Raw genomic sequence first — 123,315 nt, forward strand, 5'->3', positions numbered from 1 at the left:
CTGTGGTACTCCACTCATTATAACACACACCAGTACGCTATGGTACTCCACTCATTATAACACACTCCAGTACTCTATGGTACTCCACTCATCATAACACACACCAGTACGCTGTGGTACTCCACTCATTATAACACACTCCAGTATGCTATGGTACTCCACTCAGTACTCCACACACTCCAGTACTCTATAATACTTGTCCAAGTCACTGCAGTTACTGACGGGGTGATTGCTGCAGGATTTGTTCACTGCAGAATACTGCAGTATGTTTGTTTTTTCATCAGTAGCTGGCACTAAATTCTCCCCCTGGCTCTCTAAGGATGCCAGATGGTTTCTGCCTCTATTAACTCATAACCAGAACCTTACCAGACATGTGTGCTGTGCCCAGAGGGCAATTAGACCTCCAGGCTGGCTTGCCAAGAACCTGAGCAGTGGTAATGACTCGATTTCCATGTATTCTCAATTAGTGGGATATATTCTCTCCATGCTGCCTGCATCCTGCGTCCCCTCACCGTGAACGCACCACCCCTAGCAGGTTATGTAATCTGTAGGAGAGTTACATAACAATGCAGCAGCAGAGCCAGCAAATTGTTGCCAGAGTGTGGGAGGCACACCAACTGCCACCTGCCTGGGATGCTAATACCACAGAAGAGAAGCAGACGGGCGCCCACTTCTGCCACAGTGCGGGTGCGCTGTCAGTCCAGCAGCAATTCCTTCTTTGGAATGGTTCTGTCAGGGAGGTGTTTGGCCTGCAGTATTGCAGGTTTGAAACCCCGCAGGCTGCTCTACGCCCTGGGCCAGGCTGGCTCACGTTGTTAAATGACTGAAATTATTTCTCTTGAGTTGTTGTTTGTTTTTTTGTGATGCACCATGGTCTCGTGGCACAGCAGGGGACTAAAAATCAAGACTCCTGGGTTCTCCTCCAGACCCGGCCACTGGCTTGTTGTGGGACCTTGGCCAAGTCCCTTCCCCTCTTTTTGCCCTCAGTTTTCCCATCTGTAAAATGAGAGTGAGGCTACTGACCCCTTTGTAAGGTGCTTGGTGATCTCTGGATGAAAGTGTTTGCTGTTATTTCTAATTGTCGTTGTGGCTGCCCTTTCCTGGGGCTTGTGAGAGGTAACCCACAATCCTTACAAAATGTAGCTGTCCAATCAGGATACCGTACTTTCCATCTGGATTAGCACTGGAATTTAAACAGGTCTGGTAACATAACTATCCATCAAATTTGCCACTTGAAAGAAAAACAAATGGCATATATGACAAGACTCATGTAGTCCTCACAGAGCAGGTAGGCCAGTTCTGCTCTCCCTTCCACAGAAGCAGCAGTTGTGCTACTGAGAGCAGATATTTGCCCTGTAGTGACTTTAGCACAGGAGGAAATGGGCAGGGAGTTTGGAAGTTTTGTCCCATTTTAGGCCGTGTGAGGACAGGACACACCAGGGCCAACATGTTCCGTTTTGGGTACCTCTGTTTTTGGGGGCCCAATTTGACACACTTCGGGTCTCTTTTTTTCAGAGGTGCCGAATATTTGCAGCTGCAATCAAAGTCATCGCCTCGACGACAGCAGGCCCAAAGTATCTCAATCAAAATCAGAGGCCGCTTTTGAGAATTTGGCTTTAGACTGTGAACGTTAGTTCCTGAGACCTTGTTTTCTTCAAGAAAAACATTTGGAACAAACAACACAATGAACTGTATTTCTCACTGGACAGTTTGGGGTTTTTAATTATGGGCTTGGCCATCCTGGAGATTTCCAGAGATTTAGTCCAGGCCATTAAATAAAGCAGGAAAAGAGAAGACTTCCCTCCAGCCCCTGGGTCCAAGTGAACACTATTCCCAGCGAGTTAGTCTCTGGGGCTGGAAGGCAGGGTGACCAGATGTCCCAATTTTAAAGGGACAGTCCCGATTTGGGGGGCTTTTTCTTATATAGGCACCTATTACCCCCCACCCCCTGTTCCGATTTTTTACACTTGCTATCTGGTCACCCTAGTGGAAGGGGGCAGGCTGCTAATCACTGCAGTCCTTTGAAGCCTAGTTCTGCCCTCAATCAATGGGCCAGATCCCCAGCATAGCACCTCTGACGTCAGTGGAATTATGCTGATTTACACCAGCTGGGGAGCTGGCCCAGTGAGTTTGCACAGGTGTAACCAAGGGCCAAATTTGGCCCAGTTAGTTTCATCACAAGGTCAATTCACACAAAGTGAGCTGAAGGAGGCGCTAAAGCGTGTCGTTACCAGCAGGCCCCGGTTCACTGCTTTGCACCCTGCTGTCTCCAGGGCCCCTTTCTGGGGCTGGATGGCAAAAGAATTCTCATCCGCTTCTGAAGTCTGGTTAGGGACCGTGTAACTAAAGTAAAGCGGAGGCCGATGCACTGCTGGAGGTGCTGTCCTTCCAAAAGGACACAGACCCCCCAGGCACTCGTCATTAAACCCTCAGCCCTTTTGGCAACCACTGGGGTGTTTAACTCTCGCGCCCTAGCCATATGCTGACTTAGGTCATTACATTCTGCATCCCTCACTCTGCTTTGCAGCTCCAAGTAGGTAGAACAGATATTACTCACTCCTTGGCCTGGTGGCCGTTCAGCGGCTGCTGCTTTCCACCGCAGAGGCGTCTGCATATCGCTAGTGTGTGAAATGATTCTTGTGTATGATTTGGAGCTCGTCCGTCTGCAAAGGAAATTTCAGCACACCGGACCAGGCCCATGCATGGGGATGGAGGGCACTGTGTAAATGTAAGACTATGAGTTAGTATTTGATTATTAGCAATAACAACAGGCATCTCTCTCTTCTTCCATCCTAGCTGGACTAATCGCTGGCAGCGACGCTTGCTGCTTTCACTCCCCATTATTCGTTCACCGTGGAGCGCCGCTTGGGGTCAGGCTTCTGAGGACAGAAGAAGGAAGAAATGAGACAGCGCCCTCCGCTAGGAATTGAGATCAGGAGCAGTTTGGATCAATGCCCCGTGAGCACAGAGTGGGAGGAGGAGGAGGCGATACTGCCACACCTTATTATACCAAAACACGGCGAGGTGCATGACAGAAGACATACGACAGGTAGAGTTTGCAGTCCCGAGCTAATGGCTGACAGCAAAGGACGTGGGAGGTTTTAGATTCTGTTTAAAGATAGATGAAGAGGCAGAGGCCCTGGTCCGCAGAATGATTTAGACTCCTAACCACCATTGATTTCAGTGGGAGTCAGGTACCTACATACGTTTGAGGATCTGGGCCAGAGTCATAGAATCATAGAATCATAGAATATCAGGGTTGGAAGGGACCTCAAGAGGTCATCTAGTCCAACCCCCTGCTCAAAGCAGGACCAATTCCCAACTAAATCATCCCAGCCAGGGCTTTGTCAAGCCGGGCCTTAAAAACCTCCAAGGAAGGAGACTCCACCACCTCCCTAGGTAACGCATTCCAGTGCTTCACCACCCTCCTAGTGAAATAGTGTTTCCTAATATCCAACCTGGACCTCCCCCACTGCAACTTGAGACCATTGCTCCTTGTTCTGTCATCTGCCACCACTGAGAACAGCCGAGCTCCATCCTCTTTGGAACCCCCCTTCAGGTAGTTGAAGGCTGCTATCAAATTCCCCCTCATTCTTCTCTTCTGAAGACTAAACAATCCCAGTTCCCTCAGCCTTTCCTCATAAGTCATGTGCTCCAGACCCCTAATCATTTTTGTTGCCCTCCATTGGACTCTTTCCAATTTTTCCACATCCTTCTTGTAGTGTGGGGCCCAAAACTGGACACAGTATTCCAGATGAGGCCTCACCAATGTCGAATAAGGCCTCTCATGTTCAAGATGGTGGCTCAGTGGTCAAATCAGTGGTCACCTAGTGCAGTATATTTAGGTCCAAGTGATAAAAATTGGGCAAATTGGAGAGAGTCCAGCAGAGGGCAACAAAAATGATCAGGAGGCCGGGGCACATGACTTATGAGGAGAGGCTGAGGGAACTGGGGTTATTTAGTCTACAGAAGAGAAGAGTGAGGGGAGATTTGATAGCTGCTCTCAACTACCTGAACTGGGGTTATTTAGTCTACAGAAGAGAAGAGTGAGGGGAGATTTGATAGCTGCTCTCAACTACCTGAAGGGGGATTCCAAAGAGGATGGAGCTCGGCTGTTCTCAGTGGTGGCAGATGAGAGAACAAGGAGTAATGGTCTCAAGTTGCAGTGGGGGAGGTCTAGGTTGGATATTAGGAAAACTATTTCACTAAGAGGGTGGTGAAGCACTGGAATGGGTTACCTAGGGAGGTAGTGGAATCTCCATCCTTAGAGGTTTTTAAGGCCTGGCTTGACAAAGCCCTGGCTGGGATGATTTAGTTGGGGTTGGTCCTGCTTTGAGCAGGGGATTGGACTAGATGACCTCCTGAGCAGGGCCGGCTCCAGGCACCAGCCTAGCAAGCAGGTGCCTGGGGCGGCCAATGAAGAGGGGGTGGCACATCCGGCCCTTCGGCGGCAATTCGGCGGCGGGGATGTCACTCCATCTGGGAGCGAAGGCCCTGCCACCGAATTGCCGCCGTAGAATGAAGCGGAGGTAGAGCTGTCACCGATCGCGATCACGGCTTTTTTTTTTTTTTTCCCTGCTTGGGGCGGCAAAAATGCTAGAGCCGGCGCTGCTCCTGAGGTCTCTTCCAACCCTGATATTCTATGATTCTACGATTCTAAAAGCTGACAAGCGTCAGATGATCTTCAAGTCTAAGGAGCGATCGGATGAGAAGGAGAGTTCCCAATAGAATGACCATTCCTTTGAATGGGGCGTGAGGATAAGCCAAGCACATGTGGTGGAGGAGCACATTTATAGCCACGCTGCGCACTTGGATTAGCATCAGACACCTTAACTGGGATAGCCCTTATCTGAAGGCAAAGTTGGATATGTGTTTATTTTGGAAAACGGGTCAAATGGATTGCTCGCTCCACCACCTGCACTGACTCCAGTCCTGTTCTCCTTTTACAAATATAGTTCCAAAGAAACCAAAGTCTACCCTGGCTGCATCAGAGATTCCAATAACACGGCCATATTTTCACCACCACCTAACTAGAAATATAGGATTTTGAGTCCGCTCGCACCTTAAATTCCAGAGTCCCAGTGCAGGGTCTGCCTGGTCAGCCAGTGTGACACTGTCCATTAGGGCAGTACAGAGTTTTTCATTGCAACCCGTTGGTTGGATGCATTGTACAAATAGAAAATAACAGTACTACCTGGGTCCCATGTCCCATAGTGGACTCTCAATGTGCTCGCTCCCTGGTGCCTGGGTGGAACAGCCCAGACTGGACTCAGAGTGTTCACTCCCTGCTGAATCAGAAATAGAAATATCTGAATGTCTCTGCTCACTCTCTTGCATAACTCCTAACAGGGAGCTTTAGTGCTTAGAGCAGGGCACAGGGTGCATGGAGTGATGGGTTCTCATTCCCACTTTGCCAATGACTCACAGCATCGCCTTGAGCAAGAGACTTTGGTCAAAGTTTTCAAAATTGGCCTCTGATTTCGGGTGTCCAATCTGAGGCATCCCGGGCCTAATTTTTTCCAGAGGTTCCAAAGTCGATGGAAGCAATCCAGTGTGTGAAGTCAGGCACTCAAAATCAGAAGCCACTTTAACCACTCCGTGCCTCAGTTTCCCCTCTGTAACGGGGGGCCGAGGACACCTGCCTTTGCACGGCACCTTGGCTCCCTTGATGAAAGGCGCTCTGGGAGTGCAAAGTATTATTCTTACTAAAGATCAGCATTTTGCTGCGTGACCAGGTGCAGACACAGCCCAAAGATTCCATCTATTTATGCCTCCTTGATGTTTCATTTCTAGCCCTTTATTCAGTTCTTCCTTCCCCCCCGCGGCCCCCCCCCCACACACTGCCTTTCATCCTCATCCCCCAGGCGGCCTGCAGCCAATTTGGCGCTGAACCCGTCGCTGTGGAAACCAGCGAGGATTATGAAGCTGCCATAGATCTAATCACACTCCCTCCAAGACTTTAAGGAACAATTCACTTTCTGGATTTCGTTAACCTGCATTACGGTGACGACGCTTTAAACGGCGCGACAAAAATGGGGAATTAAGTTAACCAACAGAATCACAGAAGGCTAAGCCCTGGCCTCCGTTCTGCCCCCGCAGCCTCATTCGCCTCAGTGGCGCTGAATGGATATAAACGAGGGCAGGCTTTGGCAAACAGGAATGTGAAATGGCAACATCTTGCCAATCCCCGGGGGGCACTGCAGGGTTGCTCCCAATGGTGTATAGTGAGCGGCTTTTCTAGTTCAGTTTTAACTAACCCAAGTGATGAGGCTTTCACCACTTCCCCTGGGAGCCTACTCCACTTCCTAGCAGGTCTCATGGGGAGGAAATTCATCCTGCTCTTCCGTTTCCCTTCTCTCCGTTACATCCCAGCTATTCCCAACTAGCTTCCTCTCTGTATTCTCTCCTGACCTGGTTTAAAGCTCACCTAATGAGCCCTGCCACTTTTGAAGGCGGAAGGTTGGCAGCTTTAATGCAGTTCCCATTTCATACCAGCCACGCTGTGCATTATTCCTGGAGATCTGTCAGTGCTTTGTGAATCCCAGCCCTTCCTCTCTGCACCTCCAGTTCATCCATCGGTCGGTCTCCAGCATGTCTTCTCATTCCCACTTGGTGAAGGAAGGGCCCAGGGGGAAGATCTTCCGCATTGACCTCTGTCTCCAGTTATCTTTCCCAGGTTTGATGTTGTTCTTGATTCCTCCAACTGTACCATCACTCAGATTCTTTGTTCCCATCTGAACAGCTAGGGTGACCAGATGTCCCGATTTTATAGGGACAGTCCCAATTTTTGGGTCTTTTTTTTACATAGGTTCCAGGGAAGGAATTTTCCTCCAGGGTAGATTGGCTGAGGCCCTGGAGGTTTTTCGCCTTCCTCCGCAGCATGGGGCAGGGATCGCTAGCAGGAGGGTTCTCTGACAATTGAAGTCACCAAGACACAGGATTTGGGGACTTCATCAGCAGAGTCAAGGGAAGGGTGGGGACGGTTTTGTGGCCTGTGGCATGCAGGGGGTCAGACCAGATGATCATAATGGTCCCTTCTGACCTTAAAGTCTATGAGTCTATGTCTATTACCCCCCACCCCTGTCCCGATTTTTCACACTTGCTGTCTGGTCACCCTATGAACAGCAATAAACAGAAATTCTTCAGGAGTGAATAATAATAATAAGCAATCCTTTGCAGTCACTTAGGGCTTTTCATTCAGGGATCTCAGAGGTGGGCAATCATTGCTAGCCCCATTTCACAGATGAAGAAACAGACATACAGACAAGGTATGACCAACCCTTTCAAAAGTGGTCACTAATTTTTGGGTGGCTTTGCCTTCCACTCCTTCCACACAAGCCAAAGGCATCTGTGGATGCGCAGCACCTCTATAAAATCAGACACTGGGTGTTCCAGGCGGGGCCCCCAAAAACTGAGATGCACAAAAATTTCCATCTCGGCGATTTTTCAGCGATATAAACCCCCACCGCAATTCCCAGCCCAGCCCACTCCCTGTCTGCGGCTTTTCATTTAACTAGCGCCTTCTTTCCAGCGCTCAACTAAAGCTTCCACAGATGTTAACAAAATAAAGTCATAATCATTAGGAAAAATGTATGAACTCGAAAAAAATAAAAAGGATGTGTTAATCTTTACCAACAGCTGATAACAACTCGGCCAACATTAGCTGAGTCCCATGCCTCAATGCATTATGAGTTCATCTGCTTGCCGATGTCAATGTTTTGGATGGTCCTGATAAGCTCTGGCAATCAGAAAATTCATTCTCCCATCTCCATCCTGTCTATGTGATGAAGAGAGGGTCATTTCTCCTTTAATTAGTAAATGTCCCATAAAACGGTTAGTTCCTAGCCGTTGATTCATCCCACTGCTGCCTGGCCTAGGGATTCCTATTCTAGAACATAAACATTTCCCTTCCATGGAGTTTTGTTGTGAAACATACGAGTCATTTGAAGAGACATGCTGCTGGGTCTTGTCTTGCATCTCTCCATTGAGAGAGAGTGGTGTTCACCGAACAAAGGCAGGGGAAATAAAAGAAAGACCAGAGGAAAGGCAGAGATGCCTTCCCTTGCGCTTGCCCAAAGTGTTATCACCCCCTTAAGAGATGGTGTTATTCACGCTTTTATATTTACACTGAGATAATAGACTGCGAAACATACGAGGTCAGTGCTGCAGCTTCTTCCCCTGCAGGCGTTTGTGGAAATAAAATTATGAAAAGATCATTACAGGCTCATTTCCAGTATTTGCTGGCAACAGAGGAGGGAAGCAAAGGAGCGTTTGTGGATGAAATAACTTCAAATGCATTTAGCGCCCAGCTCTGAACTCAGAAATCAAGAGCACTCGTTGAATCTGATTGTTCTGGGACAGGTTTGCTGGCTTCGGTATCATTTTTTGGAAGAGACGGGGTGGGTTGCAGTAGTGGATTGTCATTGTCAGATCTTCCCTTTGGACTGTTCTCAATACTGCTGGCTGCAGAGACCTCCGCCAGATGAGAACGTTGTGCCTAAGAGAAGGAAGGATGGTTGGGTGGATAGGGAGCTAGCTTGTGCTGTGGGACACCTGGGTTTCATTCTTTGCTTGGCCACAGACATCCTCTGTGACTTTGGTCAAGTCACTGAGACCCAGATCCACAGCGGTATTTAGGCTCTTAATTTCCATTGATTTCGGTTGAAGTTTGGAGTCTAAATAACTTTGTGGAACTGGGCCCGAGACTCTCTGTTTCCCCTCTGTAAAGGGGGAATAACATCTTTGCCTACCACAGCAGGGTGTTGTGAAAGTAGGGTTGCCAACTTTCTAATCACACAAACCAGAACACCCTCGCCCTGCCCCCTGCCCCGAGGCCCTGCCCCTCGTTCACTCCATCCCCCCTCCCTCCGTCGCTCGCTCTCCCCCACTCTCACTCACTTTCACTGGGCTGGGGCAGAGGGTTGGGGTGCAAGAGGGAGTGCGGGCTCCAGCTGGGGGTGTGGGCTCTGGGGTGGGGCTGGGGATGAAGGGCTTGGGGGGCTGGGGCAGGGGGTTGGGGTGCAGGAGGAGGTTTGGGGTGCAGACTGCAGGAGGGAGTTTGGCTGCGGGAGGGGGCTCAGGGCTGGGGCAGGGGGTTGGGGTGCAGGAGGAGGTTTGGGGTGTGGACTCCAGGAGGGAATTTGGGTGCCAGAGGGGGCTCAGGGCTGGGGCAGGGGGGTGAGGGGTGCAGGCTCTGGGAGGTTGTTAGGATGCAGAGGGGGCTCAAGATTGGGGCAGGGGGTTGGGGTGAGGGAGGAGGTGAGAGATGCGGGCTCTGGCCAGGCGGTGCTTACATCGGGAGGCTCCCGGTAGCAACCCACATGTCCCTCCGGCTCCTAAGCTCAGGGGCGGCCAGAATTGCTTTCAGTAGTCCCTGGGAGATGGATGCCGATTCCGATAGACTCCCGGCCAATCCAAGAGGGTTGGCAACTAGGTGAAAGTAAAATGTTAAAGACTGTGAGGGACTCCGATACCAGGTAATAGGGCCACATAAGCACCCAAGGTATCTAGATAAAGGTTTGTCGTGTAGCCCAACTACATGCTGCCATCCTGGTCTGAAATATCAGGGCTGGGGTGCAAATCATCCAAAGAATATGATTACATCATGCCAGCAAGTGTCACTCCGCTCCAATTAGATCTCCAAGACAGCAAAAGCCTTTAGGCCTTATTGGGCCTGGCTCGATGCCGTTCAATAAGGCTTTAGAGGTGTGACAAGCTTTGCCAAAGCGTATGAAAAACGTCCGGCCCCTGAGTCAGGGCCACACAAGAACGATCCATTTGTCATTACTCTCCATGCGTGATCAGGTGCTAAGAAGCTACCTGGTGCAATGCCATCTTGTGGGCACGGGCGCCCGCATGGGGAAGGGGCCAGGAGTCTGTCCCCTAAAGTTCAGTTGCTCTTCTGAGCCCAGCGACTGCTCTTTGCTAGCCGCCCCGAGGTACAAGCTTCCCTACTTTTGGAACGACCTCGCCCCTTTCAGCTCTGCGCCAGCCAGCACAGCGCCAGAGGGGAGCGGACACTGCATCCTCCACAGGGGTTATGTAGTGGGCGCTCTTCCCTGGTGCGGCAGGGGGAAGAGGCTCTGGGGTCTCTGCGCCATCCCCACAGCAGTCTGCCTCCGTCTGTCATCTTTGCCCCCAGCCGGCTCTCTTTGGCCGACTCCTTTGGACCAAACAGACAACTTCATTACAGGGCAATGAGGCTCAGATCATCTTATCCCAGCCCGAAATGTCGCTTTTTGCCGGGGAGCTCCCTCTTCTGAGGAGAAAATGGGGGCTGGCTCCAGGATGTAGTTAGTTTTTTGCGGGGGGAGTGAGACAGAGGGAGGGAGGCAGTCTGTGGTCACACATTTAAAGTGACAGCACACTCGAAGGCGATCGACTAGGAACGTTAAAATGCATTTAATGTGTGTGCAATGTGTTTTTTCAAAAATCATCGCTCCTTGAGCTGGGCTGGGAGCCTGAGGCCATGGGTCTCTGGAAGGGCCCCAGTGGGTGCTGGAACTCCCCTAGCAGGAAGCAGCTGTCAATGCTCTGGCTGCAGATCAGGGCACCTGGGACAAGAGAGGAGGAGGAGGAACAAAGGAGACCATGGGGGTATCCTGGAAGATTCCTCCACCCCCTCACATCCCATAGCACAGTGGGATTTATTTGCTGCAGTGAAATCTAGCTGGCCACTAACTGTGAAATGAGAGCTGAGACCACGGAGCAGATGGCGTGTGGCTGTGGGGATGCATGTGCGCACGTGGGTGGGTGCTAGGGTGACCAGAGAGCAAATGTGAAAAATTGGGATGGGGGTGGGGGTAATAGGCGCCTATAGAAGAAAATGCCCCAAATATTGGGACTGTCCCTATAAAATAGGGACATCTGGTCACCCTAGTGGGTGCAGGTGTGTGGCAGGTGGTTTTTTGTGGTACCTACACAAAGCCTTTAAGGTTTCTGAGCCACAGAATGCCGCACAACCCCATCTCCTTTCGTCTCGAGCTGCCCTCCTGGTGTCATGGCCAGGAGCCCCATGATGACACGAGCATTCGCGGCTTGTTCCATTCAACCACATCCTGCTGCGCACATGGCTGAGGGAAGGGGCAGGGAGCCACCAGACAGATATAATGAGGCTGGGGTGGAGGGTGTCAGGGGATTAACTGAGTAGACCAGGCCGATTAGCGCCAATGTTAATTAGCAGTTTAGGTCAGAGCCTCCCATGGTAATCGTTTATGAGGAAGTGCAGCTTATTAAGCTCATAGATCCATCCAACTGCTTTGAGATCATCTATGGGCTCCCCCAGACAGCAGCTGCTGGAAGCCAAGAATAAATGAGGAAACTCTCTGTCTAAATGATCAAAAGGAGAAAGAGGAAAAAAAATACCATTCAAACCTATCAAAATACAATTTATTTTAAATCAAACATATCCGTGTTACAAACAAATCAGCCCTCCACGACAGCCGTGCACTGAAAGGAAGGTCTGATTATACCCCCTTCCTTCTCCTGCTTATTCTTGTTTTGCAAACGTGAGCAGAATGGCAAGCTGTCTGGTAATTGAAATCTCAGAAATGTTCTGTTCTAGCAAAGGAAGAAAGGTTGGGATTGTATCCAAAACAAACTCTCTTCCTGGCTGGGTGAGTCACTCCAGAAAGGATGCGTCGCTTTCCTCGCTCTGGATTCACAACCTGCTCCGGGGCCCTCTCTACAGCAGGGGTCCTCACCCAAGAGGCCCTTCTACAGCTCAACCCGAGGCCACCTGTACGGCACTAATCCCCACCCAAGAGGCCCCCTCTCAAGTGCACATTGTGCTGGGTTGGATAGGACCAAACCATGTGAGAACCCTGCTGTAAGTATGTCCATCCCCCCAGACTACACCAAATGTGTATTAGACCCTGAAGACCCATGGTGTGGTGCACCCAGACAGCTGGGAAGCTTGCAGAGTGAGAGACCAGAGTATTCACAAGTAGCAACATACTAGGGATCAGGGCTTTGGAGCGGAGCACGGAGCTGGAGCACGGAGCAGCTCCGGAGCAGTGGAGCTGCGGGTTTTTGCCTGGAGCTGGAGTGGATCCAGAGCACAGTTCCAAAGCCCTACTAGGGACCCTCCTCTGACATAGATTCTGAACGAAAGGACCTCAGGAAATATATTACTGTAGATTCCTTTGGGAGGTCATGAAGGATTTCCAATCCCAGCGAGAGCAGACTGGAGCGAACACGGTGTTTGCAAGCCATCATTCTAAACCGTCTGCTAGTGCTCTGTATGGCTATCTCCCTCCCACTCTACACCTCCCTTCTCTATTAGGGCAGGACCATCTCTGTGCTGCACCTAGCACAACAGGGTCCTGATCTCAGTTGAAGCCTTTTGTCACTCCTGTAATACAAATAACTATTAATGAGTCTAGTGGCCTAAACAGAGCAGCTTGGAGCCCCAGGAACTATCAGGTTCTAATCCTGGCTCTGACACTACCTCCTCTGTATGGCCACAGGCAAAACACTTAACCTGGCTGCAACTGGTTTCTATAGCTCAGTGGTTTGAGCATTGATATGCTAAACCCAGGGTTGTGAGTTCAATCCTTGAGGGGGCCACTTAGGGATCTGGGGCAAAAAAAAATAGTTGGGGATTGGTCCTGCTTTGAGCAGGGGGTTGGACTAGATGACCTCCTGAGGTCCCTTCTAACCCTGCTATCCTAAGAGCTGATGCTGTATGTGACAGGGGCCACTATAACAGATCACTTTCCTGAGCAGATGGGATCTGCTTTCTGTGCAGCTCACACCCTCAAGGTCCTGAGTCACTTTGGGAGACTTGGTGTATTTGTTTTCATTGTGATGAGTTTAGCGCAGAAACGGGGGGACAACACAGCTGACACAGTTCACCAGGCTGAGTCAGAGGCAGCAGTAGATTCTAAATCCAGACCTGGATCAGAACTAGTTGTGCATATGGTGCCATGACTAATCTCACGTTGTTTTCAGGTGTTAAATCACGTGGTCCACGTTTGTTTATTTATTTATTTGTATCTGCCCAGATTTCTGTAGGCGGTAGCTATGGCAACAGGAATAAGGTGGAACTCAGAGTGAGCATTCACTGGGAATGCTGCTTAGGGGGTTGGGACTGCCATGTGCATGCTCCTGAAAATAACGACGGAAGACCCTCAAAGGATTTGTGGCTCCGTTCAGACGGTTAGAGTCTCGGCCAGAGCTCCCTGGAAATATCCGTATCTCTTCAGACTTCTAAACTGGGGCTGGAAGCCTTGTGGTAACAAGAAGAACAGGAGTACTTGTGGCACCTTAGAGACTAACAAATTTATTAGAGCATAAGCTTTCGTGGACTACAGCCCGCTTCTGGGCTGTAGTCCACGAAAGCTTATGCTCTAATACATTTGTTAGTCTCTAAGGTGCCACAAGTACTCCTGTTCTTCTTTTTGCGGATACAGACTAACACGGCTGCTACTCTGAAACTTGTGGTAACAAGTTACTCACAAGATTCGAGGCCTTGAGGGCCGGAAATCCCATGCTAAGAGCTTGTCTGGCAGTATTTTGACCTTTCTGCTTCGGGTCCTGGATGGAAGCAGGAGATAGTCACACAAAGGAAAAACAGCTGGGAACGTTAAGGGAACTTTTTCAAACCTCAAAACCTTCTGGGAGTGACATATTGAACCCTCATTGCCCTCCTGAGCTGAAAACTCCTAGCCCAGGTCATCCAGTATACTGCACCTTCCACACTCCCCTACTAAATGGTCTGTCACAGGCTGGCCGGCCCCTTTAAATGAAGCAGATCCAGCGCCCAGGTGCTAGAACAGATGCTCCCAGTTTTGCCATTTAAGGGGTGGGGCAGCAACTTGGCCTATAAAGAACCCAATTGCCCCTAAGGGGAAACAGAAACAGCAAGGAGTGTCTGGGGGAAAAGGCTGCTAAAATCCCCCGGTGAGGTGAGGCGAAGCGAGGCGAGGCGGGAACTAGGGGAGAAGGGCTTTTAGGGAGAAGGTTCTGAGAGCTGGTGCTCCGTTAAAAGAGTAAGGAAGAATCCTGCAATAGGTCCTGAAGCAAGAGGGACAGAGAGTCAAAGGGTGTTCTGAGGGACTCTGTTGGTTTTGGCTGTTTGGAAACTGAGCGAGTCTGGCTGTGACCAGGTGTCTTTCACAGGCTGAGGACAAGCCATTACCTGACCTGGTCCTTTCTCCCAGAACTGTTCAACAAACCTGACAAGTGATCCCAGGGAGAGAGCAGTGAAGAGCCACACAGGCTGCGGCATCATCAGCAGTTGTAGCCCAGTTGTTACTCCATTATTATGCTTCAGGAGGAGAGTGACACACACAGCCACAGGCAGAAGGAGAAGGAAGGGTGGATTGTTGTGAACTGAGCTGCTCTCCGAGGCTCAGATTTAATTAAGATGTGGGGGCGATTTCACTGGAGCAAGGGAAGAAAATGAAAAGTTTGTTATTAAAAAACTTTTCAAGTCACAGGAGAGGACAGAGGCCTTTAGAACAAGCAAGCCTAGCAGGTGGTTGCGTGCACACATGCCGCCAGCTCTGTCTATCGGTATTATTGCAATATGTGAAAGGACAGAAGAGATTCTTATGGAAAAAATAAAGTCTCTCAAGCAGGTATTTTGTGAGCCAAGCGTTAGCCCCGTGAAACGTTCAACTCCATCATTAAAATATTATTGCTATTCATCACCTGTAACATCAATTAGCAGGACACTGAACTTCCCCACATAATTAATTCCCTTGTGTATCCAGTTTATGGGGTTCCAAAAGTAGCCACTTTGGGGGATGGGGATATTGAGCCTCAACAACCTTAACTGTGGCCCAAATGCTACTGCTTCTGACACCCCTTTGCTTTGGATCCCCTACCCATGAGATCACTGTTGGGGAGAAACGACAGATAGTACGAGCCAGTGAGAAGAATCAATCAGGGGCATTAGTAGCATATGCAAAGGAGGAGGGGGTGTAATATTCCCAGATCACTTAACTGCTATAAAAATCTTATTCAGCCTCTCCCCAGCCCTTGCGGTCTCTTGATAGACATATTTTACCACTGTTAATAGCATCATTATTGGCACTGAGGCAACAGCAGGAACTGCTCACAGAATTACCAAGTGGGGTTTGAGGTGTTTTTTCTCTTCGGGATCTGGAGGCAGTTGAATTATTATCCTGGCTCAATGCCCACACAAAAGCCTCAGTGAGTAATTCAGAGCCCCCAGCACAGGGCAGGTTGTGGGCGAGGCTGGGAGAAAGCACTGGTCAGCAAGATGCTCCTTCTCCCTCTCTCTGCTTATTTTATTCCGGCTCCCTTCCTCTTTCCTTCTCTCTGGGCGAGCTCCCATTTCAGCTAAGATTTCATCGGTGCCTTTTCCATCCTCCTCCTCCCCTCTTTTTCTCTCCCTCCCTCCATATCTGCTTTTTCTCCTTTTGTACTCCAGCTTCCTTCTCTCCATCTCTCTGCACTGGGGCCCAGACCGGCGCTGCAAACCTCTTTTAAGAACACTGTCTCACTTGCCCCGATAAGCATCATTTGAAACCAGCTGTACTGCCTGGTAGCTTAGTTCACACCCAGGGTACATCTAAACTGCAATCAGAGGTGTGACTTCAGCACTCATAGGCATATGGGGGCTAGCTTGGATCTAGCTAGTTCCAATAACAATAGCAGTGGCCGCATGGGCTAGCCACTCAAGTATGTATCCAGGATCCTGGGTGCGCTGGTACAGCCCCTGCTGCCATTGTGATTGGAGCTAGCTAGATCAAAGCTAGCTTGGATCTGTCTACACCTGCTGCAGTCACACCTCTGATTGTAGTGTAGACACACCCCCAAGTGTTTGCATCAGAAACAGAAAAATCTCGGTAAGCCAATAGCTTCCCAGCTGTTGTCTGTAGCTCTTTGGTGGTCTGTAGGGGCCTCGATGGAGGTCTGCAGACAGGTCACATGGTACTGGTTCTTCCACCTTATTCCCAGCTTCTAAAGTGTATTCATAGGCAGCAAAAATTCAGTAATGACTTTCCTACAGGGAACAGCATTGCTTGCCACTGGGATGTGATAGGATCATTAATGGAAGCGGGGTGGTCCGCAGGAGGCCTATTTATAGGCCATCGCTCTGAGAAAATGGGAGCTATTGGAAAAGTTTGAGAAACCTTGAGACGCAATTAGAGGCAGGGGACAAGAGGTACTTGCTGTATGTGCTAGATCTCATGCAATTCACGGTGTGTGAATAGTCAGTTCAGCTGCAGCCTCTCATGCATTTTCCGCAGGTTATCTCTGATGGTTACCCTTGTATTTTAGGGAATGGTCTCTAATGTGTAAGGTCTCGGGGCAGGGACTGTCTGTTCTGAGTTTGTACAGCACCAATCACAACAGGGTCCTGGTCTGTGACCGGGTCTCCTAGGGCCTCCATTGGTACCAAGAACAATGTGGTGACCCCATTTCATTGGGCTACATGATCCACTCCAGAGGTTGTTTAGAAACCCTGGGTTAAACTCAAACCACTCTTGGGTTAACCGCAAGCCCCAGTGGTTTGGACAAACGGAGCTTGAGATGGACAAACCAGTTGGGAGCTGATTAGACCAGGCTCAGTCTTGAGTCTAAAACTCAAGGGGTCTGAACCAAAGGCCGCAGGAGCCTTCCCAGCGACTTCAATGGGTTTTGGAGCAAGACCAAAGTGACCACAAAATGAGCCGTTTTCCTGGTTTCAATAGGTTGGGTGAATGTTTCGAAATGCTGTCCTTCTTTTCCTTTGCTGCCTCTGTGCTCCCACCCTCCAGAGTGGATTGGGAGTGACAGCATCCAACCACCATGATCCTCCAGCCTAAATCCGCGCTCTGGGGAGATTTCCAGTCAAGGTGGACAGACCCGAGAGGTCCCGGTAGCTGGGAAGCTGTTTGGGCTGCTAAAAGTCTCTCTCGTTTCAGCACACACAGCGATCGCCAGCCATCAAAAGCCAGAGAACAAAGCTGCATGGATGAAAAGCTGAGAGCATGGGAGAGGAAGCGGGGCTTGTAAAACAAGCGTGCGAGATATTTTGCTTGAGTGGCCCTGGGGTCTGGGCTTCTGAGGCGCGGCCTCTGGAAGCAGCAGCGTGTGCTGCTCCCCGGGAGGCGGTGTCGGATCTGGCCCTGTCACTGAAGTGATGGCAAGGAGATTGCAAAAGCCTTCCCAAAGGGACCAATTAGAAATGAAAAACCTCACTTCAGCCATCTCGGCATTGTTTTTATCACGTCCCCTTTCTCTGTGTTACTAGACCATGCTGTTGTTTTGAATGAAACAGGCACATCTGGGTTCAGCCTCACGCCAGTCATGGGGGGCTGGGCCAGAATCCTTTAGCTGCACCCCTGAATATGGGATCCCAGATCCAAGTGTACCCCAGAGATAGGCTGACCAGATAGCAAGTGTGAAAAATCAGGACAGGGAGTGGGGGGTAATAGGAGCCTATATTTAAAAAAGCCCCAAATATCCGGACTGTCCCTATAAAATCGGGACATCTGGTCACCCTACCCAGAGAGCAAGAGAGAGAGAGAGCGTGTACGCACACGTACGTACGCGCCTTAGCTAAAGGCCAGTTGGCTTTTAACTCATGCGGTAGAGGCTCATGCACTAGGCTCCAGGTTCGATTCCGACCACCACGATCTGTCGGCGTTACACAAGCAGCTTATTTTGCAAAAGCGAAATCCAGTTCAGGAGATTTTGCAAAGCAGAACCTCCCTTGATTTTGTCCTTCTCTAATCTCTCTGCCTCTGAAAGCCCATCTGGTGCATTTGGGGAATATATTTTCAGCTGCTGCTTCTCCTACTACCTTTACCAAAGATTCCAGAAGAACAGAGCTGGGTGATTACTAAGAGAAACCTGGACTGGTGAATACTGTTGAGACTAACTTGCCAAGCTCAGAGCAGCGTGATCTGTGGGGTTGTATTATTAGTTATTCTGCTGCTTTCTAACGACCCCTGGGCATTGCTGAAACATTCACAAATCGCCAAAGTCTCATGAGTGGGAGTGCAAATTATTATTGGTCTGAAAATCCACACTAGACAGTGTCTCAATTGCCATTTGCCATTGGCTAGTCATCACTCTAAGGTAAAAACTTTGTCATCCAATGAGAGGGCAGCCTCAATACCACGTGACTTATGTAACACACCCCAAATAGTGAATAGATGAAGTAAACACTTTGCAAATGTCCAATCGGCTGGAAATTGTTTGTCCAAACTGGCCAGTGACTGAGTTCTTTTGGTCATGGGCTATCTTTTACTCAGTTTGTACAGTGCCTAGCACGAAGGGGGCCATATGCTGACTGGGGCCTATCGGCTCTACTAGAATACAACTACAACAATAACAGTAATAATAAATTCAAAGACAAATTGGCTTGAGTCACAAACAGAAAGGGGGGGCTGACGTCACAAGGAATGTTATTCCCAGTGCATAATTCAACCCAGTACTAATTCCACCCATGCCTTGTCCTCTGCATGAAGATGCTATAGGTCACATGAATGTCTTCAAACCCCCTCCTTTCCTGAAGCTTACCTTCTAAGAGCAGGCTTGTTGCCTCCATCTTTCGCTCTATGCTTAGGAATCACATACCCCTGAAACTTGTCCCTGTAGTTGCCTCTATTTTAATGCCCAGCACCTGTCTGCTGCAGGCACGGAGTTAGTTGCTGGCTTTTGGTTTCTGCGATCAGTCCCTGAATTGTTTCTTGGTCATGGTGTTGTCATGGAAGGCCACTATTTTGCCCTTCCTTTATTTCTTTCCATTATTCCTTGTTCAATCCTCTATGTCCTTTGTCAGCCCCTACTTCCAGGCTTTCCATGGGATCTCTGGTCTATTGAGTTCTCATTGCAAATAGAACCAGACATGCCAGAGGACCGTGAAAGAAGCGGTTCTCATGAGCTCAGTTTTGCAGAATCATTTTTGGTTAGCTCAGATGAGTATGCAAACTTCTTGGTGTTTTTCTGACTGCAACTGAACTTCTCAAGAGTTCACCCATCGCTTGCCCACTCCAAAAATTCAGTCAAGCCCATAGGGGGCTTGGTTCCCATGCTGACTAGTAGCCACCTGCCGGACACTGATGGAACTGGAGATAGGACGGTAATTCATTTCTGAGAGCTCCCTACATCAAAGCACTGAGACAAGATGGTGAAGGACACAATGATGAGCTCTACTGACCATGTTCGCACTGCATGGGTAATCAAACAGCCCTCGCTAATCTCCCAAAGTCCTGGTCCAGCATCCACTAGGCTCAGAGCAAAAGCTGGGGTGGGATCTCTGGTTTTCCATAGTGCTGGCCCGGGAGCTGGAGAGGATGTCCCCAGGATGTTACAGAGGGCAACACGGCATTCTAGAAAGTGCACGATAGAGCCTCCCTTCTCCTTCCACATTAAGTTCAAGTGGCTGATCCTCACGTCTACACCACTGCTCTGTTCTCCTCCCACATCGCTAGCAGGGCCAGCTCCAGCTTTTTTGCCGCCCCAAGCGGCGAAGCGGGATGGGGGAGGTAAAGCCGATCGGCGGCACTTTGGCGGGAGCTCAATCGCACCGCTTCATTCTTCGGCGGCAATTCGGCGGCGAGTCCTTCGCTCAAAGAGGAAGAGAGGGACCGAGGGACTTGCCGCCGAAGACCCAGACGTGCTGCCCCTTTCCATTGGCCGCCCCAAGCACCTGCTTCCTTCGCTGGTGTCTGGAGCTGGCCCTGATTGCTAGCAGCTCCTGACTGTCTCCTGACTGCTGCTTAAGGCACCTTCACCCATTTCAGACTTCGTGCCGTTTCTCGGGCTACCCTGTGAGCTCAGAACAGCTTCCCAATGAACAGCCACCAAAGGCCTGATTGGCTTCTTCAGGGCAGGGACATTTACCTTTCAGCAGACCTGCCTTCTGCACAGCACCCTGACCCACCTTGGACATGCTAAATACTGCTGTTGCTAACAGGTACATTTTCAGCATGATGCTGCATCAGGACTGAGAATGCCGGTGCTTAATCAGGAGCGTATAGTGGCCTCCCCTTATGCCAGGCTGTATTTTCTGTGCAGAGAACTCAGCGCATGTCATTGCTTTCAAGACTTCTCCGCTCTATGTAGGTTTTTATACTCCCCCACCAACCCCCGGCCCTGCATTATCCGCCCACCGTTCTGGCTGGCTTCCTTCAGCACTGCTCCTGGTTGTGCTTTTCATAACTGCAGGTGGTGGGGTTTGATAGCCTGGGAGTCCTTGCTGTTACAGGAGTGCTCGCTAGCTGTAGAGGGTTCGTTAATAGATCCACAGGAGAGGGTGCTCATGCATATGCAGTGTAGCTGCCGGTTTTGTAGGACCGGTTTTGTAGCTCTGATTGTGGCAGACTGCAACTGGCTTCTTTTGTGCAGCTCTTACCATTGGGCACCATTCAGATACTGGGTTCACTAACAGGAGGGAGCTGGAGGTAGAATTCCCAGCTGGAGGAGACACCTGATGGAGCTCGCACACCAAATGTCGACGTGTAGCCATGGCGGTGCAGACAGGGGGAGGGGCTAGCCGCCCCGCATATGGCCTAACGTCTTGGACGGGATCGTACTGGGGGCAGCTAACCATGCACACAGCTGCGGCTATACTGTCTGAGTTTGTGTGTGGCGCATTGTTTTCTATTCGAGTAATCCATTGGTCTTAATAACTATTCATTGTTAGTAACTTCACAACAGTCTTTATTAGATACATAGTTAACATCTAGACAGAGCCTCTTAACTCCGGTCCATCTCTGTCTACCCTAAACCCACCCACCTCCTCCCACGGTCAGCTCCCACACACTGGAGAGACTGATCAGCCTCTTAAAGCCACAGTAAGACCACACCGCTGGGCCTCTTCGAGCTGGAAATGGCCCCTCCTGCTGCAGCGTGTACGTCCCTGGAGTTACACAGGGCTGAATTCGACCCACTGTATTTTGCAGTGCCGTCAGTGGCTGTGAGGAGCCGGAACCGGGTGTAATGCATGGAAAGGGGATTCTTCACTGATGCTCCCGCTGGCTCCTTAGCTCCCAGACTCATGAGTGTTGCCAGAAAGGGTCTCTCGAAGTCATGGACGGGACCGCTTGTGAAATCCCTTTGCGTGGCCCATCCTGGAAGGGAACCTGTGCTGCCCCAGGCTGCCTTTCCCCCGGGGGATGCCTGAGCTGGAGAAAACCAGTCTGTGCTTTTAACACACACAGCAGCACCTGGTGCCACCCTCCAGCCCCTCCCTAGCACAAGCTGGCTGTCCTTTTTGGGCATCCAATTTAGCACCCTGACAGCAAGCGGAGTCCCTTTGATTCAGGCAGACGGTGCGGGTTTAATTATTCTAATTTCCTTTGTCTCTTCCACACTGCCTCGTTCGCAGGGCAGGGATGAAAAGCCTGCAGTGTGGTAATTGCTATTACAGACACATCCCACTAAAACGCAGGGGAGAAACCTTTGCAGAAAATTTCGAGCATTAAATATTCTGCCAAGACTAATGAGACTAGTAACTAGGACAGAGAAAGACCAGCCACGGCTGGCGGGGCCCAGTGTGCTGCTCTTAAAGCACAGAGAATGCAACAATGATATTTTTCTGGCCACCGAGGGTGTTAAAACGCATCTCCTGGCTCTGCATTCCACTCCTTAGGATTCATTCCCTTCCCTGCAGGCCACCCACCCACCCACCCACCAGCTCTGCATGGATTTAACTCCTTCCCTTTCGCCTCCTAACCCTGCATGAGCCAGGGGGAACTCGTCCCAGTCAGCCCCCTTCCTACCTGCATTGAGTTCATTTCCATCTAGCCCGTTCCCACCATAACCCCTGCATGAAACAGAGTGAATGTTTCCCCTTAGCCCAATGAACTGGGGTGGACCCCGCACCCCCAGTCCAGCTGCCTCCGTGTCTTTAAGTGAAGCTGGGAGCAGTCTGAGTCCTTGAGTTACAGATCTGAGCTGTGGGATGAGCAATGACCTTGCCCTGACTCCCTCTCTGGACATAAAGATAACACATGCTTGTTCTCTTCTCAGTTGCACTGATCCACCCCAATTTCGCTGCAGAATCTGGCCCATTCCACTGAAAATAAACTGGACACTTTGTGGAAACCTCACAGCTCTCATTGACCAGCTCGTCCCCTCCCTCAGCGTTTGGTAACCCAGGAGCTACGCAGAGACCTTGGGTTACCGGCGACCCAGTGCAGCCAGCGTTTGGCTCAGGTCCATTCACAGTCAAAGAGAAGGGATGGGCTTGAAACGAAGTCTCCATAGCAGAGCTGGTTGAAACTTGGGATTCCCCTTTTGGGGGAAATTCTGATATTTCAGATGGTTTTTTTTCTGTTCCAGTTCCAGGCTCCCCAACTCCCCAGACTTCCAGGGACCCAAGGAGCCTGGAAACCCCAGGACCCCTGGCTGTGTGGCAGCCCCCACATGGGCTGCTGCAGAACCAGTGGGCTGAGAAGCCTGGGGGAGCCCCACCAGGAGGGCTGCTGGGGAGCTCGAGTTTTTGTTTAGATTTTCTCCGTGGAAAAATCAAAATTTTCCGGCACAACTGAAGAAAATTTCAATCTTGCCCAAAGTGCATTTTCTGTCAGAAGAGCCTTCTGATGGAAAATTCCCAACCAGCTCTTCTCCCCTGGCTTGGCCCAAGGAGAGCAGGAACCCAAAGAGCACAGGAGGGGGACCAAGCTTGGCCCGGTTGTTTTTCTCTCTTCAGAGATCACAGACTCCGTTTTGCGGTCTCCCGCTCCCACAGCAGAGGTCTTTGGGTTTGGGAAGCCAATGAATTCCATCTCAGCTGGCAGATCCAGCTCCCTGACCAGGCTCCTTTAAGGTGTATTAGATTAGTAAAATCAGTAGAGACTTGGCCAGATTTTATCAGATCAAATTGCTTCTTAGTAGCAAACGTTGCAATACCGTTTGCAGGAGGTTAGGCACCAAATAAGGGACTTGCTTTAAAACACCAGACAGGTAGTCACCCTATCCTATCGCAGTACTCAGTCCCATCCCCTTGTACGATTGTTATCCAGGGCCCAGGGCAAAGGACAGTCTGCATGGTAATTACTCCTAGGTTTGTGAAGTGGCATTACCAAGTAAGCTAAAGGAACCTGTGTTGTTTTTTGCTAGTTGCAAGGTGCTCATTGTACCCTATCAAACATGACAGAGCCAGATCTTCAGCTAGCATAAATCAGTGCCACTTCCTTGGCTACGGTAGTGCTACACAGGTTTACTCCAGCCGAGAATCTGGCCCCTAGTGGTCCTGTTCCCTCCGACATTCAGCTTTACAAGGACACATGTGAAACATTTCTTCATATGAAACCATGCTGAGAGACTGGTTGAGACTTAAATCTTTTAAAGAAAAGCTGCCGTTTTGGAGCAAGCATTAAAATAGACCAGGCTGAAGGCAAATCCACTTACACCAAGAAAATGTTCTTATCTCAGGACTTACTACTGTGCGTGTGTGCATGTCCGTCTGTCTGTCCCACTGCCCCCTGCTGGATGGAATCAGACCTGCTCAACTGTGTGTCATCAGCCCTGTACTGCTACCAGCTGATGGAGATCCTCCTTAAGCTGACAGGGTAACAGTTCATGCTTTTGAAGCAGAGGATCTGGGTTCTATCACAGCAGTTGCCGTGTAATTCTGAGTGGCCATAACGTGCAGCATAGCAATGCGGGCTCAGCCAATAGGACAAGTCTTTCACAACTGATATTTCTTCACATTTTGGCACAAATCTGCCTTTGTATTCATGCCCCTGTTGTGTTCTCTTCCTAACATCCCCCTGATTGAGTCTACATGCATGAATGCTCATAGAGATGGATTTTAAGCTCTGATACGCGTGGAAAGCAAATTTTTAAATTCGCTTTCCACAAGCATTTGCACCAGGAATGTGATCAAAAGAGTTCCACAAACCGATAAGAGTTATACAAACCCATGCACTAGAAATGCGATCATAGGAGTTTGATTGGGCCCAGTGGGACGCACAAGCAGTACCCCGGGCCAGTGTCTCTGGCCACTCCCCACTCAACAGCAGAGCTCAAATTCTAAATATTAAAACAAAAAATTCCAGTAAACTGGATTGATTTGAAAACAACTGTGTTTTGGGGAAATCCATCAAACCAGTTATTTTGTTACCTATTATTTGTTCCGCTCCAGTGACAAGCTAGAAGTCCTAGATTCATTACACTCTGTTTGCTAATTACCAAAGCTCCCTTCCAGCCCAGTCTCCCCTCCCCCCACATGCTCCAGTCTTTATTTATTTATTAAGCACACAGCTGGTGCTTACTAAATACATTAATAAATAAGGACATAAGTCGTGAAATGATAGAGTGTGCCCCTGGAGTGAGGTCATTAACAAGCTGGTTCCATTTCGTCCCAGCCCCTTCCCTAGCGGGACAGGCTGTGGGGTTCTAAACTGAAGATTACAACTTCTCTGCAGGAAGCAGCAGCCCGGAGAGTTGAGCTGGGGATGGGGAAACTGTCATTAAAACCGCTCTGCCATCATTGCAAAGAAGGTACTGAGAAAAATATCGACCCGCTGCATTTCGAGGGGGCGGGGGAAGAAGAAACGAACCTTTAGCTTGAGCTTGCTGCAGTCAGCGTGAAAATCCCTCTCTAAAGAAGATAACGGGTAACATTTTCCAAAAGCACCTAAATGACTATGCTGCAGTGGACCAGCCAAAAGGGGTTTTCCAGGCGATGTAGTGAATCCTTCTCGGAGAGGCAGAAGCCAGGGCAACGGAAGAATTCCTCCACTGACCTAGCTGCATCTACAAGGGTTAGATCAACCGGACTACAGCACTCAGAGTGCCAAATTTTTCTCATCCCTGAGCAAGGTAGCTAGGTTGATCTCATTTTTAAGCGTAGACCAGGCCTAAGTACCATTTACAAAGTGACTTGGGGCCAGATCCTCAAAGGTATTTAGGCATCTGTAGATGGGATTTTAAAAAGAACCTAAGCAGCTTTGGAAAATCCCACTCAGTGCCTATCTGCCTCTTTAGGCACCTAAATACCTTTGAAAATCTCCCTCTTAGGAGCCTAAGGCCTGATCCACACTTAAAATTTAGCTTGACGTAGCTACATTGCTCAGGGGTGTGAAAAATCCACACCCATAACACCGTAGTTAAGCCAACCTAACCCCCAGCTTAGATGCAGCCAGGTCGCCAGAAGGAATTCTTCCATTGACCTAGCTACTGCCGCTCAGGGTGGTGTTTTAACGATGTTGATGGAAAACCCCCTTCCAGCACTGTAGCAAGGGTCAGCTCTGCAGTGCTACTGCTGCAGGGCTGTAGCTGTGAGCTGTAGCATCTGTAGTGTAGACGTGGCCTTAGTCTCATTAAGAGGCCCCCTAAGAGCCTAAATCACTGTCAAAAATGGGATTTAGGCAGGGCCAGATTTGTATATTTAGGCACCTAGTGGGATTTTTCAAGTCTAAATGCCTCAGAATCCAGCTCTGAAGTCACTTAGAGTACGTCTACACAGTATTTGGGAGCCTGCAGGAGTGAACCTCCCAGCCCGGGTCGACAGCAGGGCCCGCGCTAGCTCTCTAAAAATAGCCGTGTAGCCAGTGCTTTGAAGCTGCGGCTCTGGCTGGAGCTCGGGGTCTGCGGCCTAAGGAGCTGGGTGGGCATCGGAGTCTGCAGGCCAAACAGCCATTGCGTGGAACATCTGGTGATGACTGTGGCCCTGAGACAGACTGCAAGCTAGAGGTGAAAGACTCCATTGCCATCCATCCCCTCTTACAGCAGTCACAGCCCACCCCCAGGATTCCCTCCTTCCCTCTGTCCTAAAGCTGCAGTTCCTTGCTCAGAGAAATCAGGGTTGGTTTGTTTTGCTTCAGTCTCAGTCGTTTGTTGGCCTCCAAATAAATTACACAGCATAAGAATCCGGAAAACAAGTGTGAACCTTCTCGTCTCTGATGGGCTGATCCTGTGTGGTGCTCAGAGCCCTCCTTTCTCACTGCCTTCAATGGGATCCCCCCACCCCGTGCAAAGAACATCTCTCTCTCTCTGTGCAGACAATAGACGGTAATATTTATTTACACAACTTGAAGGGGATTATTTATTAAGATACGCCTGACAACTGGATCCAAACTAATTTCTCTTAATAAAGGCACTTGTGGTCTCCATGGCAACTGCATTGTAGTTTCCCTGTTAATGTGATTTCTCATCTGAAAACAAATTAACCGCCCCAAAATCCCCTCCGGCGCGGGGAGAATAGAGATGGAGCAAGCCCCGCGCACACGGCTCTTTGTACCGGGCTGACAGCATCACGGCCTCCAAAAAGGCCGCAGACGGACCGGCAGACAGTTCACCCATCCCCATTACTGGGAGACACGCGTCCCCCACACAGTCGCAGCGAGACGCGTTTCATCTTCCTGTCGACGGCCTGATCACAGGTCGGTAGCTGCAGGGAAAGGCTTAATTGGCAGGACTCAGGGAGCAGGTGAATGTGTCTGAGACTGGTTTCTGAGGATGAAAGGAAGGCAGGGAGCTGGGGGGGAGAGAGAAGGGCGGTGCTTGCAATCTGTCTGCACTGATCCCAAAGACGGAGAAAGCACCAGAGTGGCAATGCATGGCAGCCCGTCCTGTGAGAGCCTGATCCCCCCTCCCCAGGAGTCCCACTGGCGACAGGGCCCAGCCCCTGGCACTCCACTAACAGGGGTCCCTTTATTGCATGATACCTGTGATACATTCCCCAGCTCCCAGGGAGGGGGAATCCCTGCCAACCAGGGCATGCCCCTCCCTTGACTTCACCATGTCTCCCAGTCTTCTTTGCAGCCCCAAGCCAACTGGAGCTGCCTGGATCCCTCCTATAACTAGCGCAGGGAGCTGGGCTGGGTTGGAGTCTGGTGGTTATTAGGCATGAAGGACAGGTATTAAATCAACTGGTAGAGCAAAGTGCTGCCTAGTGGTTAGAGCAGCAGATCCAAACACCCCCCCCTTCAGCACGGGCTCTATTAAACACACAGCAGGAACACGCCCTCGGGCTGACACCATCTCTGCTGAGTTCCTGAAAGGTTAATGGGATCCCAGGAGCCCTGCTGTGTGGCCTCATGTAACAGGGCAGCCTGCCCCTTTAAAGGCCAGGAGGCTTGGGCCAGCCAGCCCTGTTCAGTTAGCCCCATCAGGGCCAGAATTTGCTGCCTGAGCCTGAAGAGGCGGGAGGAGTGGAGGCAGACGTCAGTATGGTGAACCACACCAGGGCCTCAGATAAAGGCTTGAGGGAGCAGAGTCAGGAGAGGAAGCTGTGGTCGAGGCTGTGGAAAGCAGGATCTAGGCCCGGCCTAGCTGCAGTGGGAGGCCCTGAGGTGAGGGCTGCAGCTGGTAGGAGCTTGGAAGAAGTCACCTATGGAGGCAGCAGCCAGGGGTCTGGCAGAGCAGACTACAGCTGGACTGGAACCCCGAGTAGGGGAAACACCTGGGTTCCCTGACCAGCCACTGGGAAGCTGGTACAAAGCCCCCGAGGAGGGGCTAAGGACAGTTGAAAGCCCTGAGAGGAAGCGTGTGAGGACCAGGGTCAGAAAACTAGATATCAGGATTGGGACTTTATTAGTTGGCCTTTTGTTACCCCGGCAGGAGATAGAGCTTGACCAGCCACCTGGCTAGAAGGCTGGGCCACGGACAATGCAGAAGCAGCTCATCAGAGGTGCTAGAGTGGGAGAACCCCAGCTGGGCTGTATCCTGGAGCGAGGGGCTGCTCTGGTGGTGAGTACCCTCCGACTCCATTACAGCCCCTTGGCAAGACCAGGACCTCCACCTTGCTCAGAACATGGCCTCCCTCCACCGGTCCTGAGCTGCCCAGGACCTCTGCCCACATCAAAACCCACCCCACTGTCGCAGCCTAGAGGTGCTCTGATGCACCGATATTACAGTGCTCTCCATGTGGTTTTTCTGGGGAGAACCTGCAAGGATGTCCTCCCCCTTAGTTCACTGGTTGCTGCTCTTTGTAAAGGAGAAGGCACAAAGCAGCCACCAGTCGCTACCCTACTCAGTGCTATAAAAGCCTCTCAGGTCACCTGCTAGAGGAGATCTGGGCCAGCTGCACTTCAGAGGTTCCTGGATAAAGGCAGGAAGGGCAGAGTGGGATTTGTCCAGGGAGAGCTAGGGAATGGGATGGGGGGACTGGTCTGGCTGGTGCTCCTCCAGCCCCTATGGCTACCAGTTTCTAGAAAGAGGGTGTTCTTGTTCCAGTGGCAAAGGCCCCAGTTTATCATTTCCCTGTGGTCCTTGGGTGCCAGCTGGGTGTATGTCGCCTGGTGCAGATTGATCCTATGGCCAGGTGCACAGCCCACTCTACCAGCTCTATGCTGCCTCTGCAGTACCCCCCGTCCCCCCACACACACACTGAGTGACTTGTGGGGCTGGCTGGAGCCCAGGTGTGTGGGCAGCAGATTGGGGCAGGTCTGCCCCCGATGATCCTGCATCCCCGTAGAGCCGCCGAGGGCTCAATGAAGCAGAGAAGCTAGGACAGCCCTCCAAGCGGCTGTACACTGCACCAGCCCTGGCAAGCCCTGAAGAGCAGAGGGACACGCTGCGTCCCCTCTGTCCCTGCCTGCACTGGGGGCTGTGCCAGCGCAGGGGGGAACCTGGCCCAGGCATCTCTCTGTTATACCAGTGCAGCCCCCATTGACGTCAGTGGGGTTGCTGAGAGCAGAGTGTGGTCCCCACACAGCGAGGTCTCCTGCCCGCACTCAGGGCTAAAAGCCATTGGTGAGTGGCAGCCTCCGGGGGAGGTTTGCAGTCAGCCCACTTCACCCGCCCTCAGTCTGCGTGTGCAGATTCTCTGGTTCCTGACACAGAGCTGGCCTGGCCCTCCGGGTCTGAAATCATTCCCGGTCCAGGGACGAAGAACAATCACAAAAGGGAACAGAAGGAAAGTCCCTTGTCGGGCTGGGCACGTGGGTGCGGCTCAACGCACGGCTAAGCCCCAGGAATCTGGCTGCTTCTCCAGCTCCCTCTGCAGCTTGTAGTCTGAAAGCGTGTCCCCCTACCCCGGTCTTGCTTGCTTGGCCTGAGGACACTCAGGGTTTGGTACCAGTTCTTAACAGACAGGGCCGGTTCTAATGTTATCCAAATTGATTGTCCCATCCCTGCCCCAAAGCGCCTCTATTCCCCACGGTGGTGTATACGCAGATCACACCGACAGCAACCACCAGAGGGGAAAACCCCTGTGATCAGCTAGAGCAAAGCAAGGTAAAGCCACATGAGAGAGGCGTGTCTGTGTCTGTACAGCTACACGCACCCCTACATAAACACACAGCTGCCTCGTGGCAACCAATTACCGGGAACTGTTTTTTACACCTGCTGCTAGGTCGCACTCTTGACCCTGACCCAATTAACTGCAGCTGGCCTGTGTGCCCCTTCCCCTCAGACAGCCAATGCCCCCTGCTGCTAGTGCACATCTGGGCTGTACCTGCTCCCCGCTCAGTAGGCTTTGCTCCCCTCTGCCCTCTCCCTCCAGGGCTTTCTGTACCTTCCCTGAGCCAGCTTCCCTCCCCAGTCCAAGGCCTCTGCCCCTGCAGCCAGTCTCACGCCCTGCCTGCTGCCTCCCCTGCGACTTTCTCCCTCTGCTCCTCGATCCCAGGGCTTTCCAGCCTTCCCTCGAACACGCCCTCTTGCCAGTGAACAGGTTCTCGTCTGCTCCAGCCTCAGCTCTTTCAGTGCTCTCTGAGCTCACCGCTAGCTGCAGGTTCCCATCACTCATCTCCCAGGCCTGGTTCCTACGGCTCATTCTCTGCAGCCTCAGAGCAACCTCTCCGTCCCCCTCAGCACCCTGTCCACCCCAGACGCCTTCCCTGCCGCTCCTCCCTCTGCCCCCCCAAGCCCCTGGCAGCAAGTGTTCACCCTGGTCTGTTGCGTAGGGATGGTGGCGGGTGGCTTGTCCCTGTTTAGATGGGGTGAAAGGAAACCCACACAGAGCTGGGAGCCAAGGCCAATGTGGGGTGTGTAAAATGGAAGAGCAGATCGTAGCTTCGTTCCGGTCCCAGCTGAGGATTTAGTCCCACTTACTTTCAGCATCCCATTGCAGAGCTGATTTTTGCAGCCTCTCAGAGCCAGGGCTTGGATGAGATGACATGCACCACTGGTTGCATTGCTGTGGCTTGTTGCATCCTGCTGCTTGGCCCTGGGCTCATGGTGGGAGAAGCCAGGTCCCTCACTTGTCTGATTGTTTTCAGAGAGGCAAAAAGATGCGGAGCTCCCTGGGCCATGTGGGAAACTGCCTCAGGGCAGGAGCACTGGTGAGAATTTGGGTAGAAATCTGGTGTCGGCTGAACTCAGGGATTTACATTGGGGGCTTGGATTTGGAACCAGGTTTGAATCCTCTTGATAATGCTTCTCTCGTGGTCAGCACTGAACTTTCTCCCGGGAAACGGGCAGCTCAGAAAACACCAGGTTTAGCTCTTGTCCCAGCCAGCCCCAGATTGGCCCACGCCGAGGGTCTGGGGGGAGGAGAGCAGCCCCTCCTTGCTGAGAAGACACTCATTATATCAGTGGCGTTCGAGGGCCACTTGAAAAAAAAAATGCTGCTCTTTCCCGGTGGCTCTTGTCACCCTAGAGACGAACAATTTATGATTAGCCCTGGCTGATGATTGCTGCAGTTTAGACTAGCAGCAGAGCACCCCCTGGTGACTCGTTTGGGGATGGAAAACATAGACTGGGCTCCTCTCACACAGCCTCAGCTGCAGCTGTTTTCCTAGCAGCTCTGTGCTGATCATAGCTATGATGAGGCTAGAGCCTGGCCTGTGGGTGGCGTGGGCCCATCGCTGGCTGTTATCCCCTGGGGGCACCTGTGGCATGGGCCAGTTGTTGGCTCATGGCTCCTCGAGGGAAGGGAGGAAATCAGCAATAAAATTCAGACAGGGGCACTAAAAGTAGTTCCTTAAAAGGGACCATCCCTCCCTGCTCCAACCCCTCCCAGCTGGTGCTGCTGCCAGGGGTAGTGCTGAAGAGACAGGCTGAAGAAGGTGTCTCCCAAGCTCCCAGTGGAAGCTCTCCCATCACAAGGGGCTATTAAGAGTGGAGTGGCGCAGGAGGTGCGCTGCAGGGGGCTGATGCCTCCTGAGATGAAGGAAGCCGTGTTAGCTCGGTGGGACAGGGCGTTAGCGAGCATGTATCTGAGTATTGCTGCAACTGGGGGTGTCAAAAATCAGATGAGGTTCATGATGCCTGACAGACAGGTGCTGAAGATGTGCAAATCCCAGTGCCACGTGGCAACACTGGTGTAAATCGGCGGGGATGGCACTGAAGTTGGCGGCGTTATGCCAGGATAACCTGGTGCGAGTGAGAGGGGAATCAGGCCCCCTGACTGGCTTGGTGAAAGCCCCTGGAAAATAAGTTGGAAAACTCCATTCCTACCTAGTGATTGGCGTTTTCAAAGCACTTTGCAAACATTAACAAGCACCATGGAGATGGGTGCTTTATAAATACCTATAATTGCCAGGCTAAGAAAAGAAGGAAGGTGTAGGCTGAAGGCAGATCTCCAGCATGCTTCAAAAGCTGACAGCTAAAACTGGGGCAAACTTCCCTGGGTAGTTCTAGGCATGGTGCTGGAGCTGGCAACGGGTGAATCTCTAAAGGCTCAAATCCACTCCCCAGAGTTCAGGGGCTGACCCCTGCTGCAGTCAGAACTCCAGTCCTTTGGGGCTTGCAAACTAGACCAGTGGGTGCTCAGCACCTCTGCAAATCGGCTCATTGTTTTTCATTAGGTAACTGTGGATTTAGGAGCTTAACGATAGGTCCTTGGGTCAGAAAATGCTGGCCTCCATTGATAATGCTTGGGATGAAAGGTCCAATGCTCTGGTATTAGTTCATAGAGTCAGGAAGTGAGGAGCACGGGGGTGGGGGTGGGGGGAGTTATAGCTTCCCCTCCCCGACCTGCTGTAATGGTGCTTCCAGCCATTAGCAGAGAGCAGCGGGAGATGCTAGAGGAGGCAGGAGATCCATTTGCGCCTGGCGCAGGGAGGCCGAGGTGAACCTGAACTTTTAAAGGAGACTGGAGCATTGCAAACTACAAGTGAAACAATCAAAACTGTTGGGCACCAAGCTCCGAGAGGTGAAAAAGCAACCTCAGAACAGGCTGCTCTGAAGCTAACTGCAAGCCTTGGCAAATGACACCTGGACTAAGTGAAAAGCTAAGCGGGCCGGGCGTTAAGCAGAGTCCACGTTCCAGTCTCTTCTGAGACGCTTCAATCGCAGGCCTCCTCTGATCCAACCTTGAAGGTGACCCATGTTTATTGGGCCCCATTGGCGCCGCCTGATGGGTCTGTGCTTCCTGGCCTCAAGCGGCCACTGTGGGAATATGCAGCGTGGGGAGCTGCTCAGTGGGGCCACGAGGGGAAAGCCACCAGCTTTGCTTTTGAACGAAATGCAACTGCTGTTTCTCTGTCGCAGCGCCCGAGCACGTGGTGGAAGGGCACAGCCTCTGCGGGCCACCCCTGCGTTTTCTGGCTGGGCAAATTAATTCATTGGGGGCCTGATCCAAAGCCCATTGGAGCCCACTGATTTCAGCAGGCTCCGGATCCCCTAGCAAAGCCCCTGGAGCTCAGTTCAGCAGCACGCTTGGGCAAGTGCTTAATTTTTAAGCTTGTGCTCAAGTCCCGTTGACATTAAGTTAAGCCACGTGCTTGAAGGCTTTGGTGAGTGGCAGGCAGGGAGCTCAAGGGGGACCTTCCATTCTCACACCACGATCACATCCCTTTTCAGAGGGGAAGGGAGAGAGGCTGCGAGTCGCAGCCGCTCTTCTGAGTGTGAATCCCTTACAGGGGGCTGACTGCGCATGCACTGAGCCCCTCTCTGCTGCTACAAATCACTTTTATCTGTTCTGTTCACGCCCTCTGGGGCACCTGGCCCTGGCCACTGTCAGAAGACAGGACACTGGGCTAGATGGACCGTTGGGCTGACCCAGTATGGCCGTTCTGATGTTCTTACAAAGCGAGCCTGGCTGGCAGTGGGGAAGTGCTGACCTGATGCAGGCAAAGTCTGATTGCACTTTTCAATGTGGGTTGTGTTGAAAGAAGTGACAAGGTTCATTTCCTTGGAAAATCCATTTTTCATTCAAGCCTCCCCCCTTTTCAATGATAACCATTCAAGCAGCTCGGGGGACAGGATGGCATCCCGTAGAACTGTGGGGGGCAAACACTGCAAAACAAAGCACTCAGGAGGGCGCTGGGCTATTCAAGCAAACCTCGATTTACTAGGATAACCATGCTTCTGTAACAGAGAACGCAACCGCCACGAGGAACTTTCGCTGTCTCACCCAGAGACCTTTCGAACACTGCAGAATGACAGACCCCAATCAATGAGATTACACCAGTGACAAACGAACTGCAACGTGAACAACGGGCCGGAAGCAGAAACGCTGCATCCCCTCTCCCGCCCTCCCCCTCCCGCCCACCCCCGACATGAAAATCAAAGCTCACTGAACGAGGCGATGTTGCTATATATCGGGAAAGTGAGCGCAAGGCAACAGGTCTTCAATGAGCGGGACAATGTCACAGGCACCACAGTCACTTTGTATGCTAGAGCGTGAGGTCACGTCCATAGGCACTTGAGGATCCAGAGGACAATCGCCAGCCATGTCACTCGAACCACAGCAGACTGCATAAAGCCACCCGGTTAATTTGACAGCTAAATTACACCATACACTTCACCAGCAGCGATACAGCTATAGAGCACAGGTGTGGGGTCAATGCATCCCTGGCAACAGGGACTGAATCCGAGATCAGATGACAACAGGGTGGTTGGAGAACTGCCACCTTGTCTTGCAATATGTGAGGCAGTATTTGCTAGTGTTTAGAGCAGGGGGGCTGGGAATCAGGACTCCCAGGTTCTATTCCTGGCTCTGCCACAGGCTTTTCAGGTGACCGTAGGCAAGTCACTTAACCTCTGTACCTCAGTTTCTCCACCTGTAAAATGGAGATCATCATCCTTACCCCTCCTACGGGGGACTGTGAGGCTGAGATAGTGTTTGTAAAAGGCTCTGGTGCCCTTGGCATTGCCTAAATGTGAAGTATTTCAGCATGGTCATGGGTTTTTACACTGGATAAAAGGATTTGCAACATGGGAAGTACAAATCAGCCAGCCAGCTGCACGCCAGGGGTCAGGTAAAAGATTCAGGGAAAGCACTAATCATCCCGCTAACCCCCTGTCATCCAGAGAGAGTCCATCCAGGAGGATGGTTCACTGCTGAATCGATGTCAGGGTAAAGGGAGCTGGCTTATCTACAGAGCTGGGCCTTGATGCTGCAGGGGAGACATGACGTATACTGCTCTAAGATTCTGAGCCATGGAGCCGCCCAGACACTAAGGATGAGAGTCATGCCTTTAATACTTTACCTTGTTATTAACGGCCAAATAGAGAGCGGTATCCTGGCGATTGTGAAATGAGGTCGCCCTCTGGTGGCCAGCCCAGGCAACCTACATCAAAACCTGGAGGCTATGCTATGGGACTTCATGGCAGCAGTCGGTGAGGGATGAAGTGGTGCAGGGTTTAAACATTCACCTGAGTGTCCAGGAGACACACTATCCTTAACATACCCAACATGTACAATCAACAGCTAGGGCCTCGGCATATCCTGTCCATGCTAAAGCTGCTGCGTTGGTACCTTGGTATGAAGGTTTGATACCAAAATTAGACCTTAGACGGCCGAATTGTGAGCCTTTTGCCTTAAGGAGCCTGTAAAGGGGGAACATTCAAATGTTTGCAGGTTGTTTCAAGTCACCAGAACTGAGGTTTAAAGCTGTAGGAAGTTGCACAAGGGCAGGGGTTCAAATCTCCACCGATTCAGTACCTTTTTTCGGAGAATTGCTTGGAACCAGCTTGGTTAACTGTCAATCAGTGAAGCTGAGGTCTGGGTCGAGTCCATCTGACGCGGCCCAATGGTAAAGCTGATTCAAGGCGTTGCTAACATCTTTGCGGTGACAGCCCAGAAGTGGGTGTGTGTGGTGAGTGGGGGGGTGGGGGGGTTGGAAAAAAGGCAAAAGAGAGAGGTAGGTTTTGCGGGTAGTTTTTTTTTTTTTAAAAAACCCAACTAATTACCCCCAAATAATATCTTATCTGAGCACTGAATTCAAGGTCGCCTTCCCTTGGGGTTAATGACATCTGAATGACGGCACAGGCATTGAAAACTGCTGAGCTGGCACTTCAAGACGGCCAGCATCTCTGAGAACCGAGCAGAGCAGTGGGAGTGCCTGCTGTTATCCTCTCAGGGCTGCCAATAAACGGCAAGTTATGTGGGGCCAAAAGTCGCAGGCATGATGCACTGGTTCCCCGAACTGCTGCGGGGCAAAGCCGAGACACACTAACCATGCTTGTCAAGGCTGTTCCTATGTTACCATACTCTGTTGCTGTTACATAACATGCTACAGAAGGTGCATGCTTCACTGTTTTGTTCTGAACAGGCCACAATTCTTCCTATGCTGTAGCAAATACACCCTATGTAATAGGAGACATCAGCCTCGTTACTAACTGCCGTTGGCAAGGCTTGCATGCTCTTTGGAGATTCTGAATGCTACGTCCCAGGCCATATTTTTGCATCAAGAGGAATCTGGTGATTGGTGAGGTTACGCCTCCAAGGTCTGTATGCTCTGTGGAGTTCTTGAGCTGTGTAAAATGAGCAATTAGCATGCGACTCGCGTATTAAGTACCTGCGAAGTCTCTAACTGCAAAACTGTTTTAAATGATCATGAAAAGCCCATAACCTGGAAGCATCCAAAGTGACCTGAGTGCATAGAAAAAAGCTTCTATCAGCCACTGCAGCATTGTGGACCGAGTGGTCATGACACCACCCCATGACCTGTGCAACAGGTCTATGCGTCTCCTAAGTGCACACCTCAGGCCTTTGCATATCACATGTATACAACCTGTGTGGCTGTACCCCTCTGGGCCTCACTTACCCACTAGCTTCACTAGGTCTGCTGAGAGAGCCAGATTCTCCCGTGTGGGACAAAGGAGACACCGTGGGATGTTTTGCATTGATTTATGCTGCTGGTATTTACAAAGCGGAGCCTTGGGGCTGGCCAAGAGGAATAGGGGCATGAGGTGAGAGGACAGGACGGTGTAAAATCACTTCACAAACAGGTCAGGTCACGCCACCTACCAAAAGACACTCGCATCACGTGGCCTGGAGCCAGGCCCTTGCCAGATGGTTAAGGAACAGGCTAACAGCTACACATACAGCTACGCTGCAGTTCCCTGTCTTCCATGATGTGGTACTTGAAACAAGAGGAGCAGCTGACCTGCCTGGAAGGGAATGTGACACTCCCATTTGATGAAGAGGTAACATCACCCAATGACACAGGGGTGGCTGCTGGAACGCTCGGGCTGGTGATGCCCCTCTGATCACACGTAGGATTCCAGCAGGTTCAGAGTCTTGTTTGAAACATAACCAGGAAAGACCCTGGAGAGGTTTGGAACGCACTCCCACCGCCTGAGTGGACAAGACATCACTGTCCTGGATTGACAGCAACAGGGATGGGGAGTTTCCTGTAATCTGCTCTAGTGACAAAAGCAGTTCTGACCCCCTGCAAGCTGTCCTCACAAGAGCTGGTCAGAAACCGGCAGCTTTCTTGCAACAAATGCCCACTGAGTATGTCTGGGTTGAAAAGTGTCCATTTTCCATGGGAAATTTCCAAATGAAAGGTTTGGTTTCAAAAGGAAGTGGGGGGAAAGCCCCACTTTCCGCTTTCTAATTACTTCCAGCTGCAAAACAAACCCCCAAAAATTGTGAAAAGTGGGTTCTCCCTCATTTTCTCACATTCTTTTTACCTCTCCTGCCTTTTTCCAATGGGAAAAAAGGGGCAGGGGTAAAAATGGGAGAGAAGGGGGGCGGGGGGCAGAAGAACCAAAAACTGAAAAGGGAAATTGGTCAGTTTCCTGGGACCAAAAAAAAAAACAACAACAAAATTTGAAGCCAAAATGAAATAAATTATTTTTAGAATTTTCCTGTCAGGAAAAAAAACAAATCACCCAAATTCATTGAAATCAACATTTTCCCTCCAAAATGTCAACTTCAATTAAACTAGGTTTTCCAACGGAAAATGTTTGGGTTGACAAATTTTGACCAGCTCCATTCCTCACCCATCAACCTCAAATCTTTAGCTTTCTTTCACCCAAGACATCCAACTCTCTGTAGCCAGGGAGCTGCTAATGACTATGGGCCAGATATAGAGAAGCAGGTGCTTATGTTCTGTTGACTTCAGTGGGACCTAAACACATGCTTAAGGGTTGTCTTGAATAGGGATGTTTTCCTGAACGGCAGCCTAAAATTTGAATGCAGGAGACGCCCTGATGTTAGGGCATCACCCACTTCCCTGCGTGGTAATTAGGATGCACTCACCATCTGTCCCCACCGATGAGACAGCCACAGTTGTTTGCACATTGATTAGGACAAGCAAGTTGCGCTGATTGGTTTGTCATGGAAGGGTCACATTCTGCCCTTGGATACGTGTGTCCAAACGCCCATTGATTTCAGTGAGTCCTATCGCTGGGCCCACGGGCAGAATCCGGTCTTTAATTTTCAATCTATTCTGAACTAAGGAGGTTGTAATGTATTTCATTTAATTAATATGCTTCTGACAATTGTCAGCCAAAGTGGGTTACTGGCATTAGCAGGAGTTAATGGGACCGGTTCTGGTGACGCTGCTGAGAGCTGGAGTCTCTGGCTTAAAGTTGCCTTCCGCTATGAATAACTGATTCAGAACGGTTCTTGCTGAGTAATTACAGTCAAAAAGGGTCTGTCAATACAATTTGCTATCAGCTGTCACTTTGTATTAAGAAGCATGGAGCCAGGTAGCCACAGATGCTGCCTGTCATATGCCGTGCTGGCAGTCAAGTCAAAACACAGCACTGCGAGAATGGAAACAAATTCAGCAGCGAGGCTAGAGGAAGGATGATGGAATCCAAGCTGTTCAAAAGACACCGTCAAGAGACGAATGCTGGGCAGCGCTTAGTTTTGCCCACACACTCGAGAGAGGCATTACGAGAGGGGAGATATGATGCAACAAGTCTGCAGTAGGCACAAGAAAGTGGCACTCGGTCTGCATGGGAACGGGGGGAAAAGGTGGCCAGTCCAATGGCAAAAGAGCGCCACCAAACCCCTGACCCACAAGCGTGGCTAGCAGAAGCTTTCAATGGGGCAGCAGACTGTTTTGCATGAGCTGTCAGAAAATCTAAGTGTAAGAACACACGCTTCAAAGCCACTGGGCAAAGTGGCACAGGCTTGAACACATGGATACAATGCAGGCCTAGACCTTCTGGTTCAGATCAAATGTAATATCAGTCTAATCGCTGATACAGCCTCTCCCAGGAGGCTGTCCTTCTAGCGGGAATGTACTCAATGCACTGATGGGGACTGAAAAGCTTTAACTGCTCTAATCCAAGATGCATTCTACTAGCTCCGCTACGCTGGGCCTGAAAGTGCCTGGGGAATAGATTTGCTTTAATCCACCTCCTGCATTCCTCCGGCTGCTTGCTGGCTGTGCAGTCTGGCCCCAGCCTACCCCCACTCTGCATGCAAAAGATTCTAGGGCACATTGTCCGTGCTGAACCAACCTGTAAGACTGTCCTGGAACCAAGGCCAGGCTATCCAAAGAAGCCTAAGGGAGTTATGCACCCAGTTGGGATTACAATAGGATTTGGGTGTTTATATCCTGTAGGCGCCTTTGAAAATCCCAGTCCAACTCCACAGCTATAGAGAATGAGTGATCTGGGAGATCCTGGCAATTCACTCCATTGTTTTCCCCATCCCCAGTGTTGCTTTTCCATCTTAAACTGCTTGGCCGCAGTCTGGATTTCCAGTAACCTTGACCCATGAGGCAGAGTGGCTGCTCGAACACCAATCCCTGAGACAAGAGACACATGTTAATCTTCACAATAACGCAGTCTAGATGGAGACCGGGGAACGATGAATCATGGCTGGAAATGCTCTGGGTGAAAAGATGAACGTGGGATTGATGGTGACTGGGTGAAAAGGGAAGGGCTTGGCTGGATGGCGAAGCGTGAAGGATGAGATGGTTGACTGAAGATTTGGGATTCTCTTTCTGGGACTGGTGCTGGGGATCAGATGAAGCCCAGCCTGAAGGGAAGGAGGTGCCTAGTACCTTGTGTAACTGGAGATGCTATTCCTAGTCACAGAAATGAATAATCCTTTCGTTTAGATATTGGCCTTAATAACCTCCTGCAGCAGTGAGTGCTACAGGTGAATCATACCCTGCTTATACAACAAGAAGAAGAAGAATTGTTTAGTGCTGGGGTTTGAATGACCTTGGTTGTTTTCTGGCCCGCAGAAAGGCTTGTCCTAATAAAGGTGCATGGCATGGCACGGCAGTGGTGGAGCTCAGCTGTTAGACCATGTTTCTTAAAGGACCAGTCCCTGTACCCCAGAGGCTGTCTCATCTGACTGCCTGACTCCCCCCTTTTGCACTCCCCCTTCCTACACGTTGTTGGGGTTGTAGCACAACAAGTTGAACTCTAGGTTCTCGTCCCAGTGCCTGAGCAAAACAAACAGCTGCCGGGCTGCGGCCTTGACGGTCCCCAGGCTCCGGCCCTCCGGGAACTCCTGCTCACTCAGCCACATGCTGGCCTTGCCGGCCACCAGTTCCCACTCGATGAAGTAGGAGGCGGAGCTGTGCTCCAGCCAGGCCAGGGCGACTGCTGTGGCCCAGAGCATCCCCTCTGGCTCAGCCCACTGATGCAGCTCGATGTCAAAGAGCAGGGACTGCAGCTCGGAGCTGTCCGACTCCGAGCCTCTGCCGCTGTCGCTCTGCGGCTCCCGCGGGGACTGGGTGCTCTCAGGGGAGGAGAAGCGGCGGATGGTGATGGCAGGGGGTGAGAGTTCGTTCTCAGCTTTCAGGGCCTTTGAGAGGCTTTCCACTGCGCTGCCAGAGAAGTGGCGAGGCCGGCCTGCGTCTCCCGTAGCCTCACCATGGCCGTTCAGCGCTGCACTGGGAGCGAAGTCGCTGTCTGAGGAGCTCTCTCTGGGAACGTCGTTCGGTGCCAGCAGCTGCCGGCTGCATCCAGGGCTCTTGGGCTCCTGAGGCGGGCCTGACTTCTTAGTGTTGTAGGAGCTGGCGGAGGGGCTAAGAGCCATCCGGTGGCAGGTGAACGGAGACGTCCACTTCAGCTTCTCCATGGGAATGCTGATTGCGTGGCAGAACGCCGGGTTCAGCAGGAAGGCACCGCAGGCCAACTGCAGAGACACCTGTGGAGAGGGATAACAACACTTCCTGAGGGAGGCGCTGAAGTAAGGCCTTGGGGAAGAGCGCATTCTGTGTGCACAGCCAGGGCTTTGGAGTAACCTACCCACCAAGAATCCACCCCATGGGCGCTTGACAGGAGAGGCACCAGCTGGGCCCTCGTGCCCCCAAGTAGGGGGGGTCCCCTCCACAGTTTTGGGTCCAAAAGGTTGCTGGGAGGAGAGGTGGCCCCAGCTGGGCCATATTTTCCCCCTTTTCCCCCAGTGCAGTGGTCTCTGCTTTGGCCTCTTCTGCCCCGACCAGTTTTGGGAAGTTTTCCAGCCCAACTGGGGGATTTGGGGATGGGAATTGGGTGTCTGCTGATCAGAACTCAAGCTAACACACATGTATGTGTGGTGTGGCTATGTGTGTGCATGGTGATATGCCAGAAGAGCCCCCACCACCTCCCATCATCCCAATGACGTGAGCCTGAGGTCTGGTTTGGTTGCTTACCAGGGGTAGGTAGTCAATGTTTTCATTGCTGCTCTCGGAGCTGGGTTCATTCACTCGACTTGGGGATTTACTCATGAAGCCTTTGGCTGCTCGAGTCAGCAGTCTCGTTTTATGAAGGGTCAATCTGCGTCAGGACAGACATAACAAAGGAGGCATTTACATACCTGCCTCTCAGACCCATTGCCTCCCACTAATCAATCACCTCTCAGCATTCCCAGTAACTGACACACCGCGCCCTACACTAAGTCATGTGGTAGCGCAGCTGTCAGAGAAACATATGCTCGGTCTGGCTGCGAGACATCAATTCAACTGGCTTCCCCTACAAGAGACACAACCCCCTCTCCCCTTTCTCTTCTGCACTAGATGGTCACGCGGCCTTGCCTCTGGTATGGGAAATTCTCCCCACTCTGCACAGATAAGTCTCCTCAAGCTAGCATATGCCCATAGGAAGGCAAATTCCATCCAGGAACATCTCCTGTTAGACTCTCCAAAAGATCAGACTGGGAGGGGACATTCTGAGGACCATCATTTCCGAGTGGCCCAGAAGCTAATGCTTCAGCTTGTCAAAAACATGGGAACCCTGATCCTTTTCTTGTCACTTTCTGGATGAGCCATGTGACTCAGGGACCCCGGCAGGGGTTCCAAGGACCGGAGTCAGGGAGGTAGCCAGAGGAGAGCGTGAGGAGTCTGTAGGTAGGTGGGGAGGAGAGGGGGCATTTTGTCTTGATCCCTCATCTCTTAACGTCATTAGAAAAGGGAAAAATTTAGAAGGATTTTTTGGTCAAAATGCCTAAGTGACTTAGGAGCCTCTGTCCCCTTGGATTTCAATAGGCCTAGACAAGCACAATTTCTCCATACCAGATGACATTGAGATATCCCCACCCTTCCCTGGCTCAGGGACATGGTAGTAGGCTAGAGAATCTTTCACCACTAAGTCTCTGGTTTAAATCCAGCTTAGCTAGACAGCGACTGCAAAATGTTCCCATCTTTTGTCTGGTCACTGGTCAACGTCCCATGAATTTGGGGATCTGTGGGCAGGTGTCCACACCACACTTGGCACTACTCACCCCTCTCAGCAGAGAGACCCAGGCCAACTCCCCTCAGTGGTGGCCCTTCCGAGTCGGAGTTAGGGAGAGCTTGTCTTGCTGCTGCCATGTGATGCCTGTGTCTAGACTAGCACCTACACAGACCAAATCCTCCTCGCAGTTACACCACTGATTTCAACAGGCTGCATCAGTGGCCCAGTACTTCCCTTCCTTTTACAAGCACCAAATTTGCACAATACATTTAAAATGAAGAATAAAAAAAGAGCCAGTTTGGTTGGCTGTTTGCTAATCGTCAGGCTCACCTTGTTGGCTGATTGTCACTAAGCCTGGCTCACAAGCTGTCTGCCTGGCCCAGTAAACCAGCCAACAAGTGTCACAGTATCAAAGCAAGAGTGAGCTGCAGAGCATTTTGGTCAGTGAAATTCCCTTTACCAAACCCCCTTTCTACAGTGTAACCAGCTGCCCATCTGCCTGATGTGGACACCCCCCGAACAGCCTACAGGCTTTCCCTCATGTGGGCCCCTTTTGTCAAACCCACAGCGAGGAGAAAACACAGAGCAGTGGAATACTCCATCCTGGGGTCTCATTGAGTCAGAGAATGCTCTGCTGCCCCTTACCTGGCAGAAAAAAGGGTATCAATGGACTTCTGGGAGTGAGCAGAGGAAGCAGACGGACTCTGCAGCGGAGCTGGGGAGAAATACAAAGTCAAGGTGAGGAAACATCTGGCATTAAGGAAATGTTAATCAGGGCATGCTGGCTGGAGGCTGGGCTTCTGGGTTCTATTCCTGGCTTTGATACTAAATTGCTTTGTGACCTTGGAGAAGTTACTTCATCTCGCTCTGCCTCTGTTTCCCCATGTGTCTAATGGAGATCATGATACTTATCCACCACTCAAAAAAATGTTGAGATGTTCATATGAAAGGCTATCTGGGAGATGCTGGGTGCTTAGCACCTCTAGAAATCAGAGCACTGATTTAGCTGCCTAAATATGGATTTAGGTCTCTAATTTTAGGCACCAGTGTTTAAAAAATGATGGCCAAAGTAGTTCTAAATAATTCAGTTAAGAGCCCAAATCACCAGTCAAAGTCATGGGCAGGCACCAGATTTAAAATGCAATAGCTGAAAATCATTTTCTCAGGCACGGAGCTGCTGACACCTGACTTCAGAAGTCTGAGCTCTCTCACCAACCCCTGGCTCAGGGCAGAAAGATGTTGCCCTGCCATTGGCTGTGACCAGCGGTGGCAGGAGAAGCACAGAACCCTGAACTTTGATCCTGGCAGGTTTAAAAAATTTTCAACTCAACTTGAAACCTCAGTCAGATGAAGTAGTGCCACGGCGACCTTGAGAAATCCTGGGCATGTCTTGCTCTTACCTTCCGGGACACTGTAGCGCTCCCAGCCGGAAGAGGCAGGTGTACTGCCGGGCGACAGGCTGTTCTCATCTGCATCTGCAACAGCAGAAGCACAATGGCCACATCACCCTTCTCCACATCATTACCATGTGTCAGCATCACCCTGGCCTCAGAGTGAGGGTCACAACCCGGCCCCCTTGCCCTCAGCATGACCATCCTCCTCCATAACAGTCAGCACTGCCTGTCTGTCTGCTAGCTTGTTCGTCACCCTTGGCACCTCAACAGACTACCATCTCCCTCCTCCTCCTGGTTACCATGGCTTGGCCAGACTTCCGCTGGTGTACGCTGGGTAGCTGCATTGGTTTCAATGGAGTTCTGCTGATTTACACTAGCTGAGGATGTAGCTACCTTTGACACCTGTCTCCAAATCAAAACCATTGCCATGGCTACACTGAGAGGGAAAGCGCCATGTCAGGATTACACAGTGTGACCGTTCTGTTAACCACTGTCATGGTTCTGCCTCACTGCTGTGGCACCTCCTGCTGGTCGTTCTGGGAATTAGCGCAGTCTTTTCGCAGGGCGCTTTCCTCTGGAGGTGTCTTGCCTGCCGTCACTTCTGCTCTGGACCCACGTCGCCTCAAGAATCGCGGCATCCTCTTCAGGACAGAGCCCTCCGGCCGTGCCCCATTCTGTTCTCCCCCCACCCTTCTGGGGGAGCAGCAGTCCTCTGCCCAGCCACTCGCCTCTGTGGCAAACTGAGGCCCTTCACTGGCCACTCCCCTCAGTGGCAAGTCAGGGGGGAGACCCGGGCCCACCCACTACTCCGGGTCCCGACCCAGGGACTCTGTAGGTGGCAGCCATGCTCTGTTCGTTTCCACTGTCCCCCTGGGCCACTTTCCCGTAGCCCTAGCACCTCTGCCCCATATCCGGGCTTCAGTCTTTCAGCCAGTCAGGCTGGAGCTCCCTCTCGCTCCCTTTACCCAGCCCAACTCTGTCCCGGGTGCTGGCAGTTCCCTCAGCCCTTCAGGGACCCAGTCCCTTCTCTCAGGGCTCCCAAGGGGGAACTGAGTCCTCTGTCCTGCAGCTCTCTTTATATATGGGCCTGCTCTGCCCTGATTGGCTGCTCCTTGCAGCCCCTCACTGATTGGCTGCCTGCTGCACAGCCTCCCCAGGGCTGCTTTTAACCCTGTCTCCACCAGTGTGGGGCAGACACCCCATCACAACCACATTCAGCATCCTTGGGGCCCTCTTCCGCCTTTACCAAACCCTAATCCTGAACAGAGATCACTGCTTCCCAACCCATCAACCCCCGCCAAATCCAGCTCACCCATCACCACTGCATCGTCATCACTATTTGTTCCATGTGCACCTCCACCACATCTACTTTCTCTTCATGGCGCCTGATGGGCTCCTTCAATGGACCTCAGCTCTGCTTAGGACAACCAGAGCTCGAAGGGTGAAGGGGAGGAAATTCCAACCCCAGAAGATGCATTCTAACATGTCTTGGTGGAGCTGGCTGTACCGTCCTACTGAACTGAAAGGCGTGAGCACCTGAGGCTATTTAGCCTTTTAAAAGGAGGCTCCCAAAGGGTCAACATTGCGTGTCTCTCTGCAGATCTGAATCCACCAATCAGGCTCTCATGACCTTCATTCTAGTCTACTCTAATTAGGGTGACCAGACAGCAAGTGTGAAAAATCGGGACAGGAGATGGGGGTAATAGAAGCCTATATAAGAAAAAGCCCCAAATATCGGGACTGTCCCTATAAAATCGGGACATCTGGTCACCCTAACTCTAATCCGGGAAGAGAGTGTGGCCTAGAACCTGGAGCAGAGCAGGAGTCATTCCTACTCCCATCTCTACCAATGAGTCACTATTTGACCTTGGGCAAGTCATAAAAATCAGTTTCCTCTTCTGTAAAATGGGGACAATCCCGTTTTCCAGAATGCTGTGTGGTTTAAGGTTTGGAAACTGCTCAGGAATGTTGGAATGGCAGGTGCTACAGGAATGCGCATGCCAAGACAGTCTGTATTTTGTTCATTCCAGGAAAAAATCTAGAATTTATAAGCCTCAAACTCTGAAATAAACCCAGTGGGTTTTGAGAAATGTGATTTATCTGAGCCTGTAAAGAAAATGGGAAGCCAGTTACAGCATCATCAGACATGTTATTGGCTGCATCTGGTTGGCTTTTTTTAATTTGCTTTAATGGTGTTTTTCTCTCTTTTAGCCAGAGATTTCCTCCTCTCTCTCTTGCTCTAGGTGATGGGAAACTTTCAGTGTCTCAGAACTGTTTAGTATCCAAGCCGTTGTGCTCATCCTCCCAATGCAACCCGTATCTCCCCCGTGCTGCCAGGGAACCTGCAGTACACACTGGGACAGCGCTAATGATCAAGTGCTGATAACTGAGCTTTTCAGGTCCAATTACCCCTGAGAAGCTGGGTAGCTTGGAAAGAAGCTGTCATGCCCACTGGATTATTTAGCAAGTCTAACAATGAGTGGTGCCAAGGTCTAATCTTTAGGGAGTGCAGGAGGCATGGAGCTGAACCTAGAGCAAACAAGGGCTGGTGTGGCAAATTTCTGAAGCCTTTATGGAGGGGCCAAAACCTCGTCAAAGTACAACTCTGAACAGTGGGCATACTGGGATACTGAGGCATCCAGTATCAAGGCACTGGGCAGGGGGATGGGCTGGACTCAGCTACAGTCATAGATTCATAGATTCTAGGACTGGAAGGGACCTCGAGAGGTCATCGAGTCCAGTCCCCTGCCCGCATGGCAGGACCAAATACCGTCTAGACCATCCCTGATAGACATTTATCTAACCTACTCTTAAATATCTCCAGAGATGGAGATTCCACAACCTCCCTAGGCAATTTATTCCAGTCATTATGGAAGGGTCTTTCATTGATAAGATGTGGGGGTGCGAGCTAGGAGAAGCGACAACCCAATTTTAAAGACCATCAACCTCAGGCTGTGGAACTCACTACCACAGGAAATTGTGGAAGCAAATCCTGCAGTAACATTCAGCAAGGATTAGGTGTTTAATTGTACGATTCCGAATACCATCTGTGGGTCCCTCTAGCTAGGGCAGAAATGACTAGAGATGACAATCCTCACAGTTCAAAGAATAAATAGATGATTAGTAGGGGTCAGGGAGAATCCTCCTCCACAGTGGTAGAGGATTGCACAATTTGGTGCATTGTGAGGAGGTTATACCCTCCTCTGGACCACCTGGTATTGCCCGGGGCCAAAGAGAGGATACAGGATTAGATGGACCATTGGTCTGTTCTAGCTTGGCAGATCCGACATACCTGTGTATACACGTGTCAATCAGTGGAGTGTAATTGATGCGAATAACTTGAACTGTTTTCTCCACTGACTTCAATAAAGCTAAGCCTATTTCCGTAGCTAAGGATCCAGCCTGCCTGTTGTTTGTATTTATTGTTATGTTTCAATACATATAAGAGGAGCTGGCAAGTGGCCACTCTTCCCTTCCAGGGGCTGATCATAGAAACGCCTGCATTACAACATAACAACATCTGGATGTAGAGCTAGTTCAAAACATTATTGTGCGACCCCCTAGACAAGCCCTCTGCAGAGACCTAGCTCAGCTGATTCTAGATATATTCAGAGAGAGAAAACATATTTTTCAGCACAGTTACTTTCCAAACAATCATGAATTCCAGCTCTCTCCTTGTCCCTGAAGGAGAAGATCATTTTAATTCAGCAGCAGTCATGACTGCGTGAGACAAAGTCCAACCTAACTTATCTTCATTAGTAGGCGATTTACAGAGACAGTCAAGTGTCTGAAGTCCCCATGTCTCTAATTACAGAAGGCTCAGCCCCTCGTGTCCCCTGTGTTGTGCTGCCAGTTAACCTCAGAGCGTCAGCAAGAGTTACTTCTCGTGAGCTGAGCGTTTCAGAATAAGTTCTTTTATAGATGCCCTGTTTCAAGAGATGGATTCCAGCCAGAAACATGGTTAGCTGGCCAGACCACATGCTCTGCTCCTCATCAGACCTTTCATATGGCAGTAGCTGGGTATATTCCTTTCCAAAGAGAGGTCATCTTGGCCATAGGAAAGACAGAGACAATTCTATAGCAGATACAGGTGTGATACAGGAGGGTCAGGGAGCAGTGGGAGAGGGGAAGTATATAAGCCCTAGGCTAATTAAGGCGTGGTTCCCTGTAGACTAGGGAGGGTTGCTACAGGTTAATTGGAGCACCTGTAGTCAATGAAGGCCCTGTTAGCAACCTAATAAAACCCCCTCCTTCAGGCAGTCAGGGGAGAAGGAGGAAGGAGAGAGGACTGGAGCTTGGAGGATCAGAAAACTGGAGTAAGGGAGACCCTCCCCCAGTGTTTAAGGACCGAAGGTACCCCACCCAAGGGGGAAGAGGGTAAGAACCCGCAGGGGTTGAGAGGGACTGGGGCTCAGAGTAAGGAGCAAACCCAGACTCCTCCCCTACTTCCCTCTTTTACCACCTTCCCGGGCCACTAGTGGGGCCCTCGGTGCCCCAAGAGCAGGACCCACCATACTGCATCGGCCATCTTGTCACATGGGGCATAGCCTAGATGGATTGCTTTCATCTACCCTGGAGCTGGCCAGGGCATTGTAACTCCGGGTTTGGGGCTGTTGGCCTGGTGCTGCTCAGATTACAGATTCCTGAGGTGAAATCCTGGCCCGATTGCAGTAAATGGCAAAACTCCCACTGGCTTCACTAGGGTTGGGATTTCATCCTGAAAATGCTACCATTGCTTACAGGTGTTAAACTCTGCTGTTACTGCCCTTCAAGAAACAGGCAGCAGATCTAAAGAAAAGGCCAGACAAAGAAAACTGACCAGAGGCAAAAAATGGAGCGGGCTGACAGCATGTGTCAGTGCATAGATCATACCCACGGGCTCTAATCACTGATTACAGGACTGAGCCCCAGAAGGGCTGCAATCTTACTCATGCCGTAAAATCCATCGTCTGCGCCATCCTGGCCGCAAGTCGACTGGGTACGTCCGAGTCCGACGGAGAAGACTCGGTGCCTTCTGCTTCCTGAACCTGAGCTCCGCTGGCTGCCTTGTTTGGACGCTGGCCCTTGGGGTGAACAAAGGGAATTCACAGCATTACCGTTCCCAATAGACAGACAAACACAATGCCAATCAAGTGAGTTGGGTGAAATCAGTCTCTTCACGGCATTCAAGCCTAGCAGTGGCACCCTCCTTCGCCCTGGGACCGGCTACTGTACTCCTGTCTGGCCCTGGGGACTTCTTCCTCATCAGTAGGCCGCTTCTGTGGCGCTCACTCTATGCTAAGAGCCTGGAGCCCTCTGAGAGCCCACCACTCCCCTAACTGGCCACAGGCTCTCAAGAGGTACGTTAGTCACACTCCTGCTCGCCAACCAAGCACATCCCCTTTCCTGCTGCAACGACCCCTTTGTCGTAGGCTGCGGGCCTTCAGAACAGCCCAGGCTGAGAGACCTCTTGTAGCAGGGTGGTCACCCGCTCCTGCCTGGGAAGGGTTCAAGCCAGCCCTGCGAGGGCTGGGGCTGTGGAAGGAAAGACTCGGGCTGATTGGGGAAACAGCTGCAGCTGGGCCACGGCCCAATCAGGCCCCAGCTGGCCTGTATAAAGAGGCTGGGAGCCAGGAGCTCAGCAGTCTCTCTCTGCATTCAGAGAGAGAAGGGCCTGGCTGCAGGGAGCGTGAGACAGGGTACCTGAGTGGAGCAGGGCTGGGGAAAGGCAGAGGAGCTGGGGAGCTCCACCCTGGAAAGCCCCAGGTTGTGGCCTAGCATTGGGCCAAAGGTACTGGGGGTTGCAGAGGGCAGCCCAGAGGTAGGCCAAGGTAGAAAGTCCAAACCCAACCTTGCCAGTGATGAGTGGCTGATACTGCAGTCTGCCCCAGGGAGTGGGGGCTAGTTGGTGACTGGCAGTGGCCTTATTCTGAGGCAAGGTGGGGTTAGTGGGTGGGGGTTCCCCTGGGAGGGGAGACCCAATGTGTGTGGGTACTGCCAGGGGGCAGCACCCAGAGCAAGGGGAACTGGGGTCTTGGGAGGGACATGGGGGCCAGTAGTGACAAGGTGGATCACCAGCCTGCAGAGGGCGCTCTGGGCTGGATTGAGCTGATTCCCGGAGTAATCAGCAGGAGGTGCCGCAGGGGGGAGTCCGACCCCTTCACCTCCAGGCCCCAAGCTGGCTGTGGTCAGTCAGGACTGCATGGTGGAGAGGAAAACCCCTGGCCTCCAAGTTGGGCAGACACACCCTTGGGCTCCAATGCTTGGAGAGCTCAACCATATCCCAAGACTAAGAACCTCTGAGGCCAGGATATATGGACACATGAACACCATGGAGACCTGCACTGAAGGAGTAGCTGGAGATCCAGGGCCCAGCTGCCCTGAACCTCACAGAAGAGAATGGATTTGTTATTACTACCTATATTGACAGGCCTGGTTTTTTTTTTCCCTGCCCAAGGTCTGAGGTGCTGTCAGAACCATGTTTCCCCGGTGACACCCCCAGGCAGGCCCCTCACACTCCTGTGCAATGGGGCCTCAGGAGATTAGCAGGGAGTGTGGGAGGCATGGCAGCCCCAGCCTAGTAACGACGCTATGCTGGAGTGTCCTGTTACCTGCATTGGCATATTCCACCACGGTTGGCAGGTAGCCACTGGTGCTCAGGTCCACCGGGACAAAGGCCGTGTACTTGCTGATGACATTGCAGGCTCGGCTGGTTTGGACAGCGTTTACCTGGTACCGCCTCCCAGACCCTGTTGGGTGAGAGATGTCAGGTTACGATTCGTGAGTTTTGTGGGTTCAGTCCCTCTCCCGGGGCCTGGATCACAAAAGCCACCTACACTCCTCAACCTCCTCACTGGCACTCTCTCAGCAAAAAGACCAAGGACTGAACTGACCATGGGGACTGGCATATCCCTTGGCCCAGAGCTGTGGTCTCTCTGGGCCAGGATCAAGGCACAGTGGCATGGGGCAGCATGGGGAAACTTCTGTGGCTGCTGCAAACCATAGTCCTTTTTGGTGGCTGACGAGATAGTGCCATTCTCCAGGGCCAGACACTGCATCGTCCAGAGCTGTCAGTCCAGCCCCCGATCACTGAAGTCACACAAAAAAGAAAGCAAGCCCAATATTACCACCCAGGGAGAAGCACACCAGGCACTTGGCCAGTTTGGAGCTTCCTCCCAGGTGGGACAGAGCTGAGAACAGGGGAACGGCCTAGGGAAAGAAGGAGAGAGATGGCTTTGGTGCGAGGGGCCGTCCATTAGATTCCCCACGCTGCTCATTCTCCCTCCCTCCCCTGGTTTAGTGTCCTAGAAAGCCGTTCTCACTGTGTGCCCTCAAAGACCCCATCCCAGCTTTTATTCAAGAAGCCGGGCAGGTTGTCTGGGAGTGCTGAGTCAGCTTTAGGGAGACTCAATCAAGCTGCCAGCTCTTCTGTACCTTAATATTGAGCCGTAGGGTCTTAACTCAAGGATCCCAGTGATCTGAGGCACTGGGCCCCTTTGAATGGCCCGATGTTTCTTTGTCACTGTAGCACAGATGGGATCCCAGTCAGCGCTTGCTGGATCTGGCACCAGTTGGTATCAGTGCCTTTCGAAAGCCCTTGACTGTTTCCGAATCCATCCGTACCGCACCACTGGAAAGTGATGCACCGCAATGCATTGCTGTAAAACACCTCTGAGCCCACCAACAAACCAAGCCACCGTGAAACAAACCATCCCCGCTTGGGTCAACAGGCCACGCCTAGAGGTGTCACGCCTCACATGCTTCCAATTAGCAGCCCAACCCAGCTTCAGCTGTGCCCCTCTGATGGGGTGTGTACCCCACACAGCAATGAAAAGGTTAATGTGGACCCAAGAGCTAATCTGTTGCCTGGATACAGTGTGGGGGGAAGGGATGGCCCAGGCTTAATTAAAGATGAAGCCCAGCTGGAGTGGTGACTATAAAGAAGGGAAGTTAAGCTTAGAAGGGGGCTGTAAGGAGGAACTCTGCGATCCCTCTCTGGGACTAGAGCAGTGATACTCAGACCACCGCAGTTCAGGAGTCGAATTAGCGATAAGCCCCAAAAAGCCCCAGTCGTGTGGATTCATTGTTTCATTTACAGTACATTCTAGTCAGATTTAAACAGGGGAAATATTTTGCTTTTTATATACATATATAATAGTCTCAAGGCAACTAAGTTAATAACTTAGTGCAAGTTGATAACTTAATTGGTTAATAACATAGTAAAAGCGCCCGGTGTTTTAATAGCATGTGCTGCAAAGAGACGTCGGAGACACATTGAAAAGCAGCATGAGTATCACTGGACTAGACAGTGGAGCGGTTGGGAAGGTCAAGGAGGACGCTCAGGGGAAGAGCTGACACTGGGATCCTCTTGTGAGTAGACAAGTCTGGCAGAGGCCAGGAGAGAGTAGGCGCAAGCTCTGGTGATGAGTCCTGATAGCAGGGCAGGATCTGGAGCCCTGGGAGGCATTTCACTGAGGAGCTGTGGAAGGTTAAGCCCACGGAGAGCAGAAGTTGGGTTAAGTTGTACTTTTGGTTTGGGATTTCTGGGGGGATTCCAGGGGACAGCCATGCGAGTCCTGGCCCTGAAAGCAGGGTGAACTTCGGGGGACAGGGGGAGAGACCAGCTGACCAGCTGCAGTCGGTAGAAGCCCAGGGAGGCAGCAGCAGCAAGGTCTCTTGACAGCTGATTATAGGGCCCCTGGATTGGAGCCAAGTGTAATGGTGGGGCCTGGGTTCCCCTACCCATCACTGGGAAGGTGGTGTGCATCCCTGGACAATACAGGATAAGGAGGTTTGAGAGCCCTGAGACAAAAATGAGGACCACAGGGCCTCCAGTGAAGGCAGAAAACCTTTTGTAAGCGCACTGAAGTTTTAGTTGTTGGCCTTTCTGATACCCAGCAGAGATGGGACTAAAGCGTGACCAGGTTGGGGGACGGAGTCACGAGAAGAGGCAGAGCATCGTGGGACCAGAGTGACCAACAGGAGGGGGCGCTAGAGAGAGAAGAGCTGCTATGCCAGCCGCAGCCCAGCGCACCCACAGAGAGTCAACTCTTCAGTCGCTGCCCATGCATACCCAGCTCCCATCTAAATAACAGCATCTTCTCCTTTCCTCGTCAGCATGTGTGTCCCTTTCCAGGATTCTCGCTTTGTTTCTTAATGCGTGCATTTGATTTTACTTCTCCATGGCAATTTCATCCCTGGGCTACTTCAAGAAAGAGATAAAGAACGGAGAGATGCTACCAGCCTGCAGTAGAGGACGTTGCTAGCTGGCAGAGCTCAGTATTGTATGTAGGGTGACCAGACAGCAAATGTGAAAAATTGGGACACGGAGTGGGGGGGTAATAGGAGCCTATATAAGAAAAAGACCCAAAAATCGGGACTGTCCCTATAAAATCAGGACATTTGGTCACCCTAATTGTACGCTGGCTGCTGTGCCGGTGTCCCCACGGCCCTCTCTCCCATCTCACTGGTTCTGGTTCTGCAGTGCCAAAGGCCGCCTCCTTATTAACTCCCGAGGCCCAAATTCATCCCTGGTGTAAGTCCATTGAAATCAGTGGATGTCTTTTTGGTTCATATGTCTTTGGGAGAGTGTGTTTTCAGACCAATTCTGTGCTGAGTTACCGTTCATGCACGTCCCCGGAGTTCAATGGGTTTGAACCGGAGCAGAATTTGGCTCTCTGACTCCCACCGATCGATGGGCAAAGAAAAAATAACCCTCCCCAGTCACTGAAGCAACACCCCAAACTCAAACCACAGCCAAACAGGCTCAAATCTGTCGGTTTCCTTTCCCAGCCCACTCATTTTCATGTCAGAGGCCTCTGCACTTCTGTGCCAGAACTGCGAAATAGCAGAAATATCACAAGGGGACTTGCGATCAAGAGATCCCCAGCCCAGGAGGTTTGGCTAATTCACAGACTTGTTCAGAGACGTGTCCAAACAGCTCCACTAGGAGTGATAATCGGGGTTAGATTTCCTGGTAGAGTCTCAACTTCTGGATACTTCTTTGAACGGAACCGTTTGATGTTCCATTCAAAGCCAGGCCCTGAGACTTGCAACTCCATGGCGGAGGGGGCTGAACAGCAGGTGTTGTGTTATGGTTCTCAAAAGGCCTAAAAGCGTTTGATTTGGGCTCACGACTCAACGTGACTAACCCTCTAAAAATATAACTAGCAGCCCTCTGTGGGAAGCAGGGGAGTGTGGGAGAAGGTGAGAGGGAGAGGAGAAGGAGCGTGCTAACATGCAGTAGGGATATTTAATGAGCAATTAGGTGAGCTGGAGAAAAGCAGAGAGGGCATGAGGCCAGTCTTGGGGGACTCTCCTCAGATCATCACATGGAGCATCAACACTTGGCCACGGTGCATCTCCACCATGTGACCTTGCGTTAACATGTGATAACACTGAGGGCCAGATTCCCCAGCTGCCGTAAATTGGCGTGGTATAATTGAGGCTACTGCAACTGCAATGGTTTACACCAGCTCTGGGAATCTGGCCCTCCATTCTCACTGAGGCTGGCTGGCAAGGACGCCGGCATTACCGTGTTCGATTTCACATTCCTTCTCGGCCAGCAGCTCGAAATCCCGGATGATGGACTTGGCCGCCAAGTGGTGGAAGGTCTCGTTCCACAGATCCCCTTCGCCGTTCTCACGGCTCTCTCTGTCTTGGAACAGGGGCCGGATGTCAAAGGTGATTTCCCACCGGACAGGCTCGTTACCCCTTAACCCCTTCACCACTGCCTTGCAGATGGCCCTGGGGGAGCGCGGGCACCCCTTGGCGGCGCTGAGATCAAGATCTTGGGGATCCCAGTCTGACGAAGTCTCTGTTTCAAAGGCAAAGGAAGGGTGCTGGGCAGATTCTGCAGGCAAGCAACAGGCACAAAATGAATTAGCATCACAGTGAAGGGCAAGGCTGTCTCCCATCCTCTGCTGTCACTGGTGTGCCAAGGAGCTGCCCAAATGAGGGCCACTTTGACAACATGCCAAAGTAGGAGTTAGAACCCAGGATTGCCTGCAAGGACACTTGGGTCAAATTCTGCTCTGAGTTACATCTACTGATGTCAGTGGGTTCCTGTATTCTGTATCTGACAGCAAATGACTCACGGTGTGACCTTGGGCAAGCGACTTAACTGCTTGGTGCCTCAGTTTCCCCCTGTGTTAAATGGGGATTATACCAATTTCCCCGGCCTTTATGAGTCTTCATTCGTGTTTGTAAAGCACTTTGTGATCCTTGGATGAAAGACACGATAGCAGTGCAAATAGGGTTGCCAGGTGTCTGGTTTTCGACCGGCACGCCCGGTCGAAAACGGACTCTGGTGGCTACAGTCAGCACCGCCGACCGGGCCGTTAAAAGTCCAGTCGGTGGTGCGACAGGGCTAAGGCAGGCTAGTTCCTACCTGTCCTGGCACTGCGCTAAGCCCAGGAACAGCCAGCAGGTCCAGCTCCTAGGCGGGAGGGGGCGGGGGGATCCGCGCGCTGCCCCTGCCCCGAGCACCGACTCTGCACTTCCATTGGCCAGGAACCCAGGCCAATGGGAGCTGGGAGGGCGGTGCCTGCGGGCAAAAGTATCACACAGAGCCTCCTGGCCACCCCACCTAGGAGCCGGACTTGCTGCTGGCCGCTTCCACGGCGCAGTGCGATGCTAGGACAGGTAGGGAGCCTACGTTAGCCCTGCTGCACTGCTGACCGGGAGCCGCCTGAGGTAAGCCCGCACCTTGACCCTGAGCCCCTGCCCTAGCCCTGAGCCCCCCCCCAAACCCGGAGCCCCCTCCTGTACCCCAAACCACGCATCCTCAGCCCCATCCCAGAGCCTGCACCACCAGCCCAGAGCCCATACCCCCTCCTGCACCCCAACCCCCTGCCTCAACCCGCAGCCCCCTCCCGCACTCCTAAACCCTCGGCTCCACCCCCCAGCCTGGAGCCCCCTCTTGCACTCCAAACCCCTCATCCCCAGTCCCATCCCAGAGCCTGCACCCCCAGCCAGAGCCCTCACCCCCTCCTACACCCCAACTCCCTGCACCAGCCCGGAGCCTCCTCCCGCGCCCCAAATCCCACATTTCTGACCCCACCCCAGAGCCTGCACCCCCAATTACAGCTCTTACCCCCTCCCGCACCCCGAACCCCACATTTCTGGCCCTACCCCAGAGCCTGCACCCCCAACTACAGCTCTCACCCCCCTCGCATCCCGAACCCCACATTTCTGGCCCTACCCCAGAGCCTGCACCCCCAATCACAGCTCTCACTCCCTCCCGCACCCCAACCTCCTGCCCCAACCCAGGAAAAGGGGGTGGGGGAGAGCGAGGGAGGGGGAATGTAGTAAGCAGGGGTGGAGCCTCAGAGAAGGGGCGGGGCTAGGGTGTTCAGTTTGTGCGGTTAGAAAGTTGGCAACCCTAAGTGCAAAATAATAATAATAATTAACTACATGAAGGAGGGGGATGTCTCTCCTGGAAACGACATATCCCAGCATGCAATGTTCCATCTTCATACAAGTCACCAGTCGTCTTTGCAGACTGCAAAAGAGGAGAGCAGTGGAGGGCTGCCGTGTACAGCACCACGGGGCTGCATCAGGCCAAGTGCGGTTGTAGGCCTGGCCGTTCGTGGGGGAACACAGGAAAGCATTAGCCGCTTTGCAATGCATGCTGGGATACTTGGTGATGCAGACGGGGGCCAGAACATTGCCAAGGGTGATTGACGCTCATCGGGAGCTTTGAAATAAGCTGTTGTTCCGGGAGAACAAATGTAAAAGGCTTCACCCACCTTTAATGGGAACAGTGACGCACCTTTCATCCACCTCCCTGATGTTAGGGTTGCCAATTTTGGTTGGACATATTCCTGGAGGTTTCATCGCACAACATGATCTTTAATTAAAGATTACTGTAATTCCTGGAGCCTCCCCAGGACAAGCCTGGAGGGTTGGCAACCCTACCCTGGAGATCACTGCCAACAAACACACTGCCCTGGGAGTCTACGACACACCTTACATAATGGCCACGCCACGGGCGGCCTCCCACGCTGTCATCTCCTTTCTCGGGCTCCCAAGAGCAGGGTTACAAAGGGACTGGTGGGCCGGCTGGGGTACATTGGCATGGCTCCATCAGTGGTCAATGGAATTAGGCTGATTTATTACAGCTGTGGAGCTGGTCCAGCGAGTGAAACAAAGTTTGGTTTACCCCACACAGGCTGTGAAAGGGTTAATATGGGCTTGAGAAGCCAACTAACCAGGCTGGGGGCACCAGAAGGCGGCGCCAGGCCTGATTAGGGATAAAGCCCAGCTGGAGGGGAGCTGGGGTTGTTTTTTGCTGGGATTTTGTTTTTCCTCATGAAGCGCTGGGGCCTGGGAGTGCCCCGCTGGAGAGAGGCGACCCAGAGGAAAGGAGAGGGGGTGTTCCCTTTCTTTGAAGCAGCTACTCCAGGGGTGAGCTGGAAGCCTGACTGGAGACCAGGGTCTTAAGGAACTGGAACCTGCCTGAAGCCCTGAGTGAGGAGAGGAGTTTGTCAGCCCAGACAGTGAGGTTGTTGAATGTCCAGGAGCCTGGACAAGGCATAGGGGCAAACGGTAGAGGATGAGACGTACTTGTGAGGCCAGCTGAGCCCAGCCGGGCGGAAGGTTTGTTTTGTTTACATTTCTGCAGGACTTTAGTAAAGGATAATAAGGGACTAGACTCTGTAAAGTGGTCAGGCTGAAGATTAGGACCCTCTTCTGGCTGGAGTAGGCTTGAGCATTGGCCTGCTAAACCCAGGGTTGTGAGTTCAATCCTTGAGGGGGCCACTTAAGGATCTGGGGCAAAATCAGTACATGGTCCTGATAGTGAAGGCAGGGGACTGGACTCGATGACCTTTCAAGGTCCCTTCCAGTTCTAGGAGATAAGAGGGGAGGGGGAACTGAGGCAAGAAGTGGTGCAATTCCATACTCAGCCAGGAGGGGGCGGGTTGGGGGAGCAGTTTTGCCACTAGCCTCTTTACGATTTGATCAGCATTTCCTAATTTGCCTATCCAGGCACCAAGGTGCTATGGTGGGAGGTGCACAGACAGACTGGTTAGAGTGCTAGGCCAGCTGTGCTCGAGAGGTGGACCCTCTTCATAGCAACCTGCTGGATGTCACTTACCCTGATCCCCAGGGCTCCGGCTGCCCGAGGAGGATCTCAGGACAGAGCTGGTCTCTGGCTGACCCAGGCACCTGCCTGGAGCCATGTGCTGGAGACCATCCTGTGGCTGGGGAGTGTCCGCGTCCTGACAAAACGACAGGCAGCTCTGGTGCAGCAGAGAGGGCCTCCTGGCGCCGGTGCCTCGTATCCGTGTGGTGGCGACGTAGGGGCTGGCGGTGAAAGGCTGTGAACAGGGAAAGGTCAGAGTGGGATAGACGGGCATGGACAATGGGTGGGGGTCTTGTTAGGAAAGACACGGGCACAGCAACTGTTAGCGGGGGGCGTATGACGATAGACCACTGGAAAGAAGAGGTTTGTGTAGGGAACGGATGGATTGATAGGAAGGCGAGATCCTACCACCTACCCACCTGGGTTTGACCCATTCCCTTCTTGACCCAGCTCTCTGATTGGCTCGTCAGACATGCAAAACGCTGACATGTGAAACGGCATCTGTTTACTGAACACAAGCGTTTCACCACCACCACCCCGCAAAGGTCCCCTGATAACCAGCTGGGATTTATTTCTCAGTGCGTGCCCCAAGTGCATTCCCTTGGGGGCTGGAACAAGTCATCGAGGGAGCACCTTCCCCTGACCAGTGGGAGGATAAATGTGAATTTCCTCAATCTGGCTCTTTTAATTACTTCACATGGCAACTAAGAGAAAGACGAAATAGGCAGGCCGGGGCCCAGCTACTTAGTTACGAAGGGAAAACTGAGCGGCGTTCCTCCTCCTTAAAATAGTCCCTTGGGGGTGGGCAGAAAGGGAGAGAAACAGATCCCTGTGTCAGCGACTCTGCTAAGCCTGAAGGCTTGTCTGCAGCGCTTCAGTGTAGACTCTACTAGGTGCTCCACCTCCCCGAGAGGCAGTAGCTAGGTCGACCTAGCGCTGTCTACACTAGGGGCTAAGTCGGCTTAACTATGCCCCTCTGGGGGAGGGGGATTTTTCACGCCTCAGAGCAACATAGGTAAGCCGACTTAATTTTCTAGTGCAGAGCAGGCCTTAGGCGACAGCATTCATACCTTTGTCCAGCATCTCTAAGGCTGGTCTCTGTACGGGCACTCCGTTTCTGGGAGCAAGACAGACAGAAATCCTAGTGTTGCAGAAAGATGCCCTGAAGGCCGATATCCTCTGATTCCTCGCAGACCGAGCTCCGCACAGCAGTGGCAAGCTTTGCCCTGGCCTCCGGTGCAAATACCTCTGCCCTGACCCGGTGGGGCCCTCTCGAGGGGTTGGGTGGGGCGTTCTGTTTCCATAACCCAGTCAACCCTTGGCCTCTCTTCTACAACTGCCCACAGGAATGGAGGGGAGTGAGGGCAGAGCAGTTTGGACGGTGGATTTTGGATGATGGGCCCGTCTCCTGTGGATTGGGTGGAGATCACCAAACTCATTTCCAGCTCCCCACAGCTCCTCGATTGTCCAGAGCCCGCTCTGTCTGGGGCGGAGGGAATTCCCTTTCCCCCCGCACTGGGCCTTTTGAGTCCCTGCCCACTGCTTGCTTCTTTCCCATCAAAATCCCTCTAGTACTGCCCCAGCCCTTGGAGGAGGGCTTACTGACTTGTCTAAGCCATGCCAGCCCCATGTAGGGAGACCTGTGACGAAGGGACACTCCCTTCCCCTTGTTCTCCGCTGAGTTTGGCTTCTCCTGATTCCTGAAAATGCCCCTAAGGTGGTAGAACCTAAGCAAGGAGGCATCTGCTGTGAGCTCAGTGGGAAGTCTCTCTCTGGAAGCTACTGCCGGCACGTTTCCACTCGCTCTTCCCCTCCTGAGCCTCTCTCCTTGGAGATCAGGGAAGCGTCTGGGAGTTTAAACCATTCATCCTGATGTGCTGACCTTTCCTTTCCAGTTGTGGTGTGGGCATGGGGGGGAAGGGAGAAGAACTCTGCGTTCACATCTCTGAAAATGTCAAGCTGCCCCCCCACACCCACAGTGTGAGAGATGGCGCAGAACAAGGCAGCAATTAAAACCAAGCAGAACACACATGTCTAACCCCTGGCTGCGTTCTGACGAGGGACGATTTCTCCTTGTGGTCTGCTGAACACCATCATCCGCCACAATGCACAGAGACTGGGGCCTGGCCGACCCTAACGGTGCAGACACAAATACCTCACCAGCCCTACAGCACAGAAGGAATGAAGCATCCACCCTGGCATGTCTGTAATTAACCATCCCTTAGAAACGCCTGGACTTAGTGATGTTCCATGTCCCAGTCTCCTTCTACCCCTGAGGCTGAGAGAATAATTCCTCTCCCGTGTTCTACTCATCTGTTCCCTCCACTCTCTTACTGTCTCTCCATCGCCCCGTTTTTCCTTCCCTCGGCCCCCCTCCCTTCCCTGCCAATCTCTGTAACCTGTGGCAGAGAAGACACAGATCGAAGACCTCAGATACCCTGTTCGGGGTTGTCATGGGAACAGGGATGCAGCAGCAGCTGTTCTTGCTCTGGTCTGCCCAGGCTTGTTGCAGACACTGATTTTGAAGGAGACCATCTCAGGCATGTCAAACACCGGCGCGAGCCATTCCAGCCCTTTGCCTGAAAATCATCATGGGGACTGAATGCCTCTGATTCGCCACGGAAATCACCCTTTCAGCTAACCTCACCTTTTCATTTCAGTTTATCATGACCTCAGAAGGGAAGCGATCGGCCTTCTTGTGGGCTCAACCTCGGACCCTTCCCTCTCAGCATTCCCAGCATATGCCTGGCCTTCTCTTGTAAAAAGTCACTATCCCTGGAGCATGGGTGGCCCTAGGGGCCCACAAGCATTAGGAAGCTGTTCCAGCTGGCACAAGGTAGAGCAGCTTGGAGGCTGCTCTAGCTTGCACCAGGGGCTGAATTAGCTTCCAGCTGTCTCTGGGATGGTGGGGGAGCAAAAACGTGTCAAAGCCACCTCTGTCCCCTGCCTCAGCTGCAATGGATGGAGTTCAGGCACATCTGAATCTCTCTGGCCCAATGGAGTGCAGAGAGGGAATACACCAGGGAATGAATTGGCCCCACGGTTGTTAAGGTGTGGGAGTGAGCAGAATGACTGGGACGTTGATGCAAACTCATTCTGGGGATAATGTCGCCTGTTGTGTCCAGGTGAAAAGAAAGAGCTGTGAATTAAAGCAATTTAAATGGGGCAGACTTTTCCTCTCCAGCTCCTTTTGTACCCTATCTTTCATCGCCTTGGACCCGGCGTTGTATTAACAGGGGATTTGCATCAAGATTAACTTTGTGTTCTGCTGTGAGGCACGCAGGCACTGCTACAGCTCCAAAGGGTTTATATCGTTTGGCCAAACTCTAGTGAAATATGAACCCAAGAAGAATTAAAAGGTATAACTAGGATCAAACAAAGAACAAAACGGAGCTCAGACGCGCTGATGAAGGAGACGGTAGAGATGCCGACAAAACACACGAGCCCAGGCTATGAAAAGAAGTGGTGGACCTGTTGTGAGCCCCCCGCTGGAAAGCTGGACCTGCTGGGCTTCATTTCTGGCAGCAAAGTTTTCTTCTTGGCACCACGTTGCAGCACAAAACGCGCATGCGCGCACAAGCAAGCCCCAGATCTGAGCCCCTAGAACCTGGGCGCTTTGCCTGCCGCTGCAAGGCTGCCCCGACACCTGATTCTACGGGCGTAGTCACCTGAGTGTGTTTTTAAGGTGGGCAGGAGAGCATAGCGGTTGGTTTGGCGACAGGGCCTTGGGAGAGGAGGCACTGGACGAGGCACACTGAAGAGCATCCTACACCCTAGAGGTTGCACTGGGGCCTGGGAGCAATACTGGAAGCCGCAGTTCTGGCGTGGTGTCATGCAGGAGATGAGAGGGAGGAGGAGACGGCGAAGCCGCAGCATTGGAAAGGCAGGAGAGCAGCCTGGAAAGCAGCCACTGGGGTCTGGAAGCTGGAATCCTCCACCGGGGGCCAGATTTTCAGGAGAGCCCAGGGCCAGATGTTTCGTTGCTCCGCACTCGCACCTGGGGCCAGATTTTCAGGAGAGCTCTGCTCCTTCCACTCACCGCGCTGAGATCATTCAAAAACCGGGCTACTGGTTCCCAGCCGAGCTAAGTGCATTTGAAAGCCTGGCCCTATGTGGCCACAGTACAGGGAGGCCAGAGTGTCCAGGGGAACTGAGGGTACAGGGCGGGTGAGAAGGGTAGGAAAGGCTCTTACCCTGCAGTTTCTGTGCTGGAGACTGGGGCTGGGGAGTCACATGTAACTCCTGGATCGCCAGGCTCCAGTGCAAGAAAATGGCACCTCGGGCAGGAGCTACGCTGTGTAACAGGACCTCGGGGCAGTGACACTGCCATGTGCTCCTGAAAGAGCCCCTCCGAGCTAGGAAGCAGGGCCCAGGCTGCACTGGCATAAGAGGGGCAGCAGTGCGAGGTTACCCTGGCGAGGCCCCTGCTGGTGTAGCCCACCGTCCAGGCCCAGCACCGGCCCTTACCTGGAAATCCGCTCGCCGTGGCTGTGGCTCCGGGCTGAGCTGGCACAGATCCTGCATGTGGGCTTTGCGAAGAGGATTCTTGCCCAGGGCGGCGCTCGGATCGCTGGCTGTGGGGACCCTCTTGAAAGGCTCGTGGCTGGCAATCTGATTGGTGCTGTAGACCCTTCGCCTGGAGGAGGATTTAGGGTCCAGCCCTGTTCGAAGGAAGAGCTGATCAGCAGCGGGACCAGCCAATGCCAGTCAGGTCTTTAACATCCCTTGTCTCGGGCGGCAGAGAGTGGGAGGCCCCTTCCCGCCCAATCACTCTCCCCAACTCCACAGAGAATCGCCCTGACTCTGCTGGGAAGATGGACCTTGGACGGGAGAGATAAACCAGGTAGGGAGAAGGACAACAGAGAGAATTGCACTTGAGAGACCCAGGGAAAAGAACCCTCCACACTGCTCATACGTGGGGCGGCCCAGGCATGAAGGGGCCAAGCTTTGGAATGTAGTACATGGACTTACGTTCATAGAGCGGCTTTCGTCCTGAAGGATCCCTATTCGAATCGGGGATCCCTGCACCCAGGACTGACATGCAGCTCTTCCTGGGGTGGAACAGAGCCGTGACACTGTTGGAATTTGACTGGGCCAACAGGATTAATACCCTTAGCCTTGAGAAAAGTGCCAGGGATTTGTTAATGCCCAGGAGGTCAGGACCTTGGTTTTACGTCTGTCCCAGACTCCTTTCTCCTCACTGAGTGTGACTTTGGTCCTGGTTAAGGGACTGTTTTGAAAGAGTTGCACACCTCTGTCCTCTCCCATGCTGGCAGGTAGGTAAACATCATTCGCCCCATTCTGCTGATGGGGAACGTGAGGCAGGGAAAGGCAAAGTGACTTGCACAATGTCGCAGGCCGAGTCAGTGGCAGATCCAGGAATAGAGAACCAAAGAGTCTTGATTCCCAGTCCCCTAATCTAACCCCTCTCCCTCCTTTGTGGAAGCCACAGGGCCTGGCCTGTCCCCAGAGGGATACACTCATCAGGCTGCCTAGTAGTGGGATGGGGTTCAGTAAGATCCTACATCAGAAATTGGAATTTGGCCCGATCCAAACCTTGCAGAGGGTCACCAAGAGGCCAGGAAAGCTTTTAGTGCAGACGGTTTTGGCTACAAGAGGGAGCGTAAACATTGCAGTAATAATCCCAGGGCCAGAGCCCAGGATGTGCTGCAAATCTCGGGGGGTGGCAATTCTCAGTGGGTTCCCAGTTCGATTCCCAGACATGTTTGGATGAAGCAGTCAAGCCAAATGGAGTCTCTGAGCTTTGTGTGATTTGTTGCCACTTCTCCAGAGACCCCTGTCACTTCTCAGAGATACAGCTGAAGGGGTGTTATCTGAAAGCGACAAACCAGTGGCTAAAGGCAATGATCAGGAAGAGGAGTGGGTGATGCTATCGGGTTTACAATAAGGAGAAACTGACCAGTATCTGGGTCAGATTCTCTCCTCAGTTCTCCACCAACCACCAAGAGATCAGGGGTCCGCTCTGAAGGGAGCCCCCCGTCGGAGTCCTTGGGATAGCTCCAGCTGTCCGAGCCAGCTCCCTCTTCCTGGGAGTGAAAGAAAACGGAACTGCCTGACTCCTGGGAATGCATCATGCTGTAACGCCGCCTCTTGTCCTGGGGAAGAAAGGGAAAGAGAAGAATTGGGCTGGAATGCTGCATCCGCTCTGGCCTGCTGGGTCTGGAAAGGGCTCAGGATGTGCATGGAATTGGCAGTCTTAGCAATTCGTACATCATCCCCACACCTCTTGATGAAGTGCCTGGTTACCCCATGTCTAGGGCCCCTTCTCCCTTTAGCCAATTGTCCCAAACCCCTTCTCCCTGACTGAAGAACCATAGAACTGGAAGGGACCTCGAGAGGTCATCTAGTCCACTCCCAAGCACTCGTGGCAGGACTAATTATCTAGAACATCCCTGACAGGTGTTTGTCCAACCTGCTCTTAAAAATCGCCACTGACGGAGATTCCACAATCTCCCCAGTGCTTAACCACCCTGACAGTTGCAATTTAAGTCCATTGCTTCTTGTCCTATCCTCCGAGGTTATGAAGAACAATTCTTCCTCCTCCTCCTTGTAACAACCTTTTATGTACTTGAAAACTGTTATCATGTCCCCTCCCAGTCTTCTCTTCTCCAAACTAAACAAACCCATTTTTTTTTCCAATCTTCCCTCAGAGATCATGTTTTCTAGACCTTTCATCATTTTTGTTGCTCTTCTCTGGACTTGCTCCAATTTGTCCCCATCTTTCCTGAAATGTGGCACCCAGAACTGGACACAATACTCCAGCTGAGGCCTAATCAGCGCAGAGTAGAGCGGAAGAATTCCTTCTCGTGTCTTGCTTACAACACTCCTGCCTCATCCCTTCACATCCTTATGCCTCAGGCAATTACAGCTGGTGCTTTTCAAGACTGTTGGCTCTTCTTTGGCTTGTGTTATGTTTGGGAAGGAGAGGAAGAGAACAAAGCACAGTGGGATCAAACAACCGCCCCACCTTCCTCTGGCACCTCAGTGGTGCACAGCTGACCCGTGAATGGAAGTGGGGCAAACCACTCAGCAAGACACCCTGTCTGCTGGCAGAGTTTTCTGTGCATGTGACGAGCATAATAGCCCAAGAAAGATTCAAGTCAGGATCACCGTGGCCTTGGGAGAGCAGCCCTGCAACAGTATGTGGCTACCAAGCTAGGAACACCTGCTGATCGAGCTCTCAGCCACGGTTCTCTTACAACCACATTCACTTTATGACTCATATCTGAAAGACAAGTCTCCATACCGGGGAGGAGTGAGAGAGTGTGTGACTGGCTCCCCCACCACACCTGCATACACACACACACACACACACACACACACAATGCACACACCCACACCCCAGGCACACTCACACATACACATGTATGCACACACACCATGCACATGCACACCCAAACACATTTGAATGCACAAACAATCATACATTCCCGTGGGGGCTGGGGAATGTGGCAGAGGTTACTTACAGCTCTGGGGTTAGAGATGTACAGGGACGTGTCACAGACAATGCCGTACCCAACCAGCCGGTCTCCAGGGAAGAGACAGCTGGCACTGACTGGGGAGATCAAGACCTCAGTGGTTTCAGGAAAGACCCACTCCACAGTTACATCGCTCAGGACGGGTGACATAGCTTTCTTCAGAGACTTGATCATCTGGCAGGACAGAGCACAAACCCATGTGGACTGTCAAACGGCAGAGGGGAGGGTGTTTGTGAACGAGTGTGTGGGCACGTGTTGTGAGCACGGGCGTGCATGGATGCCTGAGTGTGTCGGCATGCACCTGTGGGTGAGTATGTCAGTGTGTGACCATGCTGGGGGGTTGCACAGTGAAGATAAACAGACCTGCCCACCTGGATTTCAGAGTCACCGATTGTCCTCTCCAGAGCCCATCACAATGTGATGTCTTGAGTCTAGCTGACAGAACAGGCTGAGCGCACAAGGAGAGGCCGATGGCCTAGCTGCTCTTGTCTCCTGCCTGCATCATACACATGATGCTTCAGGGGAAAGTGGAAAAAATCCACCCTTTACACATCTGGTCGATAGGGCAAACTGATTTTGGCAGAAATCCCCTCCTGCTCCATGAGGGTAAGAGACACCAGAGTGGAGTGATAGGGCCCTGGGAACTCACCTGTCTCCAGTATTCCAACCCCCTCGGCAGAGCGTGCAGGTGGTTTATGCCACCTGAGCCTTCAGCTGCCAGACACCAGTCTGGGCCAAGAAAGCAACTTAGAGCACCCCTGAGGCTGCTCCAAATCGTGCCATCTACCACCAGCCCTCTGCACTCCAGCCAATTTCCTTTTTGCCCTGCCTAGCCCCCTACACCAGGGGCAACGAAACCAATCATGGGTGCATTTCAGAAAACCCTCAGTGGGAATTTCAGCAGATGCCTTTGCTGCAGCATAACACTCTGGTACCTTGGATGGCAGGCAGGTCCCTGCTCTGCATAGGCATTGATCGCTCACACACAGTGTGGAGTGCGCTCGAACTCTGCGCCATCCCTTCCCAATCTCCCCAGCCACGAGACACGCTTGTCTTTCTCTAGAGAACTCCCTGGGGCTTTCCAAACAAGCCTCCAGTGCAGGCGCCGAGAGATCTCGGCACTCGGAATCAACGTGTCTTCACGTCTTTCCAAGGACAATGAGCCATTCTCGCAAGCACACAAAGAGGCCACTGGTAGCTCAGCACGGGGCCAGCTGGGGTCAATTACACTCTATGTAAATCAACGTAGCCCCTCTGCCCTCTATGGAGTTATGCCAGGTTACACTAGCTGGAGATCTAGGCCAATATCCATGTATATATTACAGGCAAATCTATTGGAAAATTCTCCATTCGTCACTGCTTTCCCACTAGGAACTTGCATCTGAAGAAGTGAGGTTCTTACCCACGAAAGCTTATGCTCCCAATACTTCTGTTAGTCTCAAAGGTGCCACAGGACCCTCTGTTGCTTTTTACAGATTCAGACTAACACGGCTACCCCTCTGATACTTGCCACTAGGAACTGTTTTCCAGAGTGCAGAGAGAAGTTAAAAAGAGATTTATATACAGGGCATTTTAAACTTTCTATATGGTTCAATGTCCACAATACAGGATCTGTAAGACACACTAGGATGTGCTTGATGGGGCCATTAATTGATGCCTCAGATGGCTGAAGACCATCTGTATAACAAGTGAGGCCTGTATTAACAGCCCTGTAAAAACCCCCCTTCCTGTCTTGGGGCTTAATTTATAACACGGATGCTTGTGCTTCTCTGTCTCTGAAAGTGCTTCATGGGCTATAGGGGGAACAGGACCGGGCCCTTTCCGTGAAACAGTCATTACAGCTGGCATTGCCGACCCTGGTGCTAGGCTGGACTGAACCAATGGGAGCCTGTCAAGTTAATGCACAAAGAAGGGTGAATCTCGGTCTCCCACTGACGTCAGTAAATCATATGAACCCAATGACTGTTGCTGGGGAGAGCTGAGCGTTCTATCCCAGAGGGGCCAGGTGGGGAAATGCAAAAGGTTTAGGGTATGTCTACACTGCAATCATGGCACGTGACTGCAGCTCGTCTAGACAGACCGGAGCTAGTTTAATCTAGTTAGCTCTAGATTAAAGCTGCAGCAACATGGGCTTCAGGCTGCCCTAGCCTCCCAAGTAATTGTACAGCCCTCCTGGGCTTCACTGCTTAATCCAAGCTAGTTCAGGTGTGTTTAGACTAGCAGCAGTCACCCCCCATGATTTCAGTGTAGACAAACCCCTAGAGAACGGGAGGGGAAGTGGAGGGGAGGCAGGTGATAAAGGAACCGTAACTCCCAGTTTGGAATGTAGGAGAGAGACGGATGTAGGATCTCAAACGCTGCCAGTGAGACAGGATGTAGCCAGGCGAGGTGGGGATAGTGAGGCTGTGGATAATGAACCTTGCAATGCAACTCGGTGGAGTGAAAGTGACAGGTGCAAGGAGACCCCTTATTTATGGCATTGGCAGCGTGGGAGCCAGACATCGAAACCGCTTCCCAGCCGGTGTTAAAGTCAGTTTAACCAGCATAACTACTGCACGGTTATTTCCCTTCCGTGTACCCTGTGAACCTCCAGGCGCCTGGGCTGAGCAAAAGGGGGGATTTTGACTTCACTTCACAGCTAATTAGCTGCCTGGATGCCAAGTCCTCTGTTTCGATCTGTGCCGACTACTGCAGCTATGTGTGCCACCAGGAGCGTGTCGCGCCTACCGCTTCCATGCTTCCCTGCACGCAAGCTCTGACTCCCCAATACGTCTGACACACAGGCTCTTTTCCATCCAGCTCTCCTCGCTCACACGCTGCGTAGGAGTTGGCGAGCCAGTCCCAGAGCAAGGAATTGTGCCAGGAGCAGCTTGTGATCACCCCCAGGCCCCAATGAGCTGAGAAGTTCACTAAAATGCAACATGTCTGTTCCCCTGGGAAACGGACCCTGTTGTTGTTGTTTGAGTCCAGAGAGGCCTACAGGAATTTCAGCTCAGGAGAGGGAGAGGTCAGGAGGGGGGATTTGGTCCAACGGCTCCATGCTGGTGTGTTCGGGATCATCCACGAGCCATGTTTGTGGGACGTTAACTGGTCCCGCCGTCAAAGTCAGGGCCTGAGAAACATCCCCGCAAGGCAGTTCTTGGTCACAGTGATCCCCCGGCTTCGGGGAGTGGTGTCTGGGCCTGCGAAATCCACACCGGGCTTGCTGCCCCTGCAGTGGGATTCGGGGGGTGCAAAACAGGCTTTGCACCGCCCCTTGGTTCTGTGAGTGCAAAAATGGTGGTACAAAATCACAGGCAGGGGCTCTGGTTTTAGGAACTGTCCCGTCGGTTCGATGTGAACCCATTGTGCTGCAGTGTTGCCATGCCGTGGCGAGCTGATGGACGGCAACGTGGAGACGCCCAGCTCTGTCCTGTTGGATACACCTGGGAAAGTGGCAATTCTAAATTCCCTTCCTAGGATTCACCTAGCCAGCCAGAACCTCTCCACCAGGAAGTAGGGCCTGGCATCGCTGGTCTCATATATCAGCAGGCTGGAGAGGCCCTCAGCAGCACAGGGCAGCTCTCCTCTGGCATATCTGAACAGCCCACTGTGGCGTAAAACTCCAGTGGTCTGGAGTCCTTTCTCCTTCAAATTTGCCATCTAAAATCCTGCTAAAAATGATCCATCCCTCAGCACGAATAAAAACCCGCCACACCTCCACCCCTTCCCTCCCGCTGCTCTGCCCTGACCCATTATACAGAAAGAGGGCAGGGTGCCTGGGGCTGGATTGGAAGGTCCGTGGCTAGCTGGGGAACAAATCTCTGGTTCCACCAGCGGGCGCTTTGCCACTGGCTTTCCTCTGGAGACATGAGTCACCAAGGAAGAGACGACCCCATGTCCTGCTACAAATCACCTCTTCACACGGCTGTCAGTGGATTGGGCCATTGCCCCCTTGGCTTCTAAGGCTTCCTATTATTATTATTATTAGGGTTGTGGTAGCTCTTGTCCTGGCCCAGGAACCCCCTGGCCAGGTGCTGGACAAACACATAAGACATCAGAACAGCCAGACTGGGTCAGACCAAAGGTCCATCTAGCCCAGTATCCTGTCTGCCGACAGTGGCCAATGCCAGGTGGTGCCCCCGAGGGAATGAACAAAATAGGGAATCATCATGTGATCCATCCCCTGTCGCTCATTCCCAGCTTCTGGCAAACAGAGGCTAGGGACACCATCTCTGCCCATCCTGGCTAACAGCCATTGATGGAACTATCCTCCATGAACTTATCTAGTTCTTTTTTGAACCCTGTTATAGTCTTGGCCTTCACAACATCCTCTGGCAAGGAGTTCCACAGGTTGACTGTGCATTGTGTGAAGAAGTACTTCCTTTTGTTTTATTATTAATTAGCACAGGACAGAAAGATGGGCCCTGCCCCAAAGAGCTGATAAGTGACTAATAATCCCTGGTTTTTCATCTTTAGCCCTCAGACACGTCCCAAAGAAGGTCAGTATTATTCACCCCGACACTGAAGACAACAGGTGGATATAGACAAAGTGAGGCGCACAAGGAGACAATGAGACAGTACGAGTCAGGGTCAGCATGATGGGTACTGGGGTTAGCACACCTGCTGCCTAGCATGTACCCTGCCTCGGCCCATCACCCCCTCCCATCGGGGCATCGTTAGGGGACGTGCCCAGTGTGCATTCTGCTCTCACTGGGGTGAAAAGCACCGGCCCCATTGGCTGCCCTCCTGCTGACACAAAGCCCGTCAGTGACCCCTGCCGTCACTCACCTGCTCAGCTGCAGGTCTGTCAAATCAGCAAATAATCCAGCTGCCTTCTTCCCTCGTCTTTATGCAGTCCCAGCCCAGCCCCTTTGCAGGACGGACTCCGATGGGGCAGCTGCTCCCTTGCCCCAGCCCAGCTTTGTTGGGGTGCAGAGAAGCCTTCAGTCTTTGGGGCACCTATCCAGACTGACCCTAGCTCCGAGCCCTGCATGGTTTGCCCCCTCCCCACAAGGAAAAGCCGGCGATGGGAGGGATCCGGAGTAGCAGTACCTTTGGCTGCAGCCTCTCGCCCTCCGCCAGGAATTCTGCACTCCCCTTGGACACGGCAGCCAGCCCACGCACCAGCCTCCTGCAGGCCTTCTGCCCAATGCCGAAGCTGTAGCACCTGGGGAAAGATGGACATTCAGGATACAGGTCAGGGGGGAGGCACGGGGGACATTAGAGCAGGAGGCTGAGTGTAGGATCAGACCCCTACCTCCTGCTAAGGCTGGGCAATGTAATAGCATTGAACAATCCCGGCTCCCCATGACTTCAACAGGAGCTGCAGGTGTTCAGCCCCTCTGAAATCAGCCTCCACTGAGGTGCCTAAATGTGCAGCGAGGCAGCCAGATGTTTAGCCTCGACTGCTCAGCCCCGGTTAAATGGGGACGAAATGACAGAGGGGGATGCCGCCCTGAGCATTGGCCATGGGGCACCCCCCTCCCTCTACCTCCGCTTGCCGGCTTTTGCAGCAGCTCCCTCTCTCTCTGAATACAAACAGCCTGCTTTTGTACGGGGATCAGCTGGTTTCCCCAGCTGAGTCCTGCGGTCGATACCGTTAAAGACCCGGCGATTAGCTCTGCTCAGGATTCAAATAAATTTTCTCAAGGAAAGAACAACCAAGTGCTTTCCTGACCTTCCCGGCCCTGCTCAAGTGACCTTTTCGTTGTTGTTGTTGTTGCTTCTGGCTGAAACCTGTGATCAAGAGCAGGGCCGGCTCCAGGCACCAACGGAGGAAACACGTGCCTGGGGCGGCACATGCTAAGGGGCGGCTTTCCGTCCATTCTTGGGGCGGCACAGTCCGGGCGGCTTTTTTTTTTTTTTTTGCCTCGGCAGTTTGGGCGGCAAAAATGGTAGAGCCGGCCCTGATCAAGGGTTGGCATCAGGCAGGAAAAACCCTGGGTGTGAGCAAGCCCCTCTGCAGCCAGGGGCTGGGGCCTGGCTGGCTAGTGAATGGCAGGGAAGCACTGGTCTCACTTCATTGGCTAAGGGCTCAGCTCTGCTCCCACTGATGACCATGGGAACTGGGCCACTGAGCACAGGGAAATGACCAGCTGTTCTAAGGGAGGGAGGGAGGGAGGGAGGGATGGACAGAAGTCAATGGAAGTTGCAGGTGCTCAGCATCTTTCAGGATTCATCCCCGTCTGTTTAAGATACACTCCTGTCTTGGAGCAGGGGTTTCCACCTCCCCTAGGAAAGGTCTGTCTAGGGACTGCTGAAGAGGAAACACAAAAAGCCCCCCCAGCACCTCGTTCCTCTCTGCTCTTCTCCAGCCCTGCCTGTCTGGAACACCGTGCGCAATCACCTCCCAGGGCCTGGGAGCCTGACAACTAGGGCTGCTGCGAGTCTGAGCAGGACCTTCCTCCCTCGGAGTGAGGGGTCTGGAGGTCCCACTGGCCCCACAGAAGGGGAAGGAAGCGGGGGGGGGTGGACACAAGAAGGGAAGGAGACTCTTCGAGGATGAGAGGGAAACTGATCATTTCTTTTTTGTTCTGTTTCGCTGGTTTCTGAAACTGCGCAGCAGCCTGTCCAGTGGGAAAGGTCTGCAGCCTGGTGCTCCACCTGATTCGGGATCCTGTCTCTGATGGGGGCCAGCACCAGCTGTCTCAGGGGAGAGCACAAACCCCTCCAGAACCCACCTGGCTTTGCAATACGGTGCCCTGCAGGGCGGGGAATTCCTTCCTCGCTCCCCGCCGATGCCCCTCATCTCATGGAAAGGCCTGGTGGTTTCATTGTGTGGACAGAATGGCAGATCCTGTTATTCGTGCCCCTTCCGAATGGACTTAGGGCTCGTCTGCACTTGGAACTTAATTGGGATTAAAGTAGGGGGTGAATTTAAAATGCGCTTGCTATTCCCCTGATAACTACATGTGGACAAGACCTTAGTAAACGTACAGGGAAAGTTGCTTGATTGCATTTCCTATCAATGCAAGGAAATCACCAGGAACGGCAACATTAACATCCAATGCACGCTCAGTTCACATCTTACCTCCCCCCCCCCCCCCCCCCGCACCATACCGCTCAAACGCTCACTGGCCCTGGAGCAAATGTGAGCAGTTGGGTGCTGATACTTACGTTTTTCATGCATTCCAGAGGGACTCAATCCCCACCCTAGCTGCAAATCTCAGCCCGGCGCCCCCCTTAATAATGTCGGATCCTTTTTCTAAAACCATCCCAGGACATGTGACTCAACAATATATAGTGGCAATGAGTTCCACAAGTTCTCTTTATGTCCCATAAATACCCTGCATTTCCTTTAAGCTGCTTTTCACATGTTTGCTTTTCAGAATATTTGATTTTTTTTATGCTGCCCCGCACTAGACCCAGCTGAGACTCAGAACCAGATGTATTAAAAGACTGCAACGAAGACTGTTCTCGGGTCAGTCCTGCAAACAGAAGACATCAGCGAAGAGGCTGCTCTAGTAAAACTGCCAGGCCCAATTTCCCTGGCTCAGATTGTCTGGATGACCTTCCAGAAAAGCATCTGAACTTCTGGGATCCATTCCAAACCCTGCTCCTACAAGCTACCATCCTGCCTTTCATTCTGAGTGTGGGATGACTGTGAAATATAAGATGGAGGCCTGCTGCTCGCATTGCACTCCAAGTCCCCTACATGCTGGTTTTTTGCCCCTATGCCAGAGGATCCCAGAGTTATCCATACCTGGTGGAGAAAGACTGATTCCGCAGCAGCGCAATGACCTTCCCGGTGTTGCTAACGGCTCCGTCAGTCAGCAGGAAGAGCAGGCGCGGGTGGCCTCTGTGGATGGGCTGCCGGATGATCCACTTTAAAGGGGATAAGATGTTGGTGCCGCCCATATCCGCCCGGAGCTTCTTGATGCTCTCACACGCAATAGCCAGACTCTTCTGCAAAGGGAGCAGAAGCGCCCACTAGTTAGAGTTATTGTGGTAAAGACTGATTGATGCTGAGCGCTGATATAACACTTTTTGTTTAGGGATCCTGACGCTCAGTTTGAGATGACGACACCCCCATTTTAGCGGATGGGGGAAACGGGCCTGGTGAGGAGAAGTGACTTGCTCCGGATCAGACAGCAAGTCAGTGGGAGAGTTGGGAATACAACCCACATCTTCTCAACTTTTGGTCACCTGCTCTAACCACCAAGCCACGCTGCCTCTGTAAAAGGCACGCACCCAATGCGTCCGCAGCTACTTTCTGTAGGTGAAATTCACCCCTCGCGGAGGGCAGCGCAAGGCATATGCAACACAGAAATCCCACTTAAGCTTGATTCTTTAGGACTTAAAGGGGGCTGATGCCTGGGCCAGTGCAGAGAGAGTCCAGGAAAGGTGAGTTCCTAAAAGCCATGTGATGGAAAGTCAGAACCTCCAAACCTAGGTCACTATCTTGGCCACAAAGAGAGGTGTTCTGGTGTCTCAGAGGTTCTGTCCTCTCAGATTCATGTCCCCAGTGTAGAAGGATCTGGGATATTAGCACCCCTCTATTAATACCTGCCAAGGAGAGCATAGCAGCCCAAGTGAAGGAACTTGGACTCCAGAACAAGGCCAGAGGATTGTGGCTAGTGGTGTGTGTAGCTGCTTCACACAGAGAGGCAGGGCAGTGAGTGAGCTACACAACCAGCTCCCTGGACCAGACGGTCCCAGGGCAGGGCAAGGTTGGCATCAGCTGCAGCACATTCCCTGATACCATCCTGCAAAGGCAGCATCTGAGCTGCAAGGCCCCTGCCCTCTTCTGTGAGTGCCAATGAGTTCAGAAATGTCTTCACCCACCTCACAGTAAGTTTGACTGGAAGGAAAGAGGGTCTTAAAGGTCGACCCAAATCCGATGACGTTGAAGAGGCATGCCGGTGCCAGGCTCTTGAGTATGACCAGCAGGGCGTCCTGTGAGGGTGAAGGAAATAAAAGTGAACACATGTCAGGAAGCCTGATATCTGATTGGCAGCCTGAGTTTTACCAGCAGCACTACCCTCCTGGCTTTCCTTCTCCACGTTCACTTCACCACTACCCTGCATTTGGCTGCATGCAGTTCAATAACACAACAGAATAACACTGCTTGTTTCACAGAATCATAGAAATGCAGGGCTAGAAAGGACCTCAGAAGGTCACCAAGTCCAGCACCCAGCACTGAGGCAGAGCCAAGTTAAATCTAGACCCTCCCTGACAGCTGTTTGTCCAGCCTGTTCTTAAAAACCTCCAGTGATGGGAATTCCACACCTTCCCTTGGAAGCCTGTGCCAGAGCTTAGCTACCCTTAGCGTGAGAGAGTTTTTCCTAATCGCTAACCTAAATCTCCCTTGCTGCAGATTAAGTGCACAACTTCTTGTCCTACCTTCAGTGGACATGGAGAACAATTGATCATCGTCCTCTTTGTAACAGCCTTTAACATATCTGAAGACTGTTAACAGGTCCCACCTGAGTCTTCTTTTCTCAAGCTTGGATTTTTTTTAACCTTTCCTCATCGGTCAGGTTCTTTAACCTGCTTATCATTTTTGTTGTTCTCCTCTGGATTCTTCTAATTTGTCCATATCTTTCCTAAAGTGTGGCACCCAGAGTTGGACACACAACTCCAGCCGAGGCCTCACCAGTGCTGAGTAGAGTGGGACAATTAGCTCATGTCTTACATACAACATTCATAGAATCATAGAATATCAGGGTTGGAAGGGACCTCAGGAGGTCATCTAGTCCAACCCCCTGCTCAAAGCAGGACCAAATCCCAACTAAATCATCCCAGCCAGGGCTTTGTCCTGTTAATACACCCCAGAATGATATCAGCCTTGTTCACAACTGCATCACATTGTTGACTCAGATTCAATTTGTGATCCACTGTCACCCCCAGATCCTTTTCAGCTGTACGACCACCTCGCAAGTTATTCCCCATTCTGTAGTCCTGTGTTTGAGTTTTCCTTCCCAAGTGAAGTACTTTGCACTTACCTTTGTTAAATTTCATTTTGTTGATTTCAGATTATTTCTCTAATTTGTCAAGGTTATTTTAAATTCTAATCTAATCCTATTCTTCACAGTGCTAGCCTCCCCTCCCAACTTGGTGTCATTCTCAAATTTTATATGCATACTCTCCATTCCATTATCCAAGTCTTAAGGAAAATTCTGAATAGTACCAGACCCAGGTCTAACTCCTGCGGGGCCTCACTAGATACGCCCTCCCAGTTGGACAGCGAACCATTGATAATGACTCTTTGAGTACGGTCTTTCAGCCAGATGCACACCCACCTTATAGTAATTTCATCTAGACCACAATTGCCTAGTTTGCTTTTACGTGATTCACACATTAAGAAAACACTGCATGCATCTGATTGCTATTCTCCTCCAAAAAAGCTCCTCGGGACAGAGATAGGTAGTATGCACCCAAAAATGTAAGATTTTGAGGGATGGGTTTTAATAAGAGGCTTTACAGAACTTTAATAGAATTGTTTTCTTGAACTTAAAAAAATCAATGTCAACCATTTTTGGATAGAAATCTTCTTTGTGAATGCAGCTGTGTGTATTGTGTGAGAAACTATCTGGTGTGGTTTTTTTACTTGAGCAGAGTGCACAAAATAAACAAAACAGCATAAATACTGAAAACAGCCATTTGTTTTTTAAATTTTTTTAAAACTGCTCTCTCTCAGTGTGAATGATGCAAGGTGTGAATATCAACACAGGTAAGGTTGCTTGATTTTCCAATGAATGATTTTTCACCTGAAAAATTCTCTTTAACTTTCCCTTCTGAACTGGTTCTTTTTATTAGAGAAAAGAAATATAATCGATCTCATATCGTGCATGGTGGGAATTGAATGCTCCAGGATAAAAGGTGCTGCTCGCTTTGACAACAAACAGGAGACCAGGGATATGGAGTTTGCTTGTGAAGAAGAGGATGGTTAAAGGCCAAGTGCAGGTCAGTGATTTGTGGTGTTCCAGAGTGGTTTAGTGTTGTGTGTTTACATGAGGATGAGATGATACAGTTGTCAGTTTGCCGTGGGCAGCAGAAACCCAAGAGCCAGGTCCTGAGAGAATAGCTCCTAAGGTCAAAGGAAGTGGGAGAGCCTCCTCGCTTTCTCATTGACAGAGGCATGGATTAGATAACCCAAAAGGCCAGCAAGTTAAAAATATACCACTTACAATTGAAGGGGAATTTTACATTATCAGATGGTAACTGCCCGTTTGGAACTTGGCCACAGCACCAGAGTTAAACACTTCAGCTCTTAGGGCTTGTTTCAAAGCCTAGTAAAGTGCATGGGAAAATGCCAGGAAGCTTTGGATCAGATCCTTAAAGTCTCATGGGAACTTTATTGACCACGAGTTGATAGCACCTCTCTAGCTTCATGGCCACCCCAAATTCATTCCTACAAACAGCGCGTCACTTCTGCAGGGCATCCAGGTCTGGAACTCCCAGTGACTTCAGTGGGGGGGTTATGCCTGAGCCCTGTACTGTTATATATATACACACACACAACCCTGGTTAATGACTGGCTGAAAACAGTCACGTGACAAGTCAGTACATTTGTATTGGAGACTCTCTGAGAGGTAAACAATACAGAGATCTGGAGCAATGTTAACCTGTGAACGTGGATGCATTTTGACTGGCTGCAGATGAGTTAGGGAAACCTGTTATTCACCTCTGAGTTAGTGAGAGAACATATTCAAATTGCTGCTTCCTGAAAGGTTCAGCAGAGGTGATTTTTCTCCCCCCCCCAGGATCTTGACGTTGATATTTTTAGAAGTAGTTTTCAAAGACAGATTTCCAGATATTTCTAATGAAGCAATTCAAATGTATGTTACGAATACGGACTTCACGTTTCAGTGAGCAGGAAGATGTATCCCTCCTTGAGGGTATCTATTGATCTCAGTTCTGCTGCCCTCCATATTTATCTCACAGATCCATAAACCTAGATGTTCACCTGACGAGAAGTCAATATCTGCTTCTTAGTCCATGTTTGCCAATATATATGCTTGACACAGGCACACTCACCGCCCTGTATATAGTGGTTATGAAATGGTGAGCTACATTAGAGCAGGATCGCCAGAATGAAATCAGCGACAGGAAATTAAAAGCATTGAACTTTCCCCCTTAACATTTTAGTCTGGGCTTCCCTTCTTTCCCAAACTGAATTCCCTCCCCCCCACCCCGATTACACACACGCAGAGCACAAGCACCGAATTACTCCCTATCTATTCATTTTAGATTCATTTTAATCTACAGATAGCTCTGTTGTCACATAGCACAGTTTTCATACGGTGCTGCTCCATTTCCTCCTTCTAACACATCCAAGTTCATCCCATGCAATTAATTTATAGTCCAAGCTGATGACTATGCAAATGTTATTCAATCAAGTTCAATCCATCCAAAATACATTAAAAGCAGCAACTGCATTCAGACATTTACAAATGACAGAAGCCAGGAGAAAACAGGAGAGTGGGTTTTTTTTTTCTCAAGATACGTTGCCTTGAAAGGTGGATTCTCCTTTTCTTTAGAAGTGGAAGGGAAAGGGTGGGCTGGCAAGCATCCTTCCTCCATTCAGGATGGCCACACGACTGGAAATCTTCAAGGGCATTTCAAACCATGCTAGTTTGAGGCAGAGCTTTCCTGAGCAGGGCCATTTCAGTACCAGAGACAGCTCCCTCTGTGCTACCAGGGTGAATTTCACCCTCAGCTCTTGTAGGATAGGATTTTCAAAGGAGTTTAAGGGAGTGAGGTACATAAATCCAGGGTGCCTAACTCCCTTGGGTTCCTTTAAAAATCCCAGCCATAAAGAATAATGAGTTAAATTCAGCAGTGCTGTAACTGGTAGGGTTACACAGGGTGCACTGTATGTCAGAAAATCGGCGAAAGTGACAAAACAGTGCAAGTTTCACTGAGCTAGCAGTCACTGGGTTTTTAACAGGAGTGTAATTTACGCAGCTTCCTCCATCAGCCTGAAATTATTTTTGAGGCCTCCCATGCAAATAATGACCAGGCTTGACCTGCTTAGCTTGTAAGAATTAATGAACCCATAGCTCAAGGTTATACGTTAAATAACATTACACAACACCAATCCCTGATATAGCACACCTCATCCCTAGATTGCACCCTGCTATGCAAAGATGGGCATAGATTATTTTAGTTACTACGTAACAATAATCTTTCACATTTATATAGGGCAGTGGTTCTCACGGGTAAGGATTGGGACTAGGCCTCAGGAGATATGGGTGTGTCCTTAGGCGAGTCACTGAATCTCTCTGTGTTTCAGCTCCCCAACTCTAAAATGGGGATAATAGCCCTTCCTTTCTCGCACCCTTTGTCTGTCCTGTCTATTTTGATTGTAAGCTCTTTGTGTATGTACAGCGCCTGGCACAATGGGGCCCTGAATTCAATTGGAGATTCTAGGTACTACTCTCAAAAATATAAAATACATTCTAACAACTAACTTTGCCTAAAACACCCCTGGGGAGAAGATATTATCCCCCTTTGCAGGTGGGTAAACTGAGGCCAGGGAGATAAGTGACTTGCCCTAGTCCGCGTAGTGAATCAGTAGCTGAGCTGGAAATAGAATCTAGGTTTTCTGACCACTAGATACTGCTCCTCTGAGTGGGAAGGCATGCACCAGGGCCGGCTCCAGGCACCAACCGATCAAGCACGTGCTTGGGGCGGCACCTTGGGGCAGGGTGGCACTCGATTATTTATTTAGTTAGTTAGTTATTCGGCGGCGCAGCACTCAGAGCGGCGGCATCGGGCGGCGCGGCGCTCGGAGCGGGGGCGGGGCTTCGGGCGGCGTGGTGCTGGGGGGAGTGGGGGCTTCGGGCGGCGTGGTGCTCGGGGAGGCAGGGTCTTGGGGGGGCGGGGGCTGGCGGGGGGCGGCACTCGGAGGGGGGACGGGGGCTTCGGGTGGCGCGGTGCTTGGAGGGGGCAGGGCTTCAGGTGGCGTGGCGCTGGAGGGGCGGGGATTTCAGTGGTGCTCGCTGGGGTGGGTACCACAGGGCGTCTCTCTTCTTTTTTTCCTGGGGCGGCAAAAAAGTTAGAGCCGGCCCTGCATGCACACAAAGTAGACCAGAAGCTCCTAATGACTATCAGGTTGTAAAATGTGGGGGGGAGGAGCAGTGTTTCCTTGCACATCAGTGAAGTAATCTTTCATCTCCAGCTGCTCTGACATGTCAGTGTAGCCCTTTGGCAATGCCATCGCAGGGAACAGTAAGCTCTGCAGGCAGCTCTGTTTCCTAAGTGGCCCGTGGGTCTCACACTTGCAAAGGTGAGAGAAGTGCTAGTGCCTGGCAGAACGGGACCGCTTGCTTTTCAAAGAATGACAAAGGGAATTTTGAATGGGCTGATACTTACATCTATTTCTTTTAAATTCACGTGTGCGCACACAAACACGCACGTAGGCACCCACGCACGCACACGAACACACATGGGCGTGCACGAGATTGAGGGTACTAGGCTTTCGCGGCCCCCCAGGCAGGCTCCGGTTCTCTGCAGGTGGCCTGTACAAACTAACCCTTCCAGAACTCTGCCAACAGCAGGCAGAGCTCTCATTCTCTGCGGGTGGGGGCCTTCCTAATCCCGTTCCCATGGAAACAAGCACCAGCGTGGCAACGATAAGACTTTGAACAGGGCTCCTGCTGGCGGGCCTCAGGTGCAAGTCCCAGAAGCAGAGACTATGCCCGGAAGGGGATGCACCAGGGCCAGGACCGAGCTCCTGTAGTGGTAGGGGTTCTCCATCCACCTAGCTCAGCCCCAGACATGGGTGGCATGGTGGGAAGAGAGGGTGTGGCAGCACACCTGACGCTGAGCTAATTCAGTGGCTCTCCCAGGTATTCTCTGCCAGCCGGCCATCCACCTGCAACTTAGAGCTGCCCTTTCCTGGCAGAAATGCCAGGGGAAGGGTGGCTTTGCAAACCCCACCTGCCCTCCCCAGGGCTAGGGGATGTAGCAGCCCCTACTGGCTCAGGAAAATGTAACATGCAGGGGTGAATTGACCCCAGAGAGTCCAGAAAGAAATCTTTCCAAGGCTGCCCCTCCCCAAACTGCAGCTGCTCACTGAGACCTACCAGGGCCAGCTGGCAAACACAGACCTGGCCCCTGAAGTGCAATAGGCGAAGACAAGAATCATTAAATAGTGACTGGAGTGATTTCCCCGTCGATGGCTGTAGGAGTTTCTAGGAGGGAAATCTGGCTCAGTCCTGGCCTGTACAGTTATACCAGACAGTGGTGCACAGCCAAGCTCCGTCCTGATTTACACCCTTTTCAGGGGAAGTCTGCATTGCAGGCTGGGCGGGTGAATGGCAGGTCTGTACTTGCTTGTACAGCTGGTGCTGAAGCCTGCAGTGTGGCACCCTCACTTCTATTGTCAGCAACTGACTAGAGTACATCTAGCACGGGTTTGTCTACCCAAACTGCCATTCCCACGGCGTAGACGTCCCTGAAGTCGCTGGGCGAAGCTGGCACTGAATCCATCCCAAAGGAAGAATATTTGCCAGCCATACCCAAGCCCCCTGTCTTACTGCCCATCTTCTATTATTTCACTCCCGAGGGGGGGGGTCATCTCTAAGCCCCCCATTCAGCAAAGCACTTAATGGGACCTCCAAGACCTAAATAGTCATCTTGGCTCTCGTAGGGCTGTGAGCTGTATTCGTATAAATAGCCCCACTGAGTCCCCTCATGTGAGTAAGGTTTGCAGGACTGATCCGAAACGCACTGAAAACAGTGGAAAGGCTCCCATTGACTTCTATGTCCAAAGCCAGTTACCATAATGTCCTCAAAACAATATGACGTGTTTATATAGGGTTATAGCTCATATGTCAGGCCCTACCAAATTCATGGCCATGAAAAACACGTCATGGACCATGAAATCTGGTCTCCTCCCGTGAGGAGTGTGCTTTTACCCTATACTATACAGATTTCATGGGGGAGACCAGGGTTTCACAAACTGAGAGTCCTGATCCAAAAAGGAGTCGCAAGGTTATTTTAGGGGGTGTTGCAGTGTTGCCATCCTTACTTCTCTGCTGCCTTCAGAGCTGGGCGGCCGGAGAGCAGCAGCTGTTGGCTGGGCCCCAGTTCTGAAGGCTGAGCCCTGCCAGCAGCAGCACAGAAGTAAGGGTGGCAATACCATACCGTGCCATCCTTACTTCTGTGCTCCCGCTGGCAGTGGCTCTGTCTTCAGATCTGGGATCCCAGCCAGCAGCCGCCGCTCTCCAGCTGCCCAGCTCTGAAGGCAGCGCCGCCACCAGCAGCAGCGCAGAAGTAAGGATAGCAGTACCGCAACGCCGCCTACAATACCCCTGCAACCCCCCCACCCCAACTCCTTTTTGGGTCAGAACCCCTACAATTACAACACCGTGACATTTCAGGTTTAAATAGCTGAAATCATGAAATTTATTATTTTTAAAATCCTATGACTGTGAAATTAACCAAAATAGACCATGAATTTGGTAGGGCCCTACTCATATGTACCTCTGGATTACAGCGCATGCGGCACATCCTCTGGCATATGCACTTGTACCTAGCTACCTCGACAGCTCAATGTCACCCTCCGCTGATACAGCCATGGTGCAATGCAGCAGCTCTTTAACACCGCACAGCAAAACTACAAGAGAGTTTAGCACCGGCCACAAATAACTCATTTACCAGTTACAGCTGCAAAGGGGATTTAAACAGGTACATTATTGATTATTATTTATAATGGCACCTTCTAGCCAAAGAGCTCAAAGTCCTTCACGCATTCCACAGAGGTAGGTACATGTTATTATTTTGCTTTTACAGCTAGGAAAACAGAGGCACTGACTGATTAAATGACTTGCCTAGGGTCACAGAGCAGGCCAGTGGCAGAATGCCACCTACAGAGTGACTAGCACCAACCACTTCCTGCAGTGTTTTGAGTTTCTTTGGGGATCTTCCATCGAAGTACTGACCTGTCCCAACCCTCTGTATAGGCTGTGAAATTTGACCAGACAGAGCTAGAATGGCTGAAGAACACATTATATGCAAACCAGTGAGATGCTGAAAACAAAACTGCTTTGGATTTGTTCCATCCACAGAAAGGACACCCAGAGAGCTGCAAGAGATGGGTAGAGATGATTCATCAGCACTTAAAGAACCCCTTTTGCTGGCTAATATTTAACCAGAGTTTCATGCTCAGCCAATTCCTCTCAACTGCAGACCCTTAGGAGTCGCGGTTTTACCCCCTGTGGTACCTTGACGCGGCTGATGTTCATGCCGCTCATGCTTCCACTGCGGTCTATCAGAAATATAAACTCTCCCTGGGTTTTCCTGAGGTCTGGCTGGCTGGTTCTCAGGTCAGGGCAGAAGTTCAGCATGATCACGGGGTGGTGAGGGATGTCCTTGTTGAGACGTTTCCTGATGATTTCCGTCTGCAACAAGCAAGAAATGAACTCGAGAGGAAGAGCACCAGTGTTGCTGCTTATCTGTAAAACCCCTCCATGTATTCTCCCTTTCCCCCCAACTCTAGGCATGAAACAGAGCCGTGTTAGAGACACAGTGTTAAAAGGACCTGAGCTCCGTCTCTGCTACAACTTCCCCCATTCCTGCCCCCCGTGGAGCAGCTCCAGTGCTCAGTGACATGTCTGATTTCTATCAGGGAAGATGCACTCTGGAGGGCAAATGCTGCATGAGACCCCCAGTCAGAGAATACCTATGTATCGCCTGCCTGCATGAACTCACAGTGGGAACACCACCAATCTACAGCTTGGGATAAGCACCTTATGGCAGAGAATCTCCGAACACTTTATTAAGTAAGCCTCTGTGGATGAAGTCGGTAAGTGTTATTAGCATGTGCATTTTACATATGGGGAAACTGAGGCATGGAGCCCTTAAGTGACTTGCTCAAGGTCATACAGTAATTAAATGGCAGAGCTAGGAACAGAACACACGACAACCTCAAGCATTGTTCCACATCTAAATGGAGCACAATGGCCGGCTCTGTTATTTTCTGCTGATTCTTTTTTTTTCTACCTATTCTTTTTATCATATTTTATCACATACATTAAAATACCTGGCCTACCACGCCAGGTATAATTGCAATAGAAAACTGCATGCTACATAGTTTCTTTACTACATATCATACCTCAGACCTATTGGCTTTTTGCATTTTTTCATGTTACTATACGTATCAATCTTCATTTTAAAAAATCAATAACATTGAACTTTTTTTTAAAAAAAAGAGGTCCCACGATGCTTTTAGACTCTTCTTTGTTAGGTGCATTATGATTTTTTATTTACATTATCATAATGCCCAGGAGCCCCAGTCATGGACTTGTACCCCATTGTGTTAGGTGCTGTACAACAACAGAACAAAAAGCCGACAGATCCTCGGCTGACGTGAATCAGCAGAGCTCCACTGACTTATGGAGCGACGCTGGTTTATACCAGCTGAGAGTCTGGCCTCTTGTCCCAGCTCTGCAGTATTGAAACACGCTCTTAAGCAAACAATTTTTCTCTGGAAAAAGAAAAAACCAAGGCTGCGGATTCTCTCTGATTTCACGGGAAGTTCACAAACCTTCTGCCTGCATGATTGGTCATATTTTATACAGCCAGTGAGGCTTCCGTCCCCAGAGCCTGCTATAACGTCATTACTAACCCTTCTTTTTCTGTACTGGTCTACACGTGCCGCTGATCTCTCCCCAACTCAGCCCCGCTTTGGGTTGATCTGCACACACAGGCTTCATTTGTCAGCAACACAGGCCGACTTTCTCTCCCCCTGCCCCCTGTGGAAATGCTATTCACATTTACAGGAATACGTACAGAACCCTGTAGTTACATTAGCCTGGCTATAAATGACAAGGGCTATCAACTCTCATGCTTCAGGGTCTAAATTGCTCACCGGCTGGTAGGGGTCGGGAAGTCATTTCGCTCCCACCCCCCATTCTAATGTCACATTGTTTCACCCTTCCTCAGAAGCATGCATCATTGGCCTCTGTGAGAAAGCAGATTAAAGGGGCCATTGGTGTCTTCCAGCATAGTAATTGCTATTCAGCCGTATACAGACTGGAATAACACCTTTGGATTTGAGCACCTCACAAGGGAAGCCTGGTGTCAGCCGAGAGATGGAGACAGCTTGCCGCCTGGATGAGTCCCCTGTGGATGGGATGACCCGTCCTAGGAAAATTGAATAGAAGGACGGGCTGCATGAAGACAAGCCCTGAGCAGAAGGGTGGGTCCTGCTGAAGATGTTTTTGAATTCACTGTATGCATAGAACCATCGGCTTAAACGGGACCTGAAGCCTCATCTAATCCAACCCCCTGCCGAGATGCAGGTTTTGTTGTGTCTGAACCATCCATGACAGATTCCTTTGTCTTTGAACTTTAATACCCTGAAAGGGCCAGAGAGCTCAAGCACCACTGCACTGGACTCACAACGAACCGTCCCAGACTCCAGGACAGGGTGAGGAGTGCCCTGTTGGGCCACCGTAAAAGCAGACCCTGCCCCGCTTCTCTTCATAGCACCCCCGTGCCACAGGCAAGCATCACCCCCGTTCTGCAGATGGGGAAATCAGGCACGGGGCAGGGTAAGTGACTTGCCCCTGGTCACATAAAAGCCTAGGGTTGAGCTGGGGACTGAACCAGGGTCCCCTGAGTCTAAATCCAGTGCCCGGTGCACTAGGCTGTTCTGCAGGTGAGGATGTTGGGAGGCACTCAGAGCCTCACAAGGTTAAAGGAGCCTCAGACGAGCAGGGCCCAATCCTGGCAGCCCTATAAGCACGGGCCTCCCACTGACTTCAGAGGGAGTTTTGCAAGGGAAGCCTTGGTAAACAGGACACGGAGGGCAGATCTACACTGCAATGCAAGGCCAGGGTTAATGGCACTCGAGACAGGGCTTGAGCATCTGTACTGATTCCCAACCCTAGGTAAAGAATATTTTAACCTGGGCCCGAACTCGGGGCTCTGGGGTCTACACTGCAGTAGGCAGACCCGAGTCCAACCAATTGTATCCCAGACTTCCTAGCACCCTCCCGAAATGTGGCCACTCTCACCCTCCGTGGGTGGCGCAGTGTGGGAAACCTTGCTGCCTATTACAGGAAAGTTGAGCAATCCGCCAACACAACCTGCCGTGCTGTCGTTTTGGTCTGCGCCCTTCCTGCAGCCAGAGCCAGCGACCTGGAGGAGGTGCCATTTCAAGCACTTCTCTTGCTTGGGCTTGAAGCCCATTTTTGGATGTGGGCAGAGCGTCCATGAGGCGCTGGTGGGCATTTCGGCAGCGTTTTCTGACCCACGGAAGGCACCGGACAGATCTAATGACGGAGCAGGAGTGGGAGGATGCAGACATGGCAGACTTGAACTGGCTGATGCTGCTCACTTGGTACAGCCGTTCACGCCCCCTGTGTAGACCGGCGCTTCTGGAGCAGGGCCGTAAGCACAGGCTGGTGGGATCCCATCATCCTGCAGACCTGCAATGACCAGCCGTGGGTCCAGAAATGTTGCATGAAGAAGGCTGTATTTCTGCAGCTCTGTGAACAGATCCAACCCTCCTGCACAAAGACACTCATATGAGGGTGGCCTGGCCAGTCCAGAAGTGGGTTGCTATCACCTTCTGGAAGTTGGCTATCCCACGCTGCTACAGGTCCATTGCCAACCCGTTTGAGATTGAAAAGTCAATGGTGGGTAAAATGGTGGCAGAGATTTCTGAGGCAGTTAGGGGTGTGGCTGACCCCAAGATGGCGGGCATAAAAGATACTCCTGAAGTAATTGCTGGCTTGTTTCCAGACTGCGCCAGGGCCATTGATGGGACCCATGTGCCCATACTTTGCCTTCCTCCAAGAGCACAAGTACAAGAACTGCAAAGGGTGCTACTCCACGGCTGTGCACGCCCTCGTGGACGACCAAGGGCGATTTATGAACGTAAGGGTTGGCTGCACTGGAAAAGTTCATGATGCCAGGGTTTGGGTTGTTTATTTTTTTTTTTTTTTGCCAATTGGGAGTCTACATTCATGGACACACTGAGCCATTATTCCTGCCACGTGACATGGTCATAAACGGCGTCACTGTCCCCACTGCTATTCTGGCCTTTTGCGTTGGCTTTTGAAACCAGCCCTGATCTCGGAGGCCCTGGCAAAAGAAGGTTTAATTCCACTCTCAGCAGACGGAGAATGGTGGTTGAATGAGTTTGTCAGACTGAAATCCCCTGGGAGATGTCTACGGAACCCTTTGGATTCCAGTGACATCAGTGCTGTCCGCCTCCCTGTGGCTTGTTGTGCTTGTCACAGTCTTTGTGAAGCCGGAGGTGAGTCATTTCCCCCCGAATGGGGCTATGGCAGCGAGGAGCCGCTGGCCCAGTACACTCAGCCAGAAAGTGCATTTGCCACAGCTGCAGCTGGATGCACCCGGGCAACAGACGTCAGGGATGCTTTGTGCTCCCACCTTATGGACTTGCATGGGCCAATGGAAGAGAGAGACCACTACCTGTATGAATGTGCTTGTGGCAGGGGGTGGAGGGCTGTTGATTGCTTGTGTAGGCTGGGGGGTGAGGTAGGGTGTACCAGGCCTTCCTGGCTCCCTGCTGGAGGCCCAATGCTCCTACTACACCCCACCCCAGGAAGGAGCAGTGGAGGTGGGCCCTCCAGGTCTGCCTAGAAAGGCTGCACGGAAGCAGCCAATCAGAGCCCAGCAGGCTCCGCTAAAAGGAGCGGCAGGGCCTTTGTGGGTCAGTTCTTGGCTGGGACCAGAGGGGGAAGGAAGGAAGGGGGTTCCCCTCTGGCCACAGGCACTCAACCGGCTATTATTGGACCTGGGAGAGAGCGGGCCCAAGAACTCTCACCCGAGGGTAGCGGGTGGAGGTCAAGGGAGCAGGTGGGAAGAGGCCCAGAGAATGCAGCAGCAACTGACCGAAGGGACCCATATATGGCTGCTGTTTATAGGGTCCCAGGGTTGGGACCCGGAGTAGTGGGCAGGACGAGCCTTTAAAAGCCAGAATGAAGGGCTGGATTTAAAGGACCCAGAGATGGGGCTGAAGACCCTGCTGAGGGCAGGCAGACCCCCGGAAGGGGTTCATTTTTGAGTGTGTGACTTGGCCAGAGGACTGAGTCACTGAAGACCTGCCTAGCAAGGTCAGCCACCTACAAGGGGTACCAGGGGTGGGGAAAAGGATTGCAGTACTGCTCCCAGCCACTAGGAGGCACTCAGGAGGTGAGTGTCGCCTGTCACAGGGAGGTTGATTGTCATGCATTATTTATAGTCTTGAATGACGTGACCACTTATGAAAGGGGATGGGGGGACAGTCTGGATTGCTGTAAATAACCGACGTAAGGATTGAGACATGGGTTTTGCATGCCACTTCCCAGTTGTCCCTTATCACGTGTTTGCCTTTATTATTTGAAATACACATGACATGCTGCGGTGCAGTGATGGCAAAAAGGTTTCTTTATGAAATCAAAACTTTTATTTTGACACATTTATTGGACAGTCCAATATGAAACTGTTGCAGGGCAGGCCAGATGCCCTTAACACCCCAAAACACCAGCAACACCCAAACCTTTAAAAGTTACCAAGAATAAAGCACATAAACACGTGCAAAAAAGGTACAAGACAACCCCACCTGCTACTGCATCTCCCCTGAGACCCGTTTTCCTTTCCCTGTTTGCCATGGGGGAGGGGGGTGGAAGCATCCATAGGGGAGGGGTTCAGCAGTGAGGACTGCATGGGGCACATTTGCCCTGTTCAGCCACTCATAGGGCCCTACTGCACGGGCCACCCAGCCATGGAGTTGTCCAAGCTGCTCCTGGAGTGCAGGGCAGGGTACCACGGAGGGGATGCAGCCCATGGTGCAGCAGCAGCTGGCAACCTAAAGCCTTTAGAGACAGCAGCCGCTCAAACAATTCTCTCTGTAGCCCTCTATCTTCCTCCTTTAACCGCCATTCCTGTTCCAGGAACTGCAAAGCAAGTGCCTGCTTTTGTGTCATCCCCCTGTCCTCGAGCTGTGAAGCCAGCCCGAGTCTTTCCGCTTGCCTCTCTTGGCATGTTTTTCCTCTCGCCCAAGTCCCTTCGCCTTTGGTACTCGACCTGCTCGTTGGCCCTGTCCAGAACTCCAACCATAAATTAATCCCGGAAAAGCTTCCACTTGGAACACTCCGTGAAGGTCCGGTGAGCCAGGCTTCTGCATGTGGGCGAGCTGCGGAGATATTGCCACCTGGAGAGGTCGAGGGGCCTAGAATAGGACAAGACACACGCCGTTATTGTCATGAATAGCTCAGGGCAGGAGCCGAGAAAAAAAAATCAGTTTGGAATTTCCAGAACAGAAAATATTACTTTCTGAGACTGAACTTTGTTACCTTGGCAGAGGGCTGCTCAGACCACGAAAGCTTCCGGCACCCAGCCGGATTCATTGCAGTGAAAGCAGTGCTGAGAGAATGGGAAATTCAAAACCACAATTTAAAAAAAAAATGGAATTTAGGGGGAAGTTGGTGACAGCACTTCTCCTTCATTTCAGCCACTGCACATTTTGGAGGTTGGAACAGTCCTTGTGGTGCCCGACTGGCAAAGTGAGGGGTTCGTCGAAGCTGCTGGTGGGACACTGAGCATGGATGCCACTGACGTATTCCCACGTATGGTGACTGAACTGCACAGCTACGAGTGGAGTGGGCCGGTGAGCTACCAAGGCAACCCTAAAATGGGACTGCTTCTCTGGAGTTCCTGCTCTGGGGAAAGTTTGCAGCTTTCAGCACCCAGGACTGGGTCAGAATTCACGACGAGGGAATCAACAGGATGCTGCGTTTGTATCCACCTGTCTTAGTGCCTCCCCACAACTTCCAATGCAGCCTGTAAGGACTGCATGCTCTTGTGCCATCCCCCTTTCGCATGGCTGAATTCCACCCCCCAGGCAGATTTGGGACTAATGGTTTTGTCACCCAGGGACTGCATGGACTACATTTTACAGAACTGGACTACATTGGAACCTCTGCCCGTCCCCCTCGCCACCTGTACAGTTCCGTCTCTTCGGGTGGCTTGTCACCTTGTGGGTTGGGGCCGAGCGGCATACATACAGGGAAGGTAATATAAGGCTCTTATTTTAACAAACCAGATTGAACTAGCAAAAATGTGCACCTTCCCAGAAAAACCTCACTTCTACGCGCTTGTTTTACTGTTTGCATTTCCCGGTCTCCAGTTTGAATTCCACGTAGCGGTGGGGGCGGGAGGGGACAGATGCCAGGGCGTTGGCATGCAATCCTGCATTAGTGGATGCACGCTGCTACCCGGGGCGTATCCTGTCTTTTGCATTGGTTCACAGAAGGGAAGTCCCTCCCATTCCTATATTAGTAAACACAAAAATGGAGCCACAAACTTACCAGGCTCACTGGAAGTTTCTCGCTTTCTCCCGTTTGTGCGGCCGGTTCCGTAGCGGGCTGTTCCTCTGGGGGGGCATGAAAAAGCTCCACTGAGGATGGCCCCAGGATGTGCTGCACCTGCTCCTGTGACAAAGCCTCCTCTGGGATCCGTTTCATCAGCAGAGTCACTTCATTTGCCTCATTCGGTGCCCGTTGCTGACTCCCATCGATTTCTGTGCTGGCTTCTGGGGCTCGCAGGGCGCCATCCTGACCAGGTGATCCTGCCCCGCCAGTGGCTTTGGTGCTCGACGCAGTCCCCAGCACTTGATCAAACTCATCACAAAACAGGCACGGTGTCCGCGAGCTGCCAGAGGTACAGCTGTGGTTCCTGGTTTTCAGGTACTTCGTCTTGAGCCACTTACTCCATTCCCTGCACTGGTCCCCGGTCCGGTAAATTTCCAGCCTCATCAGCTTCTTCGCTCTTTGGGGGTATGACTGGTCATTCCTGGTACTTGGACTAAAATCAGTTGTTTTGCTGGCCTCACGCCAGAGACTAACCGAAATCTGGCGGTGTTCCTGCGACCACAGGGCAGTGTGCTTTGTGAAGGACTTCTGGTTGGGATCCATTGCAAATGCCAAAGGTTCTCCTAGGGTGTGTTTGCAGCTCAGAGGTCAGAATAAAATGGAAGGGTTAAAAACCCATCTGCTGTTCTAGAGCAAGACTGAGGTGTTTCCATTTCCCTGGAGTCAACTGGCAATTCGCGGGAGAGAGAGGACAAAGGAAGTTGGCCCACTGAATTGTGGGATGCGTTTGGCGGACTCCAGGGACCCGAGCCTGGAAGGGGGACTGTATCTACACTGCAAAACAATAGGACTTGAAACCTGGGTCCTACCTTGATGGGCTCAAACCTTCCACCCTTGAGGGGGTCATCGGACCCTGGGTCTGAGCCCAAGTCCGAGAGATTTGTGTGTAGACAGAAGCGGGGTTAGGACTTGAGCCTGAGTCGGAGCCCAGGTTTACGTTGCAGTGTAGACACACCCTCAGTCAGAGCTGCTCTGTCTCAGCTGGGGGAAGATATTTCATCTGTCCCATATCTTCCCCCCACTCCCTTCACCCTTATCCAATTACAATAAACTCATCAGATCTCCTCAGCTGCCAGTTGATTCCAGAGCAGTTGTCTCATAATCCTGCTAGCTAATGAGCATTCAAACTATTTGCATAACAAAACGAAGAAGGGAAATTAATTACCATTTACGGCTGAAGTATCCATGTTCATTCATTTAAGCAAAGAGGTGCTCAATGTCACGCTCTCAGGAGCGGCAGTTCTAGCCTGTAATCTACGAGGGCACTCAACTCAATGGCTCCTCCGTTAGAGACTAAGTCATGTATATCGGGGACGGAAAGCCCTTTGTAGCCATCTCTTTGCCATGGCACCAGCCATACTTAGCTGCTCTGTTCCCAGTGTGATCACGCCTCCAGTCCCCCCAGGCATGCAGGTGGGATTCCTATTGGAACATGGTTCTGGAGTCAGACACCCACTGGATAATTTGACAGGCTCAAGACAGAATAATCAGGCCGGCGTCTGAGCAGCAGCGTGGGAGGTTGTATCCATCCACCTGCCGCACTCAGAACGGAATTACAGGAGAAGCCTGCAGCGTACTACAGACGAGGCTCGAATCATTGCATCTAATTGCACAGGAAAGAAAAGAACTACAAGAAAATTGTCAACACGTCTTACATGTAAATGAACAATCACAACAACCACCCAGAAAACTGTCGTCGTGACAGCCCGAGGAGGCCCAGGACACGTGGGACCAGGCGCTAGGAGAGGTTACATCACCAGTACTGATAGTGTCTCCGTGTGTGACCTTGGACTGCAATTTTTAAAAGTGGCCACTGATTTTGGATGCCTCCGAATTAGGAGTTTGACTTGAGGCACCTAGGACCTGATTTTCAGAAGCACTCAGTACCCCCAATTCCAACTGACACCTCTGCACAGTTACATTGCATGTCAATGTGCCACAACGGTGTATGCAAATCAAGTAATTGCATTCAAGGGACATGACCCCAGGTCGCCATTTGTGCATCTGTTACCCCTTCTGCACTGGAACCGACCACCTGTGCAGATACAGTGAATATTTATTTAGCAATCTAAGGTGTTTGTCATTATAACTAAATTGTTATGGTAATGATTATAAGTAATGGAATTAATACTATAATAATATAACACTCAATATTTATAATATACTATACTACTATACTAATTGTTATAAACACTAATTCTATGACTGAGTTTCACCCCATGCTCAGTTAATCAGGAGTGCAACAGATTTTTTCTGCCTTCATCAGCCTTAAGCCCCTGTTAGGGCATATCTTCACAACAGAGTTAAACCAAGCACTTACCTGGGTTTTATCCTAGGCCAAAACTCTCTACAGTCCACACACAAAAACCTTCTGCCCAAGTTAGGAGTTGCTTTAACCCCTGGCTAGTTGATCTGGCTTGGGGGGTTGAGGGGGAAGGGGTTAGAGCGTGAATTCTGCTTCAACTCTGGCTGGAAGCCACACACTGTACAGTGACACAAGCTAAATTACTTGAGAACTGAGAGTCCTCCGGTGCCTTCCCACAGTTCCCCCCACGAAGGGCAAAGTTTCCCGCAATTGACACAACTGTCTGGGAAGAGATCCTAGAGCATCTCAGCACAAGACTCCGTGGGCTCTGCCCCCAGACACTCATGGTGAGTACAGAAACAGTGAGGACACAATCCTTGGGCAGGTTACTGGACTGCAGGGCCGCTCAGAGGATTCAGGGGGCCTGGGGCAAAGCAATTTCGGGGGCCCCTTCCATACAAAAAAGTTGCAATACTATAAAATATTATATTCTCATGGGGGCCCCTGCGGGGCCTGGGGCAAATTGCCCCACTACCCCCTGGGGCGGCCCTGCTGGACTGCAGGGATTACTGGTCCCATGTGATCTGTGTTGGGATGAACATGTAACCAGAGCCCTGTGGTCCATTCCCAAAGGAACCCCATGCTGCTGCTGCCTCTTCTAACCCCACATGGCAAGGTCCTCTCCAGTCCTGGATAAAACCTCACCTACTGGCTAACTCCTTTTCCTTCTCACCTTTTTCTCAGCGCTGGGGTCCTTCTTGGTCCCTTTAATGAAATCATTTCTCCCCTTCAGGTGCTGCTCATATACTGTCGGGGTCATGTCACCCTCTTCCATCAAGACATGAGGCCTATGAGGCTCTGGAAGGTCAGAGGGACAAGCAGAGAACAGCCTTAGACTGTTTGCGAGAGACTCCGAGGGACAGAATTGGGAGGCTGCAGCATTCGAGCTGGTGTAACACCGACAGACCCCACGTGTCGGCGGGCGGAATCGAACCTGGGGCCTCTGGAGCTTAGTGCATGAGCCTCAAGCCATATAGCACTTAGCGAAGGCTGTAGAGCAAACTCATTAATATCTCCCACTGAGTGGTCTCGGTGCCACTAGATGGGACAGAACACCACCCCCAGGAGGTGTGTGGGTTACACTGGCACCTGGGGACTATGGGACAGCAATGGGCACGTCCCAGTAGGTTCAGAGGTTTCGTTCACATAGATGGCTCAACGTTTACCACATGAAAGGGGCATTTGCCTCCAACGTGCAAAGACGGAGCTAATGGGACCTGCTGCCCAGACAACAGAATGGGAGGGACCCCCAGAAAGGGGGTGAACAGCGGACAGAAAACACAGGCCACCTACCACTCGGGTGGATTAATATTTCCACCGGTCTGTCGAAAGTGTGTTTGTTGGCCAGCGTGATCACGATGCTCTTGGCGGAGCGGGCAGAGGGGTCGGCGTCAGCTCGGATCTCGTGTGTCGGGCTTTCGACTCCTGCGCAGGAAAGAGGGATGCGACGCGGGGATGAGGTGGGTGGAGACGCTGGAATTCAGGGGGGAGCTGGGGCTCAGAGGGGGAAAGCAGAGAGAGTTGGCCTGGGGAAATGGGGGGGGGCATGGCGTAACGGAACCAGGAGGGTTGAGTAAGGATCTGTGTGTGCTGCTGTGCCTGGTCTCCTGCCTGCACCCAGGTGTCCAATGTACAGGGCAGGGTGCTGAAGCATCATTTGCAGAAGTGCAGCCCCAGGAAGAAACAGCAATCAGTGCCGGGAGGGAGATGGTCTCACCCGCTCATCAGCGCTGCAGCTGGCAGACAAACAGCTGGTGCCATGGCAGGGTTACCGTGCTGAAACCGACTCTGTCTGTGGGGCTGTTGTCAATGTTTAGAGGGGGTTGTCAAGCGGACGAGGCTTCAAGGGGCAGCCCTGGCGCTCTCACCTGCGAGGACACAGGGCCCCCGGATCTCCAGGTGGAAGCTGAACTCGTACTCGGTGGGGTTGGTGGCCTCGCTCTCCAGCAGCTGGGCCAGACAGAACGTGTTAGCCGGATCCGGGCTCCCAGCTGCGCAGGAATGTCGATCTCTGCTGAGGAGACGGCACCAAGTCAAAGCTGCAAACCCGGGGCCTGCCCTGCACCCTGCGCTGCAAACACAGCCCCACGGCTGGGGGTGAAGCAACTGGCAGCTTCCCTGCCTCCCACGGCAGCTCCTAATGCAGCTTGTTTCTGCAGGGCTGTGGGTCTAGACAGCAGCCCGAGCATCTCTCCTCTCCAGTTCAGCCCTAGGAACACATGCATCTCAGCCCCTTGGACTCATCCCCAGCAGCACGTTGGGTGAGCGGGGGCTGGGGCAGGAGGCACTGGCGGGGCACAAAGCCAGAGAGCAGGGCAGATCAGAAGATGGGAGCTGGGAAAGGAGAGATGGACAGGGAGATGGCTACAGAGTGGCAGCTGGGGCACAAGAGGGGAGCTGAGGACAGAAGGGGGGAGCTGCAGGTGTTGCCAATCAACCAGTCTGTTGCAAGGGAGGCTGCTGATAAGAAATGGTGGGGGCCACTGAGCTAGGGGAAATGGGCTTTCATAGAAACGTTCCAGTGGCACGTGGCCTTCAGCAATTCAAGCCCAACCCTACGGCCATTCAGCCCCCTGCCATAGATAGGAGGGGCTGGGGCTACTCCAGAGAAGGCTGCTGGAGGAATGGGGCCATTTCTGTATCCCTCTGAGGGTGACCAGATGTCCCAATTTTCTAGGGACAGTCCTGATTTTTGGGTCTTCTTCTTATATAGGTTCATATTTCCTCCCACCCCGTCCCGATTTTTCACACTTGCTGTCTGGTCACCCTACATTCCCTCAGCACCACAGCATCTGGGCCACTCCTCAAAATCAAACCCACTCGGAGACTCTGGCTCCCCCTTACGCTCGGAGCTGATGTCCAGAGAGGCTGGTGCTTTCCACGCCGCACTGGGGCACCTTGGGGACGCACACGGCTGGGAGAAGGACCCTCACGGCACCGCTCGGGAGAGTCTGCAGCTCCGAGGAGGTGCTGATGAAGACGGACACGCTTTCCAGCGCAGGGATCACACCCAGGTTAGCCACAAAAGCGATTCGCTCCAAATCCTCATCCAGCGCGATCCTTCCTGCACAGAGAGGCCACGGGGGAGAGACGTTCTGGGTAGACGCCAGAGAGGATGCTCCTCTCTGAGGCCACATAACTGTCCAGGTCTCCCTCCTCCTGCACCAGCCCCTGCTGCCGGTGGTAAGTGCATGCAATGGCTTTTCCTGTCCCCAAAGTGACCACGCCACTTCTGTTCAATACGCGTGCTCCTGACACCACGTCACGAGCCTGCATAACTGACAGCCCCTCTGGGATTCCTCTTCCCCTGCCCACTCCTCCCCTGGGCCATTCAAATCACAAGGGTCTCCTTACCGCTGCCATCCTGAGCTCTTCCATTGGGGAGGCTCCCGCTGTTCAAGTAACAGTCGTCTATTTTGGCTTTGTCTTTGATCTGCACGGTCACGGCCCGCCTGGAAACAACCGCTTCGAACCCAACCACGGTGGTGTACTCATCCAGTGGGTAGACAAAGAGACCTGCCACAGGGAAGGCTCTTAGAACAGCCACCCTAGGGGTGAGGTTTCCAACCACTCCCCACCAACGGTCCTGTGCTCTGGCGTGGTGGCCAAGAGGAGACATACCCTGTTAAAGGTTCCTTCCTCTGGCACCACCAGCGGCAGGAGCAAACACTGCGAGAGACAAGAAGCCTGGAACTGTAAGAAAAAAACACTAGGGGCCCAATCCTCTCCCAGCTCCAGCACCTTTGCTGTTCAAAGAGGCCAGAATTTGGCCACAGGTCCTCTGCTGAGCTGTCATCTGATAGCAGAGGAGAGCTCCGCTGGTTCCTACTCCAAGCATGCCTCACCCACTTTGGCACATGCCAGGGGAGGGCAGGGATGTGGGCTGGAGAAGGGGCAGGCTGGAATGCAGCTCTTCTTCACAAATTTTCAGCAGGCATATGGTCCCTTACGGACCGTAGCCAGCAGTTGTAAGTTAGAAGAGCCTTTAGGCTGCTCTAACCGATGCTAGGACTGGGGCCAGGGCTGGAGCTGCCATGTCTTGAGAATCAGGTGCCTGTAACTGACTCCCCAATACCCTCCATTATGCCAAGCGGCTCTCAGTTCAGGAGAGAATCTGGCCCTACGATTGCACCAGTAGCAAGCATTGTACCCTGTCCGTAACGGGGAGGCTGCCGAGCCGGACTCAGAGGCTGACATTAACACCAGCAGTGACCGGTCACCCATACTGACCCCTGAGCACCATCCAAGCTGCCTGCGCACCAGGGAACGGAACCTTACCTTCAAAGGGATGGGCCTCCGGGTTGCCGTAGGTCAGGGAGGCGGTCATCCCAAAGGCATAGCCGCTGACGCAAGAGGTGACCTCGGAGGCTGTGAGTGGGAGGGGGGAGCTGCTTGTCCGGTTAATGAGCCCTGGCATCCTGCTTATGGGCTCTGGGGGAGCTTGGGTGTCAGGACCTGCAGCAGACTGGAGAGAAGGGGGAGGACGTGAGACACCTGACAGAGCCCTGACTGCTAGAGCCCAAAACACTCCCGGCGCCTCAGACAGCCTTGGGGACAGGTAGCAGAGCTGATGACTGTCCCAGAAGCCAGTGTGCAGGGCAGCCTACACCTACCCCAGCAGGACCTGCCTCCAGGGGCCTGGACAGAGTTCATCGCAAAAGGCGGAACTGAAGAGGCCTCGGGGCTGAAGACAGGAATCCAGGCAACAAACACCGCTGGGTCCTAATCTCATTCTGCCGAGCTCCCCTCTCTTCCCTTTGCACGGTGAGGATGGGCCACAGCAGCACCAAGTGGGATGGTGCTAGTGACATGCCCGCCCCTCCCGGGACCCTTCTGCCCCAAGCTGCACCTGTAACGTTGTCTTTTCTAATGGGAGAGGAGGGCTTGTAGGGATAACTGATGGTCCCGGATTTGGCACTGCTCTCTCAGCTCCTTGCTGTGCCCACGGTGGCGTGCATCTCGTGGATCTGGTGGGGGGAGACAATGGCCATGGTTCTTCGCCTGTACGCTTGGGGGCTACAGAACAACTTTGTTCCCGCTTGATAAAGAGGAATTCGCTTCCTCACCGGTGACGGTGAACGACCAAGTCAGCCCATGGCATGGAGATGAGTAAACCATTCCCCCCGTGATGGGAAAGACACCATGAATCCCCATTCGCTCCAATACCTGGGATTATCTTAAAGTTAAATCTGCACGGACTGTACCAAGGGCATGCTGATATTTCAGGGGCAGGATCAAACTTCCTTCCAGCTGCTGTGCTTCCGCTTATAGCTTTCTATTGTGCAGAACTGGGTAACTTTCTCACACACACACCCCTCTGGCTTTTGTTTTCTTTGAAAGTGTAAAGTTTCTCCGTGATAACAAACTACAACCATGAACGTTCTATGAAAGAAAGAAACGTATGGAAATAGACAGATATTCTTTTCGGCCTATGATTTCTTTGCCCATTACCAGACAACACCACAACGCTGGCTATATTAATTCACCCCCCCCCCCCTGCATTTCAAGGCAAATGCAATGACTCCTCTTCCACACTCCCCCTGTCTCCACATCACGCCTGCAAAGTATGACTCAGTTCATTGCCTCCTTAGCAGAGCTGTTCATACTTAAAGTTGTTGCCTCTAATGCTTCTGTTAATTAAATTTTCCTTGCAACAGTTCTCGCTGCCAGCCTAACCTCCGCTTTAGCGAATCTTCTCCCAACATGTCTGTCAGCCTGACTGGCAGAGGAATTCAGAGAAGGATCTTGCGGGTACCTTTCCGTCCAGAACTCCCCACACTCGCTCTCGGGCAGGAATTCCCAGGGATAGCTGCAGCCGCACCGCTCCTTGTCTGGCTCTGGATGATTTACACAACGCTCTCTGTGAGCAAGGGGGAGCCAGCCGCAGGGAAAGACATCGATTTACCTCGCATTTCCTGGCCAACTCTGTGTTATTAAATGCACCTTTAGAAGCAAATGTCCCAAAAGGCAAATACAAGAAGTCATTAGGACCAGGAGCTCACCCGTGCCTTTGAGTGGCTTCACAGTGACCAGTACCCCAGCTAGTCAGATTACAGCTGGCTTGGGTGTGTCTACATGGGCTGCAATCACATACCAGGACTTCAGTGAGGACATTTCCTAAGAAACCCAGGAGCCTGCTGTGTGCAAGGATCCTCTAAACTAATCTGATAGATGCTATAAAGCCGGCAAGGGGGAAAGCCAGAATAGTTGTGCTGGGATACTGAGGCTAATCGAGCTACCCTAGCTACTGGGGGAGGGATAGCTCAGTGCTTTGAGCATTGGCCTGCTAAACCCAGGGTTGTGAGTTCAATCCTTGAGGGGGGCCAAGGATCTGGGGCAGAATCAGTACTTGGTCCTGCTAGTGAAGGCAGGGGGCTGGACTTGATGACCTTTCAAGGTCCCTTCCAATTCTAGGAGAAGGGATATCTCCATTAATTATTATTATTATTATTATTACCCAGACACACCGTCTCCAGATAGCAAAGGCCAGTCAGGACATTGGGGAAGTGAGATCTGCCAGGTCGGGGAGGAAGTAGGCTGAATCACCTGCCCTAAGGGAGGAAAATGGAAGAAAGAACTGAGTGAAAAAGGAAAATAGAAGGAAGGAGACAGGTTAGAAAGGCGGACAGAGGAGTAAGCCAGGCCTGGCAGATGGGATTTCTCTGCTGTGCCACATTGGAGAGGGGGGTTCAGTCTCCAGTCCTGAGACCTGATTCCCTCCTCACTTATACAAGTGCAGCTTCATTGGCTTCAGCGGAGCTACTCCTGATTTACACCAGGCTAAGTGGGGTCAGAATCAAGCGCCTGGCCTCCTCTTGTGAGCAGATGGAAGCTGGGAAGGAGCTCCCCCTGAGGAAGGAGCAGCTGTAGCATCGCCAACGGTGTCTTCTGTGCCTGCTTAACCCCAGCCAGCACATAGGGGCCCTGGGCGGTGAGGTGCTAGGAGGCAGCACAGGCTGTGTTAGAGCTAATGGGGACATTTGCTCCGTAGCGGCCTTGTCTCGCATCTTTCCAAAGGGCCAGACAGAGGACGCGAGACAATGACAAGTGCAGTGGCTTAGAGGAGGATGAGATCATTTATATTAGCTGCAGCCATCACAACTTCTAGTGCCATGGTTTGCTGATTCACAGTCCCTGAGAGCAAGAATCAAAGTGCTCTGGCCAGAGTGGAGGTGCATGAGGGTCTGCAATGAACACTGTCCCCAGCTATCTCAGGGAAGCAGGACAGCTGTGATTCTACTGCTGGGGGAGAATGTAGATGGGTTTTCAAGGGCACATGTAGGTTGTCAGCTCTTTGGGGCCTGGACTGTCTCTTTTGTTCTGTGTTTGCACAACGCCTAGTGCAATGGGGCCCTGAGTCAGGACGTGGGTTCCTAGGCACCATGGTGATGCAAACAATAACAATCCCATCTGGGGAGAGGGCTGGTGGCCATAATTATTATTATGTGTAGTATGACAGTACTTAGGAGCTGCATGCAGCCTCAGGGCCCCATTGGGCTTGGTGCTTACAATCCATATAGACAAGCCTGGGAGAAAGGGAGGTGTGATGGGATCTATAAACCCCACCCTGCAACCTCTAATAAAGGGTTAAGAGACCTTCTCAGCTGTGGCTAATTGGCAGACCATCAACAGCTGGGGAAAGAGCTGCAGACCAGGCACAAAGCGGTGGCCAGGGAGCCTGAAGAGGACTCTGTATCAGCTGTGAAGTGGGCAGGAAGTGGCTAGCGCTGGAAGGAGCCGCTCTGGGAAATGGGCCAGAGGCAGATGAAGGTAGGAAGGGGCCCAGGAAAGCAGCAATGAGTCGGAGGCAGCAGACCAGGGTCCCTGGGCTGGAGCCCATAGGCGAGGGCAGGTCTGTGTTCTCCTCCCTGCCAGCAGGAAAAGGGGTGTGAAAGCTCTCCTGTTGCAAGGGGTCATGGGCTGCTGGGCCCAGGGTGGGGCTGAAGACCTGGCATAAGGTCATTAGACTGTCTGGTTATTGGACTCTGTAGGGGTGGGGACTGTAAGTGATCTGTCTGGAGGGTGAGTGCTGAGACGGGGCAAATGGCCACCGGAGTTTCTGACAGGAGGTGCTACTGTAGCAGAGGCTGCTGCGTCATGCTGGCCATGAGGGGATGGACTAGCTGGTGACTGACACCCCCCCCCCCCCCGTGCCCCTCTCCCCACACACAAGAGATCCTCCTCCTCCTCCTGGCTTTACAGCTGGGGAACTGAGGGGATGTCTACCCTGCAGTTAGACACTGGGGCTGGCCCATGCCACGTGACTTGAGCTCGTGGGGCTGTTTAATGTGGGTGTAGATGTTTGGGCTCAGGCTGCAGCGTGAGCTCTGGGACCCTCGAGCCCGAGTCAGCTGGCTTGGGCCAGCCGTGGACGTCTAGTCACAGTTTAGACGCACCCTGAGAGAGCACGTGACTCTCACACGTGGAGTCAGTGGCTAAGCTGAGCTCCTGCATTCAAGGCCACTGCCTTCAGCACAGGCTTTCCTCCTGAAGAGAAGGGGATGAGAAGTGGGGGGTCCTCCTAGCTCCACCTACATCCCCCCGCTGCTCTTCCTGTGCACCCATTGCTGAGAGATGATGAAAGGGAAGCCTCTTCTGTACCTAGGCATGAAAAGATTTCCAGGCTGTGTCTCCGCTTTTCCCAACCTTTCCTGGTGGCCACAAGGGCTGGTGAATCCTACTAGCGTGGAGATATAAACCCCCCAGAGCAGACACCATGCTGCCTGCGGTGGCTCTGCTCCCCGCTGCGGCTGTGGGCGGCTGAGTGCTAACTAAGTGCTCCTAGCGCTCGCTCAGAGCCATTGACAAGGACTCAATGGCTCTCAAAAGAGAAGGATTTCTCATCCCCCACAGGGCCCAGCAGAGCAAAACACTCCTGGGCTCATTCACCGTCAAGTGGGCAGCAGCGACAGCATTCCCGTAGCCGGCTTCAAACCTGCGTGCCCCATCAGTCGTTCCCAAGTGGTGTCTTTTTCATTAGGCTCCTACTGGCTTCCCTTCCTCGTCCCATCCCCCTCCCTTCCAGGTCACACCAGTAGCTACAAGGAGCTTTGTTCTTCCAGGGGATGAGCCTTCTTTGTGGCTGTTACCAGAACTGAAACATGAACATGTTTTACTAGCCAGACCCGAGAGGCTTGGAATAGGCAATGCCTCAAGCCCACGCCCACAACACGGGCCTCCTTTCTGCAGGCCCAGCCTGGGAGCTAGGGAACCAGAGAGAACCACAAGGTCTGTCTGTGTCCAACAGCCTCACTGAAGAAACCCCTTTCTAGGCATGACACCCAAGTCCTGCCTCTTATGAGGGGGATGCTCAAGCTGCAGCCAGGTCTGAATTTGGGAGCGACAGGTGGAAGTATTCAGATTGACCCGGCACTGGGAGCCAACCTGCATTTCTTCCACCTCCTCAATGAGCCCACTGGTTCCCCTCCCCCAGCCAAAACTCTCCTGTCTGACTCTGTACGTCCCTTTTCCCCTGCAGCAACTGTCCTGGTTTGTCACTTGGAGAATCTGGTCGCTGTAAGGAAACTGGGAACCCACTGGAGAGGTGTGGGGAGAGCTGGGGGCAATGAGAAGGTTGAGAAGAGAGTCGGGGTCTATTGGAAGAACTGTGGAGATGGAGCTCCAGAGACACTGGGACTAGCTACGGGCAGTTATTCAAACCAAGCCTCTTAGAACCCTGAGATTCCTCCATCCCCTGCTGTATATACACGGCTGTTTCTATCCATGGCCTGCAGGAAGGCATTAGCATGCTAGGGCTGCACATTGCCAGGTTTTGAAAGCTCTCCTTGGAAAGAGGCACCAAATCCACCTACAAACACATTCAAACCCTCCGTTATGTGTTCAAGGGAAGGGGCTGTTAATGCGTTTTGAATAGGTTCAGTCTGTGGCCCCTCTCCTCCCAACCCGGATGAAGCATTTAGGATCTTGGAAAACAGAGAAGCACAGGGCAGCAGATCTCCGTGTTACCTAACATGAACACAAGCCACGGCCCCACCACCTCTGTGTTTGACCAATTCCCCGCCTGTCCATTGCAGCCTTGTTGTTGTTAGAAATGCCCCGTGCGCTAGGTGCTGCACAAACTCCTGGCGAGAGACAGTCCCTGCCCCAAAGAGTTCACTGTCTGAACAGACCATAGAGAGGGAAAGTGCCTCACCCAAGGGCACACAGCAGAACCAGTTTTAGAACACGGGTCTCTTGACTCAGGCCAAGTCTACATGGGTATAACGATGAGAAATCCACACCCCTGAGCCATGTAGTTATACCGACCTACCGCCTCTCGGGGAGGTAGATTAAGTACGCCGACGGGAGAAGCTCTCCTATCGGAGTAGTAGCATCTTCACTAAAGTAGTGCTATACGTGAAGACAAGCCCTCACAGTCTAATGCCCGATCCACGCTGCCTCCGTAACCAGCCTAGGATAGGACTGGTTATTATCTGCCTCAAGCTGCTCTCGTCTGTGAGGGACACCTCCTCAGACCTGCCTTAGGGCTCTAGCGGCACAAACGCTGCAACGTAACCAAGGAATCGCGCCGACGACTCTTTCCGCTGCTTCACCTTCCAAGGCCCTTAGTACAGCAAAGAGACTATGTCAAAAGCGGCTCTGCAAGACACTCTGCAGCTGATCGCATCTGAATGGAACGACTGCATGCTGCAGATTGGGTCAAGCATGCCATCAAGTGTATGCACGGGAGAGGAGAGAATAGGAGGACTAAATGAGAGAGAAAATGATGGAGGAAAATGATGGGAAGGATGGTTCTACCCTTCTCTGAGTCCTCAGTCAGACAGCACTGCAAGGGATTTTGTAGTGACTTGGTTAGGAGCAGTGGATGAGAAACTGCCCTCTCCACTCTGCTCTCCGCTAGCTAGAAACTCTGCCTACCATGATTCCCACTGTGCTCTCTGCTTTGCTGTCTGAGCCCTACGACTGGTACCTTCTGGCCTCATCTATGTTCCAGACACTGAGCTGGCATGATAGCCGACCTTCCCCAAGAGAGCAAAAGGCAGCCCTATTCCACCCAAAACCACAGAGCTGGCTGTGTCCTTGCACGCCCCCTTTTACCGGGCTCCCCTAATTACACATCCGCCGGGAGATACGGATTCACTTATGCGCGCAGCAAAGACTGAGTGTAGTGCTGGGGGAAAAGGTTTCATTCAAATTTGGCTTTGGGAGGGGGTTCCAAAAAATGCAGATTTGGGTCAACTGCAAAATTCTGTGAATGTGATACAAATTGTTTCAGTCAAAACAAACAAACAAAAATCTTTTGACATTTTCTAAGCAAAAATTTTCAATTTGCCACATCTATTTGTCTTGAAATTGACTTCAATTTTTATGTAATTTTTGTTGTTGTTTAAAAAGATCAAAAACATCCAAAATATTGCATTTGACCCAAAACATTTTTTTTGTTGGCCAAAAACTTGCTTTCGTTTTTCTACTTCAATTTTTCAGTTCAGCCAGTGAACTAACTGAAAGATCAGTTATTGGCACAGCTGTAACCAAAAGTAAAGTAGGGATGTCTGATCGGCAATGACTGTCCATTGACTAACACAGGGATCGTCATATCTACCTGCTACATTTTGCATAACAGAAAGTAAAGGGGAAAACTCAATGAAGATTCAGTGCTCCAGCAGTTGGCTGGCATTCCCTATACACAGCTGGCCAGCATGCTCCATACATCAGGCATGTTCCATGACTCCGCTTTCAAACTGATGGTGAGGAACTGCCAGTGGGGCAGTGAAGTGAAGATTCACTTGTGGTTGTCAGTCAAACTTCTGGATGCAAAGATGTTGCTGAGTATCAGAGGGGTAGCCGTGTTAGTCTGAATCTGTAAAAAGCAACAGCGAGTCCTGTGGCACCTTTAAGACTAACAGAAGTATTGGGAGCATAAGCTTTCGTGGGTAAGAACCTCACTTCCTGCATCTGAAGAAGTGAGGTTCTTACCCACGAAAGCTTATGCTCCCAATACTTCTGTTAGTCTTAAAGGTGCCACAGGACCCCCAGATGTTGTTGAGGTGCCTTTTCCTGTATTGTTGTTGGTCTGATCCTCTGCATACATAATGGTGAGGGAGTTCTATGGAGATGTGAGTTATTGTGCTTTTCATGTGGCGGGGTGACACTCTGGATGGTTTTATGGTGGATGGATGTTCCTCCGGTGGGGGAGTTTTATGGGCATGTGACTTGATGGATTGATATGCGAGAAGGGCAGCACGGACGTGCAAAGTACAGAGCCTTGTTTTCAAGAATAAATTTTATTACACACTAACAAGCTTGAAAGTAGCGTTTTACACCCACTTTGCACAGCAGCGAGGGCCTTTGCCAGTCACTGAAGTCTTTCTAGTGACTGCAATGAGCTTTGCGTCAGGTTCTAAGGGCCAGGTTTTTAAAGGTTAGTTGCTTACAGATGCAGATGGGTGCACTTTTGAAAATCCCATCTGCATCTTTAAGCCTTTAAAAATCTGCTCCTAAATGTCTCCTCTATTAAAGAGAGAGGGTACAGCAATCTCTTTAGGGCTTGTTTGCTTCCATCAAATGTCAACAGAAAGACAGACTGGATTGTGATTGCAGGTAGGCAAGAGCACTTGGTCCTCGCACAAAAGAACTTAGGCTTTTTGGTTTTTGTTTGTTTCTATGTTTGCACAATGGGTCCTAGATGCTACTGCAGTACAGTTAATAATAATGATGCCACAGCCTAGCGAATGGGCCAATAGATACAATGGAGTGTGACTCCTCAGGCAGCCAATATGGGATTGCTTGCAGGAACATTCCCTTATGTTTTTATGCTTTTGTCATGGTGGCTGCTACGTTGCTTTCTGAATGGCTGGTCCTGCTTGCAAGCTAAGCCAGCCACTGTGCACCCCCGTCTGAGTCCTGCCCCCCTCACTGAGGGCAGCAGCTGAAAGGAGGTGGTCGGGGAGGATGCCAGAATTTAGGAATGGCAGGGAGAACTGACCCGGGGGTTGGTTGTAACTGCATCCAGGCTGACCTCTCAGGCAGCATTAATAATCCAATTGATAACTTTAATATTTGCAACTGAGCTAGCATTTAAAGTGAGCCCTATTCTGCTAATCTGCACTCAGGATGATGGGACAGGACGGGACTTTTAGACCCTACATCAACCCCCCTTCCAAAAATGCATCCTGCTGCCTTCAGCATTTCCTCACTGCTGCCCCCAGCCTTTAGCATCAGAGGAGGCAAAGATGGAAAAGACCATGATTGGACAAGGGCCTTGTCTTCATGTATACTTATCCAGCACCTAGCACAATGCAACCTGATCCCGATTGACTCTTCAGTGCTACTGTAATATAAGTAATACGAAGGTCAAAGAGTCAGAACACCAGGCTTTTGGCTTCCGGTAAAGAGCAGATCTGATATTAAACTGTCTCTGTGCATGAACTAAGCCACACAATGCCCGACTGACCCCTGCCACGAGCTACTACGTTGCCACACCTCTGTGATGTTTCTGGGTTCTGCACATGCTACAGCCGCATCTCCCTGCTGAGCTCTGGGAACCAGAATTCTACTCTCGGGAGGAACTAGTTCAATGGAGCCCCCCCCCCAGTTGGAATTAAATGGAGAAGGGTCGTGTGCCACATCACAGAAATGCAGCCCTTCCTACAGTGGAACCCAGACGCTCTTTAACAGCACATGAGAATGCTATGCAACAGTTTAGGGCTGTAGGTGAAAAATACTGCATCCAATTGAAACTACAGGGGAAGTTTTAGCCAGGTGGAATATAATTACCCAGCCAGAAATAGGCCAAGATACCAAGGCTATCGCTCTTACTGTTGCAAAAAGTTCTTTGGGATGTTTAATGACCACAAGCACTCGGGATCTCCGTTATAAATCTTTTCAGAAAGACGAGCCCCATGACAGCACAACACCTCCCTAATGCCAGGCTGGGGTACTGGATCAATAATGACTAAGGGAATAGTGGCTTTATTAACTGTGCCATATGGGTTTCCTCAGGTCTCTTGTCCAGGAACAGACCAGGCATAGCCCTGAGATGTGAGGAGATCACCCCTCCAGATCTCCTCCACATTCGAGCTGCTTTGATGAAGAGAGAGACAGGTTTTCTTCTGCTGGGTAAATATTCCTTCAGCTTCATTTGTATCAATCAACACTGACATCCAGTGGCTTGTCAGGCTGATTACAATCGGGCATTTCTTGTGATCTATGAACATCTCTCCCGGGTTCTGTTGTCCAGACTAAAAACAGAACGGACCTGATGCATTATGGCCATTCGTTATTACTATCATGTCAAAGTGAATTCAGCGGCTGTTCCCACGGGATTGAACTGGAAAATGAAGCCCTATTCATCTGCAGAACCAGTAAAACATAGGCAATAATTGCATAAGCTTCCCAACACTGCCAGGCCAAAGCACCTCAACCCTCTTTTGGAAAGCTCACCCCCTAGGGATGAGAGGGAAGTTTTGTCTCCAAAGCCACTCAGACCCCTGCGGCCGCCAGCACGGATGCCAAATGGTGCCTTTGCTATATAGCACAGGATGTTCCTTTCAGCCATTTGTCCTTGTCAGAAGTCGGAGGTAAGCAAGGTCAAGCCTTGCCAGACGCCCAGTGAAAAGTGGAGCTGGAAATCTCATTTCCAGTTCAGGTAGACACACCCATGCTAGCTCGGATCCAGCCAGCACGCTAAAAATAGCAGTTCAGCCCTGGCCACAGGGCGTGGCAGGCTGCGCTGGTGCCCCAGTACATACCTGGGGATTGCCCCAGGGGTGACTCGCTTGTCCTGCCACGTGTGCAGCCGCTATTACACTGCCCTTTTCAGCACACTCTGTGCTAGCTAATATCTACCTCAACTGGCAACTACAGCTCCAGCTCCACTGTAGACCTACCCTTGGGGTAGGACTGCAACGCACGTGAAGATGTGATTGTAGTATGGGAAGGGACACCCAGGCTAGCTTTAAATTTGCTAGCGGGGTAATGGTAGTGTGCAGGCGGCAGCAGGGGCCACCAGAGCATGTCTGGGTGAGCTTGTTAGCCCCTGCTGCCCTGCCTACACTACTCTTATTACTGGATTAGAGCTAGTGCGGGTATGCTTACTTGTGCTTGCAGTGTAGACAAAGCCTGAGACTCGCCTTGTAGTTTTGCTTGGATATGGTATCTCTGTGTTGCCGTGTGCCGTTAAAAACAGCTGCTGTGTTTCACCTCCCCAGCAGGAGCTGCATTCTAAGGGTGGGTCTTGTAATACGGTGACATGCTGACAAAACACTAACAACACAGGGCTCCCTTAAAAGTTTTCTGGGTCAGTTGGTGATGCACGTTGTCCCCTATGGTGCTGGCTGGCCTGGCGATGGTCCCCTGCCTGATCTGGGGAGTGGATCGCCACTGACTGAGGTCAGAAGCTGCACATGCTCCAGGCTCTTTCCCAATACTGATTCTTCAGATTCTGGGGTGGGGTGGGGCAGGCAGGGGCTGATGGGCAGAGCAGCAGGCTGCAGCTACTGCAGGCCTCCCCTTCAGTGCCGTGGCAGCTTGGCCTCCTCTCCTCAAGTTGCTGGACATGGTGGAAGGGGCAGGGCCAGGACTCTGTGCTTTGTTTCCCATGTGCTGCGAGTGGTGATGATGGTTGGTGGAAGAGGCACTTGAAGCATTGGATTATTTAACCCTAGGCACCTTCTCCCCTAGATCTATCCCAGGCCCTGCCTCATAGTGGAAAGCGGTGAGCTCCCTGGGAAGGGTCACTGCCAGGCTGTATCCCACAGAAACATCCCTAGGAAGAGTCCTGCAGACATGGTTCCTGGCTGGCTTCAGTGTCTCTCTTCCTGGGCAGAAGCCCCACTCCAGACGTATGCCCTGCTGGAAGGCTGCCCTGGGCTGAGTCAAGAGCCAGGTCTGTTATGTCACTTACATGCTGGCAAAAGGAAGGGGGGGTGGCACACCTGGATGCCCATAAGGCACTAGAGCCCCTGGGTGTGGCCCTTCAGTGCCAGCCCTGCCCCAGGTGGCCTGACTGTCGGTGGGAAAGCAAGTCTTTGCCAGCAGATTTTCAGGAGCAATCTCCAGCCTCCCCGGGAGCCCCTGCTCTCCCATCCCAACCGTCCAGCAGCCCTGCCCGGACCTAGCAGGGAGGTTCTAGGCTGCTGCTGCCTGCTGGCCGTCCCTGCAAGCAACTGAGCTGCGCCGTGCTCTCTGCGAGCACAGTGGGTGTCATTCATCTCTGTCCTGCGGGGCCAGCCTGGTGCTTGGAGCTCCCGGTTCCCAGAGCCAGGCACCTGCAATAATCCTGCAGGAACAAAGGCAGGTGCGTCCCTGTGCAGCCAGCTCCTCTGGGATGCAACCGGAAAGCCCCGGGCCTCAGACCCACAAGAGACTGCCCCTTCAACCATCGCTTAGCACCAAGGATGGAGCCACTCGTCCCCCTGGATCAGCGGCCACCAACGTTGGTGCTAATTGGCCCCCTGGAAGGCTAGTCTAAGCAAAGCACTCAGGGCCTGATGGGGGCCAGGAGACGGGCCTGTGCTCTCACCCTTGTGTGTAGGGGGGGGGTGTCTTTTCAGGACAGAGGTGAGGCTCCTTAGCTAGGGGGAGAAGCTCCATCACCTGTTGCCTGTGGGCTGTGTCTGTCCTACTCAGGCCCTGGGTTCAGCCTTCAGGGCTGCCAAGGAAGCTTGCCACGGTGGGGATTAAAAAAACTGCTGGGCAGCATTCCCCCGCCACGCTGGATGGCAGCGGGGTGCTGGCACGCTCCTGCAGAAGCCAGGCCCTAATCACTGCAGGGGGAAGCCAGCTCTTGGCCCCAGCGGCCCGCAGTAGCTGGCAGGGGCAGAGGATTCCTGAGGGAGGATGGAGTAAATCAAGCCCCCCTGCAAGTAAGGCCCTTGCCGCCCCCCCCCCACACACACACACACACACACACCAGCAGGGGCTAGTGAATCTAACCCCACACACACACCCCAGCAGGGGCTAGTGAATCTAACCCCCCCACACACACACACACACACCCCAGCAGGGGCTAGTGAATCTAACCCCCTCCCCCCACACACACACCCCAGCAGGGGCTAGTGAATCTAACCCCCCCACACACACACACACACCCCAGCAGGGGCTAGTGAATCTAACCCCCCCCCCACACACACACACACACCAGCAAGGGCTAGTGAATCTAACCCCCTCCCCACACACACACACACACACCAGCAGGGGCTAGTGAATCTAACCCCCAACCCTCCCCCCCCCACACACACACACACCAGCAGGGGCTAGTGAATCTAACCCCCAACCCTCCCCCCCACACACACACACACACCCCAGCAGGGGCTAGTGAATCTAACCCCCCCACACACACACATACACACACCCCAGCAGGGGCTAGTGAAGTTCATTCTCCGCCCAGCGAGCGGGCAGAAGGCGAAGCGAAGAGGTCGTTGGGCTTTTCTTACCCCACCCCCGGCGGTTGTCACCGGCCCCTGCCTGTTCTGCCCCCGGCCCGAGGGCTGGGAGCACGTCCGTGCCCTGCAGCGGGGAGAGGCAGGAGAGCGGCACTTTGCCAAGCTGGGCTCGTGCGCGCAGAAATAGTGTGACCGGGATTTTGAACAGCACGGCGCTGCGCTGCGCGCTGCGACGAGGCACCGCGCAGCGCCTGGGAAATGCGCCCACGCTCCCCCCCTCGGGCCTGCGGAGCGGCCAGCGCGCTCCGGGAGCGGGCGCGGAAAGTAGCCGGCTGCTTCTCTTACCTTGGCTGGCGGGAGGAGGGGTGCGGAGGCCGGGATCAACTTCACACGCGCCTGCCGGCTCCTGCCATGGTCCGAGCCCGGCTGCTGGGGCGAGCGGCTGCCCAGAAAGCCCGGACAAGCCGGGAGGCGGCAGCAAGCACCGCTTCAGCCTCCTTTTGTCTCTGGAAGACAGAGAGACAGACCGATCAGGAGGCAGACAGGCATGGGGTGCGGGGGGGAGGCGATCTCTGCGCACGGAGAAACCTCAGCAACATGTGGCATTTAGCTATCCCAGCAAGCTTCCCCCCCCCCCCAGTGCGCATCCTGCCCATGCTCCCAGGGGGGTCCTGGCTCCATTGCTACCTCCCCATCCCACCGTCTGGATGTCGGGGCTGCCTTACCCTGCAAACTGCAGCAACATGTGTCCCTCTGCGAAAGCTCTACCGTTCCCCTCCAGCTCCTGGGGGCTGTCTGCGATCCTGGGAAGGCTTCTGCTTCACATAGCAGGGACCCAGCTCCGCTGGCAGCCAGTTGATTAACACACACTTTTCCAAAGCTGTTTGGGTGACCATCATTAAGTGGTGCCATTTGTTTTGTCAGAGAGAGAGGTAACCATGACAATCACCCTGTACACACACCACTGTCTTTCTCAGCACCTTCTCCCCCCCGTCCCCATCTCTTAAGGACATGGAGCAAGTCCTCAGTTTGCATCATTTCTCTCTGCTTTGTTGGGGAGCATTTCGCTCAGCAGCTGCAAGGGGACAAACAGCTGACACTCATTTGTGTGTCAAAATGGCCCGTCTCTCTCTGTAGCATTCACACATCTGTGTAGCCAGAGGAGATGCGACCGATAGAGCTAATGTACCTATGGTTCAATAATGTACCTCTTCTGACCATGGCATCTGGACAGATAAGATAAGCAAGAAGGCAGGCTGGTTGAGAAAGTAATAGGAGACAAATATTGCCCTTGAAATCGAGGATCACCCTTCTATCCCAAGGGTGAGTTTTTTTCATAGCAATCTATCAGAAAAAAAAAACCCCAAACATTCCTTTATTACATTTCTCCTCCCCCCGCTGCCAACACTCACCCTTAGCCTTTTCAAATAAAAGTGCTATAAATCCTCCCAAGCAGGATGTGTCGGCCATTATTGGCCTCCTCTGAGACTGTCCTGAGACCAGGAAGTTTGGCAAAAAATAAGATCTTCCCTCCTTCCCTCACCACACCGTTCCCTGCTTTCTTCTGAAAACCCATGCCGCCCTGCCCGTGTTCTTTGTCTCCTGACTTCTGCTCGGTCAGCTGCCGAATCCTTTGCGTGGGATGCAGTGGCTACTCTAAGGAGACACCTCAGCGGGCAAAGCAGAGGATTGTGGGGCACACGTGAGATCCAAGGTGTCCTCTCCATCAGCGGAAATTATTTCTATTCCAGTAGCACCTAGAGGCTGCAGCCAAGATTGGAGCCCTTCTGTGCTGGGTACTGTAGAACCAGGCTGTCCCTGCCCTGAAGAGCTTACAGGGCAAACCAGACAAAGGATAGGAGGGGAAATAGACACAGGGAGGGGAAGCGACTTGCCCACAATCACACAGCAGATCAGTGGTACAGCTGCGAGTAGAACCCATTTCTCCTGATGCCCAAAATGGTGACCCACTTAATAGGCTGCCCGCTTGGGAGTTAGGGGGCCTGGATGCTAGTCCCAGCTCTGCCATGGCCCTGCTGTTTGATCTTAGGCAAGTCGCTTCACCTGTCTGTGCTTCTATTCATAGGTGCTGGAACTCGGGGTGCTGGGGGTGTGGCCGTCCCCTTGGCTTGAAGTGGTTTCCATTCTATCCAGGGTTTACAGTTTGGTTCTATGGCTCTCAGCACCCCCCCCCCACTATACAAATTGTTCTGGCACCCCTGCTTCTATTTCCCTTCCCACCTTTTACATGTCTTGACTATTTCGACTGCAAGCTCATCAGGGCAGGGAAGGCCTCTTACGATGTGTCTCTATGTGTCTAGGTGGAACTGTAATATAAATAAAATAGTATGGAAGTTGAAAGGAAGCTTAGTGTCACTGACGATGTTACCTCAACGTCCCTGTGTTTCCTTTTGGACTAAAGAGTCTCCAAGGCAGCAGAGATCTATGGAAGGGCTGTTTTTTCTCTCTTAATACCTGTGCAAATCAGAAGTACTTCTGCTAAAATCAGGGGAGAAAAAAACAGTGTAAGGGCCTGATCCAAAGCCTAATGACATCAACGGAAGTTGTTCCACTAACTCCAATGGGCTTCGGATCAGGCCCTAAGTGAGGCCTGAGTCAAGCCTAGATTCTCCAATCCACCTGTGGTTTCATGGGGCTATTGCTGGAGCTACCCTGGATGGAGCAGGAACAAATGGTCAATGAGAGGCTGTTCTTCAGAACTCTGAAATTTAAATGGATGCTGCTCACGCTGTAATGAAAACATGGATTTTCCTGATAAAATCGACCAGTTTCTATCTCCTGGCATGTGACAATCCTTGCAACTAAAAACACTTTGCCACTTACTGACCATTTAACTGATTGGGCCCCTCTAGGATAGATTCTTCATGCACCATGGTGTTCTCTGAGCAAGACCCTCTCTCTGGGGCGATGTCCCCATGTCTCTGTTTCTCAGCACTCCTTGTCTCTCCCTGATTCTAGGGCTCTCTCGCTTTCTCCCCCTCCGTTTCCAGGGGTGTGTCTGTGCCTGTATCACAGGAAAACAGGAATCGTCATAATGGATCACACCAGTAGTCTGTCTAATCCAATATCTGGTCACTGACAGTGGCCAGAACAATATGATTCAAAAGAAAATGCAACAAATGTTGTAGTGGGCGATTATGGAATAAACTGCCCTTAGAGGAAGTTTTCTTCCGAGCTCCCATCCGTTAGAGGCTGGCTTATGCCCTGAAGCATGAGAGTTGATATCCTTTATTAGATAAATAAGTAATCTCCTAGAGATAGCCCAAGTCACATGTTCCAAATGCTTGTTAAATATTTGCTTACTAAGTCTTTTGGCTCAAACAGAGGAACTAACATATGTCAGAAGAAAATCACTGGGATCCATACCAACAAAGCTGGCACCCGTGCCATATTTATTTATAAAACAGACTGGAATTTGATGCAGGAGCCCCCTCCTTCTTTTGCTGGGATGTTGTTGTTTGCTCTCCTCCTTCTTCTGTTACTCGTAGAACATTGCGCGTTAGCGTGTGCTGGTGTCGGGGAGACGATGGAGAGGGTGCATTTCCAATGCTTGCTGCTGATCCTTCTTATGCATGAAATCCAGCTGGAAAAAGCATTTGATTCATAAACCTGGAATGGGTTAAACAAATCATTTTAGGGTATAGCAAACATTTCATAATGAGGGATAATAATCAATTATGATTCTTAGCTCTTTGTACTTCCAAAGCTCTGGACAAACATCCATGTCCTTATTTTCAGAAGCACTGAGCATCCAGCGCTCACCTGGACCTATTTGGTGCTTATTACTGCTATTGTTTATTTCTATTGCCACAGAACCCCAATCAAGGATAAAGGGCCCTTGCGCTAGGCACTGTACAAACAAACAACAAAGAAGACAGTCCTGTCTCAGAGAGTGTATACTCTCGGTATCAGAGAGGTCACAATAAGTGGCCAATGGGGTAGAGATGGCTTGGGAGGATGAGATAACAATACAATGGACGGAGTTTAGCATAAAAACAAAAGTCGTAGGGGAGACAGTGTGGCCTAGTGGATAGATAACTGGACTGGGACTCAAAAGAACTGACAGAGTGGATTGGCCCTTGGCCTGTTAGCTGACCTTGGACAAGCCACGTCACTTCTCCATGCCTCAGTTTCCCCACCTGTGAAATGGAGATAATGATACTGACCTCCTTTGTAAAGCTCTTTGAGATCTACTGATGTAAAGCTCTATATTAGAGCTCGGGATTATTATTATTAGTTCACCATTTGCCTGCCCCGTGCAGTTGTGAGTGTGGAGCATCTCTGAAAATCAAGGCCCGACTCTCCCCCTTGTAGAAAAGCATTTCCAGCCCCATTTTACTGACTGGGGGATGGAGATGTTATATGATTGTCTCAAGGACACACAGTGAGTCAGTGGCATAGCCAGAATTAGAATGCAGACTTTCCTGGCTTCCTGCCCAGTGCTCATTTAATTAAATCATGCTTCACTGTTACATGTATAAGCCGTATAGGTCCCTAATGTTTGTATATTCCAAACGCAATCTGTGTCAGATCGCTGGGTGGTTTTGGGTATTAAAAAAAATTCCTGGCTCTTGCTGGATAGACAAGCAATCAGTAATTCTGATCAACAGTATTTCTGATTTGTATGTAATGCAGTTTTTCTAGTCTCGGAATGCTCTGAAAAATCACCGTCTACAAGAGGCAGTGGTGGTGGTAAGGGGCAGCAAATTGGTAACCTTCGCTTCCCTTCTCCCCCAGATTTTACACATCTGCCAATGAGGATTCCCCCATTCCATTTTACAGGATCACCGGTGATTAAAATGAGATCAGTGCATATAGATATAGCCAACATGGGCCTGGGTAGCTCACAGAAATAGGAGTGATCTATAGAGTCTTTCCCCTCCAGCTTACTGGTTCAAATATAGCCTGTAGTTAGCAAGGGATGGGAGTTATTTTGACAGTAAAGTCTAGAAACCCTCCCAGAGATCAGGCCCCCATTGTGGTAGGCACTGCACAAATCTTTGCCCCAATTATCCTTGTGGAATAAGGCTCAGTTCATTTTCTAACAGACATAACAGCATAAATCACAAAAATAACCACTAACCGTCACACTTGTTGACAGTCTCTGCGGAGAGGGTAACTACTGAGTGTACAGTGGAGACCTACCTATCTTCTCCCCCCTAGAGGTAGTCCATTGGTGAAGCGGTGTTCTGCTGTTGCCAATGGTGTGCTTGTTCTATGCATGAAGGATTCGGGATTCAGCAAGCTACTTAAGTATTGAAGTCAATGGTTTGGTATTCATTGTGGATGTTTAGAGTGGCATATACTTTAAGCACTTTGCTGAGTCAGGTCCAAAGATAGGTGCCCAGGGCTGCCAGTCTGGTACCTTTCACAAACGTAAATTCCCTGTAAAAGAAAATACATACCAAAAAAGGAAGAGACCATTTTTTACAAAACGATTTGCAAACCCAACTGAACCCACTGCCAGTCACCTCTGGGACTCCTCTTTCTTGACCTTCCCTTTCTCTCTCACTTTAGACTCAAATTGATGTTCATCTCTTTCACAAATATGGCGACGCTGCACTTTTATTGCTGTAAATATCAACATCAGAAATGTGCAGACTCATGACTGGAGCTTATGGACAATGTTACGTATGGCAAAGGAACTAACAGTCCTGCCGCAGGTTGAGCTCTCTGCAGCAGTGATTCTCTTCAGCTCCTCGTTGTAGGCCTGAGTGGTGCGTTGAGGGTGAAATTCACTCCCATGCAAAGAGCCAGCCCCTCTTAATCTCCATGGTGAGGGCTTATGTGGCACTGAATTGGTGTATAAACCTCTGGGTGAATTTCACCTTGTGTCCTGTATTTGGGGATCACCTAACTGTCCCGTTTAGGGACTCCCTGAATGCAATGAGCCACATTACCAATTTTTTCACTTCCACGATACCCAGACCTCCACCACCTGACTTTGCCCAGAGGAAACCATGGGATGGCAGCAGCAGCAGTCTGTATCAGTGAGTGTGTCTACACTGCAAGTGAAGATGTGATTGTACCATAGCTAGGCATACCCATGCTAGCTTGAGTAACAATATATGGGCTTCAGCACAGGCTAGCCATCCAAGTACATATCCAGATTCCCTAGAGGGCTTTGAACTCATGCCACCACATCTACACTGCTATTGTTACCCCTGCTAGCTAGATTAAAGCTAGCACAGGTATGCCCACCTGGGCTACAATCTCCCCTTCACTTGCAGTGTTGACATACCCGGTAGAGAGCCTTCGGCCATTCAGAAAAGTTTCAGCTAACTTTTTTTCCTATATATGGATCAATTATTTTTATTGCACATTTCCATGTACTTGTAAGTTTCAGGTAGGAGCGAAGTGGCAGAAGCACTAGGGGAAATGTTATTGTCAAGGGATTGCCAGCATAATCAGAGTAGGATGTGCCTGCAATCTCGAGGGCACTGGCTCTACTGTGAGATGCAGCAGATCAAAGATATGACAGGTCATCAGATAGCTGCTGTCATGCCAATGGGCTCCAGAGGTTGTAACTGTGAATTTTCCCTCCATGCTACTCTTTTGTGAAGAGATGTTACTTGGGCATTCATTCAAAAGCAACGAGCTGATCAGTGCATCCAACAATTACATAACATTTTGAGATGGCAGGAGACAACACAGACCAAAAGTTGTCTATGGCATTTAGATATACAATTCCCATTGAAATGAATAGGGATCATGCATCTAAAGCCCCTGCAGAACTTTGAAAATCTCAGCCAGTAACTATAGCTAGCCCAGAGTATTGGGGATCAGGGCTCCTGGGTTCCGGTCCCTGCTCTGCCATGAACACCACATGACCTCAGGTAAGTCACTTCACTTCTCGTACCTCAATTTTTCCCCACTTGTCAAATGAGGATAACAACCTTTACCTACCTCATGGGGAGATGTGAGTCTTAGTTATTGAATATTTAAATGGAAGGTGCTATTAATATATCCCAACCACCTTTTATATTTTTCTTCTAAGAGTTCTGCCCTTCACCTTTAAAGCAACTTGGAAAGGTCTAGGAGATGGAGCAGGATTAATATGCAAATGGCAGAGGAGAAAATGCAATGCGAGATGAGATTTTGCATGTGAAAGGCAGAGGAGGTTGCAAAGGGTCCATGCAACACCAGAAGCCTTCTGATTACAAAGGTAAGATCTCATCTGTGATTTCCTACCTTTCTAATGTTTCTTTTCTTCTTTTTTCATGTTTAATTTATTACTATTATTATTTTTGGCCTCTCCTTTGGTTGTTTGCTCATTTACCCCGTAAACGGTTTGGTTCCAATTAAAAATCTCCTTGTGCACCGCTCTTCAGCACCCTCTCAGGCATTGCGATGTGTTGCCATGGAAAGGGCCATGATGTCACATCTACAAATAAATTCGAAAGCCCCCCAAGTTCACTTGTGCAACTGGGCAGAGATTCAGAAGCCCAGGAGACACACGGGGGTGGTTTGCTTAAAAAAGGAAACTTAATTAGGCGAGGGAGAGTAGGTTAGAATACAATGCACTCAGTGGTCACAGAGCTCTCCTCATTCCAGGTGGCAAATATTGCCTTGCAGAGAAAGACTGGGAGGATATGGGGAGAGCGATTCTCAAACAGGCAGAGAAGGGCAAAGTGACAAATGGAGGGAATGAAAGGAAAGCTGAAATTTAAAAGAGTAGGGACCTGATCTGATCTTGATAAGTGCTGAATGCCATCAACTGCTTATTGACATCAATGGGCACTGTCCAAGCTCAACACCTCTCAGGATTAGGCACTACTGATGCAAATAGGTGTTCTTACTACCTAGTTACAACGAAGGAAGAAATTAATACTAAAATGGGTGAACTAGAGTGCCTGGCGTGAAATGAGGATATTGATATAATGGGCATCATGGAAATTTGGTGGAATGAGGATAATCAGTGGGACACGGTAATACCAGGAGACAAAATATACAGGAATAACAGTGACTGGTAGGAGAGTAGCACTATACGTGAACGAAAGCATAGAGTCAAATAAAGTAAAAATCTTAAATGAATCAAACTGTAATATTGAATCTCTATCGATAGAAATTCCATGTCTGAACAATAAATGTATAGCAGTAGGAGTATACTACTGACCACCTGACCAGGATGGTGATGGATTGTGAAATGCTCAGGGAGATTACAGAAGCTACAATGGTAGAAAACACAATAATAATAATAATAACAAGGGGCTTCAACTATCCTCCTATTGACTGGGTCTATGTCACCTCAGGAAGAAAGGCAGAGAGAAAATTTCTAGACACATTAATGACTGCTTCTTGGGGCTGCTTGTCCTGGAATCCACAAAGGGAGGGGCAATTCTTGATGTTGTTTTAAATGCAACACCGGATCTGAACCAAGAGGTGAATATAGCTGAACCGCTCGCTAATAGCAAGCATAATGTAATTAAATGTAACATCCTTTTAGGGGGGGAAATACAAAAGAACCCACCACAGCAGCATTTAACTTCAAAAAGGGGAACTACACAAAAATGAGGAAGCTAGTTAAACAGAAATTAAAAGGAACAATCACAAGGTTGAAATGCCTGCAAACTGCATGGAGACTATTTAAAAACACCATAACAAAGGCTCAAACTAAATGTATACCCAAAGAAAAAAAAAAACAAGAGGACCAAAAAAATGCCAGCATGGCTAAACAGCAGAGTAAAAGAGGCTGTTAGAGACAAAAAGACATTCTTTAAAAATTGGAAGTCAAATCCTACTGAGGAAAATAGAAAGGCTCATAATCTCTGGCAAGTCAAGTGTAAAAGTATAATAAGACAGGCCAAGAGAGAATTTGAAGAGCAAGTAGCTAAGGGCACAAAAACTAATAGCAAAAATATTTGTTAAGTACATCAGAAGCTGGAAGCCTGCCAAACAGTCAGTGGGCCACTAGACAATCAAGTCACTAAAGGAGCACTCGAGGAAGTCAAGGCTGTTTTGGAGAAGCTAAAATGAATTCTTTGCATCGGTCTTCACTGCAGAAGATATGGGGGAGATCCCCATACTAGAGCCATTCTTTTTAGGTGACAAATCTGAGGAGCTGTCCCAGATTAAGGTGTCAATAGAGAAGATCTTGGAACAGATTGATAAATTAAACAGTAGTAAACCACCAGGACCAGAGGATATTCACCCAAGCATTCTAAAGAAACTCAAATATGAAATTGTAGAACTGCTAACTGTGGTATGCAACCTATTGCTTAGATCAGCCTCTGTACCATATCACTGGAGGGAGCTAATGTAATGCCTATTTTAAAAAAATGTGATCCAGAGGCAATTCTGGCAATTACAGGCTAGTACACCTAACTTCAGTACCAGGGAAATTGGTTGAAAAGAACAGAATTATCAGACCCATAAATTATCATGATATTTGGGGAAGAGTCAACACAGCTTTTGTAAAGGGAAATCATGCCTCACCAATCTATTAGAATTCTTTGACAGGGTCAACATGCATGTGGACAAGTGTGATCCATTCAATATAGTGTACCTGGACTTTCAGAAAGCCTTTGACATGGTTTCTCACCAAAGGCTCTTAAGCAAACTAAACAGTCATGAGATAAGAGGAAAGATCTTCTCATGGATCAGTAACTGGTTAAAAGACAGGAAAAGACTGGTTAAAAGAGTAGGAATAAATGGTTAGTTTTCACAATGGAAAGAGGTAAATAGTGGGAACCTCCAAGGATCTATACAGGGACTTGTGCTGTTCAACATATACATAAATGATCCAGAAAAAGGGGTGAACAGTGAGGTGGCAAAATTTGTAGCCGATACAAAATTACTGAAGATAGTTAGGTCCAAACCTGACTCTGAAGAGTTACAAAAGGATCTCACAAAACTGGGTGGTAAAATAGCAGATGAAATTCAATGTTGATATGTGCAAAGTAATACACTTCGGCAAAAATAACCCCAATTATACATACAAAATGATGTGGTCTAAATTAACTGTTACCACTCCAGAAAGAGATTTGGGAGTCATCAGGGATAGTTCCCTAAAAACATGCGCTCGATGTGCAGCGGCAGTCAAAAAACCTAACAGAATATTAGGAACTATTAGGAAAGGGATAGATAAACCAGCCCTGTAAAGAGCTGCAGGAAGGGGCTGGGGGATTGCCGAGAGAAGATACAGGAAGGAACAATCTCCTGCAGTAGTTTTTGGAAAAGGGAGATTCCAGGTAGAAAGCCCTGGGAGTCATGTGTAGAAAGCCCCAGCTGAAAGTTTTATTTTCCTTTAGTGAGTTTGTTGGATGGATGGATGGATGGATGGACAATAACTGGAGCTTGGAAGCAAGAGCTAAAAAGTGATTTGGGCGTGGCTGACAATTCCCCAGACTTGTAAGGAAGGCTGTCAATTTACAACCTATTATGATCACATGCATTTAGTACCCAGCACCAAGATGTATTTTACATGGGTTGGATTAGAAGCAGCTAACATTTCTCCTAAAACAGGGAGCTAATACATTACAATCTTCCACTGCATTGCAACATTAAGGGACGGAGATGGAAATAGCCTAGTCAAGGAGTTGGACGCAAAGGGATTTCAGAGTATGCAAAGCAGTTTTTCTTACAATGCATTTTAAATGTGGCCACACCAGGACCGGCTCTAGGCACCAGCAAACCAAGCACGTGCTCCGGGCGGCACAATTCTAGGGGCGGCATTCTGGTGATATTTTGGGTTTTTTTGCTTTGGCGGTGGTGCTCTCAGAGGGTTTTTTTTTTTTTTAGCTTGGGGCGGCAAAAAACCTAGAGCCAGCCCTCGGCCACACTCAGTGTTAGACGCATTCTTGCAGGGATGAATTCCAGAGGTGACTGTCTGTTACCAAAAATTACCTGCCTCTAGGGTTGCCAGGAGTCCGATGTTTGACTGGAACACCCCGTCGAAAAGGGACCCTGGAGGGTCCGGTCAGCTGACCAGGCTGCTAAAAGTTCAGTTGGCCACAGTGCCAGTGGGGCAGGCAGGCTCCATGCCCAGCTCCGTGCAGCTCCCGAGAAGCGGTGGCATGTCCCTCCGGCTCCTAGGTGGAGGGGCAGCCAGGGGAGCTCCGCAAGCTGCCCCCACCTGCAGGTGCCACTCCGAGTGTCAGCTCCGCAGCTCCCACTGGCCAGGAACCGTGACCAATGGGAGTTGCGGGGGCAGCTCCTGCGGACAGAGGCAGTGCACGGAGGCCCCTGGCCGCCCCTCCACCTAGGAGGCTGATGGACATGCCACCACTTCCCGGGAGCCACCTGAGGTCAGCGCCGCCCAGAGCCCACACCCCAAACCTCCTCCTGCACCCTAACCCCCTGCCCCAGGCCTGAACTGCCTCCCACACTCGGAACCCCTTGGCCCCAGCCTGGAGCCCCCTCCTGCATCCCAAACCCCTCATCCCTGGCCCCACTCCAGAGCCTGTACCCTCAGCCGGAGCCTCTCACCCCTTCCCACACCCCAACCCACTGCCCAGCCTGGTGAAAATGAGCAAATGAGCAAGGGTGGGGAAGAGCAAAAGACAGAGGGAGGGTGGATGGAGTGAGAAGGGGTGGGGCCTTGGACAAAGGGCAGGGCAAGGGTGTTTGGTTTTCTGCAGTTAGAAAGTTGGCAACCCTACCTGCCTCTGGCTTGCTTGAACTTTCCCCTTGGTACAGAAAAGTGAAGCACTCTAGATGAATGCAAAGTTGGCTAGTCAGACCAGAGAGGGAGAGGCACCTAGGGAAAAAGGCAAATGAAGGTAACAGAGGATGGGTGCCTCAGTCTACAGTGAGGAAATTCCTCAATATGCTTGACTCAAAAGCAAAACCTAGGATGTTGACATGCCTCATTTTCAAACAGGTCAGCCTGGAAAGGAACATTTCCAGAAAACTGGAGAAGCTGGACCCAGCAGAGAAAGACTCCAAATAAGTCACCTGATGAGGCTAACCCACCAGCAGAGCAGACAGATAGTGCAGGCTGCAAAAGAACCATAGAATCATAGAACCTCAGGGTTGGAAGGGACCTCAGGAGGTCATCTAGTCTAACCCTCTGCTCAAAGCAGGACCAATCCCCAACTAAGTCATCCCAGCCAGGGCTTTGTCAAGCCTGACCTTAAAAACCTCTAAGGAAGGAGATTCCACCACCTCCCTAGATAACCCGTTCCAGTGCTTCAGCACCCTCCTAGTGAAAAAGTATTTCCTAATATCCAACCTAAACCTCCCCCACTGCAACTTGAGACCATTACTCCTTGTTCTGTCATCTGGTACCACTGAGAACAGTCTAGATCCATCCTCTTTGGAACCCCTTTGACTTTAAAAAGCAGAAGGAGCCACATTGCCCCCAAACAGCAAGAGCCTCTGGGGGTCACTTACTTTCCCTGAGGCATTTCCCTCATGCTTCTGTTATTTCCCCTTTTCCATTCCACACTGGGAATACAGTTCAGCCCAGCACAGAGAACGAGCACAAGTCTTTATGCCCTGCCTTCATCCTCCCCTTACAGACTTACGGGGGACATGGAACCATGCACAGTCCTTCTGCAGTGCTGTAATGTTCACCGTGGGGTAACAACAACTGGGAAGAGACAACAGACTTTTTCTTCCCACTCTCCTACAGTGCACTGTACCTCACTCTTGCATCTGATTGGCTGAGCTGCCGGTTATCTTCAACAGCAGCCAGTTAGCATCTTCCCAGGCCAAGGACAACCTTGAACGTTCCAACAGCTGTCAGTTGGAAGTTCCCAACAGTTACCCTATAAGGCGGAGTGGCAGCACCATTTGGCCCTAGTCATGGACTGGTACACAAGATACCACAAGGGTGTGATTGTCTCACCACGCTTTACAAAGCAGGTAAGTACCTCTCCATCTCCAAAGTTTCTATAACCAGGGATCTTCCACTCCCTGAGTGAAATTAACTCCTCTGCGGAAAACTTACCCAAAACCATGCACCACTTACAGCTCTCTGCATGGGGTGAATTTCAGCTTCACTGCACAGATGGTCAACAGTACAAGAACTGTAATGTCATATTATATATGTCCAACCCCCCTTTGCATCCTCTGTTAGACTGTGCCTTTGTCATTCAGTTTTAAAAGCCTATGTAAAGTTTGGGAGCCTGGAAGCTTCTGACACATTGTGTCTTTTCATATCTGTACAATGTCCTTTTCTGTTTTAGGTGCTCAGATACTATGGAGATGAGCATTGTATTAACTCAGATATATCGTCCTGATATGCTTATAACAGCAGTATTTACATGCTGCAAACAGAGCTTATGACCCTGATCACATGGGTAGCTCGCTACAGAATTGGGGTCGAAGGTAATGCTAACATTATGCCAGGAGACAGCAATTTGGGCACTCCTAAACCTGTGATTGGCTAGAGGGTTATTTTTTTTGTTTTGGGGTTGTTGGTTTTTTGTAGTTTTCTATATCTTCTTTTTTCTTCACCTGTACATTGATCTACCACCTGGCAATGTTAGTATCTTGATCACAAATCTCAAGATATTTTGTATTTTTTAATGCCCCAGCTCCTGGAGTCATATAATTATATGGGAATCGCCATTTTAATTAAAAATGTACATGTCTAGCCCCCATGTTTGGAGAGAAAAGCTTGAAAATGTGACCCGTAAAGGCTCAAAAACCTGCAGGTAAATAAAAAGACCCTTAAACTATTAAGACCCAGACCTTTTATGTTTAAAATCTCGTTATTCTTAAGCCAATCTCATGATTTTAGCAGTTTGATGTAGGATTTCTGAATGCCTAAGGGTGACAATACTGATCTTGGTAGGTGACAGTGTAATAACAAAGACTGGATTCAGCAACCACACAGACCTCAGTGAGCTAACATTGGTCAAGCAAAAGTGGAAATGTTGAGATCTTGAAGAAGTCACATAAAACAGCTGTGCCTAGTGAATATGCAGGTCCTAGTACAGGTTTCACTATGTAGCTTCACACATTTTTTGATCATTCTTTTTGTCATCTTTTGTTTCCAGTACGTGTTGGTTGTCCCTCATTTCCCCAACTCCTCCTAAATTTGTTCCTGTTTTGATGTTTAGTGGAGCGCACACCTAGTAATTGCCAAGTGGTTTTAATTGTTTTGAGTCATACCACACACTTTGGGTTGTATGATTTAATTTTGATTTTTAGATTCCATATTTGAATTTGTCATTATTTATGTAATGGTGCTGTTCTCCAAACACCCTGGAGTGTTGCAGGGTGCATTCATTAAATAAAATAATTATTTTTAGTTTATTTTTGTTAAGGCACTGGTGGCTAAAATTAAAGGTAATGATTAATACAAAAGCAGCGAGCAGCATAAAAATCAATGATGATATCTTGTGCACTTAAGGACAATGAATGCAATTTAAAGGAAACAGGTCTCGTTCTTTGTGGATGCATTCCCAGTTCAGACAGGACTATCTTTCCTGTTGAAAGAGGGAGCAGGAGGCTAGGGTATGAGTAACAGGCCCTCACTGCTAGGTCACTGGTTTAAATTCAGTCTTTGCCCCAGCTGGCTAAACACCAAAAGTTAGTGGATGGCAAGTTTTCAGGAGCCTATATGCAATGAGTTTGCTGGGTCTCAATCCAACTCCTGATTAACAGCCATCATCACAAATCCACCAGCACAATTAGCCCCGGCTGATGGTCCCATCAGCACAGCGCCTCCCACAGACAACACCAACACCCCACAAAAAGTGGGAAAGAGAAAGGAGGAAAGACTCAGGGGGTAGAGCAGGGTGAGGAGA

At 51.1% G+C, this 123,315-nt stretch overlaps 1 protein-coding gene and 1 long non-coding RNA gene across 4 annotated transcripts; one reads left to right on the forward strand and one right to left on the reverse strand.

Moving 5' to 3' along the window:
- Window positions 1-33,072: 33,072 nt before the first annotated feature.
- VWA5B1 (von Willebrand factor A domain containing 5B1) lies at window positions 33,073-109,747 on the reverse strand. Of its 3 annotated transcripts, XM_065574971.1 has the most exons (23): window positions 109,321-109,747; window positions 108,941-109,101; window positions 95,529-95,715; window positions 94,605-94,766; window positions 94,095-94,314; window positions 93,119-93,261; window positions 92,544-92,675; window positions 91,924-92,048; window positions 81,722-81,898; window positions 73,332-73,442; window positions 72,250-72,452; window positions 69,600-69,714; window positions 64,554-64,739; window positions 62,987-63,182; window positions 61,534-61,727; window positions 57,079-57,301; window positions 53,515-53,832; window positions 49,592-49,729; window positions 47,930-48,064; window positions 43,008-43,082; window positions 42,253-42,322; window positions 40,590-40,713; window positions 33,073-40,102 (listed from the first exon to the last, which is right to left on the reverse strand). In XM_065574971.1, exons 3-23 carry the CDS (start codon window positions 95,665-95,667, stop codon window positions 39,335-39,337), a joined length of 3,954 nt encoding a protein of 1,317 aa, XP_065431043.1. In that variant the 5' UTR covers window positions 95,668-95,715; window positions 108,941-109,101; window positions 109,321-109,747; the 3' UTR covers window positions 33,073-39,334. The 3 variants fall into 3 exon arrangements, with proteins under 3 accessions (XP_065431043.1, XP_065431044.1, XP_065431045.1); XM_065574972.1 differs by lacking the exon at window positions 109,321-109,747 and having other exon boundaries at window positions 108,941-109,201; XM_065574973.1 differs by lacking the exons at window positions 108,941-109,101; window positions 109,321-109,747 and adding an exon at window positions 96,100-96,330.
- LOC135976967 (uncharacterized) lies at window positions 98,837-108,039 on the forward strand. The gene is made up of 3 exons (XR_010594245.1): window positions 98,837-99,020; window positions 105,213-105,329; window positions 106,893-108,039. It is a non-coding gene; the product is annotated as an uncharacterized LOC135976967 (long non-coding RNA).
- Window positions 109,748-123,315: the final 13,568 nt, after the last annotated feature.

Source organism: Chrysemys picta, chromosome 21 (assembly GCF_011386835.1).
Source record: "Chrysemys picta bellii isolate R12L10 chromosome 21, ASM1138683v2, whole genome shotgun sequence".
Classification (NCBI taxonomy): Eukaryota; Metazoa; Chordata; order Testudines; family Emydidae; genus Chrysemys; species Chrysemys picta.

What these genes read in the sequence shown, in the direction of transcription:
- VWA5B1 (XM_065574971.1), bottom strand. Translation starts at nt 95,667, where the DNA reads ATGCCAGGGCTCATTAACCGGACAAGCAGCTCCCCCCTCCCACTCACA. An exon ending in GGGGCCCTGTGTCCTCGCAG is followed by an intron (nt 92,676 to 93,118) that starts GTGAGAGCGCCA and finishes TTTCCTGCGCAG; the next exon opens with GAGTCGAAAGCCCGACACAC. An exon ending in CCAGTCAAACTTACTGTGAG is followed by an intron (nt 72,453 to 73,331) that starts GTGGGTGAAGAC and finishes CTCCCTTTGCAG; the next exon opens with AAGAGTCTGGCTATTGCGTG.